The sequence below is a fragment of the Rhipicephalus sanguineus genome, chromosome 2, assembly GCF_013339695.2.
Source record: "Rhipicephalus sanguineus isolate Rsan-2018 chromosome 2, BIME_Rsan_1.4, whole genome shotgun sequence".
NCBI lineage: Eukaryota > Metazoa > Arthropoda > Arachnida > Ixodida > Ixodidae > Rhipicephalus > Rhipicephalus sanguineus.
Genome location: NC_051177.1, coordinates 204,262,532 through 204,406,710, shown reverse-complemented (window position 1 = coordinate 204,406,710; position 144,179 = coordinate 204,262,532). Strand labels below are relative to the sequence as shown.

The window sequence follows — 144,179 nt, the reverse complement described above, 5'->3', positions numbered from 1 at the left end:
AGCGGACGCACTGGCTTATGGACCGTAAACTGTTCTTCAGAGCCCGTGATGTTACCAGACGGTTTGAAATTGGCCTGGGTCCGCAGAGAACACGCGCCCTTATCGGTGGCCGAACTAACAGATGTACCGGAAGAACCTGGAGGTCACAGTTCGGAAACGGCCCTTTTCTCAATGATAAATAAGTCCCTTAGCACAAGCGAACGGCGAACATTAGTGGGTGTGCTTTCGAAGCACGTGTCGGTATTCGACTTTGCGCAGATGGACAACATACCCTCCATCCCTGCGTCTCGAACACGCCATACCATCAACACGGGTTCGGCCAATCCGATTCGACAAAAGCCATATCGTGTTTCACCATCAGAGCGCCAAATTATCAACGATCAAGTGCAGGAGATGGTGAAAAAGGGAGTCATACAAGAGTCAGCCAGTCCGTGGGCAGCTCCAGTGATTCTCGTTAAGAAGAAAGATGGATCTTGGAGATTTTGCGTGGACTATCGCCGGTTGAATGCCGCAACAAAAAAAGACGTGTACCCACTCCCACGTATTGATGATGCAATAGACTGCCTACATTCGGCCTCTTACATTTCCTCAGTAGACTTACGTTCACCGGCTTTCGTTTTCTTTGTCCATATGCGTAACAATATAGTTGACTGGGGATGCTTGACGTAGGACGCGGTAGGGGCCTTCGTACTTAGGCAGTAGCTTTGTAGAAAGGCCAGGAGCAGAGGAGAGAACGCGAAGCCACACCAACGTTCCAGGCGAATATGACGGAGCAGGCAGGTTTACGTCGTGACGGTCCTTCTGGCGCGCTTGATCTTGGGCGGTTAAAGAACGCGCGAGTTGCCTGCATTCCTCGGCATAATTGGCGACTTCAGATAAAGTCGTGGATTCTGAAGTGTCCGGGCGGTACAGAAGAATGGTATCCATAAGCGAGGAAGGTTCACGGCCTTAAAGAAGGAAGAATGGAGAGAATCCTGTCGTAGACTGAGTGGCGCTATTTAGGCGTACGTAACAAAGGGTAGTATGCGGTCCCAGTTGGTGTGGCCAGCGGACACGTACATGGACAGCATGTCACCCAGTGTGCGGTTAAAGCGCTCAGTCATTTCGTTGGTTTGCGGATGGTACGCGCTGGTTGTCCGATGCACAACGTTGCATTCACGAAGGAGGGCTTGCACGGCTTCAGAGAGGAACGTACGTCCGCGGTCACTGAGTAGCTCGCGAGGTGCGCCGTGGCGAAGAACGAGTTTTTGAAGAATGAATAAGCCGACTTCACGTGATGTGGCCTCTGGCAGCGCTGCAGTTTCAGCATAGCGTGTCAGGTGAGTGCAGCGCTGTGTGTGGTTCTCTTCTTTGACTCCGTCATTTTGTGCGCCGCTTTTCTTTAAATATGATCAATAGCGACAATCAACCAGCGGTTCCCGTCAGGTGTGTAGGGAAGGGGGCCATACAGGTCTATGCCGATGCGATCAAAGGGCCGGGAGGGGCAAGGCAACGGCTGTAGTAGTCCAGTAACTGTGTGCGCTGGGTCCTTCCGGCGTTGACACTTGGAGCCCGAGCGCACGTACTGTCGGACAAAGCGGTACATTCCACGCCAGTAGTACAGCAGCCGGAGGCGTGCATACGTTTTTATTACACCGGCGTGGCCGCACTGGGGATCCGCGTGAAAGGAGGCGCAGATATCGGCCCGTAGCTGCCGAGGAATCACCAGCAGCCATTTGCGGCCCTCAGATAGGTAGTTGCGGCGGTACAGGAGACCGTCGCGTACGGTGAAATGTCGAGCTGTGCGTCGCAGCGAACGAGTGGCGGTAGGTGGTGATGGCTGAGACAGGAACTCCATGATAGAGACTATTTAAGGGTCCTGGCGCTGCTCAGATGGCATGTCAGCGTATGTAAGTGACGCAGAATCGTAGCTGGAAACAGACGCAGTTCCGTATTCATGGGGAAGAGGAGAGCGGGAAAGAGCGTCGGCATCTGAATGTCGGCGGCCTGACCTGTAGACGACACGGATGTCGCAGTCTTGGAGACGTAATGCCCAACGAGCTAGACGACCAGATGGGTCTTTGAGTGACGATAACCAGCAGAGGGCGTGGTGATCAGTCACGACATCAAATGGGCGGCCATATACGTAAGGTCGAAATTTTGTGATTGCCCACACGATGGCTAGACATTCCTTTTCTGTGACCGAATAATTCTCTTCAGCTCCGGCGAGAGTGCGGCTGGCGTAAGAAACGACGTACTCGTCGAAGCCAGACTTGCGTTGAGCAAGAATAAGCGCCAAGGCCGACTCCACTAGCATCCGTGTGAATTTCGGTAGGGGCATCTGGGTCAAAGTGACGAAATATCGGTGGTGATGTCAGTAGATGACGTAATTTCGCGAATGCGTCGTCGCAAGCGGAAGACCATGCCGTGACACCTTGGCTGTCACCAAGTAGGCGTGTTAAAGGAGCCATTATGGATGCAAAATTACGGACGAATCGCCGAAAATACGAGCATAGGCCTATGAAGCTCCGGAGTTCTTTCAGTGTTGACGGCTTGGCAAACTCGGCGACGGCGCGGAGCTTCGCAGGGTCGGGTAGAACACCGTCCTTGCTGACAACATGCCCCAAAATGGTGAGCTTCCGGGCGGCAAAATGGCACTTTTTCAAGTTGAGTTGGAGCCCAGCAAGTGTGAGGCATTCCAGGACGCTTGCGAGGCGCAGAATATGGGTATCGAAGTCCTTTGAAAAAACGACGACGTCGTCCAGATAGCAAAGGCACGTCTGCCACTTGAGACCTCGAAGTGTGTTGTCCATAAGACGCTCGAAAGTGGCAGGGGCGTTGCAAAGGCCGAACGGCATCACGTTAAACTCGTACAAGCCGTCGGGAGTCACGAACGCAGTTTTGGGGCGATCAGCTTCATCCATAGGTACCTGCCAGTAACCCGATCGAAGATCCAGCGATGAAAAGAACTCCGCCCCTTGCAAAGAGTCGAGAGCGTCGTCGATTCTGGGGAGCGGATAAACATCTTTGCGCGTGGTCTTGTTAAGGCGCCTATAATAAACACAAAATCGGATGCTACCGTCCTTCTTTTTAACGAGCACCACAGGAGAGGCCCAAGGGCCGTGGGACGGCTGTATGACGCCACGATTAAGCATATCGGTCACCTAGTCGTCAATAACTCGGCGTTCAGCGTGAGAGACCCGGTATGGACGCTGGCGCAGGGGTGCATGGGTGCCGGTGTCAATATGATGAACGACTGCAGATGTTCGGCCCAAAGTGGGTTGCTTGTAGTCGAAAGACGTCCGAAAGCGGTCGAGGAGCTTCAAAAGTTGGGTCCGTTGAGCAACAGGAAGTTCCGAATCAATTGATGGAAGGAAGACGTCCAGGAAGGATGCGTCGGACGTGGTAACGGAATTGACACTGTCGACCTGGAGGCTTGTCGTGCGATCGGGCATTTGACTGGCGCAAACAAAATCAATGTCCTCAAGTCGGCCTATACATTCTCCGCGAAATAACGTGGCTGGGACCGAAAGCAGATTCGTCACATAAATGGTTGCGCAAGAGTCGGCGATCGTGAGAAGAGCAAAGGAAAGAATGAAGTTCTTGCGAGAGGCAAAGTCTGCTGATGGCGTGAACATGGCGCTAGAGAAGGGAGCATAGTCGCGGGAGATCGGCACAAGAACAGAAGACAAAGGTGGGATGTCCGTGTCCGCGGCGACGAGGACACGAGAAAAAGGAGACTTGCAAGAATCGACTTCGGCGATCGCTGATAATTCTAGCTCGGCATGGGCACAATCAGCAACGGCATGATGTGTGGAAAGGAAGTCCCAGCCTAATATGACGTCGTGCGAGCACTGCGAAAAGACAATGAATTCGACCACATAGAAAACGTCCTGAATTAGTAGCCGAGCCGTGCACGTCATAGAAGGCTTTACGTGATCCGCGGTTGCCGTGCGCAGGGAGACGCCAGAAAGCGGAATCGTAATTTTTTTTAACTTGTGGCACATTGCTTCACTCAATACAGATACAGCAGCTCCAGTATCGACTAATGCTTGCACGGCAACACCATCAACGTACACAGACATTTCGCTGGCAGGTAGAGAACGAGGCCTTGTAGAGTTCGACAGCGGCGCAGTTCTTGCCTCCGGAACTGCGATGGTCAGTTTTCCGTTTGGGCGGGTGGTGGTCGACGAACCATGGGTGAAAGCGAACGCCGCCGCGGGGAGGGCGATCGACGTGGGTTGAAGGCGCGGCGGTTCGATGAAGAGGTGTCCGAAGTAGCGTGAGGAGGCATTGACTGTATTGGCTCTGGGCGGACGTAGCTGTAGCTGTCATCGATGGTACCTGGACGAGGGACGCGCCGGCTACAGAACCGCTCAACATGGCCGGGTAGACAACAGTAGTAGCAGATTGGCCGGTTATCCGATGTGCGCCAAGGGTTATTGGAAGGCGTTGCAGGACGGCGACAAAGAGGAACGTGCGGACCTGCCGGCGCCCGCGTTGCATAAAAGGCGTTTGTTTGGGGAGCAGTGTCCGCGATGGGTGGCAGCGCATGTGGCTGCCTTCTCGCGACATCAGCGTAGGCGAGGGGCGCGGATACAAGCGGTGCCTGGTACGTGGGCGGAAGTGCTTCGGAGACTTGCTCTTCGATGGTTTGTCGCAGCCACGAAGTGAGCCCATGAGTATATGCCTGGGAGAAAGGGCGCAAGAGACAATTGGCGAGCCAATTTCTCTCGGATAAACCGCTGAATCTGCTGTGTCAAAACCGCCGGGTCCGAAGATATTGCGCCAACGGTCGCTGCTGACGTGCTGGTCGTGTCCGAACTAGGACATCGCGTGGAAATGCGCTGCTTTCGCAACTCATCGTAGCTCTGGCAGTGCTGAATGACGTCTGCGACTGTTTCAGGGTTTTTCGCCACAAGCATGTGGAACGCATCGTCCTCAATGCCCTCCAAGATGTGCTTGACTTTATCGGCTTCGGACATGACAGGGTTGAAGCGGCGGCAGAGGCCTACGACGTCCTCAATATACGAAGTGAAGCACTCGCCAGCAAGTTGGGCGCGATCACGCAAGCGCTGTACTGCGCGGAGCTTGCGGACGGTTGGTCGGACGGTTGGTCGGCCGAATACGTCCGCGAAGATCGTTTTGAAAGAGGCCCAGTTGGAAATCTCAGCCTCGTGGTTGTTCAACCAGAGTTCCGCTACTCCTCTCAGGTAGAAGTGGACGCGGCCAAGTTTGTCGTTGTCATCCCACCTGTTGTTGACACTCACTCGTTCATAAGAAGAGAGCCAGTCCTCGTCGGCGGTGTAACATCGTTCGCCATTGTTGAAGGGGGCTGCGGAGCTCCAGGATGGAGAACAGAACCAGCACTCTCCACCACTTGATGGTATGCGTTTAACGTTCAGGCAGTAACGCGTTTATTAGAAGATTGTCACAGCTGAAGCGATCAGCGGTCCAAGCCGAGCAAGCGCGAGCACCAACAACAACCGTCTTCGTCTTCTTCTTTCGCTGGCGTTCTTGTCTGCACCCTACCATGTTACAATATATATATATATATATATATATATATATATATATATATATATATATATATATATATATATATATACATGGACGCGCCCGCTGCCAGTACGCGCGCTACGATTGGAGTAGCCGTATTTGCTGAAACGTCATAATCTTTTTCCAATGCGTCTCGTCAACCAGTCGCGTTTGTCCGTTCTATGGTGACGTAAGAGATCACGCAAGCGTCGTGTTTAGTTGCTCTTTGGACTCCCCGTGGGTCGGACGCCTGTCGTACGTTGCAAAGAGGAGCAGTGGCCGTACGAGCAACGTCGGCGCACCCAGACGCGCGAGTGTGCGCGTCGCCGTCGAGCCAATGCCACCGACGACGATCGGGCCAGTGAAGACAAATGCGTGCGCGACGTTTCGCTGTAGAAAAGCTTCCCCAGCTTCGCTGGTCTTCCCTCTTCACAAACAGTTCGAAGGGCTGTAAATTTTTTTATTCAGGTTTAATAACATTCGAGCCAACGCTCAACTTATGGTCGGCCGGGAGCGAATTCCGGTGCGCTCCTTGAAAAATATAATGTCGCTAGCTGCTAGCGCCACAAAACAATAAGCAACCTGGAGCATTTTACAGGCGCACACTTTTCCAAACGCAGGGATGTATACGCTCACCTCTATCCCGAGTTATATACAACAGAATGGAAATTATGCGCAGGATGAGCCGATATTCACCACATCATGTGGGCGTGCCCCCTCAAAAGTAGCAAGAAGCGTACCAGCTCATTACCTAACCTTTCCATCACCACCCCAGCGCAATGGGAGACTGTACTGCTCAGCATAGTTCCGAATGCGGGTCGTCTAGCTGGCCGAAGACGCCGCCAAAGCACTTGGTCTGGCCGCCGTCTGAGGAAACACATTTTATCTGCACACTAATCTGCCCTCATTTATCTGCCATCTAGGACGGACCTTCCCACTCCCCTCCTCTCTAAACTTGATCTCGGACAAAAATAACCTTAACCAATGCCATAGCGCGTTAACGGATAAAAAATTATATTTCCGCGCTTTTATTTTCACATACGGGTTGTACGTGTACACAAGCGCACGAAAGTGTACGGTATCACCCTTGTGCTGCTTGTTGTATCGAAATCTTAGAGGTCACGTGACCTAATAGTTATGAAATGGTTCTCGCTTCAATTAACAAGCACATCACGTGCAGGTTATGCGCGTATCGTGTGGCTCCTTACGATGTCTGTCTTTGTCTCTATTGCACTGTTGCCAAGCTGTGCGCTAGATTCACATGGATGTCAGTCCTCTTAAACCTGATTTTCATCTCTCTTTTAGAGCGCAGCTCCTAATCGCCCGCTCGTGGGTTTCTCGTCGTCATCCTGCGTAACCGAGCGAACGCGGAGCCAGGGGCAGCGCCAGGATTTTTTTACTGGGGGGGCACCCACGACAAGTGGGTTCCTTCAGGGGGGGCAGAGAGGCTGGGAACATATGCATTGTATTTTGACTATGCTTGCTCTTGGGGGGGCAAAGGGGGGGGGGCAGGCGGAAATTTTGGGGGGGCTGGAGCCCCCCCAAACCCCCCACTGGTGCCGCCCCTGCGCGGAGCGCAGAGGAGCTTGTGGGATTTGAATAGATGAGCCGCGCTCTCGGAACACGCGGCCACAGCAGACGCGGTCGTGCAACCAACAAGTGTGTACATTAAATGCGTTTACAAAGGCGAGCTCGCCGGCCGAATCTAATACATAACTAGTAACACGCTAAGTAACCTTACACAATGCCAATACAACACACAGGAAACATAACACATACAATTTACCTCGAATGCGGCGTCGCCGACGTTCGACTCACCACGAGGGGTGCACGGGAAACGAGCCGCGGTGTCGTCCCCACGGACCCACCGTGGGAGACGTCCGTCTGCTCACGCCGCCAAACCCCAAAGAGACTCGCCGCTGTTTTCTGTACGCCGGTCTATCCTCGCCGACAGGGCGGCGCCACCGCGCGATCACAGCGCCACCTCTCACTCGGCGGCTGTTTATGCGAACTGCGGCTAATGCGCGAGACGCGCGTGCGCCATGAGGCGCAAACGACTTTATAGGGGGTGATAGCACCCCCACAAGCTTTAGTAGAACACTTTCTGTGAAGGCTTTCTTGAAAGACCTCGTAGTACCAGAATAAAAGCCATCTCTGTAGGACATCATGTGAAGACAGCTTGAAGAACTGTGCATATCAGCAAAACCCCAACATTGCAAAAGTCAGTTAAACGCGTCTCATCCCTGATGCATTTAGGTGGTCACGGAAGACGGTTTCCGTTGGAGTGTCTACTCACCGACCGAAAGCCTCGCGTCCTACCTAGTGGCGTTCGAGTTTGCCAACAATACCCGTCGAAATGTTTGGTCTGTCAATTATTTGCCTCATTAAATCTTGATTTAGAAACATTTCAACAGCTGCGCTGAAATTTCGAATTAGAGGATATCCTAACGGTGCATGATTCTTGCTTTTTTTTCTGTGCAGTGCACTTGCAGCGGCGGATTTCAGCAGTGAAATTGGATAATTTACAGAAGTCGCGTGCACGGTCGGCGACGGTGCAGACTGCGCAGGACAGTGCGCCTTGTGCAGAGGCATTTGTGCCTGTGACGTGGTGCATGTGGCCGGAAGTAACATCCCTCGGAAGAAGAGGGCGCTGGACTTTGTTTTGTACAAGCTGAAATCGATACATCACTTAAAGGGGCCCTGCAACCCTTTCTAAGTAACCATCGAATGGCTTTAATAAAATAGTTTATTGCATCACGAATCGACCGCCGCAAAAATGTTAGAATCCGTCAAGTACTAGCAGAGTTACAGATTTGTCGCACGCTGTAATTGCTTTCTCTCTTCTCTCGTCCCTGCGAGTGCGCTGGAAGCTAAGCAGGGAGGGATGGCACGGGGGGAAAAAGTTACGTCACGCGCGCGTCATGACCTTCAGCGCTTCTTTTTTTTTCTTCGATTACGCGGCTTACTTTCAGTGTGATCGCGAGCGAGAGAGCGGGCACGTGGCGCCCTCCGGTGGCGGTCGAGGCAACTATGCAGGCCACGATGCTGAAATCAGCCAATGGCCGTGAATTTGGGTATATGGCATCATTTGTCGAGAGAAGAGGGAGTCATTTCTAGCTGACTTCGAGAATTAATTGTGAATTCCAGGCCGCGTGCTGCGCTACAACGTTTGGCTTACGTGTTCTCAGGAGCCTCGACTACCGATCGGCAGCATTTGCTGACCGTGTTGAAAAAGTGTTGCAGGACCCCTCTAAGCTAGGCACAGCTGCGCTTACAAGTTACAACGTGTATACACTGAACTTGCCAACCAGGATGGAGTCAATGTTCCGCGTGCGCAGTCGTGAGTCGTGACACGCGAAATGTGAATGATACAGTCCCTCCCTCCCTGTGACCACTTAGAGTAACTTGAGTGTTCCGTTGCCAAGTTAAAGGACGCGGGTTTGACTCCCTGCAGTAGCGACTACATTTCAGCGGAGGCGAAATGCGAGAACTTTCGTATATGTCGATTTAAATTCACGTTAAAATACCGGACCTGGTCGAAATAACCTGGCGTCCTTTGCGGCCGGCCCCACAAACGACAGCCCAAGTCTGAACTGTGAAGCTCTAATGCGGGACGCATTTTCTCTTGCAGGGACTCATTGGTGACGTTCTTCGGGGCGCCGGTGGCTGCTGTGGGTTGGCCACACGCTGACCACATGCACTGGCTCTCGTCACGCATCTTCGAGACGGGCTTGGTGCAGTGGCACGAGCGGCTCATCGACGCCCGGAACGTCAGCGCCTCTCGGCGCATGCGCAGGATGCGCCACCTGTCTCACGAAGACTCCTCGGTATTGGAAGATCTCAGAGTTGGTCCGTTGAATCTGCTACGCTTTGCCATCGCTTTCAGTGCTCTCCTGTGCGGATGCACCGCGGCTGCAGTCGTGGCCTGGTGCGAAAGGATTCACCGCTGGACCCACCAGTGGCAACGTCGATGCGCATGCGCCTCCGAGATTCGCGGGCAGGCGCACTGCCTGCTTGCTCATCCCGACGATTCTTTAGTTTAATTTCTGGCTATTCCGATCTGACTGCTCTTGCAACATTCTGTTGAATTCAATTTTGAGACAGATACAGTGACAAAAGGATCTGGGCCATAGGCAATTCGCTACCCTTGATTACGTTGCAACCCACAAAAACATGTTGTCACCTATTAGAGGTCGGCAAAGAAAGCGGCGCTCATTCAGACTCACTCAAGAAATATATATTGCTCTTAGGGCTCACTCGGACTCAAACTCAGCAAACATTTTCCTCAGCTGGACTCACTCGGACTGAGGCTTACTAAACTTCTCAACCAGACTCGCTCGGACTCACACTCACCAAACCATCACTGAGACAGACTCACTCAGACTCACGGATCGATCTGAGCCTAAGTTAGTCTGAGTGAGGCGACTCATGAGTACGTAAGTTTACCTGCCACGATCATGGTTTCGATGCTTTTTATTTTTATTTTATTTTCAACGCCAATGCCTCACACACATAATCCGTGCTCTACGTGGCACGTTTTGATCTCACATCTTCAAATAAGAGTTATCAGTGGTTGGAAACCAGTAAGGACATTTTTATGAAAGGCGTGACTCACACGAGATATTTTTATCAAGAACTTCCCGTGAAAGAGTTTGCGGGGGGAGGACGAGGCATCCCCCCTCTACTTCACGCTTCTGGTCAATAAATGTTGAGAGAAAAAAAGTTTATTGGGGCAGAAAAGCTGAGAGGTTGGCCTGAATCAATCTTCTGGCCTGCTACTCAGCGCTAGGGAAGGGGTGGGAAAGAAGGTGTTGATGAGGAGGAAGGTGGCGTTGAAGGAAAACCTTGAATGTCCAGAAACTATTTATAGCCTCTTGTCGAGTTCTGTCTTGGGCAAAAACTTCTTCAGCGCTTTCAGAATATCGCGCTCATGACGAGGTGGTGGTCCCAACAGAACGTTTTCTTAAACTTGTTGTTTCGTAGATTTCAACAAGACGGTGGCCACTAGATTTCTTTACGTGTTGTGTCGTGGGCAGACGCACAAGAGCTACTTTGTAGTCTCAGGTGTGCCACATACCTCGCAATTCAGACTGTCCGCACAGCCGATAAGGTGTAGGTAACGACGAGTGAACGCCACACCTATCGTAATCTGTGTGGTAGGCTTGTACTGAAGCTTTTCATAGTTGGTGGTATTCTAACGTGCATGTTTGGATCGAGTTCGTGAAGACGGCGGTGACGATGACTTGGTAAAGACCAATATGCTGCAGTAGTTTCGCGGAGGAGTGTATAAACAACGGTGTTTGTATCCGGTCGTGAAAAATGGAATGGCCAATAATGTGGCGTTATCGTAAGCCATCTTTGCCTCCGCATCGACTTGGTCGTTTCCATGTAGGTAGCAGTGCCCTGGAATCCACTGATACCTTATAGGGGTATTCAGACGGGGGAGAAATGCTCGGGGGTTAAAGGCGGAGCCTAGTGACGTCAGCCCACGAGGAGAAATCTCCACAAATGTCCCCCACTCACACGGACTAGGCGAACGGAGGGGGAGACCAGTGTTACTAGACTACTCTGGTGGCCTGTACTACCCGTTTGACGAGCTGCAGACGGCGAGCTGCCGACGAACATGCAGCTGCAGAGTGGACACCCACTGCAGCTCTGTGCAGGAGCAAGTGCAACAATGTGGCCAATCAAGAGCCCGAAATTCCGCCATATCCCCCACCGCCGGGGTATCGTTTGTCCTGTCGGGGAAAAGGTCCCCTTCTCCTCTGAGGAGTAGCGGGGGGCCGCGCCCAATCTCTAATCCGTGATGACATGGTCACGTGATCCGCAATCCCCCCGTGTCCCCCGCCAATTTCTCCCTCGTGTGAATACCCCTTATACGACGGCCAGTTTTCAGGGCTACATCGTGTGATTCGGCTACTTCTTGAGCAAGATAATATGGTCCTCGTTTAAGCGCCGAATTTATTACTTGAAGCGCTGGTTTGCAGTCACAAAATGTAGTATTGCGAGGAGGCTGCCTCGATATATAACGAATTACCTCGCGGATGGCCACAATCTCTGCCGCCGTCGATGTTTTTCAGTGGTCTAGACGGAAGCGTTCGCTGGTCTCAAACTTGGTATGACGAACGCCGCTGTTGTTGAAGCAGTGGATGACACAGAACCGTCTGTAAACGCATGTATAGAAGCGGCATATTCTGTCGATATGTACGGTAACGTTAATTGTCTTAGGACACATGTGGGTATACGCAATTTTTTACCCAATCCGGGAATAGATAGGCGCACCTCAGGTCTCAATAAAGTCCATGCTGGTACCTCTGCAACATTTGCCGGAGTGACGCTTGGGTGAATGATGCTCTCGAGGCGTGAGATGGATTCTGCAAAAGTGCTGTCCTGTCGGTGGGTGTGGATCGTCGATAGAGGATGACGATCATGACGGGTCAACAGTCGGAGATATACCCTTAAAGGTTCGCATGAAAGATAACTACCTATGGGAGTTATGCATGCTTACGCAATAACTCCCATCGTTGAAGTACAGCGCGGCAGCCAGAGCGGCAGACATGTTCTGAATGGCTGAGCTTGCAAGCTTTGCAATATACACAGGAAGGACAGGCGAAGGCTGGTCATAATAGGTAAGCTCTATCGCAGGTAGCCTACGAAAAGTGTCTCATACAGTTGGAGCAATGACCTCTCTAATGGGCCACGTTTTATGCCTGCTATATATCTAAGCATGTGTACAAAGCTGCTTAGTTTGGACCTAAGCATCGACATATGCTTCGACCAGGGCAAGTTTTGGTCAATCATCACTCCTAGGAATAGGTGATGCGTTACATATGGTACGGAAGCGCCATCAATTGCAATCTGGTAACGGTACAACGCTTTGCGCGTAAATGCAAGGGCCGCACACTTCGCAGTCGCCAACTGTAGACCTCGCGATCGCAAATATTTTGAGGTGACCGACACTGCACGTTGTAGTCTTGCACGAAGTTATGGCCGTGACACCGGAAGCCCATATACAGATATCGTCTACGTACAAGCTCATCCTGGAGGTCTTTGGATCGGCGAGTCCAATTAGAGTTATGTTGAAAAGCGTCGTGCTGATAATGCCGCCTTGATGAACATCACGAAGGACTTCATGACGACTCGTCTCTCCATCCGTTGTCGCCGAAAATATGGTCCGGCCTGCAAGGTAATTCATTATCCACAAAAGCATTCTTCCTCCAATCCCTAGCTCCTCAAGTGCGTCGAGGATAGCGTCATGTAACACATTATCATATGCGCATTTGAAGTGGCGTATGAACGCTGGTGCGTTGAAATATGTGCAAGTAGTTATGACTATAGACGTGAGCCGACATGAGGTTCATAATAATGCTGAAGATGAATAGATAGGACCACAGGTCGGCAAAACAAAAAGGTGGAGCTCTCTCAGACTCACCAATATTTTCCTCAACCGTACTCACTCAAACTCACTGTCTAAAAATTTTCTCAACTGAACTCACTCGGACTCAAACTCACCAAAATATTACTCAGCCGGATTCACTCAGACTCAGACTCACAGCTCGATGTGAGTCTGAGTGAGTCCGAGTGAGTCGACTCATGAGTGAGTTTGCCGGCCCATGCCACCTACAAATATATTGAGCACATTACTGTATGTACTCTGGGATTGCGAAACAGTTCAGAACAGGATTGCGGTTCCCCCGATGAACTATAGGAGCGTGACGGAGAGCTGCAATGACTAGCTCAGATCTCCAGGACGAACTTTGGACAAGCCAGGGCAGCCACCGAAAGACAGGGTCTCTCGACTGCCCCCGGTGCGGCCTAGTCACAGACCATCAGATTGTAGGATATTTAATAAGGTTGTCTCATTATTGCGATCGCATTCTTGAGAACTGCGCTGTTAAAGGCGGACGAACTCCTACCGTGAGCTCATCCCGTCTGTGGTGACGCGCGACCATCTCGCGTTTTATGTGGTATTTTCCGACATGGCCCTCGCGTCTCCGGTGACCATGGCGTTCCCTGTAAGGAGGCGTTTCCTGATGTGTGTGCCGTGCAGAATTCGGATAAGCTTCGCAGAAGGGTTAGAGATGGCGTCAGTGTCCCTGCCGTGGCAAGGTCACAGGGTGCAAGAATGTGGACGGTCAATTAATTTTTTATCGATTAACAATTACTCGTCACTGGTTTACCCATTAATTAATTAATCGCTATTTATGAGGGTCTGTTCGTCGCTTAATTTATTCATCGACATGTTTCGGCGGGCGCCCTCACAGAGGTAGACAACTGTGTTGCATAATATCGGATTGTTATCGAATACTTCTCGATTGCACCATTGAATGTACCAAGCTATCTTTGTCTTTAATTGTGTGTACTGTCCCTCCTGCTTGGGCAAACTTGGCCTGCAGTATTTCGAAATAAATAAATAAATAAATACAGCTTATACGCATGTCGAACTTTATTTGTTTGGTGGAAAAACAGACAGACAGGCAGACAAAGAACTTCAATGAGGTCCTGAGCAGAACCGCCCTTAGAAAAACGAAGGAACAAAATTGGCCGCGTATTTGCGTGCTTCACTGCAAATGTCGACTAAAGACGATAGTCTTCTGCCGGCCGTACTACATGAGTCCTGGTCTCATCCGCAGCCACCTGTGATGCTCTTCCCAGGGCCAGTGCCAGGTAGCAGCACCATATCGTCGGCAGAGGGCTTTTTCATGCATAGCGTCGCATTTTCTGCGCAGCCTAAGAAACACTAGGGTCTTTAGAATTACGTATCAATGTATTTTCTAGTAAAGGAACACACCGCCGAATGCTTATGTATTCATGTTGCGCCTCAGATATGCGCAATATTTGCTTTTTGATCGACAATGTTCACAAGCATGAACGCAGCTACCAGTTCAAGATGGCTGTGTGTTCAGCAAGTGCTTAAACTTTGGCCGTGTGGCTGAATCGTGTGACAGACAGACAGACAGACAGACAGACAGACAGACAGACAGACAGACAGACAGACAGACAGACAGACCAAAATTTCTGCGTTCAAGTAACCCAAGAAGGACGGTTGTCTTTAAAAATTGGGCGCATTTCACGCATAGGGGGAATTCGAAGTAAAGCGAATCTTTTCATAATAATTAGTCGTGTTGAACGTCCTAAAACCACGATATGATTATGAGGGATACCGTAGTGGAGGGCTCCGGAAAATTTGACTGCCTGGGGTTCTTTAACGAGCACCTAAATCAAAGAGCACGAGTCTCGAGCATTTTACCCTCCATCGAAAATGCGGCGGCCGCGGCCGGTACAAAGGGAATCTTTTAGTGACGTTTACGAAAGAAGAAACAAAACTATGCAACCTGTACAGTAATTACATACATCATTACGCAGATTATTGAAATTATGCAAATTTGATGCACACATTTCAATGCATTACGGCGTCCGTGTCACATTAAGCACAGGTCGATGTATGCACGCCTCTGTTTGTCCTTCTTGGGGCATACCAATCCCGTCACACACAAGACATTTTTTAACGTTACAGATCGTCGTTAATGTTAATGTTCTTAACTGAAGAAACGAATTCAACTAGCACCAATTCAAACTAAAGCACGAGCGTCGTGTCAGAACTGGTTTGAAATGAACGTGCATATATATCACCTATTTGATTTGCTATTGTGCTTGGCGTAGTCGTTGACTTTGCAGAACGATGAGCACTGGTAGGTACGTCGAGAAATGCGAGACGTGACGAGAGAGATTCAGCGTCTGAATCCCGTGGCGAACACGTGGTCAATCGCACCGCAAGTGCTTGACGTGGGCAGTGATCAGTGGGAAGAGTGACAGCTTACAAGACGCACGTGGTAGACATCTTCCAAAAAGGCCGGTAACCACCGACTGGCCGGTTTTCGAATGTCGATGCTAAAATCTCGGGTGAAAACCAACGGTGTCGTCTTGTCCTGGCAGTTGTCGTAGCCAGGAAACAGAGCCTTTGGTGCGCGTATACTGAATGAAGCGCAGGTCTAGGAAGTCTTTAGTTTCTGTTTACGCTGATGCAAAAGGGAATCCCATAATAGTGCCAAAAATTGTAGGTAGTAGGTCGAATCAAATTCAACATAATTAAGACTAAGGAATAAGTTTAGTAAAGAGAGGTAAACTTCAACGTTATGTGTTTACTTGCTTTCCACGAATTTTACAAAATTTTACATCTTGTTTTTGCGCTGCAATAGGTAGCTAATGACCCACTTATCACGGCTGGCAACCTCATTTGCTCGAGCGCGCAACGGCTAATTATTAAATGCGAAGCATTTCTTAGCGAACCTCTAGCACTTTGAACGTTTCTATCTACGTATCTATCTATCTATCTATCTATCTAGCCGCCTACGTCTGGGTGCTCTCATGATCGCCTCTTTAATTTGGTGTAGACCAAAATTGGCGTGGGATGGTAAGAGGATTTGGCGAATATGACTGTCTGGTCATGACATGAATAACGTGAAAATCCTGTCGCGTACGTCGTTAAACCCTTTCCTCCAGACACGTGTGGCACATACCCGTTCACCATGGGTCCCGGTGTACGGGTATGCGCCACAGGTGATTGACAGTTTATATCTAACCAGGAACGGCGAGAACAGACATTGGTAACTTAAATGCGAGAGCGTTAATAAAAACCGACATCGGCAGCGTTGACCCGACAAATGGAAAGGTTGAAAATTGGGATCCCAGCAGGAATCGAACCCAAGCATTCTGCGTGGCAATCAGGTATTCTACCACAGAGCCACGCCATGGCTCTAAACTGCTTTGGAAAAACAGCCTATGCAGGCGTAATTTCGGTGCAACGTCAATTGTGGTTGCGGTGCTTGCTTTCTAATTTTACAAGCAAGCAATAAACACTACATGATGTTCCTACGATCTGTATACTCCTACGATACAGGCGTCATATCAGATTAACGTCCGTGGTTCCAGTGTTGACTCCGCTTTTATAGCATTCTAATAAACATTACATTTGTATTCTTATGATTCAGCGAGCTATTGGCCTCGAGGAGTTACGGAGTCGCCCTCTATCGGACGCGCCTCGATTGCGTGCTAGGCAGGATACCGCCGGCGCGCTCCCCATAGGTTTTGCTGTCGGCGCTCTACAAAAACACCTCGCGGAAGCCCTCCAGGGCATTTCTGTAAGTAGTTTCGAAATGAGCTGTGTTCTTTACTGTCAAGATAATCATTTTCGACGAACTGAAAGCACAAGATAGTCTACAGTCGCTGTCTCTTTGCAGAAAACCGAGCACCCGCTTCACGCTGTCACCGCGTTGGAGACCCCTGAACCGGCTTCTTGCGTGAAAGGTAGTCACTCGCTGAGTGCAAATTAAGTGAAATATCTCGTTAGAGTAGACTGCCTGTATAACCAAACGGAGCATAACAGAAAGAAGCCCCAAGCCAGCGATCGCACGGGTTCGCGACGACTGACGGTGCCTCTGCATGTATGAGCGTCTGCATGTATGTTCGTACTGATGGTTTCGCTTTTGCTACGAGCGCATTTTGGCACCGCGCTGTGAACTTTAGGCCGCAAAATATGAGAATTTGTGAGTAAACAAACAACTACTGTTGCGCGGACGCTATCAGAGCAGTTCAAAAACAATTTCCTTACAAATGCGGCTTCGGTGCGCATGGCAACTTTGTGATCTGCCGTCCCGACGATTCAGTGTTTTTTTTTTCTTTCTTTTTTGGTCTAAGTTCGGGTACGTTTCAATGTCATTTGACAAGTTGTTTCGCACTGCGTATTGATCGGTCTTCTCAGCGAGCAAATGCCGCTGCTTATGTTTCTTTATTCCGCGCATTCGTTTCGTTTGGTGCTCACACAAAACGTGAGCAAATGCGACGCCTTTTTTTAATGCTCCTTAATTATCGTTCCGTTTGCATTCCAGTGAACTTGCCACTCTCTGTCATCAACAAATTCATAGACCAAAGCTTCACCACTTGGAGATTGCTTGTGGAAGAAGAACCAGTCTACGAGACCGAGCATGTAGTAGCATGCGACGCCTAGGAAAAGAAAGAAAATACAGTAACGTTTGCGGACTTGTTCTGCAAACGTCGGCTGTGAACTAGGACCCACATGAACTTGAAATAGCGGTGAATAAAATAGAAGTTATTGCAGCAACCAACAGCCGCAAAACAGGATAGTAATTATTTGGCATGTACCCCAGCAATTTTGGCAGCAGTGTCGTGTCTAACGCCAACAGGGTGGCATCTTTCCCACGTAAATAAATGAGGCTCCAAGAAAATACATGGGGTTGGCCGGTGGGCCGATCACGGAGGCAATGCAAAATTTATGTAGCTTATGAAGCAATGCATGCCTCATCAAATAGGAAGGTTGCCCGTCGGCGTCCCGCGTCGGCGGCGTCAACACGAGTGATGCAAAAAATAATCGTCACGTGATGGTGTCACCATATGACGTCATCATGACGTCACAGATCGCCAAAATATGTAGCGTCATTATGACGTCACATAATGTGACGTCACATGATGACGTATTCACACGTCATGATCGCTTTGCATTGCCTCCGTGATCGGTCACGGAGGCCGTGCAAAACCGCGTTACGCGCAGAACGCTTTTGGAGGGGGGCGCGGGAGAATCAGTACATCGACTGACAAGACGAAGATGGCTTTCGCCTTCTAGTCATCTTTAACGAATGCATAAGGGACCCTGTGCGTTTTTTTAATTTAACGTATCTAAACAATGACTTGCGCATCTGCAGCCGATTTTGTGGAGGCTGAGCACGGGGCCGACGATCAAGAGGTCGCATTGGAGGGTTCTGAGATGGCATCGCACGTGGTAAAAGGTAGCGCTTTTACCATCCTGTGGCAGATAAGCATCATTTGCCGGCGGGAAGCGCGCGCGAGCCATCGTCTCAGTGCGCGCTGTCTGCTACTCACCGAACATCGCAGGCCCGAAGCAGTAACAAAAGTCTTCGTCGCGGAAGTGCTTGTTGCACACAAGACTCGTAGCGGATGGCTACTTGCCGGTTCTTAGCTTTACAACCCATGCTTCACGAATTGTTTCTTGTCCCGCGGTTACCAATGCAGGCTGACACTGGGCTTCTTTGCGTAAGCGCGGCACTGCGGCACCGAGCGGTAGAGCCCCATGTTCGTCGCCTTCGGAGGCAGCCACTCTATTACAATGGTTTCAATTGAGTAGAAAATGAGAGAAAACTCCCGAATTTGAGCAGACAGCAGCGCATGTGGGACTTGAAACTCGTTTTCAAAGCACGCGGCAGTGCGCCACAAGCAGCCGACGCGGCCGCTGAGACCACGTGATCCTGCCAAGCACGTCACGCCGACGGTGGCGCCGGCGTTTCCTGTGGTGGGCCTCGAGGCCAATATCGAAGCATTGCTCGACCCCGGATGGATACATTAATGAAAGTTACGTATGATATTCACATCAGCGCATCGTAACGTGCACTTAGTCCGCCAGAACGACGCAGTGTCTTCATTTCTTGCGAGGCTGGGCGATGGCCTCATGATGACTGAGAATGATGGCAGACTGACTGACCACCGCTTTGTAGACTAGACTAGTAGGCCACATACGCCCAGGTAGTCTACGAATACGACAAGCGCCCTACGTAGCACTATCCAGGCCTACCAGCCTCGATGGCCTATACCTCACCAACGCAAAAGATGGCTTCAGGTTCCGACATGTCGTCAGCTCTATCGACAGAAAATATGATGACGAAATGGCCGAGGCATCCACGAATTCCAACAACTGTACTATACCTCATACTTCATTACACATGGACCCCTCGTCACCGCGATCATGACCGGATCCGATAACAAGTCATGACCAGCTGCTCGTGCGCACTGATACCGGTGTTGATAAAACGTGCGTCTTTTCTTCATCTATGGGACAATTGTATAAGAATTTCATATCAGCTTACCGCTTCTGGTGTTGGAAATACTCACGTTGCCGTTGGCAGCGTTACCGAACTGTAAACAACTGATTACGGCGTCTCTCATAATCATATCTTGGTTTTGGGACGTTAAACCCCAGAAAAAAAAACTGATTATATAACACATATGCGGCTCTTCAACGTATATGTGTGCGCATAAAATTTATATAAATATTTAGCGTCATTTTGTAACGTTTCGCCAGTAAAAACAATTACGCCACGGTCACCTTCCCGCCGCGTGCTTCGCATAACATCGACTCCCACGGTACGTGGGATCTCCCGAATTTTTGGAGACGGTTTTATAGCGCCAAATCGCAGATTCGTTTTCAGATATTGCCGAGAGAGGTGGGACCCGGAATGGTTTTGTACTAAACATAGCTGGCTACGTGAGCGCCTCGTTGCCAGCACTTTTCAACGAAGGCTTCCTGGGCGCTGCTATGATATCCTCTGGGATGCTGTAAATATTCGTGACCCCCCAAAAATGCACTGCCGGGGCAAGAATTTCAGTCTTTGTACTCCTATGCAAGTCCATAAAGGAGATGCCCCCTCGTTCCGTTGAAAAGGTCTGCTAGCTGGAGAGAGCGCCCTCAAGGATTATGGCAGCCAACACAAACTCGTGATGCAGATGGCTGTTGGTTGTTTACATTAAAACAAAGTTGGTGTCGATGTCGTGAGGTGGGGCGTTTCGCGTGCAGTTGCGTGACAGGCACTTTAAAATTGATTTTAAATATGTTCTGGGCTACATTAGCCATTGATATTTTGTAGGTTATGCGTGTGTGTCCACACAATTCTATCCCACGGCCTATCTCGCCTTCGAAATTTCGTTTAGGTACTCCTTTATGCAATCTATAATCCGAAGGAAGTAAGGCGCATCTTGAATAGAGATTGTAAGTGTGGAGGCCACGTTAGATAAACGATTGTAATATCTCAGGAAGGGAGACCGACTCCAGCCGTCTCGACGAATGTAAGAAGAACTCTGTCATGAGTAAAGGGGCACGAGGCACGTGCCGAATGTTGGAAAGTGGCGATGGTGTGCGAGGCATGGAAAATTCCCCGATGGTGTGCACTCCTGCCACGTCCGCACATGCAGTTGGCCGGGGAAGGGCTCGTGGCACGCGAACCGAGCCGAGGTGCGAAACCCCAAGAGAAGAGACGGGCATTGTTCGGTGGAGTGCCGTACGAAGAAAGTGGAAGAAGGCAGCGTGGCACTCGTGGCGAGAGCACCAGGGGCCCGGAGCTGGAGGCAGCGGCATGGAGCAGCCGTCGACCTTGGCGGACACCGAGCGAGGCTCCCCGGACTTGCGGCGGCCTCATCGCAGGAGTTCCCGGTGCACCGGCAGCACTTCTCCTTCTGGGCTAGACGACGGCAACCCACACGACAGTCCCCGGAGCGCCACATCATCGGTTTGGCCAGGCGGCACGTTGAAGCGGAAGACGAAGATAGTTAGGTCTAACCTGCCAAGCTCGATGGCAATCGGGTTGCAGGCGACGAAGTCGAGCGGCTCGTCAGGAGGACGCTGATCACGGCAACCGCAGGGACGAAGCGAGAGCATCGTCGGCGAGAGCGACGCAACACGCACGACGAAGGATCGACTTCGACGCCGCTCCGACCGTACGACAAGTAAGGGGGCTCCATTTTGGACGTTACTGAGAGGCCAGTGTGGCCAGAGTGTTATGATAGCCAGAGATTCAGTTTAGTCTAAGAATTGTTTTGATGAATTTTTGTAATATGTATTTTTTCATTGTGTGAGTTTAGAGTGTGGTTTAGTTTGTTTTTCGCATTGTGTTTGATAAAGTCTGTTTGTCGTGCCACCAGCGTCTTCCGTCTCTCTCTGAATCCCATCCACATTGCAAGCAACCCCGAGATAACGCGACAAACTCCTTTATTGACTATGTACATGATTTATATATCAATGAATAAATGCGGCACCTGGGGATGCAAGAACAGAAGTGAAACCGAGACTGAATGCATCATACTCCCCCCTTATTTTTAGTGGTTACTTGTTAGTACATATTAGTAACAAAACTCCAAGTATGCACACTACTCATTTAGATATTACAGAGCACACACAATTTCAGACCGTTATCTAATAATTGGTCTGATAGTCTTGAAGCCAGGCCGGTGGCCGACGCCTTGGGGTCGGCCGCTCTGAATGTTGCACTGCTGAGGTTGGCTGCTGCGGTACTCCAGAAAATAGCGACTGCGTCCCAGAAAGCGGCTGCAGCACAGGAGGCTGCACTACGCCAGGGGACAGAGGCTGCGACACGGCAGGTTGCAGTATGCCCGAAGACGGCGGCTCCGGCACGGCTGGTTGCATTACGCCAGGAGACCGCGGCTGCAACATGACAGATTGTAGCCCGGCAGGCTGTGGCACCGGAACTGTAAACTGCGGCACAGGTAGCTGCGGCTGGTGACACACACCCCCCTCTAGAAACCTGGAAAGCTTGGAGGTATTCCACGTACGGCCGTCTTCAAGTCTGTAAGAAGCAGGTCCCTTCCTTTCCAACACGTTAATTGGTGAGGAGAAAGAGCACTCTCCCTTAAAGCGAACGAATGGTTTCTTGACACAAACAATGCAGCTATCCCTGGTTCCTTGGCAGCTCTCCTCTTGTCCGCGTACAACTTGCTGCTCTGCTGTTGACGCCGGACCCTACAACGTAGTCGCGCCGATTCCTTAGCTGGTTCTTCAGCAAAGACCGGTGCTGAGAAGCCAACGACATCCAGCCTGGTTCGGAGCATTCTACCATGCAGTGGAATTGCAGGAGGAACCCCAGTGGTTGCCTGTGGAGTAACCCTGTAAGTAGCAAGGTAGTCGGAGGGGCCGGAGGTTGTCGGAGGGGCTTGTCGGGGGGCTGGTCCTTCGGGGAGTGAAACTTGAATAAACTTTTTGAATGTCCGATTGAACCGTTCTATTTGTCCATTCGCCTGGCGGTAGAATACTGACGAATGCAAAAGACGGATGACCCTGTCTTCTCGAAACGTAATGAATTCACGCGAATTGAATTGAGGCCCATTGCCGTAAACGATTTCCTCGGGGTTAGCCTTCGCGGGCAAAAACACTTGTTAAAAGTTTTTCACTGTGCTCGTGGACACCTCACTACAAAAATACACCTCATACCGGAGGTATATACCTTGGATATATAGAACAAGGTGCACAAGAATACCTCCGGTATTCTTGTGCACCTTTTTCAATTTTTTTCATATTATTGTTATTCATTCGTCCTACTCAGTGTCTGCTGCTGTCCTTCCAAAGAGGGGCTGTCACCTGGTCAAGCTACACACTGCAGTGGCTTTTTGTGGCAGCTCCTATTTTTGCTAATTTGAAAGATAAATAAACGTTGAATCGAAAAAATATAGTTATAACAAGGCAGTCGGGCACTCTAGCGCGCGATTCGAAGTGGGCGTCTTCCACATCCTTGTGACGACAGCAAAGAGACAAGCGCCTGGTGGTCCGTTCGAATTTTGAAATGGCGACCCCAAAGGTACGTGTGCCGTCGCTCACATGCCCAAATCAAAGCCAGTGCTTCACGTTCACCGACCGAATACTTTCTTTCCACTGGGGACATGTACGAGATGCGAAAGCATTTTTTTTCACCCTTCGAAAGCTGCCGTCTGCTACGGCTGACCAGATAAATGCTCGTTTTTGTGAAGTAGGGCTCTCGTAGGCTCGACCAGTTGTGCTAAGCGTGGAGCAAATTTAGAATAGTATTCCACAAGGTTGGCACGGGAGTGTTAACTATGGAGTCAACCTTCTCTGGAAGTGGCGAGATACCACGTGCAGTGGCCTTGTGTCCTAGGAATGCGAGCTCTGGAACGTCAAAGACGCATTTGTTGTTAATTTCAGGCCTGCATCCTTGCTCTTCTACAGGGCTGCTTTCAAGTTCAAGAGGTGTTCTTCTGCAGTCTTGCCAAACACGGTCACATCATCTATGTAGAACAAACCACCAGGGCAACGGTCAAGGATTACTGCCATCATCTTCTGAAATGCCGCTGGGGCAGAAGCTCCCAAAGCATACTCTCTGGAAACGGAAACGTCCATCGTGAGTGATAGAGGCTGTACAGGTCCCTGCTGTCAGGGTGCAAGAGAACCTGATGGTAAGCGGAAGCCAAGTTGAGTTTTGAGAAGTGTGTAGCGCCTACCAAAGCATGGAGAAGCTCTTCTGTGTGCGGTAACGGGAAACCATCTGGAACAATAGCCTTGTTCGGCGCTCGAAAATCTACACAGATCCTGATGCTGCCATCTTTCTCGTCAGCAACAACAATGGGGGACACCCATTCAGAAGCACCAATGCGCTCGATGATGTCAAGGCTCAGTAACCTTTGAAGCTCATTTGACACTGGCGCAAGCTTGGAAGTTACAGGCTGCACGCCCTGACGCATCTTGACACGATGCGTGAACCCCTTAGCAAGGCCCAAGTTGGGATTGAAAAGCGAAGCGAACTCGCTTGCCAAGGCTGGCGGAAGGCTGCGTGCTGGACAGTGTGGAAATGGAACGAGGTACCGGGTCATTGGTGTCAGCGGAGCAACAGACGTATGTAAGCATTTGAGAGCAGAACCCTCAATGCGAAGACGTAAGGCTTTAATGCCGTCAAGGCTGATAAGACAAATTCCTCGGCGAACAACATAAAAACATGGTGCCGCGGTGCGCCATTTAAACTCTGCGTCTGCCTTGAAACAACCTAGCACGCAAATGGGACGTTGGGAGTATTCAGAGTGACGTGCGGCGCAGGCAGAAGAGAAATGCTCTGAAAATGTCGACGGAATTCTCGCTCTGACAAAATTGAGACAGACGACCCTGAATCAACAAGAAGTGCAAACCGGATGTTCGCAACCAGCGCTTCTATGCGAATTCCCCTACGAGCGGGACGTTGCACAGTCAAGCACCTCGGGCCATCTCACCCCTGAAGAAGAAGCCGGTCAGGCTTCGAAACGTCGGGTTCTTTAAAATAAACCTTCTGGTTGGAGATTTCTCTTTTTGCCTTAAGACTTGCTCAGCACTGCTACACGACGAAACATCGTCATCACATTCAACTTCAAGGACCCTGCCTTGCACTTGAATTCCTTTGCGGTTGCGTACATTCTGAAAGTGCCCTTACGACCGCAAAACAAAACTTTTCCCATGCGCTGGGCACTGCGAATCTGATGCGAAGTGGTCCCGCGAGCCGTATCGGAAACACAGCGGCGACGCAGAGCGCCTACTGTGTTCTCGATTCCGCTCAGGGGAGCGTTCCGCTGCGGCGCACGTGAGCCGCTCACGCTCTTCGTTAACTTCTGCTGAAAGTGGGCTGCCGGCTGTGAATTGCACTTTTAAGGCGAACGCCTTTAATGCCTCATACCCGCGGAGTCCGTCCATGCCCTGGAACGGTGCCAACTGTGGCCTCTCTCCTCGCACTCTCTCATCAATTACGGGATGGCACAGCGGCGCACAGCAGCAGATGCATGTTGCTTCTTCCAACGCGCGTTGCGCAACTGCTGCGCAACGCGGCGGCGTCGTCCGTCCGTTCGTCAACGCGCAACAGTTGCGCGTTTCGCAAGCGCAACGCAGCGGCGTCGTCTAGGAGCAGCGTCCGTCCGTGTCCCCTCACACTCTCTCAGCAATCATGTGATGGCACGCGCGGCAACGCTCCTTCGTCAGACGTCTCGTTGCAGCAGTCGTGCTAGTCAGATGGCTCCCAAGCGACCCGGTGATGATTCCACGGCAAACGGTTCGGAGAAGCGCCCCAAGAATCTGAATTCCCCCGATACCATGGCATAGTTAGTAGAATGGCCACAGGTTTTCGCCGAGCACAGTTTGGAATTTACAAAGTGCCCTTCAATTTTGCCATGAATGCGAGGGTTGCGTACGATGATGTTGCAATGAAACTGGCTTGACCGAAGGAGAGAATTCCTTTAGCTCTTCAGGTGCTTGCTCAAACTAAAGCGCAACTCGCACCGAACTCTCGAACGAAAGTGAGGGACCCTCAAGCAAAAACCGCTCACGTACGCGGTTGGAAGCTATGCCGGCAACGAAGTGATCTCGCAGAGCATCATCTTGCGAAATGAACGAACAGTGTGACACTAGCTCCCACAGGTCGGCAACAAAGTAATGAACGTACTCGCCTAAGTGTTGACGGCGGCGATAAAAACGATGGCGCTCGACGACAAAACTTTGACGACGTCGAAAACTAGTGCCGTAATGCAACGAGTGCAGTGTCGTATTGGTCAGAAGTGGCCGCGGCAGACTTATCACCTTCTTTATCGGCGAGTGCTGCGGCGCTGTATCCTGCAAGTAAGGTCCGATAAATACGCTCGCCCTCCGCCACCAAACAATGCTAAATGAATGCTAAAGGTTTCCAGAGAGTATGCTTTGGGTTAGCTTCTGCCCCAGCGGCATTTCAGAAGATGATGACAGTAATCCTTGGCAGTTGCCCTAGTGTGTTGTTCTATATTGATGATGTGATCGCCTTTGGCAAGACTGCAGAAGAACACCTCTTGAACTTGAAAACAGCCCTGCAGAAGATCAAGGATGCAGGCCTGAAATAGAACAACAGATGCGTCTTTGACGTTCCAGAGCTCGCATTCCTAGGGCACAAGGTCACTGCACGTGGTATCTCGCCACTTCCAGAGAAGGTTGACTCCATAGTTAACACTCCCGTGCCAACTGATGTTACTGCCCTCCGCTCAGTTTGGGGCTTGTAGAATACTATTCGAAATTTGTTCCACGCTTAGCACAAGTGTTCGAGCCTACGAGAGCCATACTTCGCAAAAACGAGCCATTTATCTGGTCAGCCGAATTAGACGGCAGCTTTGCAAGGGTGAAAAAAATGCTTTCGCATCCAGGGGCTCCGGAAGTATATCTGATGTGTGGGGGCGAAGTCTGTGGGCTGTGTGGGCTGTGATATATTTCACAGCCCACAGATATAATATATATATGAGGCGTTTTTTTTTCGAAATGGGTCAAATTCATCCAAAGAGAATTTGAGAAAACGGCAAAAATTTGCTATGCAAACTAAATACAACGCTGTCAAAGCTATTCTTTGATATGTTTTACATTTCGGCTAGGGGAAGTTTCTGGCCACAATCAATTAAAAAATATGCAGCGGATTTCATCATTATTAGCATGATAACTTTGGATTTGGCTCATTTCGAATTGAGACATGGAATTCAATGCGGTATTCTTGAAAAAACTTTATTGAAATTCGGGCAGTGGCACATTCTTGCTTCGTCGGCGTCGACATTGCTTCTGTTCACGATGTCGTCGACGTCTCGGGACCGATATCTCGCCGATCTCTTCACTTCCACCAGAATCCATGATAATCCAGCTCCGAAAGGGCAAAAAAAAAAAACTTGCACAAACACCCAGAAAACAGGCAGAGTAGTCAGGCTAGGCGGGAAATCACACGGAGGCTTCCACGTTCGCCGAATCACGTGATCGACGAAGCGCTCTACTACCGGCATACTGGATTTGACTCATTTCGATCCATACAGCGCATGGATCTGGCTCAATTTCGTTTTGAAACGGGATCTGTGAGCACACGTAGCTGTTGGTATTTGACTCATTTCGTTGCGATCTCTTTTAGAGGAAAGTTGAGAGAATGTACTTGCCAATGGAGCAATATTTGAGCTAGTTTCGGTTTCTGGATTTAGCCCATTTCGAGAAAAAAACGCCACATATAGATATATATATATATATATATATATATATATATATATATATATATATATATATATATATATATATATATACATATATATATATATATATATATATATATATATATTCTAGAAAAGCCTTGGAACATAGTAATGGGTTGCTCTCTACATACGTACGTACGTACATACACAAATAAGACATATTAAACACCATGCGCAAAATTAAAAACGTGCACTTTTCGATCTACTTCGGGTCACACATAAGAATTTTTCTATCTACTGAATGGTGAGCCATAATGTCGAGCCAAATGTGGCTGTCCGTTGAGTTGTCCTGTCAACAAACTCGTTTATAATATCGTCTAACACCACTTCCGAGGTCCTGCCCTTGTGGACATGGAAAAGTAGAAGATGCGTTAGTCTGCTTTGTGTCATGCGGCTGCGGAGGTGCGTTTTGATTCGACGTAAAGCACTGAATGAGCGCTCCCCTGAGGCTGCGGATGCCGGAATGTACAGTAAAAGCTGGAAGTACCTAATAACTTCTTCAAATACTTCCTGCACCCCCTCCGACGGACATCAATGATGCATTCTACTGTAACTGTGTCCATTTCGGACAGAAGAGGTGACAAGACCATAAACTGTGCTGAAAGTCTAGATAGGCAACATCGTCAGCGTGCCTACCCAATTTTTTTCTCAACTCATCTGCTGTATATTCCTGACCCCTGGCAGCATTAGTCAACGTGAGCTCCAGATTAACCAGCGTGTCCATACCAGGCTGCTTGAACTGACGGTGTGTTTCACTCGTTATCCGATCAGTAGCCGCGAAAAACTCCTTCCTCATTGCTGTTTTGGAGTCAAGTGTAGCAGGCTCAGACGGCTTCTCTGTGAACTCAAACCTTTTTGTAGGCCTTGTCACCTAAGGCTCCTTCAGTCCGATCTGCGTGGCAGTTGACTGAGTTTGTTGCCACAGTTCGGCAAGCTCCTTTTTCTGAGCGTAGGCGGGAGATCACGTCACCTAATGCCTCGACAGCTTCCTTTGCGTCAGCTACGCGAAGAGCTGGGCGTTGGAGCGCCTTTGCAACTTCTTTGCATGGACCAGACATCGCTATTGAAATGTCAATTCCTAATATCGTCTCGAATTTTTTCATGGCTTTTGAACATCCTTGCAAGGCAGCCTTGCAACTTTCCGTCGTAGAGCGCGGTGTCTTCGTTAACTCATTTAGAGTTTCTTGCACTCTGCTACAGTTTTCGCGAAACCTCCTCCATGACTGTACCCTGACCGTCCACCTGGTTTGGCAAAGGGGCAGCAGAATGCTCGGGCTCGAGCCAACATGCTCTGGTATTTCGTGACGCGGAGGGCTGACTACACCGACGAAGACGCTCCGCCTCTTATATGAATTCAATATTAAATGTGAGATGTCTTTCACGATGCTTAGGGCATCGTTAATTACGTCGCAGCTTTTGCTGACTTCCTGCAAGGCTAAGTCTAAGGAATGGTTACTGTAGTGAACGTAAAGTGATCTGTGCGTCGCAAATTCTTTTTTGCACTCCGTTGAAACGGCCGGACATATTTGCAGCTCCATCAAAACAATGTGAGCTCAACTTTTGCAATTCAAGACCGATACGCAATTTCATATCTTTCAGGGTGATGTGTAATGTTTCGCCCCTACTGTCGGGTGCGCTGTAGAGGCCGAGGAACTCTTCTCGAGCAGTCAGCGTCGAGCGGTCTACCCATCGCACACATAATGTGAACTGCTGTTGCCCTGTGATGTCCGTAGTCCCGGCCATCAGCAATTATACGAAAGAACGGGCTTGATCTCACGTCGTTTACGTTGTTGCGCTGTACATTGTGTGCCATAATCTCTTATTTCGGTTTGCACATCAGTGCTCAGCCATTTGTCCCTCTTCGTAAGCCATCTTTTGAGAGCTGGAACGTCGTTCGATCGCTATTCTAAAATATCTATTAAGTTGCCGTCCTCTTTAGTGTGCCCCTGTATCGCTTGACCTGAGCGACAGAAATAACGGATCGAGCTGACTATGACGCGAAGCGCTATCATGGATTCCTTCTGTTGCTTCTCGTTCTGCGCAAAAGCTGCACAATCCGAATTCCTGTTGCTCTGGAGAGGCTGCGGTTTAGAGCATCTACATGAAATTGACTTTTCTCATGGCGTTTCAGCCTCTCGGTACCTTTTTTCCAGTTGTTGAAGTCTGTCTTCATAAATGATAACTCCATAACTCGCGTATTATCTCCAACGTCTTTACTTAAAGGGACACTAAAGAGAAACAATGAATTGGTTTAGATTGATAAAGTGTGCTCAGAGAACTCTTGTGTAGTTTATTTCCCCACCATAGGTTTGCTATTAGAGGAGAAAACCAAGTTCAAAGTTTCATTTTTAAATTTCGCGCCGAACTTTGTAATTCGTGACATAAAAGACTTCATAGAGCATTTAACGTATTTTGGCGCCACTGGCTCGACGAAATTTCCACAAACTCGTTATGTCAAGTCTCTGGCCCCCTCAGAGGACAGTGTACTTCGATTTAACCGATTAGGAACTACGGAGGCCCAAGCAGGCGCCGTCAAAAATATGTGACGTCACGGCAAATGGTGCGGGAATTCCAAGGTGGCGTCGCCACCTGTATTTTCTTTTTGTGCGTTTTCTCGCTTATTAAGCGTCTTGGCGCAGAAAGCGTGGTGTCTTTGGTATCGTGGAAGACTACTTTACTAATGCGACAAAAATCGTTTTGCTCTTTAGTGTCCCTTTAAGGCCTCACGGCACTCGTAGCAGAAAACTATATCACGCTCAAAGTCGTAAGAAAGCCATGAAAACCTCTCGAACCGCTCGTGGTGGCATGATCGTCTCTGTTTTTCGGAAATTTGTAGCTTTTCTTTGGCACAGCTCGCAAACACGGCATATCTTCATCACAATGTCTGCCGCGCACGTGTTTGCAGCAAGCTAGCACTTACGAGAATGCAAATTTGTCTGCGAACTTGTAACGCAAATGTTAATTCGGAGAGCAACAGTGAGTTCACACATGGCACCCCCCCCCTGCAGTAATGACGACCACACTACCATGTCTTTTAAAAAATTCTTCGAGAACGTCATGCCTCATCATCCTCCCCCATCCTACGCACGCTAATCAGGGAACTTGTCTGTGAACGAGTTTCAGTTTTGAAAGAAAAGTAAGCAATAAATCTTGCATTAAAGCTTATACTTAGATTTTTTTTTTTCACATCGTCTATTCATCCCGACGTCGCTCACCGCATGTTTGAAGGGTGACACACCTGATGAGTTGACGAAGAGCATCTCGATTGCAAATCTTCAGCAACAAGACCATGGGCCACGTTTTCTCTTTCCGATTTTTACTGCGGTCATTATGTGTGGAGGAACCAAGGTGGTTTGGGCCAAAGCGGAAGTAAACTGACATTTCAAGCTTTTAAGCGATAAGTTCCGTGGCGAAGCCAGTTGGAGATTTGGGGGTTAAACACCTGCCCCCCCCCCTTTTTTATTTTTAATTATCGCATTTTGTATGTGTGTATATATACGCGCACACACACATACAAACACACGCAAAAACGTAAAGGGAGGTCAGACCCCCCAGGAAAAACGTTTCTGGCTACGCCCATGAATAGGGTGACGGTTCGTGGCGCTTAGGCGCCACGAACCCTGCAAGGATTCTCTATTCTACAGCGCTATTCTATTGGCTCTCTATTTTACAGCCCTGCAAGGGCTGTAGAATAGAGCGCCAGGTTTTGTCTTCGATAACCCCTTCAGCACGGAAGATACGTTGAACCAGACGAAAATAGGCAGTGCGCTTTACGCAGAAAAAGCACCGACAAATAGAGTGTCACAAGTCAGAAGCTTCCAGATGTTTCGTTCGCTGAAGGAAGGGAGTCTCTAGCCTCACGAGTGGTACAAGGGAAGAAGGTGAGAAAAGGAGGGGGGGGTCGGTGCAGCTGTAAGTGTGGGGGCATGCCCCCACTAATTTCGAACCTGTGGGGGCGACGGCCCCCACTGCCCCCCCGGTTCCGGAGCCCCTGTTCGCATCTCGTACACTGTCCCCAGTGGAAAGAAAGTATTCGGTCGGTGAACGTGAAGCACTGGCTTGTATTTGGGCATGTGAGCGACGGCACACGTACCTTTGGGGTCGCCATCTCAAAATTCGAACAGACCACCAGGCGCTTGTCTCTTTGCTGTCGTCACAAGGATGTGGAAGACGCCCACTTCGAATCGCACGCTGGAGTGCCCGACTGCTTTGTTATAACTATATTTTTTCGATTCAACGTTTATTTATCTTTCAAAGTAGGAAAGATAGGAGCTGCCACAAAAAGCTACTTCAGTGTGTAGCTTTACGAGGTGACATCCCCTCTTTGGAAGGACAGCAGCAGGCAGTGAATAGGACAAATGAATAACTATAATATGAAACAGATTGAACAAGGTGCACAAGAATTAATGATACACGTTAGCAGAAAAACTGCAGAACATTGGTATAACACGATATAACAAAGAAAAACTTTGATGTGAAAACAGTTTTAGCTATATAGGTGAAAACAGCAGTAAAAATTGACAACTGCGAAATAAGGCAACATATATACGCCCATTGCGAACATTAAAAGGATTTGTACAAATGAAGTGTCGAATAATATGAGCAATGCTTCTAGCTATTTATATGCACATGTCACGAAGCTATTTTAATGTTAAGTTTGCAATATGAACGCCATTTTGTTTGCCGCAACTGGTTTAACAGTGATGGTAGCTGGTAACGGAGCATTTGCTTCCCATAGTTTGTGCGACATCTTACCACTCCCCACTCCTCTGCGTTACGAGTATTGTATACAACTGAATTTGTTTTAAGATTGGCTAAGTTTTGCAAGGGGTTGTCCTGGTTTTTTGTGCATAGTTTGTAATAACGGGAAGTCCTGTTTTCGTCTAGTGATGGAATTCTTACGATGCGTAATTTGGCAAACAATTCAACTGTATGTGACAGTTGAACTTCACTGTTGAATAGTGCAAGGGGTCCACAAACACTGTAGCAGATGCATTTTCTCGGCTGCCAGCACCTACCTCAGAAGCAGGGCTTCGAAAGGAGGAAGAAAAGTTCAGGCAGCTCGATGATGGTTTTCTAGAAACCGTCGTCATTTGTGCTGAGTTCCTGGCCGCCACACAAGTCCTTACCAGAAGAGATGGAACCGTTCTACCTTCTTAGAGAGGAACTCTCTGTTGTTGATGATCTTCTACCGCGTACAGAGCGCCTCGTTGTTCCGTCCTCCCTCACTGCTCAGTCATCGCCACCGCACACGAGACACATCCTGGTATCACGCGCACTAAGGCGCAACTTCGTGAGCGGTTCTGGTGGCCACGAATGATCAAGGAAGTGGAAACAATTCGATGTTTAGTGAAGACGAAAGAACATAGTTAAGACCTAAAAGTCATGACAATGGCAACTATAACTACATGCTCGCTCATTTAAGTGCTTGCGCGTGAACCTAAATTTCGACACTTTGTTGGCTTCGTAACTCCGATCTCACAAAAATAATGCAATATATGTTTTTTTTTGCGGATTAAGTTAGAGCATACACTGGGCTTTAATTCTGGGGAGTCTAAAGAAAGTCGAAGGTGGCTTTTTTTTAAATTGCATTTCAAAGTATTTCATATCTAGAGACATGCCTTCACTTATGCATTTTTGGTTTGCGTTTGGCACCATTCTCGTCAATCATACTTTACACATTTGTTAAACTAATGTGTGTAAACACTCTGGGATATTCTGAGTATTATCGACGCGAAGCGAAAAACTGTGAAACTAGAGCATTATTGAGCAATCTGTCGTATTTGCGATATCTTTTTCCTAAAATAAGGGCAACAAAACTGCAAGATAACAATATTTGGTAAACACACGTTACTCGTAGTATGCCAAGAAAAATTTTGAGACTCACAGCTACAATACTTATTTTCTAGGACCTCGTTAAAATCTTATTTTCGCGCGCAATTCGCAAAAAGCAGTTCTGCTGAGTCGAGACTTCCGACTTTTTGAAATAAGACTGAAAATGGTTTCGTGGCCCTGGGGACTCGAACAGCAAAATATATTTCTTAACGTTGGTGCATGTCCGCGGACATGCACCAACGTTATTATCTCTGTAACAGCTTACTATACCCCCAGTCCTTGCCTGGTATTTTGCCTACTTCTTGCTCGACTGTTGGGGCTATATTTGTTATTTGTTTGTTTTTTAAATGAGAGCTGCCAAACTTTGATTCTATGCTCGCATTTCCAGTTTTATATGCCATTTGTAAAGCTATATCTATATACGTTTACAGTCACAACCCAAGCTGTTAATCATAGGGCTGGGCATGAACGCATGAACCTTAGATACTTTTTGGGTATCTTGCATTTGTATCGCGATACGTCTCGCAACACGTGTATCAGTATATGTATTCCCGATGCATGAAGTAATGTATCATGTATCTTAAGGTACAAGATACTGCTATCGCAACATCACTGTGCGAAACAACAAACGTTGGATGAACTCCACTTCTCATGCTGGTACTGCTGCCACTAAACTACCTGAATAAAATCAAATGCAGCGACATACTTTTATCTAAGTTGCGCCAGAGTCATCCAGCGAGGGCAGGCTACCAGTCTGCCCGTCCCTATTGGTGGAGCAGAGTCACGTGTTGGCGGTAACGCCATCTCGACAAAAACAAGCGCGAACGTCATCGCCCACGCAGCCGACCTTATCCTTTCGTTTTCTCAATCTTTTTTTTTCTTTTTAGTTGTGTCGGCGCCAGGACACGTGCTCGTAGCCACTGTACTGTGCTGCGTAATCCAATGCATGTGGCGTTCGCGCAAATTTTGATGCCGCCATAGTGTCGTTATCGAAGATTTGTTGCGTGGTGCTTTGTTGCCAAGTCTGAAGAATGCAAGAATGGCGTTGCGTTGCATCTCTTGGCTCATACACGTCAGCGACTTCAGGGATATCGTGGATGTAAGTTTCACTTACATGCCATGAAATTGACTTACATGCAAATAACATTCTAAGAACTATCGCACCACCGGTGCTGATGCTCGATGTAATAGAACAAGCATTTGCCTTACAGACGATATATTGTGACGCAACGGTTAGCGCGACCTTTATTAGGCCCCGAAGGCACGGTGAAGCGACCACCCCTGAGGCGCAGATCACAATCAAGCCGAGTTCCCACTACAGATGAAGACGACGAACAACCATGATGATGAACATGTATGAGGAGGGCAGATGTGTCTAATGAATGCCCACACTAACTTGCCCACACTAACCATCAGGATGGTAGATATGGCTGTAGAGGACGCAGTTTCGAGCTTGAATTGCGTCAGCTGTCGACGAAGACGTGCGTTAGGGGGCCGCGAAGTCCCGTCAAGGCGGTCCATGAGGCGGCCACAGTAAGGATCAGCGCGTTGGTGAGATAACAATGAACCACACTCGTTCAAAGAAGTTGGGCCCATAGTAGCTAAGGATGAAACGTGTGGAGAAGGGACGGCCGAGAACTCGTCGCGTGCGGTAGTGGTGGTGCCGTTATATGGTTCCGAAGGAAGCGGGCAGCGTGAAAGCGCGTCGGCGTCTTGGTGTTTTTTCCCGACTTGTACGTAATACTGAAGTCATACTCTTGCAAACGAAGAATCTAGCGACCAAGGCTGCCAGATAAGTTCTTGAGTGTCGAGAGCCAGCACAAGGCGTGATGGTCTGTAACCACAGCAGAGTGGCGGCCGTGAAGGTAAGGTCGAAACTTCTGTAGAGATCAAACGACGGCTAGGCACTCCTGCTCGGTGATGGTATAATTATTTTCTGCAGGTGTCAGTACACGGCTGGCGAATGAGACGACCCTCTCGCGTGAAGACTTGTCTCGCTGTAGCAGAATACCACCAATGCCATGACCACTAGCGTCCGTATGCAGGAGTGTAGGTGCGGTTTCATCGAAATGACAAAGGACTGGTTCGGACGTGAGGGCACACTTCAGATGGACAAACGCCGATTCACATTCAGGAGACCACACAAAGGGAACGCCGGAGCCGAGCAACTTGTGCAAAGGCGAAGCGATTGAGGCGAAGTCTCGAATGAATCGGCGAAAATAGGAAGCGAGGCCGAGGAAACTGCACAAATCTTTGGCTTTTTTCAGGACGCGGGAAGTGCTGGACAGCGGAAACCTTGTCTTGATCAGGACGAATGCCGTCCTTGCTTACGATGTGACTAAGACTTTAATTGTCTTGCTCGCGCAACGGCACTTATTGGTGTTCAGCTGAAGGCCTGCGTTGGCAAGACACGTAAGAACTTCGTCCAGACGTTGCAAGTGCTGATGGAATGTTGACGAGAAAATAACGATATCGTCCAAATAGCACAAGCAAGTTTTCCACTTCAGGCCTCGCAAAACGGTGTCAATCATGCGTCCGTCTCGATCCGATGCGTGATAATGGACGTTTGTCCCAAAGAGGAGGAATGGGCATCAAACGATGTTGCATGCTTTTGTAGCAAGGCAAGCAACTCATCTGACTGCGATGATGTCAGGTCGGGACTGATAGTCGCAGCGAAAGCAGACATGCATGGGGAACGTTCAACAGAAGGAGGGTCAGAGGACGCCGGCACGAGCGGAACAACAGAGAGAGGCTGGGATTCCGCGACACAAGCCATTGTGGTGCCTTTAGGGATGAGAATTTTCTCGGACGTCTGGTTTGTAGCGTAGAGAAGTCCGCAGCCATCGTGGAACCGCACTAGCCCTGAAGCAAAGGCTATACCTCTTGCGAGACAGCGTGCAGACGGCAAGACAAGCACGTCACCATAATCGATCACGTCAGACACGATGGTAACTATTCGTTGATGACCAGGTGGTATACCTCGGTATCCTCCACAGTGAGCAAGCGAAGTGGCTTGTCATCCACATATAGGGCATAGTCGGTTTCCATCATGTGAACAACACGTTCTCGACAGCAGATGGAAGCTAGCATTTGCCGTAGACAGAAAATCCCACCCTAATATAAGCTGGTGGGCACACGAACTCAGCACGGCAAACTGTACGTAATGGAGAAGTCCATCAATGAAAACACGAGCGTTGCACATGGCGAAAGGTCGAATGGCGTCCCCTTGAGTAGCGAACAATGTAGGTCCATCATGAGGGGTCGTGACTTTCCGGAGACGGGAACACAAAGAGCGATCAATAACCGATAAACAAGCACCAGTGTCTATCAAAGCGTCCACGTATAAACCTTCTACTAAAACAGATACCATATTACATGGACGCACTGGAGGAATTTCTGTCTTGTCGTTCAATGCAGCTTTTCCTCCAAAAGCTGTATAGGTTGGTTTTCTGGGCGATGGTCGGTGAACTGCGAGACAGGTTGCAGTGGTGACGTAGAGCGGCGAAAGGGCGACGGTGAGCGGCGTCTAGTGGGGCGGTAAGTTGGCGCCGTCTCGGATGTTGCACTTGGGGATGGAGAGCGACGTGGCGGCGGAACGTAAGGACGGCGTTGAAGCGTGGCCCCGGCGGCACCATCACCCCGTTCGTCGAATGCACGGAACTCGTCCTGCTGACGTTTACGACAAAACCGTGCAATGTGGCCACGATACCCGCAGTAATAGCCGACCGGACGAGGCGATCGCCATGGTGGCTGGAAGGGCTGGCTAGGCGCACTCGGTGTAACCGAAGCCAGGTGGACCGGCATCGAGTGTGCAGACATCGATTGCATGACGCCTGGTGAATTAGCGACGACTTGTGCGTACGTTGGCTGGAGTCGAGGGGTCAGAGAGTCCACATACGCTGGAGCGGCCATGGACGCCAATTCCTCTTTGATCGCGTCGCGCAAAAGAGTGCTGGAGGCGTGAGGTGAACTCGGGGTCGCTGATAGGCCTAGAGATTGCAGCTCTTCCCGTATAATCGCGCGGATCATAGCACGCAACGAGGCATCGGTGGTGGCGCTGTTGTCAGGGCTGTCCGGCGGCAACCGCTGGGACTCGAGTTCCTCTAGGCGTTGGCATGTGGCAACAACGTCGGCGACTGTGGTCGGGTTCTGTATGGCCAATGCATTGAAGGCGATAGTGCCGATGCCTTTAGGTGGCGAACCCTCTCCGATTCGGTCATGGAGGTGTTGAAACGGCGACAAAGAGCAAGCACATCCTCAATGTATGAGGTGTAGGATTCGCCAAGTTGTTGCTTGCGAGCGTCCAAGGTCTTCTTTGCGTGGGGAGAAGGAACTGCCGGAGTACCGAAAATTTGGCGAAGCTGTTGCTTGAAATGGGTCCAGTCCGTGAAATCAATTTCGTGATTGAAGTACCACGTTTTCGCTACGTACATGAGGTAGAAAGAAACACGGCGAAGCTTGGCCGGATCATCCCAGTTGTTTGTTGAAATCACTCGGTCGTAGTGGTCCAACCAATCCTCCACATTTTCACCTCGAAGTCCGGCGAACATGGGGGGATCACGCTGGTGGCCGCTGATAATCCAGGGTGGATAGGCCGCGGTAGTCGGGGCCGTGGAGGTAGATGCAGGTGCGCCGGTTCGCTCGTCCTGAGGCATGGCATGGTACCGGACACCTGGTACAGACGGCGACCTGAGCGGAGCTCCAGGAGGTAGAGCAGGTTGGGAGAGGCAGGAACATCGGTGAGCAGCCTCCACCACTTGTGACGCAACGGTTAGCGCGACCTTTATTAGGCCCCGAAGGCACGGTGAAGCGACCACCCCCGAGGCACAGATCACAATTAAGCTGAGTTCTCACTGCAGATGAAGACGACGAACACCCATGATGATGAACATGTATGAGGAGGGTAGATGGGTCTAATGAATGCCCACAATATATATATATATATATATATATATTGTGATGAACAAGACGCGCCGCCGGTCAGCAGTATCGCGAACGCTCGCCGCGCGCTGCTGGTCGCTGGCATCTTTCTGGACGGTGCTCTGCCCCGACTCGCTGTGTTTGTTCAAAGCGTCACCACAGGAACGCAACGCCAATAAACCTCGTCTCAATTGGTGGAGGGTGCTGAGGGTCCCCGTCAACTGAACCTGGAGCTGCGAAGCAGAACACTTCCGCCCGTCATGACAACCAACGTCGAGCAACCGGTCCCGTCCGCCCAGTCCGGCAGCGGCAGCGGAGTTCCTCGTCTGAGGGACCCCAAGGTTTTCAGTGGTGCCGATGAGACCGACGTAGAAGACTGGTTCACTAACTACGAACTGGTGAGCGCGCACAACAAGTGGGATGACGCCGACAAGTTGACCCATGTCGTATTTTATCTCACTGACGTTGCCGAAATGTGGTATCACAACCACAAAAGCGACATCCCGACATGGTCAGTATTCAAGACGTCTTTCGCTGAAGTGTTTGGCCGACCCGCTGTCCGCAAATTTCGCGCCGAACAACGCTTGCGCACTCGAGCACAGAAGACGGCCGAAACGTTCACGAGTTACATTGAAGACATCATCGATCTCTGTAACCGTGTCAACGCCGCCATGCCTGAGTCTGACAAGATTCAGCACATCCTCAAAGGGATCGACGATGGCGCATTTCATATGCTCCTGGCCAGGAATCCTCGCACCGTTTCGGAAGTCGTCACCTTATGTCAAAGTTATGACGAGTTGAGGAAGCAGCGCGCCCTGACTCGGCCATTTTCATCGCACGCCGACTCGCTCTCGAGCCTTGGTACTGTTCCCGAGCACTCGCCGACGCTTCAGGAGATCAAGGACTTCGTGCGCGAAGAAGTTGCTCGTCAACTTTCCTTGGTCCCCTTCACACAGGAGCCGCCCTCTCGTCTGCCGCCAACGCTCCGCACTGTTATTGCCGAAGAGGTCGCTCAAGCCGTTCCCGTCGCTCACCATCAGCAGTCCGTGGCCGCGCCTCTTACATATGCGCCGGCTATGCAACCCGTAGCCTCACCTCTTACGTATGCCCAGGTTGTGCGTAGGCCTCCCCAGCAGCCTTACCCACCTATGCAGCAATATTCCCACCAATCTGCACCTCTTCCTACATCTTGGGCCGAGCCGCGAGTGAGCACTTCTTGGAGGACTCCTGACAATCGCCCCATTTGTTACGCCTGCGGTACACCAGGGCACGTTGCGCGATATTGTCGCCGTCGCTTTCAAACATCCAGTGACGCTATCCGGCCGTTCCAATACGGCGCTCATCCCATGCGCCCATCTCCTACCCGACCCTCACCACCGGATGCTTACACTGACCTCCCTGCCTTTCCGTCGCGCCGCTCACCATCTCCTCGACGGCGATCGCTCTCCCCAATGCATCGCCGACCCGGACCCTCGAACCAGGAAAACTAAACGCCGCAGTTCAAGAGGCAAGAACTGCGCCATCTTCGAACTGCCCAAGTCCTCGCACTACTCCTGCTAACGTAGTTGCCGTATCTGTCGATGGTGTTCCTTCGTTTGCCCTTGTAGACACCGGCGCAGCCGTTTCTGTTATAGCCGCCAAGCTCTGCCGTTCACTACGCAAAGTGACCACACCGCTCTCTGGACTGTCGCTACGCACGACCAGCGCACAGCACATCACACCTCTCGCAGCCTGTACTGCCCGCGTATTCATACAAGGCACTATGTACGTCGTGGAGTTTATAGTTTTTTCTGCTTGCTCGCACGACGTCATCCTCGGGTGGGATTTTCTATCACGTCACAATGCCGTCATCGACTGTGCACGCGCTGAAGTTGAATTTTCGCCGCTGTGTGCAGAGCCATTCCACGACGCTCTTGTTCAGCTGCCTAAACTCGTCGTGCGCGAGGACACCGACATTCCGCCTGCCTCACTTGCCGTTGTCCCTGTCTTTTGCGGTGGCCTCAACGATGCTACGGTCTTGTTCACACCTTCCGACACCTTCTTGAGCCGCAGAACCGTCCCACTGCCTTTTGCTGCTCTGGACATCGCTGCCGGCCACAGCAATATTTTTGTCTACAATCCCCTCTCCGCACCGGTTACGTTGCTTGTCGGCGAATGTCTCGGTCGCGTGGAAGAGCTTGACTCTTCGTTCTTTCTGAACATGCCAGACGAATCGTGTCATACTGACTCCAGCGACCTTCTTGCCTTTTCAACACCGGAGGGCTCGTCGAGTGAATTATTCACGAGTTCAATCGCCGATACCCTGACTGCCGAAGAACGCGCCGCGCTTCTTCGACTTCTCCAACACTTCTCGACTTCGTTCGATGTTTCTCAGCCGCAGTTGGGCCGCACGTCGGAAGTCCACCACTACATTGACACCGGTTCGCACCAGCCGTTGCGTCAAAGACCGTACCGCGTCTCTGCTGCAGAGCGTCGCGTCATCAACGACCAGGTCGAAGATATGCTACGCCGTGGCGTTATTCAACCATCCCACAGTCCTTGGGCATCTCATGTCGTGCTAGTTCGCAAGAAGGACGGGTCTATTCGCTTTTGCGTCGACTACCGTCGCTTAAATAAGGTGACGCGAAAGGACGTCTATCCTTTGCCGCGCATCGACGACGCCCTTGACAGCCTTCAAGGAGCAGAATTCTTCTCGTCCTTAGACTTACGTTCTGGCTACTGGCAGGTTCCGATGGCTGAAGCTGATCGCGAGAAAACTGCCTTTATTACACCTGACGGGCTGTACGAATTTAACGTGATGCCCTTTGGCCTTTGTAACGCACCTGCCACGTTTGAACGACTCATGGACAACACATTGCGTGGCCTCAAGTGGTCTATGTGTTTATGCTACCTCGACGATATTGTCGTTTTCTCTCCCGATTTTCCTACCCATCTACATCGGCTCAGACAGGTTTTGACGTGTTTAACCAATGCTGGACTGCAACTCAACCTCAAGAAGTGCCGCTTCGCCGCGAGAGAGCTGACCATCTTAGGCCACATAGTATCTAAGCACGGTGTTCTACCCGACCCTGCGAAACTTCGTGCCGTCGCCGAGTTCCCGAAGCCTGTTACCATTAAAGAGCTTCGAAGTTTTGTCGGACTGTGCTCCTACTTCCGGCGCTTCGTCCGAAATTTCGCGTCCATCATGTCACCGTTGACCCAGCTCCTACGCGGTGACACAGACCTCTCCTCCTGGTCTCCTGAGTGCGACGTCGCGTTTGCTACGCTCCGTCGGCTGCTCACCTCTCCTCCCATCCTTCGCCATTTCGACCCAACAGCTGCAACTGAAGTGCATACAGACGCTAGTGGGGTCGGCCTTGGCGCTGTCCTCGCCCAACGTAAGCCCGGCTACTCCGAATACGTCGTCGCCTATGCGAGTCGCACGCTGACAAAAGCAGAGACCAATTACAGCGTCACTGAAAAGGAGTGCTTAGCTCTAGTATGGGCGCTTACCAAGTTCCGCCCGTATCTGTACGGTCGCCCGTTCGACCTGGTAACGGATCACCATGCCCTTTGTTGGCTCGCCACGTTGAAAGATCCATCTGGCCGACTAGCCCGTTGGGCACTCCGAATTCAGGAGTACGATATTCGCGTCATCTATCGCAGCGGACGCAAGCACTCTGACGCGGACGCCTTGTCCCGCTCGCCTCTACCTCCAGACTCGGCCTGCGCAACGAACTGCACACTCAGTCACATCTCTCGACATTGACTCCGTTGCTACTGAACAACGCCGTGACCCATGGATCGCTTTTCTTTTCGGCTATCTTTCTGGAGCATTGACCACTCCTGCATCCCGATCTCTCCGACGCCAAGCTGCCCATTTCGCCATTCGTGATCGGCTGCTACACCGACGGAACTACGCTCCCGCAGGCCGTAAATGGCTCTTGGTCATTCCCCGCAGCTTAAGATCACAAATATGTGCTGCCTTCCACGACGATCCACAATGTGGCCATGCCGGAGTTTTCAAAACCTATGAACGTATTCGCCATCGCTACTACTGGCGCGGCATGTACAACTTTGTACGAAAATTTGTTCAGTGCTGCCCTGACTGTCAGCGTCGCAAATCACCGCCTTCACGTGCGTCTGGAGCCTTGCAGCCACTTCCGTGCCCTGCCAACCCCTTCGACCGCGTCGGCATAGATCTCTACGGCCCACTTCCGATGACACCGGATGGCAATCGGTGGATCATAGTCGCTGTGGACCATTTGACACGCTACGCCGAAACTGCTGCGCTGCCAAGTGCCACAGCGCGGGACATAGCGTCTTTCGTCCTACGCCGATTCATCCTTCGACATGGCGCACCTCGGGAACTCCTTAGTGACAGAGGTCGAGCCTTCCTCTCGGAAGTCGTCGAAGCTCTGCTTTCCGAATGCCACGTTGTTCATCGACGGACCACGGCATACCATCCGCAGACTAACGGGCTCACCGAACGATTCAACCGCACCCTCGGTGACATGCTCGCGATGTACGTGACATCTGATCATTGTTACTGGGACCGCGTTCTTCCATTCATAACGTTCGCATACAACACCGCGACACAGTCCACCACGGGATTCTCACCTTTCTTCCTCCTGTATGGCCGCGAACCTTCGCACACCATCGACACTCTCCTACCATATCGTCCGGACGCTTCCGAATGCCCACCTGTGTCCGAAGCTGCCCGACAAGCGGAAGAGTGCCGCCAACTCGCGCGCACCTTTACATCCCAAGAACAACAGCGCCAGAAGGAAAACAACGCCGACTCACTTCGAAGTCCCAGCTATTCCTCTGGATCTCTTGTATGGCTGGCTGTTCCCTACCAAACTCCTGGGCTTTCCTCAAAACTCGTCCCAAAGTACGAAGGGCCTTACCGTGTTTCGGAGCAAACATCCCCGGTGAATTTTATCATTGAGCCAGTTTCCCCATCTGACGACATGCGCCGGCGTGGACGTGACCTCGTCCACGTGGCACGTCTCAAGCCATACCACAGCCCTCTGCCTCCAGACTCCTAGGTCGCCAGGATGGCTCTTTTTCGGCGGGGGCGAATTGTGAAGAAGAAGACGCGCCGCCGGTCAGCAGTATCGCGAACGCTCGCCGTGCGCTGCTGGTCGCTGGCATCTTTCTGGACGGTGCTCTGCCCCGACTCGCTGTGTTTGTTCAAAGCGTCACCACAGGAACGCAACGCCAATAAACCTCGTCTCAATATATATATATATATATATATATATATATATATATATATATATATATATATATATATATATATATATATATATATATATACGGTCGTACTGTATCTTTGTTCTTCTTTCTTTGTTTATTCAAATATTCTTTCTTTAATCATAATTTATCGGTTAGCACAAGTGCTATCTAAGCTGTCCTTCTTATGCAGCCAAAGTATTACATGAGTACCTGCATTGGCGGTGCCGTCACGTGGCGGCGGTCATCACGCCGTCAAAATGGGAGGCTGCTATTACCAGCTCTGGGCTCGAAGAATAGCTATGGGCAGTCCAACTAGCCCGCGACGCAGCAGGAGACTTGGTCTTTCTGTTCCGACGTGGGAGCGGCCCGCAACGTGCTAGGGCGCGTTCCGAGGGACCAAAATAAAGTTTATTCATCCGTTCATCCATCTGCATTGTTTGATTCCCCTCTGTTTACGGCAATATGTCTTCTTTGAAGTGCTGCCAAAATTAGTTATTTGCTTTGTTCTGATTTTTAAACGTCCGCGTCATTACTGCTATTTGCATATCTACATTCAACTTGCGTGTAGGCTAATATTATGTCAAGGCGATGTTCAGGACAAATAGAAAACAATATGGGCGTATACAGTAACAAAAATATTGGTTACGGCTTAGTAAAACAGCGATATTGAGTTTGCATTATAATAATGGACAATATTAGGAGCCACCTTAGAGACGTTAGGAAAGGTATTCGAGAAAAACTGTTTCACCAAGTGCTCCGTTTTTCTCGTGAGCGTCACGACGAGCCGTTTTATGCTATTTTCGGTACATGCACTGAATTTTCTGCTGTCGGACATTAACAGACAGGTTGACGATACTTCATGCTTAATTGGCACAACTACTAAGGGGTGCCACCTGTATCATGTCTATATACTATTTCACTGTGATTGTTTGATACAGAACTGCCTGTCTATTTTTACTTAGATATACTTATTTTCCTTGTTTTAGTCTCCCTAATCTTTTTTTTTTTACTCTTGCAAGTCACTAGGTAATTGCAGCTATTCGCAATGCCCACGAACTATAGGTGGCGCGCCGTGCTTTTCAAGATGGCGCCAGGAGGAGGGTCAACCCAGAGCCATATATACCCTTCGGGAGAGTTTGGCGATTGTTTCATCTCGCCGCTCTCCGAGCTCCGCCCCAGCACCGCCCTCTTCTCGTGACGTAAACTCTCTCTCCTCGCCGGCGGCGGCGGGCGGCAGTGGCGACAGCGCGTCGCGGAGTCCGGCGCTGCCGCGACGGAGAGTCGCCGGCGCGCCGCACTGCCGCACTTACACGATCGCTGAGGAGCGCGCGTCGGTTACGAAGCTCTTGTGCGAAGCCGCGCGTATTCATGGTGACTGCTCCTCGCATTCAAACGTGAATTTGTTGCGTGCGATGGGCTGCTGTTGCGCGGTTGGCTCCAAACAGCAGCGCGCAGGGTTTCCGCCTTTTTAGGCTTCCGAAGGAAAAGAAGCGACGACGCCTTTGGATCAGAACCATCAGACGCAGCAAATGGACCCCGACCGACTGCTCCGTGCTATGCGAGATACGTACTTGAGTATTTAGCTTGAACATTGCTGGTATTATAAACAGCGTGCCATTAACACAAACTTTTTATTTGTTGTGCAATGGAGCCCTTTCAGGCGCACAAACTTTAAAAATAATTTTGTCACACGGAAAAAAAGGAGTTTTATGGTTCGCGTTTCGGCAAATTGAAATTTTGCAGCGATCACGCTGTGTCAAGCGTGATGTGTTGCGTTTACGTAATTTATCGCGCGTTCTGAGCACGAGCTTGGGATGTTACCGTGATGTTGGGAGGGGAAGATTTATTTCGATATCGCAGGTTAGTGCCGCCGCGCGTCAGCTGCGGCGGTTACCTGGCATGTGTAGTACGTTATGTGGTCTGCGTGTCTGTGGCTGTCAGCCTATGGTGTCATTTACCGCTTTGTTGCCGCTTGTGTACATGCTACCAGTTTCACGTTTATTTCGCGCATGTAAATTATTCTGCGCCTCTGTGCTAAGCGAATGTGCCTTGCGCTTTTTAGTCATGCACGTATAGTGCACAATGTGTGTGCTCGTGCAGGAAGCTCTTCTGCTATAGCAAGGGGCCCTCATGTGCTCGATGAAATTTCGTGATTAGGAAGTATAGAGCGCGAAGAAGTTGAGCAGAAAAAATGATTTTGTAAAGTAAACCAACAGGATGTCCGCTATCAGAGTAGCCGAACGAGGTATTGTTTTCATTTAACACGCGCCTACTGGGGATCCTGCACCTGCTCTGACGAAAACCTTAGATGACTCAGCAAACGCGAAAATTGACCGCCGGCGTCCGCCGCGTCGGCGTCCTACGTCTGCGGCGTCAACACGAGGGATGTCAAAAATCATCACGTAATGACGTGACCATACGACCAAAGATTGTGACGTCATTATGGCGTCGAATAACGTGACTTCACGCGATGACGTCAGCACATGACCAGATGTGGTGTAGAAAGATTGCAGTGCCTCCGATCTTGGAGGCAGTGCAAAACATTGTTAGGTCACAAAGCTTTCGAGGGGGAAGGGGGAGCGTGAGGAACAATACATCACCTGAAGAAAAGGAAAACGGCTTTCACCATCGAATGGTCTTAGGCGAATGCATAAGGGACCCTGTGAGTTTTTTTTTCTCTCTCTTATAAGAGAGTTTTAGTGCCGGGGACTCCAAGCCGCTTCCTTATTCACCCTCTTACGTTCCCTTGCACTCTCAGCCGCACCCATGGACTATACAAAGGAACGTAAGGGGCTCACGTACGCAAGGCACTTTGGTGCCCCGGCACTAAAATTCTCTAAGAGGGAATTTTAGGGCTCTAGATCACCAAGCCGCTTGTGTACGCCCGCTTTTGCGCTTTTGTGGCCTTAATACAATTACGTGCGCTGGTATCTCTGTTTCTTTTACAAGCAGAGCTGTTTAAGCTTGGAGAATCCCCGTTAGTAGCGAATAAAAATTGTCATCATCATGAACCGGCACGCAATCCGTCCTCTTCTTTATCTTCTGCTTTGCTGCCAGAACATGTGCACAGACTTTTCCGGCGCGGTATGCAATGATTCTCTCGCAACACTTTTTACGTGACATGTTCCAAAAATCACACCTTTTATATGTGCTCGTCACAGAGTAACATCACGCAATACCAATTTTGGTGTATATCAATCTGGCGGAACGACCGCCATCGCACCATGAGCGTAGCACGTAAGTCATGCTGTACATGACACGCGTGTCATGATATTCACATTCACTCCAGTTATTTATGTTCGTCACACAGTGATGTCGCGCACTACCAATTTTGGTGTATATCAAGCTAGCGCAACGGCCGCCAGCGCACCATGAGCGTGACACGTAAGTCATCTTATACATGACACGTGTGTCATGATTTTCGTAATAACTCCCGTTATTTATGTTCGTCACACAGTCATGTCGCGCACTACCAATTTTGGTGTATATCAAGCTGGCGAAACGTCCGCCAGCGCACCATGAGCGTGGCACGTAAGTCGTGCTGTACATGACATGTGTGTCATGATTTTCATAATAACTCCTGGTATTTATGTTCGCCATACACTCTTGTCAAGCCATACCAATTTTGGCATATATCAAATTAACGAAACGGCCGCAAGAGCACCAAGACTGTGGCATGTAAATCGTGCTGGACATGACATAACGTAGTTCAGCGCAAAAACAGGCAACAGACGAGTGATAGGACAAGGATACAGCGCATTCTTCCAACTAAAGTTTATTGGATTGGGACGCATGTATATATACACACAGGGAAAGCAAGAAAAGAAAAAATAAAAAACCAGGAAGTAAAAACCGAAAGGTGAAAAGAAGAAAAATGCCGATAAGTCACACACGTGTGCCAACACCACCCCCCTTCCCATGTCTCGCCAAAAACAAAAGCTCTTTGTCAGAAAGATGCAAGGAAGGCATGCTCACGCATGCGTCCCCAGACCGTTTAATTTCCTCAGCCTCGATGATTTCCCGCACCCTTTGGTCCCGACTGCTTGCAAGGACCGCAGTGTTATCAAAGAGGGGCCTACACTCACAATCCCGCACGTGGATGCCGAGGTGCCCCGATACTGTCGTGGACATGACATACATGTCATCACTGTCATGTTATGACCAGTCATTTACGTTTGTCATACAGTCACATTACGCCATACCAATTTTGGTATACACCCCATGAACGAAACGGCCAGGAGAGCACAAATTCGTAGGCGGCTACATAGGTATATAGACAGATAGATACGCTCAAAGTCGCAGAAGTTCGCTAAGAAATGCTTCGCATTAAAAAAAAAACAAGATAGACGCAAACCCACAGGTCTTCATAGCTCGAAATGTCACCGATGATCACGATACTCCCTCATGCGAATTCTGAGCGCAGCTTTGTGTTGAGGCAGCGCGAACTGTGTTTGAATTTCTGGCTATCCGCATTGCAACATTCGTTACATATTGCCACAGAAACTGCCAGTGCTCGAGTGCTACGCACGCCACTCTATGCATTGCAGGCGTCATCGACATCCCCGTCACGACAAGCGAGACAGTAGCAGCGCACCCACCAGCCCTGCATGCGCACGAGCTCCGACCAAAGGGCGAGCACGCATGACGGAGGAAGAAAGCGATGTTAGAGGCCAGTGGTTCGTGATATCGACAGAATCCACGTTCGCTGTCCTTCGTCCTCGTTCGCTCTATCGGTTATGCCGACTACGCCAACGGCGATGCTGAACAACGCAGGAATACACGCCAAAGAGCTGCGCCCTAAAACCGCAGCGCGTATCGTAGAACGTCGTGGACTCGAATCGGCGTGCACAACTCAGTTTCACGATGATTTGGACACGCCTAATTCACTCCATATTCTTCATTAAATTTGCCTAACAATGTTCTTGCACAATTTCGCTTTCGCAATTTGTTTAGGAGCGCTAGATTTCACGAATGAACAGCGTGTACATAGCCTCAGCCTTGTGCCCGTCGCGCGGAAGGACTATATATGGCGGACGCCGCCGGAGCGGAGGCGTGGCGGTGACGTGACCAGCGTCATCGCCGCGCCGCGACGTCACTGCCCCGCCCATTCGCCAGACTCTCCCCATCGACGGCTCTGGGTCAACCCGATTGTTAGCATAGGAACAGATAGGACGTGCGGACGTACGGACCGTGCCACTTTCACCGGATGAAGTCATGAGCTGCGCTGGAATGGATATGAGACTAAAATACTTTCCCAAACCATGGAAAGTGCAAGTACTCGCCACCTAATTATTCGCTGCGAAGTGAAAGGTTATATTTCAGCTCCGTTACCGTGCATAACGATGCTTTGCGAAATCCTGTGCGTGCTACATAAACCTGTATGAACTAGAATTGACGTATGAGCTGAACGGCACTCCGAGGTAGTACGTACCGAGACTGCCTGACGGATTTGCCGCAGTAGTAGGCCGCCAGCGAGTAGCGCCATCGCTGCTGCGCGTGGTGATGGCTTGCAAACATAAAAGTGTTCTGCGATAATACCCCTTCGTCATTACTTGCGCAGTCGGAAACGCGGAGTTACGTCTTCAACGGAACACAAGCATTTAACATGCCATTCAGTAGCGCTTGTGTCACAGCCATGCTGAGACTCTAGCCGTGTGTACTTCACTCGCATGTTGCAGGTTCGATCAGCACGATCGAAACATGAATATCGAAAAGAATGCACACGTGTGCTTTTCGCAACGTCGAAGAAGTTCGCCGAGAGGCGTGGATTGTGGCCGTGACTGCACGCTCCATCGCTCTAACCATTTCGCTTCGCTGGTCGAGCTCGAGCGTGTTGGCGGCATGCGGCGCTCCATAATATCCACAATAATTGTGATACATGCAATGCACAAGAGGAACTATGCTTTTATTTTGATCTCGCTCAAGGATATTATACATTAAATACAACCAAAGTGACTTACGAGTTACGAGCGTGAAAGAACATTAACGCACGAGGGGACGTGAAGTGCAACTCGCTCGTCGTGAGTTAGCAGCTGGTGGTTCATCGTCGCTATCTCTCGGTGCTTTCACAGTCTTCTACGTCCAGTGAAACATCCTCGTCGTCAAGATGGTTTCTTTCAACATCACTGCTGAAAGCAATCTGAAGAATTTCCTCCGCCGAACGACTTCGACCACTCCGCGTCACCACGTTTACAATTAGACAGACGTCTGGGCGCGGAGAACGTTTTGCGGTTTTGCTCTCAGACCGGTCAACAAGCAAATCGCTTGCAGTGTGCTGCCACCTATCAACAAACGTACAAAAACAAGCGGCGCAGCGGTGGCTATGAAAATGAAACCCAACACCACCAACACACTGGCGAAGGACGGCGAAGGACGGCGTGGATGGAAAGCGTTCGCTCCACGAAAGGCGTCGAGCAGACGCGTCCTCGAATGATTGAAACGTCGCTCGCACGATTCCTAACAGCGCTTTGCTGACAAAGGATAGAGGCCCTATTTTAATGTATCGCCAACTTGAGATCGCTCAGTTATACATGAGCACATCACGAGCCCGCGCGACCTCCCTCCCGCGTACAGTATTATGGGACTCATGCACTACAAGAAACACTGACGAATTATATATACAAGTAAAACAGGATGAGCTTCAACTGAATATGTCAGACGATAACATTTAACTTACCTACGTGGCTACAGTAAGCCTCGCGAAGCTGATAGTATGTGTACACTGTGGGCTAGCATTGAAAGCGCGAGTTGCCACGTATTTTCACGAAAACTTCGCTTCTCGCAAGAACGAATTAGATTTCTCGCGTCACGGAGGGCCCGGTTTGTTCACTGACGCAGGGAACATGCAAAGTCGTAGTATTCCTTTCTTGCCAACGCGTTAACACTGAGCCTAGCACAGCCGAACAAGGGAGCGACTGCATAGTGCCGCCATTTTGTCGTCTACTAACCCTCCTCGAGAGGACGCTCCTCGATTCCGCTCGGTGGCGCGACAGTCTATGGGCATTGCGAATAAGTGTCAATGCTGTGAATAACTGTGCTGTCCTACGACGGTTTGTGCCACTATACGTAGGTCTCTAACGTGTCTGGGCTTCACATGCTCTCTCGTCGAAGGAAAATTGTTAAAAGATTACACGTTTGTGAATATGTAGCTAACGAACTCCTTATAACCAAACATTAGTAGAATATGAAAAGTCATTGCACTTTTATGCCCTTTATCTATATGCGTCGGAAAACATGTCGCTACCAGCGCTGTATAGCGGCTCCACTCGTGTCCGGTGATCCGGTACTTCGCAAACGGTTGTGCGTTTAAAGGCCAACTCCGGCGATTTTTCGAGGTCGATGGATCTCAGTGAAATTCGCTGGGTACGTTCCTTTGCACGTTTCCGTCATTTATGCCAAATTACAGGCTTCAGACATGCGCAGATTGTTTGCAAATGAATTTTAAAGATTGTCCGCAAACGCCCTCCTGGCTTCCCACAATTATTGGCAACATTGCGTCTGTGACGTCAGTATTGGCAAGGCGGCGGAAGTGACGCAGCCGAGGGCACCGCTAACTTCGGCGCTTAGGCCGCTACAGCGAGCGTCTGCTGTGCACAAGGCGACAGACAGCGTTGGTTTGGCCGGCGCTTCGCTGGTCGTCCCGGCTGTCACAGTCTTCATACTCCGCGCCGGCGTGACCGGCATGCCTTGCACGACTTCCGGTTCGTTCGTAACAACGTCTACGTCATACGTAGACAGTACACTCGGTTGGGTTTCGGTTTCAGTGTTGCGCTTTTTTGCTAATTGAAAATTATTCTCCAATTTGATGAGTATTTCTGCTATCGGGCCCGTAACAGGAGCGTCTGAGGAACATAAAAGCACCATTACTTTGACATGGCCAAAAATCGCCGGAGTTGGCCTTTAAGGACAGGGGAAAACTACACATCGGTATTAGCGCCATCGTGCGGAGGCTTCTTATTGAAGTGCTTGTGATTAAATGGTAGCCCGCTAGCTGGTCGGCAAGCAGAGCAGCGATTACCATCAATTATGAACGTGATGAGTAAAAACTGCGTATAATGAGCTCCCAGATTAAAGAAGTTCCATTTTCCGGCTGCTATATTGAACTGGAAATCTTTCCAGCTGGAAATAATTTCGGTTTGATAATTCATCTACACCACTGTAACTCAGCTCGAGATGGGTGAATCTCCCCGGAATATGACCGAATTCCAGCCGGAGACTGACGCAGTTCCTGTGGATATTCAACCACTTTGAGCTCAATAAGGGATGGATGAGTGCTATGAGCGTCTTCTTTACAATGAAGCGGTGACATGTGTGCCACCTGGCTCAACAAAGAAAAAAAAAAACCTTTTCGTCTTTCTTTATCAAAATGTACAGCACTGCTGCTGCTGATTATGATATGTGTGGCCAATTACCCTTTGCACCCGGTGGACTCGCTATTGGTGTCCCAACCTAATAAAAATAAATAATAAATATAGACGTTGTCAGGAGGCACATAACTCCAGCACTGTGAATGAAGAAAATCCGTAAACAGCGGTGGGTGCTCGAGCCGGCGTTTCGACAAGTGCTCTTTCCCCTTATTACCCCTTTCTTTTCTGATTCATCCATTTCGTCACGGCGTCCCCCACTCCCACTTTCGCAGTTGCCCTCTCCTCCTCCTTTGTTTGCATTGGAGGAGAGGGTACGAAGCACATACACACAAGCGCTAAGGAAATCAGTTCCAGCCTTGAAGAAGACGAATCCACTTGTCGAAACTTCGCCTCGAGCACCCAGCCCCTGTTTACGGATTTCTTCTATCGCAAGCTTCCATCTTCCCCTTCCTGCCGTTTTTTTTTTTTGATCAGCATCGTGAATGTCTCTCGTGTCCTTCCACCACGTCTCGTATCCGATGTGTCTGGCATAGTAGCTACCGCCGCGTTTCGATCCACCATTGGCGCAGCCGCTCCTTGGTTATTGACGTAACGCCCGCCGTGTCGATGGTGGCACTACTGGCCGAGTCGGTGAACGTCAGGGCCGTCGAGAGGTCCCTCAAAGCCCTCGACGTGTCGGGGAGAGAGACCTGTGCAGCGCAGGACGAGGTGGTTGGTCCCTCCTTTTCGGCCGAACACATTCTGCACATTGCCATGGCGACATCTGGAGATGTGTCGTAGCGGCGGTACACTAATGTCCGCAGGGCCCCAGCTCCTGCTTCAAAGAGCGAGGGGCTGCCGATACCATTATCGATAGCCGCTCGACAGCAATGACCTTCTTGTGGGTCTGGTGCATGATCAGGGTGGATTTCTGCATCATTGCACTACACTCAAATTTTGATATAACGAACACAGATATAACGAATTATCGGTTATAACAAAGTAAATGAAGAATAGCCTTGGCAATAGAAACAGTGGCTCGAATATACGCTTATAATGATATTTCGAATATAGCGAAGGTATTTTCATGTCAAATGCGACCCTGTTATAATGAGGTTTAAGTGTATTCCACTGCACTGTATCCTCTTCCTGTACCCTAGCTTGTACAACTTCTTTCCACTTGCGCTCAGCGTATTCCTTGACAGGGTTCGCATAGAAGCCAAACTTGCGGTGCATGGTTTGTAGGCGCGTGAACCACTTGGTTCTGATGCCGTTCAAGCTCACATATAGAAAGACGTGCCGGGCCCACCTTGCGTTGCCTAGTAAGCGCAGCCGTCCTTTATAGGCAATTTTGCTCTTCGCCTCCCGTGTTTCAAATGACGAACAGCCGACGCCTCCCTGTATGGCCTCCACGGCCACCCGTCCGTGACACCCGAGAGCCAGCCTGCCCACCTCCCGTTGTCCGCGTTCCAGCCATGCCCTGGTTTCAGCTGTCAGACGGCATTCGCAAAGGTCAGCGCTGGCACGTGCAGCTCTCGGAGCAGCATGTTGCATCCCCACTGGCATCGCCAGCTACGAAGTACATTGGCTGCTCCCCGTGAGGCGTGGCACATGTGGTCCTCACGTGCCTCAAAGCTTTTTCAGGTTGTGGTGAAAATAACGCCCAGATATCTGTATTCGTTCGTCCATGGGATTTGTGTGCCACACGGAAGCAACACCGGCACATTGGGTTCTGATCCTGCGAACTGGAGGACCGCTGATTTTAAATGCAGAGCATTTCTTAGTCGCACCTGCGGCGTCGGCCGTTGCCGGCTCGTCTCGTGCCGGCAGCAAGCCTCTCCTCTCCCTCCCTCGCATGCTCGGCTCGTCTCGTGCCGGCAGCAGGCCTCTCCTCTCTCTCCCTCCCTCCCTCAGCGCGCGTTCGGAATTCAGTCAAGGGCGTCTTTACTTGGCTTTCGCTTGACTTGACGCTTTGCTTGACTCGAGCAGATGCGATGGGAGCAACAGTACCTTCAATCAGCGTCCCACCACTCGTTGAAGGCAACGTTACCCCACCCTCACCGTCGTCGGCGTCAACAACAGCAAGCAACGCAGAAGACAAGGCTGCGAAGAGACGAGCATACGACGCTGAACGCAAGCGTTTGAAGCGAGCTGCGGACCCGGAACGTCGTGCACGAGAAGCTGCTGCGAGACGGCAACAACGGGCTGCGGATCCTTCACTCGGGGAAAGAGAAGCAGCTGCGAAACGGCAACGACGGGCTGTGGATCCTGAACGTCGTGCTCGAGAAGCAGCAACCGTTCGTGAACGTCGAGCAGCGGATCCATAACTCGGGCAGCGCGACGATTCTGCGAAACCCAATTACGCAACATTCACGCGATGCCCCCACCACTCTGCGACGCATTTACTCGAGTTCCCCCCGTGGTAAGATGCGGGCGACATTTTTTTGGCATTGAACCAGAGGCCTAGGCCTGACTAGGCGAGACGCAGCTTTTGTGACTAGATGCTGCAAGTCCTCGTGTCACTCTGCTACGAGGACAACGTCATCCGCAAACACAAGCCCGGGCAGTGTCCACGTGATCAGTATACCTCTAGCTATTCAAAATGTACAACGTCATCTGTCGAAAAGCCCATAAGCTCGATCCGCCATGTTTTCTTGGGCGCCAAAACGAAACCAGTCGCATATCGCAGCCTTTTAGGTGCTAGCTGCTGGTCTTTTCACTCCGTTCTGCGATCACTTCCCCATGATATTCGTGCGCTGTTCAGGCAACGAGGGAGCCCCGACAATGTCGGGAAGAAGGTAACACTAATTTTAATCGAATTTATCAGTTGCCTGAACGAAGAAAAAGAACGTACCGACTCGACCTTGTTTCGTCAGCAAGATCGGCACTGTTCTTTGATTCGGAAATGGCCGGCGTCCGCAAAAGCGCTCTTCAACCTCAGTTCTTATTTCTCTGTGCACTTTAGTTGCTCGCTTGCAACATAAGCTAGACTTCTAGAGCAATATTACGATATATGCATTTTTAAACAGATGGCCGACGTCGCACATGCGTGAGAGAGCATGATTGATCAACGTTAGCTTGTAGGTGTTGCAGATCGACGAAAGCAATGATTTACGTATATAAACGTGTGTAGGCAGTGCCACAGACACTGCCGTGCGCGCGCGGAAAATCACTGCCGCCACACGAGACTCAACTGGCGCAAAGATCCCAACAGGCATCTCTTTGCAAGCTTCGCAGGGCAGTGTGCGCCGAAGTACATAGCGCGCATGCCGCGACTGCCCTTCGCTTTACACCTCTTATCCTTCCGTTTATATTTTTCTTTTGCTTTCTTCGGTCAGCGTGCGCTGCGAACACGGAGTTACGGAGCCGTACAGTAGGTGGAGCTGTTTGTTCGGTAGATCTAGAGTCACTGGAATGACTCTAGGTAGATCATCTCACTCATCTTTCCACTGATCGCGGGCCCTCGTATGCTGTTCACAATAGCGCACGGTAATGCAACGCCGCTGTGGGATGCCAAAACAAAGCGTGTAATAGTTTAAAAAGATATGTCAATGAATGCACACGTATAGCGTTAAAAAAAAAAGCCAGAACGACATTACCAAAGCCGCGCGACAGATTACGACCACAAGGCATTATAAACAACCATTGTGCAGTAAAAGAGCGTTACTCTTAAGCGCCAGTCCCGTCATATCTGTCTGTCCGTGTGTTGCTTTGCGCTACAACTTTTTCCTTCAGAAGCATTACTCGGGCCCCTCTCTTTGTATATAGTTGAAACGCGCTATCAGTATTTTTGTTTGGTTTGCGGCGCACCGCTCATGCACATGCCCATGCCTTGTTACGAAAAAAAAAAAAAACAATGACACACGCTATTGCGAAGGGTGTAGCTGTGGCTAAAGAAATGAGCCGAGGAAATCAGCACAGCGTCGCATAGGTCCCGCAGAAACAACGTGGTGCCGATATTTGACGAGTGCACATGTTCATGACGCATGTATTTAATCACAGTGGGAAATACAGTGGAGATGGATTACAGTGCATGGTTACCTTAGAAGTTAAAGCGACACTAAAGAGAAACAATGAATCGGTTTAGATTGATAAATAGTGCTCTGAGAACTCTAATGTGGTTAATTTCGCCATCATAGGTTTATTAATAGAGGAGAAAATAAAGTTCAAAGTTTCATTTTTAAATTTCGCGCCGAAATCTCCCCGCGTGACGTCACGGATTTCAAAGTGTATTTATCGTGTCTTGGCGCCATGGGCCCAACATAATTATCCCATAATTGGTATGTTACGTCTATGGCCCCCACAGAGGACAATGTACTTCATTTTTACCGATTAGGAACTACGTAGGCTGAAGATTATAGCGCACGAAAAAACGCGGACAAAGGAAGACGTGACACACACAGGCGCTAACTTGCAACAATATTTATTTCGAAAGAAGGGAACCACATATAATAGGCAACATCGCTTTTCTACCATCATTATTACACGCACTTTGCAAATTCAACTATGCAAATTCGTGCGCTATATTCTTCATTATGACATACCAACACGCCCAAAACGCCACGTTACTAAGTCCCTAGTAGGTGCCGTCAAAACATGTGACGTCACGGCGAATGGTGCGGAAACTTCAAGGTGGCGCCGCCACCCACATTTTTGTTTTTGCGCGTTTTCTCGCTTACTAAACGTCTTCTCGCAGGAAGCATAGTGTTTTTGGTATCGTGGACGAGTACTTTAGTAATATGAGAGAAATCGTTTTGCTCTTTAGTGTCCCTTTAAACAGTCACATGTCCTCTGCAACGAACACTTTTCTTGGACGCCTACCTCAGATCGGAAATGCACGACACTATAGGGGAGCAGCAGTTCGGCTTTGCGGAGCCGTGCGCCTCATGCAGCTGCCGTCCGGAACAGTTTTTAGGCGCGCAGAACTCCGATACTGCGTTCTCGACGATTTGTGGCAGTACAGTGAGATACCATTCGGCTCTGGGTGTTGAAGAAAACGGCCGCATTTTCTGGGCCCGAAGGCTCCGCCAACGACTGCTGCTCAAACTCTCCGTGGCCTTTCCTTATGAAGCCGCTAGCGGACGATTTCGCGACGGCGCCCAAGTGTTGCCGGAGCACTAAGCATTATCGTACCGCAAGTCTTTTCAGTTGGAAAATTTCCGGCTCAATAATCCAGCTGCAACTTGACCTTTTTTTCATCTGGGCCTTGTTAACCAGAGTTAGCGCAAGAAAGACAAAGCTCAGAATAACTGTCAGTTGGGCGTGTTGGTATACATTCATGATGGTGAAGCGCTAAAAGAAACGGAGACTTATGAAGAATGAAGAACACAGGACACGGCGCTTGTCCTGTGTTCTTCATAAGTCTCCGTTTCTTTTAGCTCTTCACCATAATGAAGACAAAGCTTTTGAGAGGTTAACAGACATTTCAAACAAATTAAACAAACTTTATTTCATTGAAGCAAACATTTTAAGTGCATAGGCATTTCCTGCTGAATTATATTATATATATATATATATATATATATATATATATATATATATATATATATATATATATATATATATATATATATATATATATATATATATATATATATATATATATATATATATATATATATATATATATATATATATATATATATATATATATATAAATAAGTTTAACGCCCCAAAACCACGATATGATTATGAGATTATGAGAAAGACGAGAGCAAACAGCGCAAAACACGGGACGGAGAAGAACGACAGGTGCACAAGCGCTGAACTAACAACCACTGGTTTATTGCTTGGATATATATATAACCACCGTACCTGCACGAGGCCTTTGGTCCTCTTTGTCGCGTGCTGCCCCTCCCCTTGTCAAGCTCACCAAAAGCCTTTCGGCAACAGACACCAGCAGCGCCTGGGGATAGCCAGCATGGCTGAGACATTGCAGCTGGTGCTCGAAGCTACTAGCCACCTGATGGTGGCACGAGCGGGTCAGAGACGCTTTTAGGCAGGAGGTACAGCCCAACGTTACTAGAATAACGTTGGTATAGCCTAAAGCCCCTCCATAGCGTCTGCTGCCGCTTTTAAAACGCATGGAGGGGCTTTAGTATAGCCCTCTTTACGAGTTTAGAGTGCGCTGACATGATGGGCAGGGTTGCTTTCTTCGAGCCGGGTTTATATTGCCAGCACACATGGTCAGTGTTAAACGACTGCTCAAGGTCTAAAAATCTTATCTTTCTGTCGGAGGGGCGCTCAACTGTAAGAATTAGTGGCTTCATTTCACTCTGAACTATGTCAAAAATATCCGGTGTTGACGACCAACTCGTGTGAAGCACAAGGAAGTCGTCCACGAAACGGAAAACATTGGCCACACTGGTCTGCGTAAGGTGGGCCACGAGGCTTCTGTCAAATCTTGCTAACAAGAGGTTGCTAAGAACGGGGGCACTAGAACCTATGCGCAAGCCATCCCGCTGAATGAAAGTGGAGTCATTAAACCCGATGAAGGTCGAACGAAGGTAAACAGCAAGAAGTTCAAGGAACTTCTCGACATAGATTCCACAGACATTTCGAAATTTCGTGTACCTATACCTATCAATGCATTCGATCGCTCACTTCATTAGAGACGGTAGCGCATTCAGAGCCATCGTCTCAGAACGTGGCACTTAGCAACGGTGCGTGGCTTCTTATCTGCAGTCGTCCCTAGATGTCCTCCCCATCGACGATCCGTGTGTCATCGCCAGCCCGAAGAGTGTGTCTGAATACCTTCGGAGAATCGGACCGAGTGCCTGCAGCAATCAGGTGGATCCTCGGTTGACGTGAAAGACTTCTTTTATTCCTTGCCCCATAACCTTGTCTGTAATGAAGTGAGCGAATGTATTGATAGGTATGGGAACACAAAATTTCAAAATGTCTCTGGAATCCATGTCGACAAGTTCCTTGAACTTCTTATACTTTGTTACCTTCATTCGACCTTCATCGGCTTTAATTACGCCATTTTCATTCAGCGAGATTTTCATCCATTCTCATTCAGCGTTTTGGAGTCGTACAATCAGCAAAGAACACGCGAGATTAGTGAAGCACACCATATACATGCACACGGAAATGTTTGCGTCAGTGTTCCATCAATTTATCTACATAACTGTGAAATCAACTGCTTGTCCAAAACGTGACAGCCTGTTTTGTCGACGCATCTGCTATGATGACTTCCTTCCCCTCTTTGCGCACCGCGCATGCAGTTACTGTGTCTTTTATGTTCTTCTGCGCAATGCTTCCGTATATACTGCATATCCAAGCAATAAACCAGTGGTTGCTAGTTCAGCGCTTGTATCTGTCGTTCTTCTCCGTCCCGCGCGCTGTTTGCTCACGTCTTAATCTTGTACCAACCAGCCCAGTTAAGCGCACTCCTGTAGATGATTATGAGAGACGCCGTAGTGGAGGGCTTCGGAAATTCCGACCACCTGGGGTTCTTTAACGTGCACATAGATCTAAGCAAACGGGCCTCAAGCATTTTCGCCTCCACCGAAAATGCGGCCGCCGCAGCCGAGATTCGATCCCGCGACCTTCAGGTCAGCAGTCGAGCACCATATAACCATGGTGCTCGGCCACCGTGGCGGATGCTGTTTATATGGATCTACAATAACAAATTTACAAATTATCGAAGCATCTAAAGATTCATTTGAAAAGTATCTCATCGATATAATGATTGCGGTTGTATATTGTATCAGTATCTCAAAGACTTCTTGCCCGAGTATCTTGTATCGATCGTATCTTTGCCTAGCCCTGCCCATGTAACACAAAACCTCTAAAAGACGTCTCGAAACGGCTACGGACGGCTATAGACGTCTTGGTTTACGAGAAGATCAAGAATAGACATTTTTGCAAAATAAAGCACTCGCCTCTCAAATATGCCTGCGTACTGTTTATTATCGTTTTCAACAGCTACGACATAGCCAGAGTGTATTCTGCCAAAGAAGTCCACAACGTCTACTTTGAGACGTTTTTAGAGATTGTGGGGGAAAGTGAGCGCGCAAGGACTATTTAAATGATTCTTCAAATGTTTTGTCCACGAGCGCAAAGACGCCAAAACGGCATGTCTAAAGAGCGGTGACTGTCGCTTTAGTGAAAGAAGAGACGCGGAAAACAAAGCCCTCAAAATAATTGGTTTCGCTCCGCAACGCGGGTTTCTATCAGCAGGCGGCTAAGGCCGCGCAACGCTCGCGCAACAGCGAACGACAACAGAAGCAAACGCAGGCAAGCCAGGCAAGCATGCTACTGATGCTGCGCAGTCGGAGGCTCGAAGCGGGTGTTGTCGAAGCGCGCATGCCAGCGCATGCTCCTAGTGGAGATCAGTGGTTTACCCCTGCATTCAAGAACATCTTTTCACTCGGCGCTCCACCTTGACTCAATGTCGATGGCAGATACACCTACTGGCAGGAATGTTCACTAAATATTGAGCAATAAGCGTCTTTTCTGTTGAATGGTGACGCTGTGCTCAGCTCGGTCAAGTGAAGGGTGAGGCTTGTTTCAGAATACTTGTTCCTTCCTCCCCTTTTCCCCTCTTCCTCCACTAGTTCGCGCCAGCCGCCAGGCGCCAGTTCGCAGCGGCTCTATCGGCAGCAGAGCTAGGCGACGGCCGGCGGTCATTTGCGTTTTGTGTAGCGTTGTCAGCTTTTGTTTGTGAACGGATGAATGGATTGGAGCTGTTTGGCATCAAGTAACGGTTATCATACTGTCTGTCGCATATTTTCCATCAGTGTTTGGTGAAACAAGCTTTACTGTGTGTTTGCGACGGTACGTTCGTCGGTACGTTCGTTTCAAGAAGCGATTGTTCTGCTCACCACCTTCGTTGCAGCCAGACAAACAGCTAAGAACGTGTGCACGTTCGGATAGAGTGCTTTTTTCGGTAAGTGCACCTGACTTTTCGTCGTTTTTACTGAAAGGTTTTAGAATTGTGATTAAAATGTGAACAATTCTTTGCTAGGTTGAACCGCGTGGTCGAACGCGAAACTATACGCGCCGGTGCGACTCGCCCTATTTTTAGTAATTATGTTTTGCGCGTTACAGCTCGTGGCTCCACGCACGCACGCTAGTGACAGGCCAACAAAGTTTAAGCAAGCATGTTTACAACTATGCCGGCCTGTCGCTGACAAAGTGCAAAGCTTCTACCGTATAGGCGCCTCGCGTGTAGGTGTGGTTATGATTGATTGTCGTTTCTTCATACATGACAGCATTTTGTCATATCTGTAATTGGAAATGTTTCTTTAGAGTGACTTGATGATCTGTTATTTGTTGTAAATCCTGCGTAGCTTACTTGCTTTCTCTGTATGGAGCTTTTCTTCACTGCTGTTTGTGCAAGATATTGGGCTTGAGACCACGCCAGCTAATGCGGAAGCCAGTGCGGTTTCTTTGGCGAGACTTGGAGTGCATTCATGCAGAATTTTATTTACGTTGCTGCCGTGCCACTCGCTTCACCTTGTGCGGTCACCTTCCGACGTGTTTTGTGCCACATTTGGTTGTGCTTTATTCATTAATAAAGCCGATTTGACAACATGATGGGATAATTTATTGTTGCTGAGAAGCACGATAATTTATTTGCGCGCCATCCGCTAAACGTCATTTATGTAGTACAGTATACGTGTTGATCCCCTGCTTACGTGTTCCAATTTATTATAAACCGATGTCTTTTATATGAAAATTGGATATGTATGGTGTCCTGAAGTAGCCAATAATTCATGCGGCATATATGAGTGACCGCAATAACTTGATTCGGTCCGCAATAAACGCGAGTAAACTCAGCGTCGAAAATTTATATATGCAACAGTGAGGACATGCGTGGGTGAACAGGTATGTACTACGTATGTTAGTGATCTTGCTTGATTGTTTGGTCACTTGCTCGACGACTGACATAGGAAGTGGGAGAAAAAACAGGAAAGTGCTCTTGCGGGAGCTCTTTCGGTCCCTTCAATCTCTATCTTCCTATGGTAGCCGTCAGGCTGCCGACCAAACATGCTGCAAAGACAGTTATAATAGTTTATATAATATTTCGAAAGTCCAAAATTTCGAAAACGCCGAAAAAACAGAAACGTCTAGAAAACGCCTTAACTTGGTCTTGTTAAAACGTCTTTTAAAGACGTCAACTAGCGGGACATTAGCACAGCTATCAGACGTCGAAAAGACGTCTACGGCTACGGGAATGTCTTGACCAAGACGTCTATTAGCCCTTTTTGGTAGCCGTTCAAGACGTCTTTTAGACGGCAAATAGCTTCTTTTGTGTTACGTGGGTGGAACTTAATCCCTTCCTTGTCTATTCTAATTTTTCTCAGTTTGTAGTAAGTTCTTTCTATCATGAGACAATAAGCACCCACGTGGTCTGCCCATCACATTTAGGCCCCGTGTTAACTATCTCAACTTCGAGACTCTCGCAGAGATCTAGCAATGACTTCCATTGATGTCTTCGTATGCGTCAAGGCCATGTATATGTGGGCACTCGTGTCCCCTAAAAGGATGATTTCGGCCCCATTACCAAATTTCTTGATGTCCGTGCTTATGCAATTCACTATCTCAGTGATTCTTTTCTCTGCCGTTATTTCACGCGTCCACAAGTAAGCTACCCCTAGCCAAGTTTTCTTTCCACTTACTGTGGCCGAAACTCAAAGCTAAAATCCGAAACCTGTGATTGCAGCCGCGAGCCGCGGTGGCTGTGGTATACGGCGACCCGAAAGACACCACCACACTTGTGACTGATCATAACCCATCCGTTGGCTTATAACGCGCGAAGATCTACGCGAACACATATGTGATGCCACCTGCATGCCCGCCTCCAGCGTCGTTCTTCGCGTACCAATACAGGATTGAGTACAAGCCCGCAAGAGACAACCAAAATGCAACCAAAATGCGTCACTCGGGCAGCAGCTGCGAACTTTGATCAAAAGGGCACGATCGCGTATGCCATCTCGACAGAGATTAAGTAGACGGCTGCTAGAAGCGACAGAGAGCCGCTCCCTGGAGCGGCCGTATTTGGCCGCATTCCCTAACCACAGCGTTCTTTAGAGTTACATCAGATCGAATCCTGAAGGAATTAGCCGTGGCCTACTAGCCTTACTTCCTATCACATTAGGGATGGAATGGTGTTAAGCGAAGGGTTGTACATACATGATAGAGTAGACATTGAGGAATGTCATAAAAATAAAACGCGGCGAAACTACGACTTCTTTAGTTCTTTCGAATTTGCCGCGCTGTGGAAACAGGAAGTGAACGTAGGCCAATAGAGCGCTAACATTACTTCTTTAACTTTCATTGCTGTTTATTTCGTTCAGAAATGCGACATCGCAGATCATACCCTAGTATTGAGTTTTGGTGGAAGAGGCACAGGAAAAAACCATCTTCAAAAAGTTAATCTCAGAGGCCACTTTGCTGCTAATGTTCGCGCCAGAAGCGAGCGTCGGGATCAAAAACATGCTGTGGACGCCAAATATTGGGTATCATCCGAGAGTGAAAGTGTCATGCAATAAAAATAAAGAACGAAATTCAGATTAACTTTAGTAACAACTGCCTGCTAGACACAGAAACAAGCCAAGACACAACCAAGCCTACTGGCGCCAGACCATGCAAACACAGAGATGGTTCGCAGATTTTCTGAACCAAATATTTCATGTTCCCGGCTTATTAGTGTTCTTCAGCAGAATCTAACACACCGCGCCTGAGTCTCTTGGTGAGTAAACATTTTATCTTCTGTAGCACTTGCACTCTGCTTGGAAGAGATTGCACGTATTTCGTCTTTTTCCCGACTGGAGCTTGTTACAAGTGTATTCATATTACGATCTACAGTGGCGGTAGTGGGGTCTGAATTCTATGCAGGAACCGTTCAGTAGACTGGTTGCTGCATATGTATACTGCAGGAGTGCTCGATTGAATTGCAGAAGTGCTCGATTGAATCAGCTGCTTTCCTTATTGCCGCGTTCATATTCGGTACAGGACACTCTTTCTAGGGCCGTTCAGAATGCTTGTTTAATTTTTTTTTACGAAGTCACCTTACTGGTTGTATGTTGACACCTAGTCGGCGGACATAAGGCATTTGGAAAGCATTGTGGTGTCGTTATCCCTTTCAGGAGCGCTATTGACTGTTGAATACATGCAGCAACAAAACAGATTAAGAATCAGAGGCGTAGCATTAACTTATTACCGAGGCGGGCTACCCGGATGGCGACTACCGGCAAAGGGGAGGAGGAGGGAGTGGGGTGAAAGCTGAAATGGGCGCTTATTGAGGGAGGCACACCAAATAGGTCATTGTGGTGATCAACATTTGAAGTTTACCTACGCAAGCTTCATTCAAGGAAGGCTGTCAAATGGGGATTTTAAGATTTTCAGCCTCAGGGAGAGGGACTTTGCACCACTCAAATGGTGCAAACCACACTGGTAGTCCGAAAAGTACCACAAGCAGGACCGACAAGCGCGCGCCTAGCCGACCCTAAAGCACCAGCATATTTAGCTCAACTGGCCGATATAAGAGAATGGCTGGGTTCGTTGACGCATTTCATCAAAGTGGCACACTGTTCAATGATGGGTATCTTCGCCAGATCCACAGAAGCAATTCACATCTGTTGAGTAGCCCAATTCATGTCGACATCAGATGCGATCCACCAGCTGGCGAGAATCGCCATTGTTTCAGTTTGTGCACAGTGGGTGCCTCAAGCCACACAATATTGTCCATTAGAGGCAGATTCTACCAGTCCATAGCCTCCCTTGTACTTTTTATGCCAGTCCAATGATCCATCTACAACTCTTACCACATTGAATTCCAACAATGTGCAGTGCCACCTACGTAGGGTTACTGAATGGCATGTTGCTGCATCTGTTTACTTATAGTTGTCTTTGTTAGCACTTGTGGCCATCGCGTCAAGTAGAAGACAGCTTCGTTGACCACCCAATGGCGTGCTGCTGTATGACACACTGCTGGTCGGATTGGAAACAGAGGACCCCTGGTGTTCCTCTTCATGAAATTTCTTAGTACGAAACAGCACAACAACAGGGGATAAGGGCTGTGCAAAGAGAAAACCAGGTTCCCAATATAACGTTCAGCTACTCAACTGCAGCAGCTACTTATGGGAGACACCTTGCAGAGGCACCTTGAAGAAAAGTGCAACAAAAGCAGATAATACATTCCGTCGTATGTGACATGGACTTTATTTAAGCACATAGTAAAAGAAGAATGTGCATTAGCGTTTGGGTATGATGGGGGGAAAAAGCTGTGTAAAGGCAGCTTGATCACCCCTAAAAACAAAAAAAACAGAGGCAGCAGGAAACAACTGTACATAAAAATAGAAATGTGATTTTTCATAACAAAGACATATTGAGACATTGCATAACAGAAAAACTAGGTCAACTATAATGATTGAAATAAACAGATCATTTTAAGTAGCATCGTTTTTGACAATTCACATAAATTTTAAGTTGTTAATGTTTGTTCATACTTCTTAGCATGCTTTTGTTTAAGGAAATGTGCAAATGGCTATTTTGCAAATCCCATTGCTAATATGCCTGGGTCATCTTAATTATTAATGTTTTCATTGTTGCTTTATATTTTGTGGTGTAATCTTGGCATGTACACTTTGGGCATGTAATGCTGAAAGGGTGTGTACTCTTCATTTTTAGTGGCGGCAAACGTGCTTGAACAACGTAGCCATAGAAAGCATAAAGCAATATTTAAAGTTCTTGCACATTTAAGCAAAGACGCAGGTTCAAGGTGGAATCTGTATGAGTAGCGCATAATCATCTTGCATAATGCTTCAAATATTTTCACTCTGTCCCCATCACATGAGCAATGAGTCATACAATTAAAGGGACACTAAAGAGAAACAAGGAACCAGTTTAGATCAATAAATTGTGCTCTGAGAACTCTAATTATGCCATGATAGGTTTATTAATAGAGGAGAAAATCAAGTTCAAAGTTTCATTTTTAAATTTCACGCCTAAATCTCCCCGCATGACGTCACGGATTTCAAAGTGTATTTATTGTATTTTAGCGCCATTGGCTCAACAAAATTAACCCCAAACTTGGTATGTTAAGTCTACGGCCCCCTCAGAGGACAACATACTTCATTTTTATCGATTACTAACTACGTAGTCTTAGTAAGCGCCGTTAAAACATGTGACGTCATGGCGAATGGTGCGGAAACTTCAAGGTGGCGCCGCCACCCACAGTTTGTTTTTGCATGTTTTCTTGCTTACTGAGCTTCTTCTCGCCGCAAGCGTGGTGTTTTTGGTATCGTGAAAGAGTACTTTACTAATATGAGAAAAATCGTTTTGCTCTTTAGTGACCCTTTAAAAAGGTACTGACACCTTTTTTCGAAGGTGAGTTTACTCTGCCATACAAATCTCCTGTATGCAGAGACAGCTCTGAGCAAGTGTGAAGTTCAGCAAATGTTGATAAGATATTTTAATTTGATATTAAAGTCAATTTTTCCATGGCGCACCGACTGACATCGACACCAGCTTGACGTCAGGCTACAGTACAAATTCTGGTGACTTCGCGCAGCAGTCTGGCTAGTTGGGATGACGTTAGGTGCCAAAACTTCCAAGATGGCCGCTTGTGTGTCATCAAAATTTCCAAAATGACCGCTTGTGCGTCACCAACGGAGCCACGGTGTGGAGCAGCCGTGGAAACTGCACTATATATTGTACGATCACGTGACGAGAAGTTCATACCGTGTTGTGACGTCAGGGTACAGTAGGAACCGAAACTAGCTTTTAAAAACATGCTGTAATTACTTTTTCAGGGCGCACTCGCACTTAGCACTACCTTTTCTATGCTCTTCAGGGCTTGACCTTTCATTTGACGCAAAAAAACAACTGGAAATATTCGTGTCAGTACCCCTTTAAGAGGAAGTTATGATTCATTCAAAGCAGCATGCCAACTTGGGACTATCAGCCGCAGTGTTCTGCTCTATGACAGAGATACAGGCACATCGGCTCAGGAAGGATGATTAATGCAAATGCGTACATTTGACAACAGCCCTTGTCTTATTGTAGTGTTTCTTTCTTTCTCGTGAGGGGGCATTAGGAAAGCATGAAAAGCACCGACTCATTGTGGAGAAAACGAGCTGCCAAACTAACGAGCAAATATAACACTGATGGCATAGACTGCAGCAAACAGTATGCTAACGTTAGGGTTAGTACCAAGAATTGCACCTTTCATTTTCTGCTGATCTCATAAAGATTTGCAAGTCAAAGATGGAATGATGATATACATTATCACATGAAAATGTTATTGCTGACTGTGACAATCATGTTCGATTGTTTCTGCTACAATGTTTAATGTATAATAGCTCTTGCACTACTGTGACACCCCTACTTATGCTGATCAGGCCCCGGGCGTCGTAAAGTGCTTACACCCATTTTCTTAACCGACGCCTCGAAGAAAAGAAGACCCGTCCTTCCAACCGGATGCGACGAAGACTGTATTCCGCAGCAGGGTTCTTAGAGCTTTCTGTCTCGATGGTCCTCGAGGGGACCACCGTGCAAACACCAGGATCGGGTGCCAGCGTCCTTGGGCAGCGGTCACTGCGACGGCGAGGCGCCGTGTGCGCCCTTCAGTTTTATGGCATGGGCAAAGCGGAGTGTCTATTGTCAATTTCATCCATGCGACTTCACTACAGCCCCTGTGCCTGGCCGGGCCGGGCCATTAGCGTTTTTTAGTCTCTCTGGTATTCCGGTAATGCGAAGGCGTAGCGCCATACCGGATAACGTGTGCCATAGCTGCTGCCAGCGTCAAGTGGCACCATCTATGGAGAATAAAGACAACTAAAAAAAGACGTAATCTATGTCCTTCAAGATTCCAGGATTTCCCCTTGCTAAGCCTACAACATTGATAGTATGGCTCTCAAAAACGGTGCCGAATCGACACGAATGTTTTGCTATCGATGCTTAAAGGGACACTGAAGGCAAATATTAAGTCGACGTTGATTGTTGAAATAGCGGTCCAGAAACCTCGTAGTGCTGCTTTTGTGCCAAAGAAGTGCTTATTTTGAAATAAAATCACGTTTTTAGTGGTCCGCATCGCGTTAGCGCGCTTCAAATCTCCCGCCTGAAAATACGACTTTCATACGTCACTGCTGCCATGCCCAACGTTGCCCGCTTTTACTGCGTGGCCGCCGACACTAGTAGCAGCCGAGCGGAAGTAGCGGGACCCATAGTAGCAACAACGGCGCTGCGGCAAAGAGCAAAGACTTGCTCGGATGGGCACATTCAAAGCCTTCACCAAGTTGCGGTTGGTCTCGTAATCCTCAGTAAGAAAGTGCAGCGAGCACACACGCAGAGGTTTTGACTGTTTAGCACACTGGCGCAATGGCATGACACTAAGCCACTTCGAGCGTAAGGGTTCATTCCGCGGCACCCAGTGAAAAGACACACCGGTTTCCTTGCTGCAGCACTGGCGTTGTGCACCATTCGGGCATCCGGCAATATCACACGCATGTGGCATTTTGTCGAACTTTCTGTCAGAGCGACTTTCACGAGCGCGCAAAACACGCACGGCAGTACGCGATCCCGAAACTACCACTGAGACGGGCGAGGCGCAGTTCGGCGAAAACGGAACCTTTGAACCACGCGCGCCGTTCCCCATGGCACGCCACGGAGGTTTTGTTTTCCATGAATCAAGTGGAAACGAACAAACAGCATTTTATTACGTCTTTTGATGCTCGGAATGTTCCTTTTTTACTGCTGCTAGTTTGATTACTAGTGATTTATTGTAGGCCGACTTCCATACGTCATCGGGATCACTTCTAAAATGTCCCACTCGTGACGCTCATCATGTGATAGATTTAGCTTAATTTCTCGGTAAGTAGGGCACTGCTGTTGATAATATTGCTGTTTTAGAAGTTGTCATACATTGGGCTTTCACTCTGACATAAATTGTTATTTACCTTTAGTGTCCCTTTAAGGACATGAATCTAAAGCATATAAAAGCATCACTTTGGAGCTAATGAGCTACAGAGCGCACGACGGCCACTTGATAGATTCGAGGTGGACGGAAATTTAAAAAAAAATGGGATGGAGACAGTCATGTGAGGGCTGGGGGCCTCGTGTTTGAGGCCCTATATAGTGCGCTATATAGTGCGAGAGCTACATGATACTGCCACAACAACGTTGGAATATGCAGGGATAGTATAGGTCCATTAAACAAGGCGTGGGACAAAGTATATTTCCTTGACCAAATATCTGGCTTGAAAAAAGGACAGTGACGAATTCCATTCCGAGTGATGTCCACTAACCTCGAACCATATGCATCGAATGAGTAAGTGTCGAGAAGCTTTGTCGCGCCTTTATTACCAAACTGGAATGAACCCCGAAAATATATCGAAATCGCTTCGTCCACCTCCTGCCATTCCTACCCTAGTAGTCCGATAAGCCTGACTGGCTGCCCAGGCGGCGCAGCGAAAACGGTGCTAAAAAGCGCCCCCTACGACAAGTTCTTTCGTTTCGAGTAGTCAGACAGGCGGCCGCATGCAGCACTAAGCTCAGATGCGCAATGGAGCCGCCGCTGTCGGTTGTGCTGCGCTTTGGATCTCGGCCAGCATGGCGTGGCTGAGTTCTTCAGGCCAAGCAATCTGCGTAAACGCAAAAAGCTCGTCAACGTCAAGTATGTTTACGACGTGCAGGAGATTGAAGGAACCATTTTGGCGCGCTGCAACTCGCAAGTGCAGTGAATCTCATACGACGTTGAACTCGAGTTAAGTTTTACGAGGCATGCTCGCGCGATTAACGACAGTGCATAAACGAAAAGATTGCTGTTAAGAAAGCCGACATGATTTGCATTACACGACGAAACGGAATCAAGAAAGGTGCAGTGACGAAGGCTAGCCGTCGGCGGCCCGAATGAGCGCATTCGCGTCGTGTGCCGTTTTCTGCCGCATTCAGTCGCAAACACACTTTTTCCCCCATGCACGGTCGTAATTTTCAACATTTGCTTCTAGGGAATTCGTCAAATTCTGTCAACATGCGGTGGCGGTCGAGAAGCGACGGCGCGCAATGTGTACAGCCGGCCGCTGAAGCGGCCGGCTGTAAGCTGCCGGAAAAATCGTAGGCACATACGCAGGGTGATTCATGGCATCGTTTTTCTCGTTTCGCACAAAATGCCGGCTGCATATGCTCGTGATCGCCGTCGGCAGCCACGGCGTGCCGTCTGGACTGCACACAGGGAATATATACATATATAAACGCGTGCACGCGCGTACGAAAAGTAATCAGCATGTTACGTTGCAAACCACGTTTTGCTCGCGTACTCACTTCACGCTTCGGACGGCACGTATCCAGCGGTTCCGTCGCTCCACTTCGTACGGCTTTCAGGGGAACCAGTAAAACCGCACATTAGGATCCTTACCCCCATGTTCGAGGCAATTAACCACGCAACAATAACGGCGGCGACCGCGCTTCGGGACTGCGCGCTGCTCAGAGCCGTCGCCCAGACCACCTGCTTTCGGCACGGTTTGTTGAAGCAGGGATCGCTCGTCAAACATGTCAGACTCTGCAGGCATAGCGGACAAGTTCCTGCGTACGTTTTAAGCACTTTTTGAGCCTGAAAACTAGGCGCAAAATTAAGTAAAACGCTTAAAGCAACTGAGAACTGCGTAACTCGCCGGTCGGCGTCCATTTTTGACTACCCAAGCAACTTCGGCGCACGCCACCAGGCTCCGCCACAGTACTCAAAACTCCAACGCGTCAGCCCTATGGCCACCTTTTACCAGTGCAACATAGATGGGAAGGCATGATATATTATGGAAAAAAAAGAGCACGGTGCAAACCGTGAATAACATATACTGCTGAAAACTGCAAGGAGAAGCCCTCAAAGAGGACTTTCATAGATGATATTGAAGAGTGGCACAACGTTCAGAAGTGAGATAAATGAAGGGATGGGCTGGACAGCTATGCTCGTTCTGCAGAGGTCCACAAAGACATCCTGGATTTGCTCCAGTGGTGGAAGTTAAGAACAATGACTGCCGACGCCTTAGCAGTTCGCAAGGCAGATGTTGTGTGCCCCTGCGGCTAGCGCAAGCAATGCAAGAAGCTTTAGTGCAGCAGGATATGTTACGCAACAGCGCATGGTGTGTTTAAAGCTGGAGTCTCTTGATACTTTGATTTTTCGCACAATAACATGTGCTGAAGTAAACTATAAACTATGCCACAAGAAACTTATAGACTGTGTATACTAACAGTGGTGTGGTATATGAAAAAAATGCTATCACAAATAGTTTTTTTCTTCCTTTCGGCTACTTATACGCATACACGTGGTGCATGCGGTTCCATATTTTTACCTAGATTAGTCTATTCACAACAAAGGTCACAAATTTGGCTTTTTTCCCTCTGTTTATCTTGCTGTGGCAAGGTGCTACAATGCTGAAGACAGGTGCTACATATCCTGAAGGATGCACAATTGACTTTGTGGTTAGAGCATGCTATAAATTTCAATACAGAGTGGAATAAAAACAAAGTGAAGTGAGCATTTTGTTCTCTGCCTCCTCTGTTGTTGTTGCGCTCCCTATTGAAACTGAACTTGTGCTGCAAATCACTTTCCTTGCTACGGTATCTGCTACAAAACGCCCTTCATGATCCCCAGTGTATTTGCAGAAAAAATAGGTACAGTATACCACTGCCAAACGAACGTTCATCGTACCCAGTATGTCCACTCAACTGTTTTCTCCATGAGCCCCTCTGTGTCGACGTGCACACACCACAACACAGACAACACAAACACCCCAGATTCGTGGGAGTTCCTCCTGTGTGCCTCCGAGCCAGAAGACCAACGCCGGTTCATCCAGCGCGCAGTGGAGGCTGCGGTATCCCAAGGGATCCCCGCCGACCTCCTCTAAGCGAGCGCAGCCAGTACTGGTCCCCTCTTTTTTTGGGTGTAATAAGAGGCCACCACCACCACCCCTTTTTACATGCAATTACCGTACATTAAAGTACAATTGTTAGCAATGCATGCGCCAACAAAGCGTAGGTATTTGCCATTTAAAAGTCCTTGTTGTAGATTCCATGTTCGGGCAACACCACCTAGGTTACTGGCTCGGGGCCCTGTTGGGCCCGATCTGCAATCGGGCCGGGCCTGGCCGGGCCGGGTAGGTGAAATTTTTTTCTCGGGTTCGGGCCGGGCCCGGGTCTCGTTTTGAGTCACCGGACCGGGTTCGGGCAGGTAAACTTCGACTTCCAGGCTCGGGCTGTGCCCGGGCCGAGAATTACGGCCCGTGCAGTGTTTTACTTAGAAATTGATATTGCATACAGCTTCTTTAATTTGGTTAGTATCCTTGATGGTGACAACACTTGCAGGAAGGTGATTCCACTCATCACCTGTGTGTGTGGTACAAATGAATGAAGGAAAGAGGAGGATTTACAAGATGGAATGCCGACTTTGTGTTGGTGATCATTGCGAGATGAGGTGTAAAGTGGTGCCAAAAGGAGTTTGCGTCGTAAAATGGGGTGATGATATATCCTATGAAAGAGAGAGAGGTGCGTGTTCTTGCGTCGTGAAGCTAAAGATGGTAATTCTAGATTAGTCTTCATTAAACTGATGCTAGCGGTCCTGTTACAGTTAGATGAAATGAATCGTGTGGAATTGTTTTGAATCTTTTCTACTAAATCAATTAATTTGTGCTGACTGGGTTCCCAAACTGAGGCTGCATATTCTAGTTTAGGCCAAATAGGTGTTTTGTAGAGAATTATTTTGAGGGATTGTGGTGCACGTGAAAAATTTCGTCGGAGATAGCCCAGTGATCTGTTAACATTGCTTGTTAGGTATGCAGTGTGCATGTTCCAGGTATGGTCAGATGAAATGTGGACACCAAGATATTTGTCAGATAAAAACACAATCTAGAGGGGTGTTATCAATATTATAGGCTGGAGGAGTGTTAGTACGCCTGGTAACACGCATTGCTTTGCATTTGGTTATGTTTAGTTCCATCTGCTATGTGTTACACCACACACTGATAACGCTAAGGTCAGATTGAAGAATGGCTGCATCATTGTTATAAGTTTTTTCTCAAAATATTGCGCAGTCAGTGAAAAGATGAATATTAGATGAAACACAGGAAGGGAAGTTATTAATATAAATTAGAAATAAAAGCCGCCCCAGAACAGAGCCTTGTGGAATGCCCGAGCTAACCGGACTGGAGGGTTAGTCAAAATTGTTAGCAGAGACATAGAATGACTGGATGGGAATGATTCAAGCCAAATGAGAAGTTGGGGATCTATGTTAAGCTTGCGTAATTTGTGCATTAGTAGACTATGCGAGACTTTATGAAATGCTTTTGAGAAATCTAGAAATATGCAGTGTGCAAAAGAACGATCAAGAATGGCATGCAAATGGTGTGTAAATGACGTTAGTTGTTTTGCATAAATAAGATTTGTGAAAGCCGTGCTGAGAGTGCGTGAAAAAGGAGTTAGATTCGAAATAGTTAGCAAGATTAGAAAATGAGACATGCCCCAGAAGTTTACATAGAATGCTGGTGAGTGAAATGGGTTGGTAATTGAACGGAGGATGCTTGTTATCTGATTTATAGTGTAATCACCTTCCCTCTCTTCCATTTGGCCGGGATAGAACTCGTGTCAAGCGATTGTTTAAAGATTTTGGTTGGTATGATAGAACTGTAAACACTTGTGCTCTTCAGAAACTTCAGGCTAATTGTGTTGCAGCCAGGTGGAGAAAAAAGCTTTAATTTATTGATTAGGCACTCTACGCCACTTGGATCTATTAGTATCAGTGGATAGGTAAGGGATTGCGACACTGCATGATCGGTGGTAAAACACTGGTCAATGATGAAAAATTGGAAACAAAAACATCGTTAAGGACAGATGCGCACTGTTCAGAGGGTATAAAATTTCCTGCGTCATCTATGAGGCTTATATTGTTATCATCTCTTGGATTGGTGATGCGCCGGAATTTTTTAGTATCAGTTCGAAGCATGGAAGGCGTTTGTTTTTTAAAAGATTTATTTTGCTCTGCGAAGTGTAGCGATATATTCATCTGAAACTGGTTTATGCGTGTTCCAATGATTAGCTAGCACAAGGACAATGTTTGCCTGATCTGTAGAGGCGTTTCTTTTTATTTGACAAGCGTTTTCTGTGATTAGTATACCATGGTGCCAATTTATTTGAGGTTATGGAGGGAATTGGTACATATTTGTAAAGTAAGACTTTAGCCTTGTTTACAAATAAATTCCAGCTGCCTTGAATGCAACGACTGTCAAATTTTACCAGAAATGTGTCAACAAAATCTGACAGTTCGCTGTTTATTACATCAAAATTGGCGTGTTTGAAGTCACGGATGGTTTTAAGTTTATCTTTGTATTTAGGCCGCGACAGTTTGAGTTTGAAAGTTACGATGGAATGGTCACTCAAGCCTTGTAATACAGTTACATTGTAAGCAAGATCGGGATGAGTTGTGAATATTAAATCGAGGGCAGCAGAAAATGTTCTCGTAGGTTCTTTGACAAGTTGTAAAAAAGAGAAAACGCCACAGCAATCTAGGAACTCTTCTGCGAGTATGGATGAAAGATTCATGCTTGGTGAATCGCACTCTTTCGTTACATTAGGAATATTCAAGTCACCAAGCAGGAACAGAGGTAGCGAGCTAGTGCCAAATAAAAAAGCTAAATGCGGCGTCTCCTGTTGAAAGGTTGTCTTGCGAATAAATGAACAGCTACACATAAATGATTGCAGAAAAAAATGTAATTGCCTTACATTGTCGATTACAGAGTCAAAAGAAAGTAGTATGTCTATAACAAAAATACCAAGATAGGTAAGTGACTGCTGGAAGTAAGTTATATGTATTTCATTATGTACAGGGTCGTCCACATCTGAGGTGAACAACTCATTAGTATTCAAGACCTTATAAAGGCTAATGTTTTGTACATAATTCTGAAAATTAATATTGTGTTTAATTGACACCAAGATTGGGCATTATATAATGGGCATTTCCCTCGTAAAGTACAATAAACAGTCTAGTTTGACCGGCTTGAATACTAATGAGGTGTTTACCTTAGATGTGGTCGACCCTGTACAAGTTAGCCGAGAGCACAGAAGTTGAGTTCAAGTTTAATTGCGATAGGTCTGAAATTACCAACATTCTCGCAAATGAGTTCTGCGGAATCTTGCAAGGTGGCGGAAGGGTTATGAAAGGGATAATTGACAACCACCCGTTAGTAGCACAAACGCATTGGTCCCGGGTTCGATTTCTCTTCAACTAGGAGGCTTTCCGTTATGAAAAATCCGTATGGCTTTCCTTGTGGCTTCGTGCTCCAAGCGGATGGTTGTCCCTTTCATACTAACATTCTTGGAACATGTGTTCACTGTAGCTTGCACTTTTATGGGTAACAGAGATGAACTCAGACTGTAAACAACTTCTGAAAAGCATGAAAACAGTATAACCAAGGAAATAATATAGTGTCTACCTATATATATAAAAAATCTTATTCCACTATTGACGTGCATGTTGTAGTCACTTCTAGAAGCCGTCGGAACCACTCTCGTTGGGGCTGCTAGGACAGAAGTCAAGTGTGTAAAATTTGACAAACAGCTCTTTCCTGTCTTCATTGACTTTAGAATCACTTCTTGCACATCACAACTGTTGTTGTGTTTTGCGCATATATGCAGTAACGTACGAGTCCATTTCACATTGTGCCACAATTTTTCACACATCTTGTGACAAGTTCAAGCACTGAAAAAACATTCGCTATAAGGATCACAAGCAGCAGTTTGTTTCATACTCACTATCCCAGTGTTAGCCGTAAGCATTGCTCACGTACATTGATGTTCATTGCGGAGCTGATTTCACAATGCGATGTTCACCGGGGAAAAATTTAAAAGTGTTGTTTTCAAGTGCACATCTTATCTTATGTATAGCTTCTTCCCCATGAAATTTGAACTTTTAGACTTGTATATTATGCAGAGTATAGCTTGGAAAATACAGTAGTTAAACGGGCTCTGAGCAGTGTCGCAAATGTCTTGACATTTTCGCTATCTGAGATGATTTCTTCGCAGTGAGTCAGTAACCACGGTGTTCAAAGGTGTATGCTTGAAAATTCATCCCAAACCGTTAACGAAAGTGCTATCAACATTGTCAGATGTATGCTTTGATGTGTTAAAACTACTTCTTGCAAGTAGGTGTAGTTTGCTAAACATGGTTTTTGGGGGGCAGTTGAGAGAGACATAAGCAAGGATACAAAAATGTAAAAACAAAGCATCACAAAAAGCACCCTCATGTGTATGTGTTTTGTTTCATCATTCTCAACTGTACCCCAACACGACAATTTCTTTGTTTTCTTTGCTGCAACTTCAGCAACTTCAGATTCAGTCTTGTGAGCCCCTAAGCTCTGGTTCTTTGTTCCTCTTATCATGTTCAGATGCAGCATGGAGGCTTCCAGTGAGTGGAACACCATTCCGGCGTATGCAGCCCACCTCTCTCCACTCCACCCGAATCTGCCTGCACGTGATGTCCTCATCAAAGAGCTGCGGTCTCTTAGCTCGCCATTCACTTGCACTCGCATACGGCTGCCCCTGCACTGCAATATTGTAAGAAATAATCTCACTTTAATCTTGGAAAGCTTAGTGAACATGTGGTTAAAGAAGTGTGGAAATGATTGACAGAACAGTCTACATAACTTCAGTCGTTTCGATTGTCTGGGCCGAGGTGCTAACGTCTCTGAAAGTGACACTGTTTGTGATTATCTGGGCTGAGACACAGACATATTTGAAACAATAAAACTAAAGCAACATTGTTTGCAACAGCGTTGTGAATTTGGAGCTGCTTTCTCTTTAGCGCGCAACTCACACGCAGCTTGTGTGCAGTTTCCCAGACTGAAGCTTCTCTGTGATGCTGTGTGGAAAGTGGTATAGCACAACGTTATGTGCCTATATATTTTTCAGTGGACCTACGCATTTATCAGACGAGAGCACTCCCGAAATTATAACTCTTCAGGGTCACATTTTCGGTATAAGTTCAATTATTCAGAGCAATTTCTTTTATTAGAGAATTCTTCTGAGTGTTTGATATTAAAAAGGAGAAGTAAATAATGTTTAGCTAGCAATTTGCAACCAAAAAAAAACGCCAGGCCTGCGCTGAAACCGCAGCACAGTCACAGCGAAAGCTGGAAGAGCGGCGTTTCTAGAGCCCGTTGTAAGCTCTCTTGGGGCTACAATACAAGTACACTAGAAAGGTACCCACTACACCATAAATCACAATTTTTGTGAAGTAGGGAAGCACCTACTGAGACATTATTCGTCATTCTGCGGAGAAGCGAGGCACCAGCTACACGTCTGTAAGGCATTATGTGCACTTTGTTGACATGACGACTGATGACGATGAAGAATTATGGCTTAGCACTTTGTAATGGGTTGGAATCTTTAAACGGCCCAGCAGTTGTGTTTTTTGCATTGGGTGACGCCCGATCGCTATTTCCCTCTCCCGTCGTGCTGTATAACATACGTTGACGTGGGAGAGAGACCGGGGGGGGGGGGGGGCAAAGAACTTTACTGAGACCCCGAGAAAATGGGTCATGCGCTTATGGGCTTCCTTGGCAACCAATACAAGTGCACTTGCGAGGAACCCACTACGCTATAAATCATTGTAGTTTTTGAGAATTAAAGTAGCAGGCACTGTGCCATTTTTCGTCATTCTACGGAGAGCGTTGGTACCTGCTAAACCCATGTGAGGTATTTTGCGCACTTTGTTGATGCTGTGCCTGATGACGATGAAGAATTATGGCAGAGTCCTTTGTGGGGTTGGAAGCATTCAACAACCTACTCGTTGCGCAATTCGCATTGTGTGATGCCTGGTTACAGAATTCGCGTTGTGCGACGCTTGGTGCTTATTTTACTCTTCTACCACGCTATATTGCATATGCTAATGTGGTTCCTTCCCGACATGAAGACTGTATAGGACCTTTTTGCAAAGCAGTTTCAAGCACCGGCATGGCTCAGAGGTTGAATGCTGGGCTCCCACGCAGAGGGCCCAGGTTCGAACCTCGTTCCATCCTGGAATTTTTTTCTTATTTCGTTTTTTTTCTTATTTCGAGCGATACTGGTTACGGACACCGGCGGCGGACAACTACGGCGCCAAACACGGCCGGTGAAATGATCTCATAACAGCTTTCGCTGTAAAATGTGTAGTTTGCCCAGTATAGTGATGCATGTGCAGATGGCCGGGAGATAGCCGGAGACTAGATAGCAAAAATAAGACATAGCGCTACGAGAGCCCAAACAAAACTGACTCTTTATTTTCCCGCGTCCCCATCTTTCAGACCTCAGGCGTGACGCCACAACACACAAAGCAACAGAGCCGCGCGAGGGCACTGCATGTTAGTTATTACATTGTGACACTCCTCCCCTCTTAAGAAGAATAACTACGGGGAGTACCTAAGCACTGGTTTCCTCGACCTGTTGCTGCATCGCAACACTGGTGTGCAAGGCGCAGCCACGGAAGAGTCACTCCCCACACGAACACCACTGTTGCTTGCAGTAATGCCAGTGTTTATGGCACAGGCCCTCTCAGGCGAACTTGTAGACGGCTCGACAGCCTCTTGCTCCGGCATGTCCGGAACAGTTGATTCAAGGAGAGGAGGCTGTTCCCATTGTGGTATGGCCGCAGCACTAGCATGGTGAAGTGCATCCGTTTCAGGTGTACCCGGTGGCCCTGTCTGGGCAAGACGCAAGTGGTCACCGTGTTGGTGCCATATAGACCTATCGTTGAGAATGACGCGGGCCGACGGCGGGGTGACGTCGACAACACTGGCCCTCACCCATGGTGCTCCCTGTCGAAAGTTTCGCGCATACACGCTGTCTCCTGGTTGCAATAAAGGAGCTGGCCGGGATCCTCTGTCGGCATACAACTTCTGCTTAAGTTGCCTTACAAGTACCGACGTCTGCAGGCTTGGCCGCAAGACATCCAACGGTGTCTTGAAGGCTCTCCCTGTCAGGAGTTCGCACGGTGGCCGACCCGTTACTTCGTGAGGTGTAGTCCTGTAGTGGAATAAGAACCGGGACAGTTGTGTTTGGAAGTTGTGCGTCCCAGATTTCTTGAGTTTGTTTTTGACAGTCTGTTTTTGACACTCTGCGGCACCGTTGGACACAGGGTGATACGGCCGTACCAGCATGCGACGTATTCCATTTCGAGTCAAGAAGTCCAGGTACTGTGCACTGGTAAAAGCAGGACCATTGTCCGAAACTATGATGTCAGGGAGGCCTTGCTGGGCGAATGCCATTCTCAAGGCGGAAATGGTAGCGTCTGCTGATGTGGAAGACACAGGGAAGACTTCTATCCATTTCGAGAAGGCGTCCACTATAACCAAGAAGGTATGCCCTAGAAATGGTCCCCCGAAATCAATGTGAAGCCTAGACCAGGGTCGCTGTGGAAAAGGCCAGGGTGTCTGCTGCACTGGCTGGGCAGCTCTATGTTGAGCCTGGCACGTAGCGCAGCTCTTCACACTGTTTGCGATGTCATTGTCAATGCCTGGCCACCAGACATGGCTCCTGGCGATCACCTTGCTCTTCTCAATACCTGGGTGGCTGGCATGGAGCACACCAAGTACCTGGGCCAGCAATTTTTTCGGAATCACGACTCTTGATCCCCATAGTAGACAGCCTTCATGGAGACTGAGTTCCGCACTTCTGGCACTGAAGGGTTTCCACTCTGGTCCCGCTGGGAGGCTTTCTCCTTTCAACACAGATAGGACAACATGGCTCAATACCGGATCGTCTCTTGTGGCTCGTGCTACCACAGCTGGTGAGAGGAGTTGTGGATATGCCTCCTCCAGCATAAAGATCTCAGCAGGGCGAGGAAATGCAGTGCAATCGTTGGGCAGCGGCAGTCTACTAAGCACATCGGCATGCCCGAGCTCTTTGCCAGATTTGTAGACAAGTTTGTAATTGTACGCGGAGAGCTTCAGGGCCCATCTGACCACTCTTGGCGAAGCCTGCACAGGAACAGGCTTGTTTGCACCCAGAAGTCCAAGAAGTGGCTTGTGGTCAGTGTGTGCTTCAAACGGTATGCCCCACAAGTACTGGTGGAACCGATCCACGCCAAACACCAAGGCCAGTGCTTCCTTGTCAAGTTGACTATAGTTTTGCTCTGCTTTTGATAAACTTCTAGAAGCAAAAGCAATTGGACGTTCTCGGCCATCAGCATCTTTGTGCGCCAAAACTGCGCCTATACCATAAGGTGATGCATCACAGCTGAGACATACAGGCCTGTCTGGGCGGAAATGTACAAGAACTGGAGCTGAAGTCACCAGATGCTTGCAGGCAGTGAAAGCATCTTGCTGGTCCTTTCCCCACTGCCACTTCTTTCCATCACCAAGAAGCAAGTGCAATGGACGGAGAATTGCAGAAAGGTTGGGCAAGAAACGCCGATAGAAGTTGACGAGTCCCAAGAAGCTTTGAAGTTCCTTGACATCTTGGGGCACAGGAGCGTGCAGAATGGCAGACACCTTGTCCATGTTCGGAGAGATGCCTTCCTTACTGATAATGTGCCCGAGATACTCAACTTGGGGTATGAAGAAGTGGCACTTCTCGAGTTTCAACTTAAGGCCAGATTCTTGAAGTTTGCCTAGTACCGCACGGAGGTTGCCCTCACATCTTCGTCTTTCTCTGTCACTTTTGATCTGTCCTGTCTCCTCCTCACTTCTTTTGACTTCCATTTTTCTGGGCGGCAAGGGTTAACCTGGTGTAAATAACCAACCTTGGTTAGATATATTAGGTTATAGCAGCGATGCATGGCTGGCGTCTCCAAGCGTTATCCAACCTTGTAGCGTCCCCTTGTTGGGCTCGGTGGTGGGTGGCCACCATCGCTGCCGAAATTTTCACGTCTTATATGGCACATATTGTCCCTTCACCAACTGATCGCTCCCTCAAACGGTGGCGCACCGATGAAACGCTAACCATATCTCAGCAACAGAAACAATCATTTCCCAAATACCATGTTATACACAGTCAACATGAAACTAAGTCAGCACGAGGGATGTCGCTATTCCTCGTTGCGAAATGTCTCAGAGAAACAATTGGAACTGGTTACTAAGTCACAAGAATGGCAGCTGGCGATTTACTCCTAGAAGTACGAGATAAGCAGCAGTACGACAAACTGGCACACCTTGTTGCTTTCGGAAATTTCCCGATCTCTGTGAGCGCACACCGAAGTATGAACAGTGTCAAAGGTGTCGTGTCCGATGAGGACCTGATTGGCCTCAGCGATGAAGAACTACTAGACGGATGGAAAGACTCAAGTGTCACTCATGTCCAACGAATCAAGATAAGGCGCGACAACACCGAAATACTGACCAAGCATTTGATCCTTACTTTTGCCTGCAACACACTACTCGAAAACATTGAAACCGGCTACGTCAAACTCCCTGTAAGGCCTTTCATTCCAAACCCGCGGCGATGCTTTAAATGCCAAAGGTTTGGTCACGCGTCTCAGAGCTGCCGAGGACAGCTTACTTGTGGAAAATGCGGAACGACGGGTCATTCTGTTGATGACTGCGCTGGCGATGAGACTCGCTGCGCGAACTGTGAAGGTGATCACCCTGCGTACTCCAGGGCCTGCCCGGCCTGGAAGAAAGAGAAAGAAGTACTCTCGATAAAAGTGAAAGAAAACATAACGTTCCGCGAAGCACGACAGCGAGTTTCATCGTCATTTCCACCAAGAACATCCTTTGCCGAAATGGTGCGACGGGGGGCAGCACCACAACGGCCTATCGCGGTTGCCCGGACCACACGCAACGTGCCGAGGCAAACGCCACCCGCCCCCATGGTAGGAGCAGTGAAGGCTGCCCCGCCTACTCTGAATCTGACCACACCGGCGGCCACTACAAGCTCCGGCACCGTAGAGGCCAAGGAGAGCACACCGCCCTCCAGCTCGGTGGCGTCCAAGACTTCGTCACACCAGGCGAAGTCTCCACCTGCCAAGCCAGAGATCCCGGCGACTCCAGGGTCGTCGGGTCTCACGACCACGCCTCGCCAGGCGAGGTCGGACAAACAAGCCAGCAGCTCGCATACGCGGGCGTCCAGTGCCTCAAACGAGGCAATGGACACAACTCCGGTGCCCTTGGCACCGAAAGAGCGGCGTAGCTCCCTGGAGCGCGCTAAGAAAACCAAAAAGCCGATAATGGGGCCCGACGACGGCCCTGCAACTTGAGCTTTAACTTTCGACCTAAACAACACTCACTTCCTTTTTGTACACACAGCACTACCTAACATCCAATATGGAAGCACAAATTATACAATGGAACCTCAGAGGACTGCTTAGAAATCTCGACGATGTCCAAGAACTCTTACACAAACATACACCAAAGGTGCTGTGTGTACAAGAAACACACTTAAAATCCAAACATACCAACTTTCTACGCAGTTCTATTATTTTTCGGAAGGACCGAGATGACGCCGTGGCGTCATCCGGTGGTGTAGCTGTTGTAGTTAATCAAGGAGTAGCATGCACACATCTACCACTTCGAACGTCCCTTGAGGCAGTGGCTGTTCGAGCAGTTCTTGCGAACAAACTCGTCACCATTTGGTCTCTCTACATACCTCCCCACTACCACCTCCAAAAACATGAATTCCAGTCATTAATAGATCAACTTCCAGATCCTTATCTGGTACTTGGGGACTTCAATGCACATAGTGGTCTATGGGGTGACTCTCGCTGCGACGCGCGAGGACGTCTCATTGAACAGTTCCTTTTCTCTTCCGGCGCATGTCTCTTGAATAAAAAAGAGCCAACATACTATAGCCTCGCGAACAATACATACTCGTCCATAGACCTCAGCATCACATCTCCATCACTTCTGCCCCTACTAACATGGAAGGTCATTAATAATCCCTATGGAAGTGATCACTTTCCTATAGTTCTGACCACCCCAATAGCTAATGAATGTCCTCCACAGGTTCCCAAATGGCAAATTGACAAAGCCGATTGGGAACAGTTTCGTAAAATGGCTCTCTTAAGTTGGACCAACATGCGTGCTTTAAGCATCGATGAAGCTGTAGACTACTTTACAGCTTTTTTGATTGATGCTGCAATGAAGTGTATCCCACAAACAGCTGGACTGCCCAGCAAACGACGTGTGCCATGGTGGAACACTGAGTGTCGAAACGCGCGCAAAAAACAAAATAAAGCATGGAGGCTGCTTCGGGACTCGCCGACAGCCGAGAATCTGGACAGTTTTAAAAACATCAAGTCACAAGGCAGGAGAACTCGCCGACAGGCAAGAAGACAAAGTTGGCAGAAATTTTTATCGGGAATTAACTCATACACACAGGAGGCTAAAGTCTGGAACATGGTTAGTAGGGTAGCAGGCCGACAAGCACATTCACTTCCCCTAGTAAACACACAAGGTGACAGCTTGGAAGACCAGGCGAACTTCCTAGGTGCACACTTCGAACAGGTGTCGAGCTCGTCACACTACACGGAAGCTTTCCAACGATACAAAACAAGAATCGAAAAAGAGAAACTAGACCGTAAATCCGCAAAACACGAAGCATACAATGAACCTTTCTGCATAGCTGAGCTACAAGCATCGCTTAATTGCTGCAATAATTCCGCCCCAGGCTCCGACCGTGTTGTATATGAAATGCTGAAACACCTGCCATCTGAAACACAGAAAATCCTCCTGTCCCTTTATAATGTTGTTTGGTTTTCCGGTGAGATCCCCTCGCCCTGGAAAGAAGCCATTATTATTCCTATTCTAAAACAGGGCAAGGACCCATCCTCCGTTGCGAGCTACAGGCCCATTGCACTAACAAGCTGTCTGTGTAAAGTGTTTGAAAAGATGATAAACTGCCGACTTATACATTTCCTCGAAGCAAACAAATCACTTGACCCATACCAGTGCGGTTTTCGAGAGGGTAGATCTACCTCTGACCACCTTATCCGTATCGAGGCACAAATTCGCGACGCTTTTGTTCACAAGCAATTCTTCCTTTCGGTGTTCCTCGATATGGAAAAGGCCTACGACACCACATGGCGCTTTGGAATATTAAGAGACCTATCCCACTTAGGTGTCCGAGGAAAGATGTTGACCATAATCGAAAGCTATTTGTCCAATCGCACCTTCCGTGTTCGAGTGGGTAATGTCTTGTCCCGAATATTTGTCCAGGAAACTGGCGTGCCGCAAGGTGGTGTCCTGAGTTGCACACTTTTTATTATAAAAATGAATTCCCTACGTCTATGTATTCCACGGAATATGTTTTATTGCACATATGTCGACGACGTGCAGATCGGTTATAAATCTTGCAACCTTTCAATGTGCGAGCGGCAGGTGCAACTTGGTTTAAACAAGGTAATCAAATGGGCAGACAAGACGGGTTCAGCCTTAACCCGCAAAAAAGTACTTGTGTATTATTCTCAAGAAAGAGAGGCCTCCATCCCGATCCGGACATTGATCTGCATGGTCAGCGGCTGCCTGTGGAAACGGAGCATAAATTCCTCGGCGTAATTCTAGACACGAAACTAAGCTTCATATCACACATAAAGTATATAAAGAACAAGTGCTTAAAAACCATGAATATTCTAAAGGTGTTGTCACGCACTACGTGGGGTAGTGACACGAAGTGTCTGATGAATCTTTATAAAAGCCTCATACGCACGCGCCTGGATTATGGGGCGATAATATATCAGTCTGCGACACCAAGCGCGTTGAAGATGCTTGACCCTGTCCACCACTCGGGCATTCGTCTTTCTACGGGTGCTTTTCGCACCAGCCTCGTGGAAAGCCTCAACGTCGAATCGAACGAGTGGTCGCTCCACCTGCAGCGATCCTACATGTCGTTTCTATACTATCTCAAAGTGAACGCAGACAAAGAACACCCCTCACACAGCACAATAAATGATTTATCTAGTTCGGCCCTTTTCGACCACCGTCCTTCGGTGCGACAGCCCTACTCACTCCGTGTGAGGGGCTTGGCTGAGGAAACGGGTGTGCCACTTTTCGAACACTGTCTATTGGCTCCCGCTGCACAACTACCGCCGTGGCGGTGGCAGCTTATAGACTGCGACCTTTCTTTCATGGAAGTAACGAAACACGCGCCTATTGCACATATCCGTACATACTTCCTTGAACTACAACACAAATACACTTGTGCAGAATTCTTTACGGACGCCTCAAAGTCCAATACTTCTGTGTCTTACGCAGCCGTTGGGCCATCCTTTACAGATTCCGGTATTCTACACCCTGAATCAAGTATCTTCACGGCAGAAGCTTACGCGATACTTGCAGCCGTTAAACACATTCAACAATTAAAACTACAAAAGGCAGTGATTTACACAGATTCTCTAAGCGTGGTAAAAGCTTTAAAAAGTCTGAAAAGACACAAAAACCCCGTCTTTGTCTCGCTGTATTCTCTTTTAAGCACGATCTACGCACTCAAACAACATGTCGGAGTCTGCTGGGTGCCAGGGCACCGCGAGATTCAAGGCAACGTGTTGGCGGACCAGCTAGCAGCATCCGCCCACGAAAACAGTCACAATACATCCTTAGCTATTCCCCCACTAGACCTAAAACACGTCCTGAAAAGAAAGCTCAGAGTCTTTTGGCAAACCACATGGGATATGCATACACGAAATAAGCTACACGTTGTCAAACCGCATCTGGGTAATTGGCCGCCAGTATCAAAATCACGCCACACAGAAGTTACACTCTGCAGACTTAGGATTGGTCACACATACAGTACACACACACACCTTCTGTCCGGTGGCGCGCCACCTTTGTGTGATAGATGTGGTCAGCCACTCACGGTCCTTCACGTCCTCATCCAGTGCAAGGAACTCGATGCTATCAGAAAAAAGCACTTTTCATTACCCTACCGACAGCAATTTCCACTTCACCCTTCAATGTTCATCGGTAGGGACCCGCTTTTTACATATCAGTCACTGTCTGCTTTTTTAAACGATATACCCAGTTTTCATGTCATATATCAAGGTGATCCATAGCACGGCCTCTAAACAGAGGTCGCTGCTGCGGTGAATACTTTAAAGACAGCACTTGCCTCGCGGCCCTTGGTCTCAAGGGCACTGACTAGGCAATGGTGCTGATGTCATATCTTCATAGTTTTATTCTTGCGACCACTTGTCATTCATTCCACTACACATATTTCACGTCACTCTCATGATTTTAATGTATATATATATATATATATGTTTTACCCGCCTTTAGCGCGAGGAATTTTAAGGCCCCTATACAGCTACTTACCGCAACCATTGTTCATATCCTTTGTCTCATGAACTGGCGCTCTTTGGCCATCAATTGGCCCTTGCGCCATTAAACACCACACATCATCATCATCGCACGGAGGTTGCGACAGTGCTCGGCATCATTTGCACCAGTTATGAGAATGTCGTCAAAATAGACCACTACATGTGGCAGACCCCTGAGCAAGTTCTCCATCTCGCATTGAAAAATGGCTGGAGCAGATGAGACCCCAAAAGGTAAGCGGGTGTATTGAAACAACCCCATGTGCGTCGAAATCGTGACGTACTCTCTAGAGGCCTCATCCAGGACGACTTGCTGGTATGCGTCACGCAAGTCCAACTTTGTAAATTTCTCACCTCCAGCCAGCACAGTCCACAAGTCCTCAATCCTTGGAATAGGGTAGCGTTCCACCTTCGCGACTGGGTTAATGGTGACACCAAAGTCCCCACAGATTCTGATGCGCCCATCCCTTTTTGTCACGGGAACAATTGGGGCAGCCCACCTAGCTGTCTTCACCGGAACAATGATGGAATCTCTTATTAATCGCTGAATTTCTTGTGTGACTCCATCTGTCAAAGCATACGGCAGTGGGCGTGGCTTGAAGAACCGTGGTGGAGCATCTGAAGGTACATGTAGTGAAGCTGTCGCACCCTTGAACGTACCCAAACCTTCTTCAAACACTTCAGTGTGATCTTGCACTACGTGTTTCACATCAGCAAGTGCATGAATGTTCACTTCAACGTCGGAGACGCCGATGCCCAATTCTTGCATCCAGTTGCGTCCGAGCAGAGTGGGTGATTCGTTTCCGGCCAGAAAAATCGGTAGGTGAGCCTCCTTGCCATGAAACTTTACATGGACATCAGCTTTGCCTTGTACCTTCTTTAAATCCTCGGAATAGCTTCGCAGAAATACTTGAGACGGCTGCACCGGAATTGAAGGTAGAAGCTGTAGCAAACGCGACTTGGCAATGACTGAGACGCTCGCCCCCGTGTCCACTTCCATGCGGAGTGGCTTGCCGCAAACTTCAACACTGACGGTGAAAGGTGGAGGCGCCTTGGTGTAGTCAACTAACCACATGTCGAAAACTTAGGCGGGCGAAGCTGTAGTGGAGGCTTCATCCTGGACAGTATTTACGCGATGACGGTTGCTCGCCGACAGTGAACTTCGGCCTGCGAACGAACGCGGCCTGGGAGACCCGTCACTCTGTGATTGCTCGTCTTTTCGTTTCGTATTGCAAACTTTCGCCAAGTGGCCGCGTTTGTGGCAGTAACTGCAGACGGTCTTCACATGCCGGCAAGCGGACGCCAGGTGTGCATCCCCGCAGCGATAACAGGACACGCCCACTGGCGCTGCCGAGACGCGGAGGGTGGAAAAGAAGGTGCTAGCGTGAGCTTGTGCTATCTCCCCTGCATCCTTCTTTGCTGCTTCCATTGCTTGGGCGGTCTGCACTGCGTCTTCGAAAGTCAGGTCCGCTTTTTCCAGCAATCTTGTTTGGACGTCTGCGTTGTTCATGCCACACACGACGCGGTCGCGGAGCATGTTTTTAAGCTCTTTACCGAAGTTGCAGTGCTCAGAAAGGCTCGTCAGCGCTGCAATGAAGTTGCTGACGGACTCTCCTTCAGCGCGAACGCACGAGTTGAAACGGAACCGCTGCACAACAGCAGAAGGCTTCGGGCAGTAGTGGTTTCCTAGCACCAACAGAATCTCGTCCAACGTCTTGTCACTTGGCTGGTCAGGCTTGACCAAATTGCGAAGCAATGCATACGTTTTCTGCCCGCAGCAGCTGATGAAGACGGCTGTTCGCTTGTCTTCAGCGATGTCATTCGCCGTGAAGAATGCCTTCAGCCGGTCCACGTAGCAGGGCCAGCCATCGCCTCCTCCCTTGAAAGGCTCAAGATTGCCGAAATTTGGCATTTGGAAGGATGGTGCAGCGGCAGGAACTCACGAGAACATTCTTTTTTATTTTCGTCGCCAGTTGATGCATGTGCAGATGGCCGGGAGATAGCCGGAGACTAGATAGCAAAAATAAGACATAGCGCTACGAGAGCCCAAACAAAACTGACTCTTTATTTTCCCGCGTCGCCATCTTTCAGACCTCAGGCATGACGCCACAACACACAAAGCAACAGAGCCGCGCGAGGGCACTGCATGTTAGCCATTACATTGTGACATATAGCTAGTGCTGTATTACTATGAGGGTTGCAACGTGGGCTTGTTGGTTACTCATATGAAAGGCTTTTGGTCTAGCACGATAGGAAACACGGACACGAGAAGGCACTAGGAACACCACACAAGCGCTGCACACAAGCGCTGTGTGGTGCTCCTTGTGCCTTCTTGTGTCCGTCTTTCCTATCGCGCTACACCAAAAGCCTTTCATAGGTGTTTTACTTAATGAGTGGGTAAACCAGCATACTTGTTCGTGTACACACGCATATACATACATAGGTATATGACATTATAAATGCAGCACATGTGTACAGACAAAATGAAATATTTTGATGCCTTGTCTGGGTCTCCAGCCAGAATGTTGAATGTTTCTTTCTGCTTCTGTGTGTATGCCTCGACTTCTTATTACTTATTAATTACTAGACTCCAGGAAACTTCACTCATTTACATAGGCGCCCCTCTCCCTATTAAGTCAATGTATGGGGTAGACTTAGACCCCCCCCCTCTTTAGATGACTAGGTTGGTGGCCGCTCTGCACACACACACACACACACACACACACACACACACACACACACACACACACACACACACACACACACACACACACACACACACACACACACGCGCGCACGCACGCACCCACACGCACACGCACGCATGCACGCACGCACACACGCACACACACAAACACACACACACACACACACACAGAGAGACAGACAGAGAGAGAGAGAGTTGAGAGAGTGGGTGGATGTCTTCAGTTGCCGCAAGAGCATACGTGTCAGAGGTGGCAATTCAAGCAGATTTCATTTGTTACGTCAGATGTCTCAGTCAGAGCCTGACCTTTTCCAAGACTAGAATAATTAAGACAAGAACAAAGTTTTTCTCAGTGGTCGTTCAAACAAGTAAGGAGGAAAGTGGAGTGGAGGAAAGCGGGTGCCGGGGGGCCATTGTTGATGTGGTGAAAGGAGAGCTGATGAGTTTGATGACAAGTGCTTAAGTCCATGCTTGGTGTTGAGAAGAGTTTTTTACGAAGCGTGGGAGGGGACCCAGAGAACAAAACTGTGGCCGCCAGGCCATTGTTGTGCTCCAATGCAGGGACTTATACTTCGGCAGCCAATCCTATGCGCTTGTGCATTGATCCCCTCTGTCCTCCAAACAGAGGACGAATGCACTGAACGGCACAGAAACTTTTAGCCAAAGGGGGAGATAGAAAAGAAAGCTAAAACAGAAAGAAAGCTCTCAGAGTCTGTGAGAAATCTCTGTAACTCTGCTTATATGTTAGATATGAAAAATCTTTTGCCAGGAGATTCATGAGGCAATAGGCTGCTATAGTGAGGTCATTCATTGCTTACATGAAAAGCTATTGCTGTGCACCTCATGCTCACAGCGTCACACACGCCCTGCTGTGATAAGTGTGTCTCTATGCAGTTGTTATTCTTTTGCTTGCAGTCTTGTTTCTTCTGGCGACCACTTGTTTAGGACAGGGGTGAGACAGCTGCGCATATTGCGCATTTTTTATACGATTCCGTTTTCCTGTGCCAAGCTGCTCTTTAAGCTTAAAAATCAGAAAAATTGCGCTGAGCTGCTCCAAAAAAGCCTCAAAAGCAAGAATTTGGTGCTTGACTGCTGACCCGAAGGACGCGGGATCGAATCCCGGCCGCGGCGGCCGCATTTTTGATGGAGGTGAAAATGCTTGAGGCTCCCCCTCTTCTCCTTCCCTCTTGCTTTCGGTTGTCTTCATGCTCAAGAAAAAGGGGTTTCGCGGCACTCTGGAAAAGCCATTGGGGTTCCCTAAGGCCAGAAAGCTTGAGAACCCCTGCTCTAGCGGTTTGGCATGAGAAGGCGGCAGCAGACTGCTATGTGAAGCTCGTTTGTGTCGTCTTCCAATAAAAGCGTGCAGTACGCTTACAATGGCACTACTCTTGCAGTAACATACGCGCATTTGAGGAGTTCGTGCGGTGTGGTTTTTTGCCACCCGCGCCGCACCCTTAAAGGTGATGCAGCGCACTTTGGTTGTCGTCCTTTAAAGGCGTGCAGGACACTTGACGCTACGCCAACCGTGTGGCCGAGCAGATAGCTGAAGGAGCTTATAGTGATGTGCTCCTGACAAAGATTAACACCATGGTCCCTCAATATGGTAACACTGACCTACAGGAAGCTCCTGGGAAGCTTGAAAAGCTAAATAAGCAGACAAGGCAGACACACGAAAATCCAAAGCAATAATCTGCTAAATAATATCACCGATGTTAAGCAAAGACCTACTGCTATGTAAGTACAATTCGTGTGCAATCACAATTTTTTTATATTTTTGATAAGTGTGATGCTTTCTTGTTTTTTTTTTCTTCAAATGTTTGAGGTGAATCTATATTTTCCAGGACTTTTTTACAATTATTTCATATGTCGTTTGTTACACGAGCTAGATATAGGTCGCGTGGTATGTAAAAAGGTAGCGTAGTTCATACCTGGCGATAATCTGTTAAAAAAACTTTCTTCAAAGGCTGTTTCAGTTTATATGTGTTCTAAGCCAATTAAAATATGTAGTTGTCCCTCCAAGTTGCTACAAATTTGTTTTTAAAAACGAAAGTGTTTTATGCCGAGGTCCACCAAGTACTTCCGTTACCGGATATGATGTTCATAAAATGGACGACAACGGGTCAGAAAGAAAAAAACCAAGAAAAAGATCCGCCGCTGGGAATCGAACCCATGACGTTGCGGGCGCGACGGTGAGAGCCCGATGCTAAACCAGCTACGCTACCTTGCAGATGCTGGACACCGCACGAACGCGCCTTTATCTGTCACACATTCTCTCTCGCACGGCGCTCTCCGCTGGCGGTGTAGGTAGGTGGGGAGGAGCGGGGCGGTGCCGCCGTCTGTGAGAGCTGAAAAGAAGTAATGCTTCACGATCGACACTTACTAGCGCTTACTCCAAGATTGCGTGCGATATCGGAGATCGTGGTTAAAGCGTCTCGATACCAACGAGGGACACTGCATGGCCGCGCTGGCGTCGCCGAGGCAGCCTAGACGCTGTTACGCTCTTTGCCTTTCGCTTCGTGTGGGCGTGCGTCGGCTCATTGGAGTAGTGCAGATCCCACATGCACCAACGGGATTTCTCCGCCGCCGACTACTTCGACTGCGAAAGCACCGACTAACAAAACTGCTGCAATACGCGTTGCAGAAAGGACACGATTTCGACACGGGACACGGTGGAGCGAGACAGAGGCCAGCGGGACGCACGCGTTTGCGGCTCAAGCTAAAACCTCTACAAACTAGGCGTCAGCATGGGTGCATCCACGCCAGTCGGTGCTATAGCTGCTAAACACGAATAGACATTTTACAAGCTATCACATATGACTACACGATAAGCACTACTTCTGTGTAGACACGTTTCACTTTCATGTTATACCGATTCCTATGACGGAGGGATCAGCCATGTTTTTTCAAGCTCCTAGGATGACATATTAAATGTCGCTAACTGCTCCAAATCAAGGTTCCTCTGCTCCATAACAGAAATTCTGCAGCTCCAAGAACTGCTCCCAGTTTAGTCACCGCCGTCTCACCCCTGTTAGGAGAGTGACCCTTGCAGTGCTGCTGTGTCGCCGTACCTTCTAAGTGGCATCAAGAAAGTCCAAGACTTTCTTCATTCTGGAAAAGCTAGGCATTCACGAGGCAGTTTACAAGCAGCACATGCAGAAAAAAACTTGACATTGCAAAGGATTCAAAGTGCCACCCTTGACACTGAACACCATAGTTTCAAAGATGGTCAGAGTTGAAGTTAAAGGATCCCTCACAGCGAAATTTTTGTTTGTGACTTTTTTTACTGTAATTTGTAGCCTCGTGTCTGCTAATACCGAAACTGAATCGTAAATGCTCGAATGTATTGTATAATTAATGCTAGCATCATTAATTCTTACCGATTTTAGTGTCACTTCAAAACGCCCTTCTAAAATTGTAAGAAACTAGTGCCCCCACAGCGGGGGAGTGCCTGAGACCTCGTGCGCTCAAGCTTCGATGATGCTGAACATGCAGTTTTCAAATCGGCGGACCCGCACGCAATGAAGAATGAAAAGATGTGGGTGCTTTCAGTGTGTCCCCCTCAGGAAAAAGAAAAGCGTTCCTGGCGTAAGCAGCCAAAACCACCTTGAGAGCAGCCCGAAAACAGAGCGAGAGGGACGAGCAACAATGCCCTCGTTGGGTGCCAGTCGTGGCTTCGTGTGCGCCCCGTGAATGTTCTGTGACGTCGACAATACTCACTTTTTTTGTGGAACGTCATAAGGGGCCTCTGTCTACGTCATACGAGTGGTGATGTCGCGAGGTGCTGTAAACTCAGATGAGCACTCACACTTACTTTAAAGCCAAATTAAAATATCTTAAAGGCAACATTTATTAGTTATATTCATTCCGAAGTGCCAACGCATGCAGGACTATCAAAGAACACAAGCATCTTGAGTTTCCAAATTTGGTGTCAGGGGTCCTTTAAGGATGAGCTTTCCAGTGGAAAAGCTGAGCAGGTGAATGATGCCAAGTACATAGACCTTGGTGAGGCTAGGCTTACACGGTGCAAGCGAGCATGTGCTGCTGGTTTAGACTTCTGTGGAAGAATTTGGGGAGACAAGAGGGCTGCTATTTCATAGCTGTGCCCTCTTCTTAATGGATTCTGCGCTTTTCTTATCACCCACTGCTTAATGGCAACTGATTACATTGGCAGTGCAGCACTGCAGGTGGACCGTCCTGCAGATCAGTGATGCCTCGTGAGATTACTAGTACTATGTGTAGTGTGTGTAGGAAGGACACGGTCTGCCCTTATTGCAGCACACAGCCAGGAGAGCTGGTTGATAGTCTCCTTTCAAGCTATTCCCATTATGACATTTGCAGTCGTAAATTTGTTGTCCTAAATAAAGGCCCAACCCCTCTGATGCATTCCCCTCCTCAACCCCATAATCAAGTGACACTGAAGTAGTGCAATGCCTTATATAGTTTACAAATAACACTTGCTTTTATGGACCAGCTTCTGTTTTGGCATGCACAGGCACAGATGCATATATGACGTCACAAAGCATCGATTCACTCTGTCCCTTGATCATTGTAGCTGCCACATGTGAGCACAGCCAGAGAAATCTATGGAGCATTCCTGCATATTTTCTAATGAGCAACATCATTTTAGATAACTGTGCAATGTCAGAAAATGTCTTCTCTGTCATGGCATCAGAATATCTCGGGGACACTGACCACAGCACTTTGGAACCATGTTTAACATCAAATTACATGACTATATGTTTCCAAATCCTCAAACTTGCTGAAGGTGGTCAGTTTTCGTGCAAGAAGCATGTAGCCAAGAATGCTGCGTTGTCCAGCTCCATATGTGTCTGTCTCCCCCCCCCCCCCCCCCAAAAAAAAAAGAAAAAGAGAAGAAGACGTCACAGCTTAAGCATGAAGCAATGAATGCGATAGCAACAAATTTGAATGTTACATACAACGCTTGGGTCGAAACCTCATAGTGACAGCAACAGCGGAAATCAGCCTGGATTGTTTATATAATTGCTGCTGCAATAAAAACAACAAGAATTACGTTATGTGATGGTAGCCTAGTCCATATTGTTCCCACTACAGTGGAGCGTCTACCAGTAATACATTGGTTAATCATAACTAGTTCATAGTAGTTACTTTATATTTACTGTCGTAGTTATCGAGGGGTAAAAGATGCAGTTATAGGCATATTTAAGGGATCTCTAACTGCAATGTGTTCAGCACCGTACTAATTGCATGCTAATTTTAACTGACTGATAAAGAAAGCCCTCAAAATTAAAAAAAAATACCAAGTTAGTAGTTTTTCTTTCTTTCCTTGCATAATTTTTAGTTCTGCTACCTTGCAACAAGCCTGTTTGAGGGCACTACTCTGTGGTCGGCATCATACTCTATAGTATAATTTTTCGTTTTGCAGGCTTTATCAACCAGTAAAGGCTTCTGTTAGTATGCTGCTCTAAGTCCCACAGTTACATGTCTCTTAAAAATGCCCACAAATGTCTCATTGACCCTTTGTGATAAGGACAGTACTTGTAAAGTTGGATAATTATAATGAACTAATTACAGGTCATTGACCAAAATATTACTGGCAGGTGCTATATATTGTACTGAGAACAATATGCACAAGGTTGTGATTGCAAATAGATACCAGGCTTTCTTTTCTGAATTTAATGCCCCTACCTGTGTCTGTACATGATAGATGAGAGACCTGGCACGTGTAGATGCTCTCATAATCGACTGCTGTTGTCTTTTGCAGTGCAGAGATGTGCCGGCTTCAACCTGCCGTGTTGTGTCGGAGATGTTGCCGATGATTAACGAATGGCTCTGGTCTCTGGCCGTCGAGATCCACGAAGTTGAGCCGGGCCGCCTTGCGATCACTGCCCTTGAGAATGACAACATGCCCCGTGGCGCCACCTGGACAGCCAACCACGCTGCTGTCTTGCTCCACTGTCTCCTCACCAGGCACCGCTGTGTTCAGGTATGGTGAGGGAGTGGACATATTATAACATATTATACAGTAGGCTCTCGATAATTCAAACTTCCAGTTAATTCAGACAAATCTTAAACTTTTGGTTGGTCCGCTACATTTTCAATGTATTTTAAAGCTGCTTGATTCAAACTCCCTCATTGCAAACATTCGGTTGATTCAATCTTATTGCTCGTTCATGCCTGGAAATATCTGCTGAATTTGTTGCTTCTAGCTGAACATCCGCGTCTTCATGTTACTAACAGTCACAAATAAAGCAGATTGCCTGCCTACAAAACGGCCAAACTAGCCGAACCACACGCACCAACATGCTGACTGAGGAAGAAAAAAAAATGAAATGGTTTGACCTTGGTCTATCGCATGCCGAACCCTTCTTAAGGTCAGTTTTCAGTACTACACTGATGTGATGCGAGAAAGCATCCTAAGAATTGAAGGGGCTAGCAACTGTCACGGGACGCAACACATTTTGTCCCTTAATTACACACCGGTGCACACATTGTATAATAACGAGTATCAGTATTATCGCTGACATCTAACTACTGTACTGGCAATCATGCAGAGCTGTCTATGATGTTGCTGCAGCACTGAAAAACAATGAACATCACAACGCCAGTTGGTATGTTGCCCCGAGTCATATTTGTGGGAACTTCTGATAATTCAAGCAAAATCCTGAGGTCCCCTGAAGTTTGATTTATCGAGAGTCTACTGTATTTGAAAATTTGAGTGCTAAGGGACAAGGAGGAAGACCAGACAGGACATATACATGAACATTTCAGTGCGGAGGGACAAAAACCTGAGCACTATAATCTTCAGTTTTGCGACCATACCCAACTTTTCCATCCTTTTGAGTGGACTCATCCTTATGTAGTATTTTTTTTTTATTAAGGCCCCTCACTAGGTTCGAGCATTGCAAACAAACAACCATGGCATGTTGGTCAAGCAGTGGGCAATTGTGCTCTGGAAAGTATAGAGCATTCAACAACTCAGTCAAATGGAAATGGGCCAAAATTTGAAATGGAAAAGTGTGTGCCCTTTGCGAGACAGCTGTGCTTCCAGAGTCGAAGTCGTGCTGTAATGCACCATTTGCAATGTCACCAACTGTGGGATGCGACTTGCTCTGTAAGCCATTATGAAGCACGAGTTCCTCCACTGGAAATATGCAGCAAGGCTAAATAGAGAAAAAAGAAAAAAAAGTTTGGGTATAGCAGAACATGCTCCTAGCACACGGGCAAATTTACGAAACTTTCACTGTTTGCCAGCTGTAACTATGGCAAAGAAGGGGATGGTCTCACCTGACAGTGGCTCTCTGTCCTGGTGGCATGGCAATAGGCTGGTTCAACTTCCTGTAATTCCTCCAATAGTGAACTAACTTGAGAAAAATCTTGCGATAAAACCTTCCCTAGACAGCACCTCAGTGTGCTAGGCAGCACCTTGCAAATTCCAGTGTGTAACTGATTTGTCACAAGATCTGGTGAGAGGCCCTTTGTTCCCTAAATTTCCTGCATTGTACTCCTCCAACAGGTTGTACTACTCATTCTCCGTCCTGCGCTACAATGCAGGCACAGTTATCATACTTAAGCCAAGCACGCCTTCAGCTCCCGTTTTCTTCTCTGGCAGAGAGTGGGGGCCATCATCCTATTCAGTACATGTGTGAGACTATGTGTTGGACATTTACTTCTTAATGCCTGCGTAAATTTAGGTATGTTTTTAGGCATAGTATGCGTAAACAGAACTTGAATGGCAAGAAAACTGTGTAGTTTATGTAAAGGGCACTCTTTGAGACTTGCAGTATGATTGTATTCTTTTCCTTTCAAAGACCTTCTGAGATGTTATTGCACTGCATGTTGTCATACTATAAATAGAAGTTCAGGGGAAGATAGAACCTTGAAGCGATGAAAAATCCTTGGAACACGGGGTGTCGCTGGGGCAAATGTTTTGACTTGTCTTCTTCAAGGCTCTGACGACACCCCTTGTTCCGAGGATTTTTCATGTTATCATACTGGTATGATGTGCTGTGGCAGACTACAGTACTACGGTATAACCTTGTTACAATTTCTCTGCTTCCAGCTAACATTCAGATACTACTTACCAATTTGTGGCGTTATGCTGGTTTTCCTATCTCTTCCACTGGTAGAGCTTTGTATATTACGGATCCTGGTACAACATACATTCGGATATACGGTGGACTCCCATTAAACGAAACTACGTAGGCACATTTGGTTGGTCTCCTATATACAGTCAAACCTCATTATATGTACCCATTTTAAACGTGCTAACGGTTAAAACGTAGTAGGCTCCTCTTAAACGGAACTCGAAGGGGATCAAGAAACTGTTCCATGTATCAGAAGTTTTATTTAAGCCATCGTCAGCCTGTCTACGCCCACTGCAGGGCAAAGGCCTCTCCCATGTTCCGCCAATCAACCCGGTCCTGTGCTTTCTGCTGCCACGTTATACCTACAAACTTCTTAATCTCATCTACCCACCTAGTTTTCTGTCTCCCCCTCACGCGTTTGCCATCTCTTGGAATCCAGTCAGTTACCCTTAATGACCACCGGTTATCCTGCCGACGTGCTACGTGCCCGGCCCATATCCATTTCTTCTTCTTGATTTCAGCTATGATGTCCTTAACCCCCGTTTGTTCCCTGACCCACTCTGCTCTCTTCCTGTCTCTTAAAGTTACACCTATCATTTTCCTTTCCATCGCTCGCTGCGTCGTCCTCAATTTAAGTTGAACCCTCTTTGTAAGTCTCTAGGTTTCTGCTCCGTAGGTAAGTACCGGTAAGATGCAGCTGTTATATACCTTCCTCTTGAGGGATAGTGGTAGATTACCATTCACGATTTGATAATGCTTGCCGAATGAGCCCCAACCCATCCTTATTCTTCTAGTTATTTCACTCTCATGGTTCGGCTCTGCGGTTACTATTTGTCCTAAGTAGACGTATTCCTTTACAACTTCCACTGTGTCGCCCCCTATCGCAAAGCGCTGTTCTCTGCCAAGATTGTTCCACATTACATAGCATTGGAAAGATCGTGTCTCCCTGCTGTACGCCCTTCTTTATTGGGATTCTGTCGCTTTCTTTATGGAGGACTATAGTGGCTGTGGATCCGCTGTAGATTTCTTCTATTATGTTTATATAGGCTTCGTCGATGCCTTGATTCCGCAGTGCCTGCATGACTGCTGATGTCTCCACCGAATCAAATGCCTTCTCGTAATCTATGAAGGCTATGTATAGGGGTTGGTTGTATTCCGCGCATTTCTCTATCACCTGATTGATAGTATGAATATGGTCTATTGTTGAGAAGCCTGTACGAAATCCTGCCTGGTCCTTTGGTTGTTTGAACTCTAATGTCGTATTAATTCAGTTAGCAATTACTTTTGTAAATAGCTCGTATACAACGGACAGTAAGCTGATAGGCCTGTAATTTTTCAGGTCCTTGACGTCCCCTTTCTTATGGATCAAGATGATGTTGGCATTCTTCAAAGATTCTGGTATCCTCCCCGTCGAGAGACACTTCGTATACAGGGTGGCCAGTTTTTCTAACATAATCTCTCCACAGTTTTTCAACAGGTCTGATGTTACCTGATCCCCACCAGCGGCTTTGCCTCTTTGCATTCCCTTTAGTGCTTTCTTTACTTCTCCTGTCAATACTGGTGGGATGTCAGATTTCTCTGGGCTATTACTGCTTCTTACGTTATCATCCTGACTGTCTCGGCTGCTGTACAGATCTCTGTAGAACTCTTCCGCTACCTCAACTATTCTATCCATATTGGTTGTGACCTTGCCTTCCTTGTCCCTTAATGCATACATCTGATTTTTGCCTATGCACAGTTTTGTCTTCATAGCTTTGAGGCTTCTTCCGTTCTTTAGAGCATGCTCAATTCTCTCCATATTATACTTTCTTATGTCGGCTACTTTACGCCTATTGATTAATTTCGTAAGCTCCGCCAGCTCTATTTTGTCTGTTGCATTTGAGGCTTTGATGGCTTGACGTTTCTTAATGAGGTTTTTCGTCTCTTGGGATAGCTTACCAGTGTCCTGACTTCCACTGCACACTCCTTAATGATACTAGTCAGATTATCATTCATTGCGTCAACGCTAAGGTCGGTTTCCTCGGATAAAGCCGTGTACCTATTCTGAAGTGAAACTCTGAATTCCTGTGCTTTCCCTCTCAGAGCTAGGTCATTAATCGGCTTCTTGTGTATCAGGTTCTGCCGTTCCTTCCTCAAGTCTAGTTAAATTCTAGATCTTACCATTCTATGGTCACTGCATCGGATCTTGTTAATACTTCCACATCCTGTACAATGCCCGCGTGAACGCACATTATGAAGTCTATTTCATTTTTAGTTTCGCCATTAGGACTCCTCTACGTCCACTTACGAGTAGCGCATTTTCTGTAGAAGGTATTCAGGATCCGTAAATTATTGTGTTCTGCGAACTCTACTAGTAGCTCCCCTCTGGCATTTCTAGAGCCAATGCCATATTACCCAACTGCATGATTTCCAGCCTACTTCTTGCCTACTTCTGCATTAAAGTCGCCCATCAGTACAGTATACTGTGTCTTTACCTTACTCATTGCTGATTCTACGTCTTCGTAGAAGCGTTCAACCAGTTGATCATCATGGCTGGATGTAGGCGCGTAGGCCTGTACCACCTTCATCCTGTACCTCTTATTAAACTTAATCACGATACATATCACCCTCTCATTAATGCTATAGTATTCCTCTATATTGCCAGCTATATTTTTATGAATAAGGAACCCCACTCCTAGTTCTCTTCTGTCAGCTAAGCCACGATAGCATAGGACGTGTCCGTTCTTCAGCACTGCATAAGCCTCCTGTGGCCTCCTAACCTCACTGAGCCCTATTACATCCCATTTAACACCCTCTAATTCCTCGAATAGTACAGCTAGACTTGCCTCACTAGATAAAGTTTTAGCGTTATACGTAGCCAAGTTCAGATTCCAATGGCGGCCTGTCCGGACCCAGAGATTCTTAGCACCCTCTGCTGCGTCGCAGGTCTGACCGCCGCCTTGGTCAGTTGCTTCGCAGCCACTGGGGACTGAGGGCCGAGGGTTAATTGGTGTATTCATGTGGGAGGTAGTGGCGAAGTACTACACCAGGGTGGCCAGTCCTGCTCTTGTGAGGGAGTGCATTGCTGGCTGTGGTCGCCAGTGAGGCTGCACCCCAGGCCTTTTTACACAATTCCATCATCACGTGGATTTTTTTTTTTAATCCGGTTGGGAATTGTCTGGCAATTGTTCGAACTACGGACCTTTTGCATGCGAGGCTGATGCTCTACCACTACGCCATCGCTGCTATATTCATTTAAGCAAGGTACACATATTTCATGAACCAAAAAGTTTATTTCATTTGCACCAACCCTAGCTTACTGATCGGGATGAGTAAGGAAAAAAAAAAAGGAGTGAAGTATGGTTTGCTTGGCATGAGCTGCTTCTTTACAAGGTAAGCACCCATGCCTGACAAGCTAGACAGAAATTCTCAACAACCCTCATGCTCAAAATAGCGCTGCGAAAGTTCAAAAGCCTCCTTAGCTGCACTGTCCGGTTACGCCACTGCACTGGAAACGATGTCGTCACATTCATCACTGGAGGAAGGTTGATCTTCACCTTGCACTTCGGCAATCAGTTCCTCAAAGGGCCAGAGGGCACGGCCTGATTAAATACTACATCAGCGTCAGCATCAGCAGGGCTTTCCGCTTCATAAGGTACTGGTTCTCATGCTTGAAGGCCCGCATGGTGGAACCACCTCTGTATTGTTGTTGCCTGTACTTGCTCCCAGGCGTGGGCCAAGATGTGAATGGTTGCCAACAAATCTACGTTGTAGCACTTGTCAGTGTCTGCACAAAGCAGCATCCGATGGAGCAGCTGTCTGCGGTAATGAACTTTTAGGTTCTGAATTACCCCTTCATCCATTGGCTGGATCACTGCAGTTGCATTGGCTGGCAAGAACTCAAGACTGATGGACTTGAGTCCTTCAGTCTGGCCTTGGGCAGGGTGGCAATTATCGACGATGAGGACAACCTTCCTGCCTTGCCTCGTAAATCTTGCATCTTCCTCCCATAGCCAGTTTTCGAAAATTGCCATGGTCATCCAGGCTCTTCCGTTAGCATTGTATGTAACGGGAAGGTGTCGAACGCCCTGAAACAATGTGTGTGCTTTGACTTTCCTATTACTAACAGCTTCAGTTTATCACCTGCCATGTTTGCACCCACCAGCGCAGTAATGCGATCCTTACTGTGTTTTCCACCGCAACAGGCTTCGCCTTTGAAAGCGAGTCTTTAACGGAAGCACTTTATAAAAAAGGCCCATCTCATCGATGTTGAAGACGTCTCGCGGCTCATAGTTGATCAAAATTTCCTTAAGCCGCCCCTATTGCCAGTCGGTGCAAATGTCTCTATTTACTGCAGCACTCTCACCTGAAATTGCCTTGCAAACAAGGCTGTGGCATTTCTTGAAGCAGCCGAGCCATCCATCACTTAAGGCAAAGTTCTCAACACCCATTTGCAGGGCAATCTCTCGCATCTTCTGCTCCAGAATGGGTCCGCCTATTGGAAAATTTGAGCTCAACGAAAAGAACTTTTTCTAGTTCTTCGTAAGGCATCGTCTACATCCGTATCTGCTTAGAGGGGAAGGTCCCATTCTTGACGGCTTTTTTGATTGTGTGTTTGTTTTTCAAGATCCGCGACAGCAGGTAGTTTTAGAATAGCGTACGCAAAGCCTTGCGTTGGCTTTTCGCGCAACTGCGCATGCGTCGTACGCTAACCGCTTGCAGGCTCCCGTTAAGTGATGGAAATAGCGGGCTGCAAACGCTAACGCTAACTTAGCATATGCTATTCTAAAACTGCCTAGCATCGACTTCGGGATGTTGAACATTTTTGCCACACGTCTTGGTCAGGTGCTTCAGTCAAGCTCTTTAAGAATTTCGAGCTTCTTTTCAAGCGAGAGTGCCTGATGCGGCCGCTTCTTCGTGCTCTCTATCATGCCGAAATATCCACATCTAGTCACGCAGGTAGGTCTGACACAGCTAACAGCCCCTGATGCAGCACAATCAGTATGGCTACTGGATTGTCTTGTCTGGCGATGGCGTTGGCTATACATTCCATGGTTGTGAGACTCCTTTTGGTATGGGCAAGTCTGTGTTGTGTTTGGCGTTTGTGCCATTTAACCGTAGGTGACCAGTAAGTAGTGTTTCGATTAACCGAAGAATTTTACTGTGCCAAAAATGTAAACCCAGCAAAATGATCCTGTTCAATTCCGTTAATAAGGCATTTTTGTTTAACCTAGTTTCGTTTATTAGGAGTGCACTGTAATTGCGACGAATCCCTGACCGAGTCTCATAGAGCCTAACGTATTCTCTGACCGCATAAGCCGTGGTCGTTCATCCTGTGCCTACCGATTAGTGCATACCCCGTGATAACATTTTGTGCCATAAAAGTTTATGCGCTGCTGAGCTTGCTGATGCCACAGTGTGCCACAAAAGGTTTTCTGTCTTTTCAAGGAGTGCTCATAAGTACTTGCGTTCATACTCACGCTCATAAGTACTCACATTCATACTCAAGTTTACTCCCACTTATGGGCACTCGCTCACGTTCATACTCATACCTGCTCATAGCCATCAGTACCCGCTCGCCTTCAGTTCATACTCACGCCCACTCACACTGATGAGTACTAACTCATGCTTACTCACACCCAATGGTGCTCACGTTCACTCACGTCTACCCACTCCCATGGGTATTCACTCACATTCATACTCTAACCTACTGCACTCACTCGTAAGTTACGTTCATACTCATTTCTGCTCACATCCTTCATCACTCACTCACACTCACGCCTTTGAAATGAGTGTACTCATGAATGAATATGCCAAGATTTCCGCTCTACTCACACTCACAGGCGGCCCCTGACATTCACGTTGAAGTACACTCCCGTTCACAGATACACTCAAACCTCATTATAACAAAGTCACATCTGACATGAAAATAAGTTCGTTATATCCAAAAGTTCGTTATAAACATATATTTGCAACACTATCTATGACAAGACTATTCTTCATTTAATTTGTTATAACCGATAATTCGTTATATCCGTGTTCGTTGTATCGAGGTTTGAGTGTACTCGCGTTTACGCATCTACTAGCTTCCATCCTTAATCATTACCACTCACACCCACTCAACCTCCCTGGGTCCCATTCACATCTGTCTGTCACACTGGACGTTTTGTATGATTTGAATGGAATGGCATTCGCATCTAAGATGATCTCTCAGATATTGTCGTTATATCCGAACATGCAGATTTGTAATGGATAGTCTTAGGGACAAACCGCGGATAATAACACCCGTTCAAGAGAAATGTCCTGTGTATATGTTTTATATGGGATGTCTGACGGATTTTCGCCATAGGATATCCCGGAACAGACACCAGCCTCGGCTAGAGTGGAATCCTGTGGAGCATTACATTGACTTACAGTAAAAGCTGCTGAATTCAGATTTCACGGGACCGGAAAAGATGTTCGAATTAAACGAATGCCAAATAATCTAAAGTATCAAGAAAACAATAAACAAGTGTCTATTACATCAATGCATTTGCATTTTCTTGATGAATACGCAAATTCATGCTACATATTTGGCATCAGAGCAATGCAAGTGCCACAAATTTCTTCATTTGCGACTTTGTTCATAATGTGACACCGCGGCTCAAGACAGTCATGTCTTAACACTAAACGTGCTCGGCCCCCGTCCCTTATTACGTACTGCCATCACCAGCATGCGCACGTGACGATAACATTTTCACCGGAAAAATGATCGGCAAATCATTGTTCGTTCATCATAATGTCACAGCCGAATTTTATTCCAGCATGCGGACTGCGGCTGAAGCTCTTCACCTTAAACAGCTTCCACTATGTTCGAGTTTCGTGACATTTCGCGCGCATTGCCCGAAGTCAAAACGAAGCTACTGAGTGCCGCATTCACTGTGGACGAAAGTGTAGTCTCTAAATTAAAACACGATTATAGTCGACGTCCGATTTCCCGGACCCTCAAGGGACTGCGAAAACGTCCGGAAAATCGGGCAGTCCGGAAAAACGAATGCACATGAAAACGCACCTTTTTGATAGGTATTTTTCGCTGACGGAGAGGGTCACAGCCGGAATACAAGATTCCCATAGTAATTCAGCCAATGCATCGTTTAGGTGGCTCTGAAAAGAGCCGTTTATAAAAAAAATACGATGTGGCCGGCACTACCTCATAGGTCAGCACTTGGGCGCAAAGAAGTCGCTTATTTTCTTTTGCATGGTCCGCTTGCCCGCGATTATGTCTGCCTCAATTTCAGTCAACGTCATGTTGCCGCTGTACACCAATGACAGTGTCATCAGTGCTCGTGTCAACTCCGAGCTCGTTGGCTGTGTAGGAGCTGGCTCTTCGTTCTCGGTGTCGGAGTCATCGGAATCCTCCGTAACTTGATGAATGATTTCGTCATCGGTCAACTCCGCACATAGCTCGAGGTCTTTGTCAGCGTCGGCGAAGCCCTCAAGGGTTATCTCGGCTGGAATCAATGCGCCGCCAGCGCGCAGATCGTCGAAGGCAACGTCCGCAGATGGCAGTTCGTCATCGTGAGCCTACGACATGGCTTTGTGCGCTTCGAAGGCGCGGATGAAGACGAAGGAGCAGTCGGTGCCATTGCTGTAAACGGCCAATCCGCTCGACGAAAAGCGCAGCACGAAACAGCTAGGAACTCGGTGGATGCTGAAGGTCGGGAAACGTGATGACTGAAGGTAGCGCGCAGCAGCAAACGATCAACCGCAGACACGACTGCAGAGCTGGCACAGCTGACAAAACAACACGTGAACGAACACAGTGAGGTTTGGCTTGGCTAAGCTACGGCTGGCAACGGATTGACACGTGCGGTTTCGAGGTTACGGCAGCCGCGGCGCGGTGCGGCGGTGCCGCTGGCCACACCTGCGATGCGAGTATGGTGGGTTCAAGGATATGAAAATGAAAACAACCAAAATGGCGGCGTCGGTGGTGACTTTGGGTCGGCGGTTAACAGTAAAAAGTCCGGGAAATCGGATGGCGAAGGCTATAAGCGTCCGGAATTTCGGACTTTTTAATACATTGACTCTACGGGGAACTTGATGGTGCCACAGATGAGTCCGGGAAATCAGGCATGTCCGGAATTTCGGGCGTCCGGGAAATCGGACGTCGACTGTATAGCGTCCACGCAGTTCTGGAGCGACAAAACTACTGCTTGTCGCAGCTTTGACCCGCAGTCGCTATCGATGCGATAATAGCTATATCGCCCACGCACTTCACGTGCGCCGAGTGAAATCGAATACGAATCAAGTGGGCTACAGCCGTTGAAGTCTTGGTCGCCAACAATGTGATTATGGCTAGATCGTGGATGGCGACCATGCCTTTGTGAAGGCCCATGACCTTTTGAGTCATTTGCGAATGCTGCTTTTCCTCCTTTGAGTCGAACATTTGTGGCGCTTTGTGCTTGGCATGCTCTGAGGATCGTCTGAATTAACCGGGTTGCGGCCAAATATGACCGAATTACCGAGACTTTGATATCATTAAACAATGCATATGCTTGCCGGTACCAGAGAACATGTCCTAATTATCTGATTTCCTGAATTAACGTGGGGGTGGGGGGTGGAATTAACGACCTTTTACCGTATAACGTTTCATTTTCGTCGACTGACCAAAGAGCAAATTTATGGCGCGCTTATTTGCTAACTCCACCTTCACTTTTTATGCCAGGGGTCTGAAATTCACCTCAGCTAAGGGGCCGCAGTCACGAAAATTTACTCCCACAAGGGCCAGGACACAGTGACGAAGGTAAGAGCGCGGGGCCGGGTAGGAATAGTTTGTACAAAATGTCAGCTAGCTTTGCCATGTGAAAGACCTTTCTCATATTGCACAAATGGGTCATTTCTGAAGGGGATTTGTTGCCAGGATTCCAACGACATATCTACCTCCAAAATAACTAAAATATGGACGACGGTTCTGAAAGTTTCTTTCACGGTTATGTATCAATACATGTTGACCGCAGGGGTTCCCTCACGAAAAACAAAATGCTTTAGACAAGTCGTGCTTGTGTAGCTCATGAACATACTTACTAAGAAAAAAAAAATGCGACAAAGGCAGTTACGTGTGGGCCTCAGGCCACTTGTTTGAGACACCTGGCTTATGCGATACACATTGGTCAGCACTTGCCAGAATAATGCGAGGTAGATCATTAGCAGAACAGACTGTTGGGTTAGTTTGTTATCCATGAACACTGAAAGAAAAAGCGCTAAAATTGACCGAGCACAAGAAGAACAGACACCAGTCCTTTGTCTGTTCTCCTTTTTGTGCTCGTCAATTTTAGCGTTTATTCTTTCAGTGTTCCAGGTAGATCATGTTTCGATGGCTGACGATCAGTTTTGTAAATGCTGCATTTAAGGGCAGGAATAGTGCTTTCGCCTACTTGGTTTTTCTTTTGTGTTAAGGCGATGTAGCGCGAAACAAGACACGTGTTGCTTGCCTTGCTTGGCACTGCACCACATTTACAAAATGCCACATCACATAATGAGCATGGCTTTTGTGCTGCACGTTATCTTTGTGACACAAAGCGCAGCGCGCGCAGAAGTTCGGCGCGCTGAGTCGCTGTACAGGCTTCTGCTTTTGCATTAGGCACACCCAATGCATAAACATGCGCCACCTGTATGTAAGGGACAGTTTTCTACCCCCCTCTCCCCACTGAAAGTGTATTGCGCTTGCACGCTGTTTGACCATTCTAGCATTGATTGGGTCTGTTCGGCCAACATTGTGAAAATCCAGCGCACAATCATGACATAGACGAGGAAGAAGCACACCAACACAGTGCTGATCGGCGTTGTGCCACATTGTAGTTTCTGTGCGCTACACCAGCAGCCCCACCCTGTTAATCCTTGGATTACGACGTTTTTGAGACATGGCGAGTTGACGCCGCAATATGGACGTCTGCATTACACCAAAAATGTTTATATACTACATTCAATCGTCGTACTTCATATAAAATTATTAGTGTTAAGGCGAACATCTTATATGCCTCATCAAACGGAAAAAGTGACCTGTAATGCCATATGACACTTCCTCCTAGTCCTCTTCCTTTGTCCATGTTGAAGCTCAATCACTAAAAAAAGAAACTCAGATGAGATCATGGGAAATACACCATCTCCAAAATATGCGCAAGGGTCCAAACGTCGTCACAAACTCATAATTTATTAAGGCGAAGGCCTTGTGTGTTTCACGCGTAGGTGGCCTTGAACGAAAAGCTCACTAAAAAAATCTAGTGACCTCCCAAGCACGAAGCTGTGCGCTAACTTTGCTTTTGCAGCCTTCGTGAGAAAAAAGAAAGGAGCAGAACGGCGTTTGTGCGATATAAATTGCACGGTAAAAAGTTATGATTTGTGGCGTAGTGGGTAAGTTGCTAGTTTACTTGTATTAGTAGCCACAAGAGAGTTTATAACGGGCTCTAGAAATGCCACTCTTCTAGCTTTCGCTGTGACTGTGCTGCGCTTTCTGCGCAGGCCTGGCGTTTTTTTCTGGTTTCTATGATAGTCACGGTCCCTCGGTTCCTTCAAAGCCGTCTTCTGAGGTAGCTAAAGGTCGTAACGTACAGGTCGAGAGAACAGCAGCAGGTCGCTCTTAGCATCCCGCGCCAGCGAGCTCTTCTTCGTTGCTCTTTCTACATTCTGTACACGGCATAGGTGCATTTGTCTTGTCGTCTTTCTTGCATCAGGCACGTTGCAATATATTCAATTATTGTGTACTTGAAAAAAATTTTTTCAAGTACACGATACAAGACCGGGAAGGAGAGCGTCCCTTTAATACAAGACCGGGAAGGAGAGCGTCCCGAGGACCAAAGCAAGGAAAGTTTCCTGCCGTTGAAGAATACCTTTTCAAATATGTGCGAGAGCTTAGGCCCACCGGTATCACCGTGTCATGGAACCTCATTTCTCCCAGCATTGTTGAGAAGAGCTTCAAGAAGATGGGGCTGTCGAACACGCTCGACAGAACCGAGGACGATGCACTTTGGGACTGTTGTGACAGCGCGGTGATGATTCCCAGTCAGACTTATCGACCAGTGATTCTGACTAGGCCGTGCGTGGCCGATCTGGCTGGTTAAAGTACGCGCTAATTCTGTTAAATAAACAGGTACCCTTCGTTAGTACTATAACTTTTTTTTTTTTATATGTATACCGTGCGCGTTAGGACTATATATTACACATTGTTTCGGATGTGTTCGCGAAATCTTCACGTAATTTGCACATCCCCTCTTCAGAGCACCAACTTCGCTTAAAAAAAGTGCGCAAATTGTGTGAGTAAATATGGTAGTTGCCAAAAATGATGCGCGCACGCCGTAGCTACAAGCCTGATGAGGCAAGTAGACAGATTAAGAAAAAGCGATTACCTGGATGCCCTGATAGCATCTTTGTTTGAGAAGTTGTTAAAGGGCTTCAATAGGACTAGTGATAAGATTGATGAACCACAAGAAAAATCAAAAGAACGGCCTATTGTGTTGCCATACATTCACGTTTCTCATGGACTAAAGAAAATTGTGAACAGGTTCGGGGGGCATACCCATGGTTATCACGGCCCCTAACAAATTAATCTCACTTTTTCATTAAGTCAACAACAACCAGCAGCGGTCAAGCAATTTGTGCAGTGTCAACTATTCGGACAAGTTTATTGCATCGAAAAGAAGTTATTTATTGTGTCTCTCTTTCCTGCGGGAGGGAGTAGTACATTGGACAAACCGGGAGGTGCATCAACACACGACTGCGCGATCATAGCTATAACTGCAAGCAGATCACTCACCCCGGAAACATGACTACTCATTGCAGCAGCTGTTAGTGTCATCCGAAATTCGATTGCACCACGATTTTGTCACGATGTGAAAACTCAAAAGAGAGGGAACTCATTGAAGCCTTCACAATGCACCATGCCAGCGTTGATATCTGTGTTAGCGCTCCTTCACTATCATTAACAGAAGCGGAGGTGTCGTTCATTCAAAGCAGGGAAACTAATAGACTTCGAGACGCGTGGGCGGATAGTATCTCTATAGATTGCGGATAGCATCTCTCTTGATGTATTTCTAGCGCATGTTTAAGTTTTCTTTGTTCTGTTTTTTCTGTGAGCACAACGCATGAGACTGACTTAATGGCCACATTGCGATGAAACCTCGTCCTCCCTGTGTGGAGGGAGCCTAATCGATTCTGCAGGCATCTTCAATAAAGTTGTTCTCTCTCTCTCTTTGTGCGTATATATTTCGACATGATTCTGCAAAAATAAACAGTTGTTAGTTTGCGCTTGTGTTGTCCCGCATCGCTTTCATTTCCCTGTAGTGCGCTAGTTTACAAACCAACTGGCCCCTACCTTGGCTCTCAGACATAGCGGAAACGGTTCAAGATGAAGAGTTAACTGCAATACGCCTGCTGGCATAAAACTTGCTTGCTACATCGCAATGTACGAACGACTAGTTGCTGTCCATTTTGGTGGTAAAAAAATTATCGTCACATGCGTGTGGTTGTGTTCGTAGTCGCAGTTGATGGTGCATGTGGTGGTGTTGGTGGTGCAGCTTTCTGTGTACTAGTACTGTACCATTTCCTGTGTTTATTTCACTTTATGTAGTCTTGAAAATCGCTTGTAATATCTTCACAAACATACTTCCACAGAATGTAGTGGAATGACAAGGTTTTACCTATGCACTACGTAATTTGAGCCACTAAAAAACCGAAACGTCAGTGCAATCGAGGTTGCCAGTAGAATGAAAGATTCTTCTACAAGACTTCTTTTTCCTTACACAAGCTTTTTACTTAGGCAGCAGATTTTTTAAATAAAAAATTCTGTGACTATCAGGCACTTGTCGTCTTCACACATGATGTCTAAGTTGAGGTGGGAATACCTTGCCACTGGGTCATTCCACGCCAAACGTCCCTGCCATTTCGGAGACCATCTCAAATGTTTTCGGGAGAAATTGTGCTGATTTCTTGCATTGAAAATAACTAATTGCTAAAATATGTCAGATAAAAAAATTTTTGGTCGCATGGGAGCCTTCCGAATTTCGTAGAATGTTGTCTGAGTGTGATTTGTCAGAAAAATTATTCTCAGAGTATCATTGCTTGCTTCAATACCAAAGTTGGTTTACATACTAAGCAAAGGCGTTTGTGTAAGGTGTTCAAAGCTCAATAATATTACTGCAATTTTCGTGCCAGATAGACCTCCAGAAAATTTGCCAAAATGTCCTTTGTTTGCATTCCTTCCCTTCTAATATTGCGCTATGTATGAATATTTAGTAATGAATACTTACTCTACAAAAAGTATATTTTGTGTTTAAACTATTTTCAGACCACTGCTGTTTTTAAATTTTACGAGAAAGCATCGCAAATTTCAGAAAAGCATCATTTTGGTCCACATTGAGACACAATTTACACCATGTGGTGCTCCAATTAAAAGTCAACTTTATACCTCAATCGAAGGCAAATAAATAGTTCTTATATGGCAAGTTTTATTGTTACAATTTTTGTTTTAACCCCTTAAGTGCTTAATTTTTTTGAAAATTTCCCAACCAAAAGTGCCTATTTTTTTTATTGCCGATTTCGAATCTGATTGTACTAAAAAGCAGCTTGTCGATGTTGAAAAAATATTTGTACCACATACTTAGTCAAATCAAAACACGGCATAACGCAAGGGGGCCTGTTGCAGCTCCTCCACCAAAATCGAGTTTCCTTTCTCAATTTTTTCCCGTTTTCTCCTCGCTTCCGAGAGCAAACGAAGCAGATTCGAAGAAACTGCTGAATATATTCCATAAGGTCATCTGGCAATGACAAGTTGAAAGTCTTGCCTGGAATGACCAAGAATGGAAAGCGAGGAGGCTTCACAGGAGGATTGTCCGCATCAAGCAGGGTCCACTGGCGAGCACTCGCGATGTTCGCTTCCAAGCTGTTTTCCATCATCACCGGAGGAGATGCTCAATTCACCGCCTTCGCTGTCTCCACTTCCGGACACAAGATAAACATCTGTATCCGTATGATCATCACTCGAAGAAGATGACGAAAATGAAAAGCCTCTTTTTCGTGTTGATGAGCCAGTTATGCATGGGTGACCGCCACCGCAAGCCATCTTTTCTTACAAAAACCGCGCTCTTTTCGCAGGAGAAACAAAAAATTGCCAAGTAAATGCTGCCATCTGGTGGATTAGACGCAATCTAAGCTGTAGAACAGCGTCTATTGTCCTGAACGCTAGAGGGGAGTACCTATTCCGCTCGGACGAGCTCTGCTGCTCGTCCAAAGCAGTTTGGGGACAGTTTGGGCAGGACGAGCTCTGCTCGTCGAAAGCAGTTAAGGGGTTAAGAAAATAATTTTTGATGTTGCCCATTGATGGCTATCTTCCCAGTTGGTCGTACGGCTTTTCCTCGTTGAAGTTCCCCATAGAGGCGTCAATGGAGAAATTCAAAAATTTTCTACCCCAAATCAAATGTTTGCCTTACCCCTTCGCTTTCTATATATTACTCTGCCACTATGGGCCCTTTAAGGTATAATGAAATAAAATACATAACAAGACAATGAAAATATGCTTCTAATGAACATCCGATCCAACTTTTTATAGCGAGATTTTGCTATAAGGAAGAATGTATGTGAAGATATTCTGCTGCCGTTTATCATTGCAAATGTCGCCACAGCAGTGGTGCCTCTGCCAACCCTGTTGTAACACTTATGGAGTAATTATAGTGAAGGTTATCTATTGCTATCGTATGGTAATTTAGAGTAATCAGTCTTGTACACTTTCGAGTTCATTGTGATATTGTTTAACTAAATAGGCATTACAGTGACGAGAAATGAGATGGCAAATAAAGTGTAAGAGTGTTCAGAAAATTGTGGAAAGCTTTCATTCATTGCACTCTGCCATGCAGGGCTGTCCAGGAATGCATGGAGTAGAAGTTCTACAGTGCTTCTGCTTCTTCGAACAGCAAGGCTGGTAATAATTCCCGAGTAACCATTCACAGATGAGCTCAAAGCAAACTTCAAAAATTGAAGCACTATAGAACTGCAGTCATTAGTTATTCATGCAGTCCACTGGTGGTGGTATCTCTTGGCATGTTGTAACCAAGAAAATGAAATTCAGCGAGAGAAGGCATACACACGTGTCTGTTGACCTTCGTTATTTCTGCCCTATCAAATCCTGAATGGCGAGTTCTTTTCTTTCACTGGAAATATATGGGAAAATGTTTATTCCAGACAGCATTTGTTGGTACTTGTGCATATGCATCACAGTGATGGTTGTGATTTATACTTATCCAAACTGGGTATATTTACAAGACAGCAAATAAACAGCTTTGGGTGGGGGGGGGGAGAATTAGAACACAAGTGAAGCAAATGTTTTGTGGAAGAGTTACAATAAAAAAAAACAGAGAAGTGCATTAGTTTGCACATATTGACAAATGTGTGGCATTGAAGAGCTTTCAGTGTTTGGTGTTTGGATCAGCAGAGTTACCAGGAGCCTAAGATCTGCAAAGTTATTTCCTGCAAGATTCAGTGACTATTGTGTGTCTCTTGTCTTCTGCAGGTTGTTGAGGGGCTGCAATCCATTTTACCTGCTACCGTAAGCTGTTCTGCGATGCCTTGAGGAACAGCACATCGCCAACCTGTGCTACGGCTAAGCAAGTGTGAGCTGACTGGTCCTGTGGTGCGGAGCATCATTTCTGCCATAAGTGGTGCCGAGCAACTGAAGGAGCTCTCATTGGACTGGTGCAAGTTTACCTCTGGCCATGTTCGTGCGGCCGAGGATGCGCTTTCCAACTACATCGCCAAGACTCGGTCACTCTGCACCCTCAACGTGGCACATGTGCCCCTGTTTCGCGATTCGTCCTCTCTCATCGATTCCTTGGAGAAAAATACGAGCATCGTCAAGCTCATTGTTGGCTCCTCAGTCCTGAATCAGGGTCGAAGTTCCAAATTTCGCCAATTTCTCACTGTGAACAGGACAGTGAAAAATTTGGTCATCTGCAGTGATTACTCCAGGTGTGTCCCAGAGGTGGGGGAAGTATTCGAGGCACTAGTGAAGAACTCCACTCTGGAGGTGCTCACTCTTGAGTACTTTGAGCTGGACCCGTTTCTTGCACTGCAATTTGCCAGGGTGTTCTTCTATAACACCACCCTTCGCGAAGCTGGCTTTCCCTGCTGCACATGGGACTATCAGTTCTTGCGAGAGACAGACACCCGTAGACAGCGTATGATGTATGCCATTGCAGGTGAGCTGGGCAGGGACTGGCGGGTTTTTCCTCTAGTCAGGGCACTGGAGAAGACTTCATCATTGCAGAAGCTCGTTCTCGCTGGGTGCTTCAGCAACGACGAGACTCGACGGCTGCTGGAAGCAGCTGCTAAATGCTCCTCCCTGCAGCAGTTGACGTTCGACTCCATCATGATGCCGTCTGTGGAGAAATTTTACCAAATGGTGCAGGAGACGGGTGCTGACAGTAAGGTCCAACTGGGATCGTGTCATTCAGAGCCTGCGGCATTTGTGTCTGGCCTGCAATCTGGCAGCGACCTGCTGAGCATGGGCCATCACAAGTTCTTCCACCTGAACACGTCAACTTTTCGTGACATTGGAGCTGCCCTCCTGCTGCATGACCGTGTCACTGCACTCGAGCTACGGCTCGACACCTGGGACGATGACTTTGTTGAGGAAGATGCGTCCACGATTGCAAGCTATCTGTCCAAGACCACGGCTCTGAAGGACATCTACATGAAGTTCAGCAACTTCAACCAGGATGCCCACCTCATCATTGAGGGGCTCTCCAAGAACAAGACAATAGAAAAGCTTGGGATTGAGGACTGGCTTGTGCGCAGCAAGGACATAAAAAAATTGTGCACTTGGTTGGTATACAGCAATACAGTGTACCACCTTGTTTACCTCTGTGCTCAGTACGAAGCATGCAAAGTACTCCTTGAAGAACTGGCTGATCTGCTCGAAGACAGCTACACCCTCACGTATATCCGTGTAGTGGAGTATCCCTCCAACTTTCAGAACTGGCAGGCTGTGAAGCAGTTCAGGCGGCGGAACTTGTCGCTCGTTGAGTGTGCTGCCCGCTTTGTGTTGGGCTCGAAATTAAAGCGGGCAGCAGCTGCTTATGAAGCTGTGTGGTGGCACCCTCAGGTGCCGTCCAAAGTCCAACAACTGGTGCCGCAGAGCCGTAGAGAGGTGGGCAAGACAATGCTACAGTGCAATCACCGTGTACGGATGCAGTTCTGGCAGCTTGCAGGCATTGTCAAAGACGAGCTTGTCTGTCATGAAAGGATCGACGGTCGGAAGCAAATTGACAATCTGGGACTCGATGCCTGGCTGCACGTTCGAGAGTTCTTGTGCATCAGTGATGTCTTGGACGAGACTGGGCAGAAGAGAAGGCTTTCACGAAAGCGTAAAAGGAGATAATGCTGCCACATTATCTGGGAGAACATCTTGTGATGTGTGATGTGTTGTTTCAACTGACTGATGGTGTTCCATTCTGCATAAAGCTAACTTAGACAATGTTGTGGTTAAATGTATAAGCCTTCACAGGGTGGTTCTCGCCCACATGTGTCTGATCACAAAAGGCCACAGCTGGCAGTTTTGTACAGTACTGCCTCTTGCATTGGTTTTGCGGTTGTTGATCAAGATCAAGATGCAGTGATAATAAGTTTGTTACCTGCTGATGATGGCACTAATAGTGGTATCGCTAGCGGGAGGCACCGCTCTTGTACAGTCGCAGCTTTGATTTACTGTCTCCTTACCGTTCACAATATTTTTGAGAAATTCTGTTTTACCAGTTCTGTACAGTTTTTTTTTGTTTGTTTGTTATTGATAGGCAGGCAAGATATAGTGAAAATACTGTAAAAACTAGCAGTTGTTCCGTGTACGAATACAACGGATGAGCGAAGCTCCTTAGAAATGGGACACTACGACTATGCCCCTGATCTCGCTGCTGGCTTTCATGAAGGTGGTAGGATGGGGAGCGGGTGGGGAGAGCGTCTGCTGCGCTCGGTGGCGGGAATGACTGAGTAAGTGTGTGGCGTGCGCAGCGCAGGGAGAGGGAGACAGGTGATGTAGCGAAGACCTTCGGCGGCGGTGACGGAACGCTGTGCGCACCGTTCAGCACGCACAGCGTTTGGTTGTCTTTTTTCACCGGCGCCGGGTGGGGAGAGCGTCTGCTGCTACCTTCGACAAAGCGCCTGCAGCGCGCTAGAATGATGGTTGTCATTTAACAATCCACGATAAAGGGGGTGAAAGACGACCATTATAACCAGTTGTGCACAGAGCTTATTTCTTTAACGAATTTCTGGTGCGCTAGAACCAAACTGCTCAAGGCCTCAACATTTCCTCTTAAATCACCGGACACTGCAACCCAAAGCGATGCTTAAGAGAAGGGAGCCTCAACGGCGACGGTGGGGTGCGGGTCTAAGGAGCTTCGCTACTAAAGAGTGAAGATATCTCCAGACCCGCCATGGCAGCTTAGCAGGCTAGATGTTGGGCAGCTAAGATCCAAGTTGCAGGCTCAATTCCCAGCTACGGAAGCTGCATTTCGAGTGGGGTGAAGTGAAGAAGCACTTGTGTACTTAGGTGTAGGTGCATGTTAAAGAACCCCCAGGTTGTCAAAATTAATCCGTGGGATCCCACTGTCGCGTGTGCTTCGTAATCATATCATCAGGGGTGGAAGTGCTGCGCCAATTGCGCCATTCTCTGCCAATCTGGCCTACTGCGCCAAGCTGCACACAAACGGCAATTTACGCGAAAATTGACCATTGGAAGTGCAAAGCGCCAAATCATAAGATGGACGAAGTCCAAATTGATAAGATCCCCCCGCGCGTCATATGTTCTACCGCGGGTAAAAGTGCGTGAGCGGGGGCGACAAACGCTGCCGAAGCAGAGATCAAACGAGCCGGCCCATTTTCGTCGCACGGAGAGTGCATACGATAACATCACCCCCCCCCCCCCCCGGCGGCCTGCCGTCGAAGCAGACAGGAAACGCCTGGCCCGTCTATAACGACTATGGAAAGACGCCAAGGGGAAGGGGGGGGTGTCGCGCGGGCAGCAACTTTGAATCTAAGGTGCGCTATCTCGACAGCCATCCCAGTGGGCGGCTCGTATACCATTCTACGTGCTGCGCTCTCAACGCGAAGTGACTATTCGGAGAGCATCTTTGCCTGGAGCGGCCGTCTTCTCTTACACCAGCGTTTTGTAGTTCATGAAGATCGGATACAACACAGTTAGCTGCCAGCCTCACTTCATATAACACTACAATTTGTTGCTATTGCATTAATTGCTTTGCCCTTGCTGTAAAACTGTGACTTTTTTTTTAAATTCATTTTATAGAGTGTCAGTAGGTTTAGAATGAAGGTAACTTTTATTATCTTATCTCTAGTCTTGTTCATCTCAGCTACGTTGTTTTATTGACATGAACATTCTTCATTTGTCTGAGGTCTAGTCAACTGTAGTGATCCGGAGCATCGCTTATATCTCCAAGTTATTGCTCTGTCAGCTGTGACGTTTTAGTGATGGGATAATATGTACATGTATATTATTAATTTGTGGTAAGTCTGGTCGGCTCATCAGCATTGGATGTTTAGTAAAAACCACTGGAATTGTTTGTGTTAAGCAGAAATAAAAAATTTCAATTAATGATCAAGTTTGACCTGAGAAGTCTGGCTCCAAAACTAACTTGCATCGCTCCGAAACACTTTTTGATGCTCCGAAGCTCCGAAGCTGCTCCAAACCTGCTCCAAAACTCCCATTTTACCGCTCCAAAGCTGCTGCAAAACATCATTATTCCTGCTCACTGAGCTGCTCCAAAAAGCTGAAGCCCACTTCCACCCCTGTATCATGGTCTTTGCACATAAAATCTTAGAATTTACTGTTATTAGATAATTCCTGTGTTTGAGACTGTACCCTAGGACTTTCATATGCTGCTCTCTGCTATGCTGTTAGCATCAGTGGATTAATAGGGACAACGTGCGTTATATAAAAAAAGAAGCGCACAAATGCCACGTTTCTCTGCAACAGGTGCTAAGTGATGAAGAGAGTGCCATATGGCTATTTGCTAGTTCATTGCACATTTTAATATGGTGATCAGAACTGATGCCTATCCATGATTTGGTACGAGTGGTCCTGTTTGCTGTGCTGAGAGAGCTTCGGGGACAGTGAACCAGTGACGTTGCAGATGCGCACATGTGCTTGCAGTGTTTTAGCCCCATTTGTGCAGAAACTGAGCGTGTAGGCTGTAAACTATGCTGGATAATTGGGGTTGAGGGGTGATGCCTGGCATTGGCAAGATGCAAGCAGTGGAAGGAAAGAGGTGATACCAAACATCTTACAGGCACTGTGGACAGTTGGATGAGTCATGTTGATATGGTGCACTGAAAGGTCATCCTAAATGGTTCGCTGAACATTCGATTTGCTTTTTCAGTGACGGTTGTCACTATCGCATGAGCACCTGAAAACCTATTGAAGTGTCCATTGTGTGTGCTTGCTGCCATACTTTAGAGAGGAACGGCGCTTTCCAGGAACGCTTTCCAGGAATGGCGCCGAAATTCGGCATTAGCAGTGAAAACTGAGGGGGCGCTTGCTCAGAGTTTTAGGTGGTTTGATGTGCACGGATGACAGGCTGATACATCCATTCACAGTTTTCTTTGCAAGTCGTAAAATGTGCACTCATTGTGCTTAATCCATATGTCAGCTTTTAGATATTAAGGAATAAAGTATGTACATTTAATCCACTGCTGCTAGCCGTACTGATGAGACTATTAAGTGAGGTGAGTATAATATGACTCTAAACCTTCAATCTCTTCTTTGTTGTGGATGAGCTGGCTTTGCCTCTATGCTTTGCTGTGCTCTGGTAGATAGGTTGCAGTGCCACATGGTTGGCCAAACTATCTTTCCCATAATTGCATCTCGTATAAAAGACACTGGATGCATAAGACAATCAGTTGTAATGGACATGCTATTGTTCAATATTGGTCATCATTCTCGCTTTTAGCGTGTTAATTTTTGCGCAGCCATTGACTGCTAACAGCAGTTTCGTCCACTGTGGAAACAAAGTGAAAGAGGCATGCCTTCTCTGTTTACTATAATTTAAGCGGGTACTGACATGAAATGTTTTGTTTTGTGGCAAATAAGAGGTCTTGTCTCAAGACCCTAATTAGTGTATTGGTAAGCTTTACTGCACTCTGAAAAATCAATTGCATGTTTTTTAAGTAATAGTTTCGGTTCCCATACTGCATCCTGGCGTCACTACGCAGTGTAGTCACATGAGCTGGTGACATGCTTGCGCAAGATACCGACGTTCCCACCGCCGCTCAGTCCTTTTCGCGCACCCACGTGTGGCAAGCAGGTGCGCAGTCAACAATGGACGAAATTTTGTCTTGGCTTGGTCGGTGGCCAATTGCTGTCTCGGCCGCGCCGCACGATGTCGACCCACGCTAGCACCGGGTCGTGCTGAAATTTGTGGAACATTTATTATTGCGTCGAGTTCTGCTACTGCAAGATTTCACGGGGTGGAAGTGGGAGGGGGGGGGGGATGTCGGTGCCATGACTTATACATTTTATTTATTTTAAATGCGAAGCATTTCTTAGCGAACCTCTGGCACTTTGAGCGTTTCTATCTACGTATCGATCTATCTATCTATCTATCTATCTAGCCGCCTACGTCTGGGTGCTCTCATGATCCCCTCCTTAACTTGGCGTAGACCAAAATTGGCATAGGAGGGTAAAATCCTGTCACGTACGTCGTCAAACCCTTTCCACTAGGCACGTGTGGCACATACCCGGTTACCATGGGCCGCGGTGTACGGGTATGCGCCACAGGTGATTGACAGTTTATATCTACCCAGAAACGGCGAGAACAGACATTGGTAACTCGAATGCTAGAGCGTTAAGGAAAACCAACATCGGCAGCGTTGACTCAACCCAAGCAACATTTTATCCTTGGCAAAATGTCGGCCTGATGTCGCTGGCCAACTGCACTGTCGTTGGCCCAACCTTGGCAACCAATGTAGGGCCGGTCTTGGGGATTGACATTGGCCTCATGTGGGCCTGCGTCGGCACCCGATGTAGGCCCGTCCACCGTGGCCGACGATGCCGAGTGCATGCCGCTCGCGGGTTGACCAAGGCCCGACATCACATAAGCGTCGATTTACCGACGGCCGTGGTTCGGTTGCGGACGTTCCTCGCTAGTATTGCTCTGCTTTTTTTTTCTTATTTTTTGTGCGTGTTCTAACAAAACGCATCAATTGTTTTTCTGGTGTGTTGATGCGTGTCGTATTTAATGTGAACGGGCAGTTTATAGAGGCGTTTAACTCTATCTGAATTAATTACGGGCAGAGTGCACATGTAAGACGGAATTAAACGCCTCTAACGGTCTGCACTAACGTGTTAATACGTAACACACAATAACAGAAAGACGTGAATATAAGTTTTCTCTCTTTATATGTTTATTTTGCAATTGTATAGATGCACTAATTTTACATGCAACATTGTTCGCACGGAGCGTTTGCATCAGCCCTTGTGCAACGCAACCGTACAGTCCATGTGATCGCTGCATGATAGCGCTGACATATATATAAAACGGACGGCATTCTTGTTGGATCGGCTCCCTTCTTTCGGCCAGTTCTCGTGCTCTTGGCCCTGAACACGTACGCAGATGCGACGTTTTACCGTCGAGATGTGAGAGGGTAAATCGCCACCCTCATCAAGATGTGAGACTTGCATTGTTCTTCTGTCGGAAAAGACTGAAAGAAAGAACAATGAATAATACTCTGAGAAAGGTAGACTATTTACTTGACCAGTTGCACAGTCATGTCGCGTCTAGAAACTCTATTCACACAACTAAACAAAATTATTTTGTCACTGCACAAATAAGAAAAACACTGCACTTACAATAAATGCGAGTGTGCTGAAATTCTGAGAAGTGCTTCAAGCTCCACAGTGCACAAACTTGATAATATGTGGAGACAGGATGGATTGAGGTTTTCCTTGTTGGCTCGTAATGTCACTGCAAAACAAATGGTACAATAAATAGATTAATGAGAACACAATCTTACCTTCAAAGCGGCCGCGGGCCAGTCACATATTGTGTAGTCGGCATTTACAGCACACTTGCGACCAAATTCAACGTGAAAAGCGATTGCGTGAAACTTTTGTAACCAAGCATGCGTCTTACCAGAATTCTTTTCAGTTGGCGAGACCAGCGCAGCACGCTATCCACACCAGTCCTTGTTGCAGTGTTCCTTAGAGAAAACGGCAAAATAGGTTACGGTCTTACAATAAGATGCCACAAATAAAAAACAAGAAAATCTTACATATTTGCCCGTCAACGATGTCTTGGGTCCACGGACAAATATAACCACCGTTCGCCTGAACATTTCTGATCTGCCCGCTAGAAGAGACGACCAGATTGACGCATCAATTGCGCAAATAAAATTTGATTTTGTCGCTAGACAAAAGTCACCATACGATACACCGAGGAAATAGAATGTCACTTACGAGTTCGCGTCAAATCCTCGGCAGCGGGAGACGGCCGCGCGCCTCCAGGATCAAGGCAAACGAAATGCTTCTGAGTGCTTGCCCAATGCCCGCCTCTGCGTAGTGTTTCAGCACGTCCTCGCTCGAAAGAGCTACGATTTCGCGGGAAGGGAACTCCCGCACGCCACGGAGCTCGCTTCCCTCCCCAGCGCGGTGACAAAGAAAAAAAAAACCGCGAGAAGTCCGAGGTTCGGCGCTCCGCTTGCACGCCCCGCCGCCCTCGGCACATTCCGTTCCTCCTTTCAGGACTTGTCATTCTTTCTAGGAGAGGGATGTGATGCATGCTGCGTGCGCTCTCTCTCCAAAGCAAGACCGCAAGACCCCATCTTACCACTTTTTTTTTTTTTTTGCGGGGGAACGCACGTGTGTCTGGTGAAAAAAAAAAAAGGCGCGCGAACTAGGGCAGCCCTAATGCGTCCAAGAAGCGAATCGAATTTGAATTGAACCGTTTTCGTTGTTAACACAAAATATCGTTGGCACCCTAATATTAAAACAAATTAACATGAAAACCATAAACTGAGCATCAAGTACAAATATTAAAACTCTTCAGAGTGTGCGGACTATCGAATTCTGGCTCTGCAAGCGACTTTTACGCTAATTTTGTGTTTATTTGGACATAGATGATATTTTGAAATATTCGTATTAACGCATATGGGCTATTCCCGAAGACCGAATCAAGTATGACGATATTCGATTCTATATTCCAAATGTTTTCACTATATCTGATGTCCTCCCTCTGTCATGCGGCTCGATCAGATCAATCATGTATTCATATTCACGACCGTGCTAAAGCGGTGGACAGTTCGGTGCTCAGTTCAAAATCATCGATATTTTAATAGAGCCTAGCGCGCTATAGTATCAGGATCACAATTAAATTTCTGCTCGGTACTCGCAATTATTCCCATTTATTGATGTTGCTCAACCAAATGCTTTGCGTCTAATGCATGCAAAGGCGGACATTTTCTTGAGCTTCGAGCAGAAACCGTAAACGCTCGGTACACTTGAAAAGCACTCATGTCGTACCACTGTACATTGAGCATATAAGTGCTTCATCATAACAGGTCATCATAAGGCTTGAAAGGTGCTCATGACAATGCGGCGGAGGATTCTCGGCGGCCCGATCGCTAAAGGTTCTGAAGTTTCTTGCGAAACAAGTGAAAAATTTCGACATTTAAATTCCGCATTCTAACCAACTCCGCAATTGTACCTTTTCTTATTCACATACTTAATGTGCACATCAGAAATATTCGGCTGGATTCGGGAAAACTGAGGCACAGCAAACATATAACTTTAGTGCTGGGGTTATTGATTGGAGCAGAACTGCAAATGCGACGTCATTCTTAGACAAATGGACGTGTAATAAGCTACAAGAACGCCAGATTTTAAGATCACTTCGCAATTCAGCTTTTCATGTAATCAGTTAGAGCTTTCGCGCCCCTGAAACACGTATCTGAAATTTTCCATTAAAGTTGTACAGTCCGCGAGAACTCTATTTCGCACAATTCGTGTGACGAAATTAATATTTTTTTGGTCTCGCTATAAAGCAGCCAAAACCTTTCCGATGGGAGAAAGAATGATTTAATTCATTTTCAATAAAGTTTATTATTAATAGATGGTGTAATGTATATGGTCGGTTACAATCAACGTGCCATTTGCGAACTATTTCAGTCAATTCTATACCGCGGCACAATGGACCATTGTAAAGCCACATTAAACATAAATTCGCGTGATTGCACTTTCTTATCCGTTATGTACTTCCTGGTGGCAAATACATTGATCTCCAGAGTGTTCAAATCTTGCGATTTCTCAAGGTTATAAAAATATTTTAACGATATTCTCCGATCGAATAATTCTTCACAACGCCGAAGAACTCCAACTTCCATATTGATGTCAATGCATGCGCTCATCATTATGGCCATCGCATGTCTAGTCAGCATCCGATTAATAGCTTAACTTCAGTCAGTTCAGAGCAAAACTCGATGTTATCCCTTAGCCGGAAGTTTCCCTTACGTCTGTGGTTGACGGTCATTGCTGTTTTCCTTGTTTGACCAAAGGCCGTCATCGCGTTTGTAGCTACACTACATGACTTATTCCTCAACATACTGCCCAAACGCGCTCGCGCTTGTTAGCTCGAAACCTAAATGTTGAACTTCAAAGTAAAATTGACCAGTGTTCAACTTGTCACTCGATCAGAGACGAATACTTTTCACCACGTCGCGTTATTTTGCTCTGCTTTCGATAACAACGGCGTTAGATTGATGAGCTCTGCTGACAAATCCTCATCACTCTATGCAGCCGATGTAAGGCTGGACAAATATATAAATCAATCTAACGGTGTCGAGCAGTGCACCTGGTCCCATGTGGTGCGTCAGCAAGGGACTTGATAATTAAGTTCTCATATGTGTAGAAACGTACGGTACGCTTACGTTGCGCAGCCTCTACAGTCAGCCACACATATCGTCAACGGCACGTGAAGCGTCTACTATTAGCAATGTAATTTTATTACTTTTTTTTTCGTTTTGCATGCGAGGCACCGACGACGGCAGATTACCGCGAGGCACTAGCTATGCATTTGTCTAACGCGTCTCGAAATATAAAGCTACAGCGTCCATAAAATCATAGAAATATAAAGCTACAGCGTCCAGTTTTAAGCACGTGTTGCTCCCATTGATAATTATCATTATGTGATTATAACGGAACTAGTAAACATTTTATTAACATTCCAACAGAACAGCAGTGCGCGTTGCGCGTTGCGCGTTACCCGCCGCAAATGCTCCATTATGCGATTCTTTTATACGTATGAGTCAGAAGATCAGACAAATCCGCGGAATGTTTCTCATGCATTTCCATGCATCATATTCGCTTGCTTATTTTTTTGTTTAGTATTTTCAAGACGTATAAAATGATCCTCATGCGATTTCTGACTGGCATTATTGCGTATCTTGAGGCAGTGCATCGTTGGGATTATTTTAACTTCTTTATAATGTAGGTTACGGTGTACCTGCTTTGTCTTTTATCAAAAACAGGAGTTCATTTTTATTTGAAATGCTGTGCTAAAATGATGAATGTCACGAACATATGCAAGGCGACCTCTGACAAAGTGATGGGATAACAGAAACTTTTCAAATAGGCATATCGAGGAATATGAGCTTATTATCTATAAGAGATAAAGGTGTAACTACATTGCACATTAAAGAAAAAGACAAATTCGCGTTAACTTAATTCAAGCTTGTTACTACCTAGACGTACACGCGTAAATTTTGACAAACGCAAGTCTTTAGTGGTGCTGTTTCGGACATGTGTCCCATTTTCTTGGCGGCTTTAGGCGTGCCTGCAGATGTGCGGCTTCTTCGAAAGAGGAGGCGGCTCCACCATTCTGCCCTTGCGGCGCTAGAAAACGCTGAGAAAGAAAACCGGAGAACAGCGGAAAAAAAGAAGTTTCCCTCTCCCCACCGGGAGCTTCCGGGGCGCGGGCCGCAGTAGCGCATGTTATTTTGCTTCTTTTTTTAAGTGTTTTTCACCCCACGCTCCCAGCTACACTGTAGAGCAGTGCGCGGTTCCTCTTGGCTCTTTCCCGCACTTTTCCACCTTCTGCGTTTTATTTTCCACAGCACGAGTCTTCAGTGGATTGCCACTGCTGTGTGTTCGTTCTAACAATCTTGAAAGAATATTTCTTGTTTATATATTATTCGTGTATTGGTACTAAAATCTTACATTGCGGCCACGCCTTTTGATGAGTTTTTTTCACACAGCATATATGGTATTTCCGTTTGCCTGACTTATCCGTCAGCGAAAGATGAGAACGTTTACTCATACCATTGCGCAAATTACATAATAAAGGACTAGCTGTTAGAACAAAACATTGCGTCTCTCTATCCACAAACTGTTTGGGTGCAGCGCTGCTCGGGCAGCACGCATTTTCATGCTTCATGTGCTTCTTTTAAGTTATACAGAATGGTTTTTAATGGCCGTTTTAGTTCAGAAATGACATAAATGTATTATGTGAGCTCGGTTTAATGCAAGCGGGTGACATTACTTGCATGAAAAAGCAAAATAAATAATCGCCTATCTAAATAAAGTTCATTTATGACCTTCAAATTACACTGCCTTACCTACTGCAGCTGACTAACTGTAGCCACTGAGTTTGCAATAATTGTAATGAAATCTTACGATTTAATATTTATGCCGTCAAATTTGAGGTAGAAATTCACTGTTTGCTTCGGTCACGTTTTTTTTTTTTTTTTGTAAGAATCCGTTTTAAGCATCGAACAACGACAAAAGCCTAGTTTAACGCCCATGTATATAAATACTGTCGCACACTTGGCGAATGATGGTCTCGAAAAAATCTAGATACGCACGCTTGGAGAAACCATGCACGAATGTAATGGCTCGCTATTATTTTTGTTATTTAGTCAATAATGTATTTGGATTGTGCGCACAAATAATCTCTATCACTTGGTGTAATCAGCTCAAGGACCACAAGTATGTTGTGTGTCACAGGTGATTTTTGTAATGTTTAAAAAATCACACTGTAGGAGTTGTTTACACTTGCTGCAGTGTATTTTATGCTGCCCTAAAATAACACACGCTGTTCGAATTCTCTGCCGGCAACCAAGGCCGGCACGACGTGTTGCCGACTTGTCGCCCCGACAAGCGTTTGGCGCGCTCGGCGTTCACTCGGCCACCAACGGTGGTGCGAATCGTGCAGCCGACCTAGTGCCGACAAGCGTTTGGCGCGCTCGGCGTTCACTTGGCCACCGACGGTGGCGCGAATCGTGCAGCAGATCTAGTGCCGACGTAGCTGGCAGCGCACCTCCGGCCGACCCTTTTCGGATGCCTGGTGGCCAGTGAAGTCGGCTGCCGGCTATTTGCCAGTGATCAGCCAAACGTCGGCAGTCGGCCAGCGTTGCTTGGGAACGAATGGAAAGAATGAAAATTAGGATCCCAGCAGGAATCGAACCCAAGCATTCTGCGTGGCAGTCAGGTATTCTACCACTGCGCCACGCCAGGTCTATAAATTGGTTTGGAAAAACAGCCTACGCAGCAGGGGCGTAGCCAAGGGGGGGGGTTGGGGGGTTCAACCCCCCCCTCCCGAAATTTTTCAATTTTGCTTTGGCATATATACGTGCACACACAGAAACGCACGTACGAACATGCATAAAGTATGGTTGAACACCCCCCCCCCCCCCCCCCGAAAAAAATTTCTGGCTACGCCCCTGCTACGCAGGCGTAATAGCGGTGCAACGTCAATTGTGGTTGTGGTGCTGGCTAACTAATTTTACAAGAAAGCATTAAAGGGCCCCTCACCAGGTTTGACAATTTTGAGCTAACGAGCGCAATGCATACACAGGGCGTTCACAATCACGTCTGCCAAAATTTGCAACGCTACGCGCCGCGAAAATGGGTCAAATTTCAAGGTGAACGCTGCTTGCCCTTCCTCTCGCGGGCGCGCGCTTTAGAGAATGAGGGGATGACGTACATGAGAAAATGGACCTACGTAGATGGTAGTGCTGTGACGTCGCTCCTCCACGTAGACGACTGTGCTCTGACGTCGCCAACAGTACCACGTGACACTGCGATAATTATTTGACACGACATGTGTAGTTTGTATAATTTGTTACTTGAATAGATTAATAAAACTTGAGAGAAATAATGAGACACACAATAGGAATGTGTGCGTCTTTTTCATTTCTTTTCGTGAATTGCAGCGAGATGCGGGGCTAATGTGCCTCCCTTTCCCGTGCGTTCGTGTCCCCGCGGTTAGCGCATCGAGCAGACGCCAGCCCTGGAAAGTAATGTTCTGGCGCGTTCGATTTATTCTAGCGCGTCCAAGTAAACGTTAATGCGGCACTGGCTCATGATACCGCCACTCTCGTGCCCGTACAAATGTCGCAGCTTTCATGCCCGTCCCGCAGAAACAGGCAGTACACCACAGCGAACGCCGGCACAACGCCCATATGGTGGCTAACGCCCACGACCGCTACATAAAAAAAAAAAAAAGGTAGCGGCCTTGCAACGCCGCTCGCGTGCTCGGACTGGCTCGGGCACGTCATGCGCACGTGGCCATGCATGCGCTTGACGTGTTCATACGTATGTGTCAAGTGAAGAGGGCGGGGAAGGGATTTGGCTTGCTAAGGCTACACGGGGCGAGTGGCAAGGGTTTGAAACTCGCCTCTTCGCATCATGGTTTCGCGCCGCTACAAATTATTGTTTTTCTCAGCTCGTAATGAACCGATTTGAAAAATTCTTGCGGCATACTGCTCTTCATTCGGCACACAACAACTTCCAGCGTCTAACTAAAATTTGCTATGTGGCCTGGTGAGGGGCTCTTTAACTACGATGTGTACTCCTACGATACAGGCGTCATATCAGATTAACGTCTGTAGTTCCAGTGTTGGCTCCGCTTTTATAGCAGTCTAATATACATTACCTTTGTATTCCTATGATTCAGCAAGATATATTGAAGCATTGTTCGACCCCGGAGGAATACATTAACGAAAGTTACATATGATATCCACATCACCGCACCGTAAAGTGCACTTCGTCCACTAGAACGACGCAGTGTCATCTTCATTTGTTACGAGGCTGAGCAATGGCCTCATGCTAACCGAGGATGATGCCAGATTGATTGACAGCCGCTTTGTAGACTAGGCTACGTAGACCACATACGCCCAGGTAGTCTACGAATACGACAAGCGCCATCCACTGATGTTGGTCTACGTTGCACTATCCAGGCCTACCATCCTCGGCGCCCTAGACTTCACCAACGCGAAGGGTGGCTTCAGGTTCCGACATGTCACCGGCTCTGTCGACAGGCAATTTGTCGACGAAATGACCGAGGCATCCACGAATTCCAACAGCTCTACTATACCACATACTTCACTACACATGGACCCCTCGTCACCACGATCACGACCGGATCCTATAACAAGTCATGACCAGCTGCTGGTGCTCACTGATCACGGTGATGATGCCCTTGTTCAAGAACTGTGAAGAACTTTTGCACACATGCACACGGGTTCGTGAAACGTGCGCGCGTTCTCGGGACACGTATAAGCACTACATAACAGCTTACCGCTTCTGGTGTTGAATACCCACGTTGCCATTGGCAGCGTCACCCAACCGTAAACAACTGGTTTTATAACACATATACGGCTCTTCAACATATATAAGTGTGCGTATAAAATTTATACAAATCTTTAGCGTCATCTTGTAACGTGTCGCTCAGTAAAAAAAAAAAGACACGCCACAGTCACCTACCCGCCGCATGCTTCGCATAACATCGACTCCCACGGTTGGGATCTGCCGAATTTTTTTATTTACAGTACTGCTATTCTCTACTAAATGATAGCAGGTGGGCACTATGTACAGATACTATGAATGCTCATCATATTAACCAATCAGCAATACAGAAAAAAAAGGTCGCGGGATAAAATCCCGACCGCGGCGGCTGCATTTTCGATGGAGGCGAACATGTTTGAGGCCCGTGTACTTAGATTTAGGTGCACGTTAAAGAACCCCAGGTGGTCGAAATTTCCAGAGCCCTCCACTACGGCGTCTCTCATAATCATATCGTTGTTTTGGGACGTTAAACCTCATGACATGACAAGAACTTTATTGGAGACCTGAGGAACTCGAATCTGGGGAGCCGGAGGCCCCCAGATCAAGTTGGTGGCTCCGCCCACGATGGGACTGGAAGTCCAAGTCCCGTCGCGATGTCGTGGGCCCTCTGGACGGCCTCCAGATATTATTATTATTAATAAAGAAAAAAAAAAAGAGTAACATACATTTTGCACTTTACACATGCGCAATTTACACTACATAATATATATATACAAACGAAATACGAATACATATAAATTGCAGATAAACATCTAGCTGTATACACGACTACATACACAAGGTACAAGTACATGCTGGTTGCATGAATGGTGTTACTGGCAAACTGAACATGCTGAGATTTTAGGGGCGAAGCTCCTTAAGGCGGCACCCGTTCGTCCCTCGTAATCGTCGTCATCGTAGTAGTCCGTAACAAGTCTTACGCTTTGACCTCCAAGGTGGTGCCGGTGGGAGATTTCTCCTGTGCGTTGTTGAACAATAAAAAATTCGCAGCGTGCGCGTTAACTAAAAGCCGAATTCTTCTGTCTCTCATTCCCCATTAGCAGCCATTGGCATGTTCCAGTAGGAAACGTTAGTAGAAGTAGAAGTGTAAGTGTTAGCTAAAAGCCGACTTCTTCTGTCTCTCATTCCCATTAGCAGCCATTGTTTACCTCCAAGGTAGTGCCTGGTGAGATTTCTCCTGTGCGTGATTAAACAATAAAAATTTTGTTCAAAACGCCGTTGATTGATGAAATAAACCAACGAAAGACGCCAGATGTTTTGTAAAAGCAGAACGAAAGAACGCCAGATGTTTTTCTTAAAGTGTAGTAGTAGTAGTTGTATGTAGCCACCTCGCCCGATCGTCAACGGGCGAGGTGGACCGGCAACGGCGCGAGGACCCTGCCGTACGAGAGTTAAATCACACTAAAAGACATACTTTGCGGGCGATACACTCTAGTGAGCTTTCAACTTTTCGTCTTAATGTACCTGATAAAGAAATTATTTCTACGAAAAACGCAAGGCACACCTTGAGCAATATATTTGGTTTTGGGACGCTAAATGGAACCATGAGGCGATGCGAAGCCGGAGCACTTGCACGATCGCGTTCCGTTGGCTTTCGTTGGGCATGCTACCGACCTCGCGTCGTGGAACGCGCGTCCTGTCTTCCCTCTAGCCTTGCCTTTAATTCGCACAGGGCGCTCTTTCGCTCGGGAGCGGACTTCTTCCTTGCATTTCACCGATCACAAGTGATAATGAAGGGACCACGTAAACCAACAGTACAATAAAAGTTTGATGTTTAATATATACACGATGTTTCACACTCTTTATATCATGTACTGGGCGCATTTCACGGAAGAGTTTCACGGTTTACAGATGATTCCCTCCGTAGCTTCGCCCCACTCATCATCATTCACCCCGTGGATATGCTGTGATTTTTTTTCTCCAGTTCCTGACGCGAACTGAGACAATGACTGCGGTGCTGGAGATGAAACGCGCTAACATATTCCATTTACGGATGACAACCGAAAAAAAAAAAGGAATATTTAAACACATCACTGTTGCATTTGTACTCTACTAATGTGTTTGTATGTTTGTGCCTGGTAGCTCGTGTTTGGGAGCAAGAAATATAATTTGAAATGTCTATTTTAAAATAATTATGCAGGACGTGCCTATTTCGCTCGTGCTTCTAGTGTAAGAAGTCCATCGAGATAAAACAATCCCTTGCCTTCTAATCACTTACCATTGTGTATTGAGACGATGACAGAGCGCAAGTTGCACTTTGTTCGCTCGCTTCTCGGGTCCACTGAGCTACGGTGACTACACAGTGAGAACCAACCACAGTGAGAACCAACGAGAACCAAAGCTCCGTATCTCCGCCAGCGGAGGAGGGTGGTCCGAACGGCGGTCGCGAGAACTAGCGGCGCTTCAGTTCCGTCTTGCGCCACTATCGGCGCGTCGTCTGCTGCCACGGCATAACGCTGCGGTCCGCCGCGCAGTTGCTCGCGGCAACTGCGCGGCAACTTTATTATTGTACTAGTTAGGTGGTTACTTAGGTGGATATGCATTAGTTCATCTGTATGCATTGGCCCGCGTGCGTTGTTCATTGATTGGCTAAGAATCGATGTTCGGTCTATATCGCCACGCCCACTTGTTTTATTTTGCTGTATTCGGGTTTGACCAGCAAGGACGCTTATCAACGCTCGAGGCTGTCCGCGAAGCAGTGTTCGAGAAGCTTCGCGATTGTAGTAGATCGTTTTGGTAAGATTGCGCGCTGCACGCGAATGTTCCAGCTTTGTCGAGAGATAACGCCGCCACCAGCGATATCGCTGGAAAGTTCGATAGCGCCTGTATAAAAGCCGACGCGCTTGAGCGCTTGTCAGTTGATCGACGGTCGACGCTCTGTTCGCCGCTATCAGTGTATTGCTGTAGTTTGACTTTCAGTTTCCCGGCCACAAGTTCGGCCAAATAAAGAGTTTCATCTCGGACCTACTGACTGCTGCCTTCGTCGACGTCACGACCCTGTGACAATATTTGAGCTGTCTACATTGCGCGTAACTTCCAAGCATAGGAGTTTTTAAGCGAATGAGGGTCTTCAGCGTAATTTGTATAACTACCACCACAATTTTAGCCGCTGCCGTCTTATCTAGACCAAGAACAACCCAACACGTTCGTAAAAGCCTGTACAAAGAAGCGTACTTACTCGAGATACAAAAAAGTTCTAGAAAAACAGTACTCATGTTTCTACAATTTATTGAAAAAAAAGACTTCCTCGAAAAACATCACCAATGCTTTGCAATGTTTACAAGACACGTTTTCGCGACGGTTAAAGGGATACTGACCCAAAATCGGAAAATTTTACGAGAACTCAGTAAATGAAATCTCAGTGTGCGATTACATCGAATAGATGTCGTCTCTGAGCAATTTTTTCAGCTGACAGTTGTATTTTTGGTGTCTCATCTTTCTACGTCGCATCCTGCTACGGTGCCTTAAACAATTCGAGCAGATCGGCCGTGATGTGAGCACCGAGCAGTTATTCGCGCCTACTCTGTCGCTAGAAGAGTCGTCAGTATTCAACTTCAGTTTTTCAACTTCACCAAGCAGATGTTCCATGCCCGCAGCACTTCTTACACTGTACGACAGCCGTTTGCGTTTCGTGCTGTAGCCGTTCACTACGCAGTTAAACTGCTCGTCAACTACAATTATTTTTTGCACAAGTAAGTCTCCGTTCCCGAAGCAAAGTGTGGGATTGGGCTAGTTGGTATTCCATTATTAAACTGCTCATAGCAAAACATTTGACACGGTACACATAGAAAAGACGAGGACCAGCGCTGGTCCTCGTCTTTTCTATGTGTACCGTGTCAAATTTTTGCGCTGAGCAGCCCGTTCCCGAGCCGGCGAGTGTAAAATGTTCCGCACATCTTGTTCAATACCTCGTCGTAAAATCTCTCGAAAATCCACTGCTTTGAAGGCATAGCGACAGCTGACAACTGATCGAATGTCAGTGTGATGCAACTCTCAGTCTCGGTAGCGTATATAAGTAATCGCATGCCTTTCGTTTTGCTGTTCTATTTCTGGCGGCTCCTCCAAATTGGGCACTGGGCTTTCGCGGGACGCCGTGCGTTTTGGGGGGGCGGGGGATTTGCGCCTAAACCCCGAACATTTTGGCTTTGAAATGTGGGGTGGAAGAACTGGGAACAAGCGCGGCACGGCACCTGGCGCGAGTTCCCACTTTCCACACGGGATAAAAACTCCTTGTCCCGCAACGTCACGACGATAGTGCTTTACAATGTCGTCACTCTCAAAATGAACGTCACAGATCTTGCATTTCGCAGTAAGCTTTCTATCTTTGCGATGCAAAGCTTGAATGGCGTAGGGTCTTTTGGAGGTCCGAAGAAGTGTCGTGAAGCGGAGTCGTCGTTGCGGTAGCCGCTCTTGCAGCCCGGCGCAAAGCAAGTCGGCATACCGCACTGTGAATCTGTTCGCCCTCTACACGCTTCGTACATCAGGCACGTGTCTTCGTACAAGATGCTAAGCCTGGACAAGAACAGTCGCAAAAATGACGAGCTAACAAAGTGCAGACGACGCTGTAACCCACGTGCGCTCGTACATCGCGATCGGCGGCGCCGATCACAACAAGCGCCAGCCGCTGGGCGGGAGCTAGACGTGACTGCAGCGCCACTAGTTCTCACGACCGCCACGCGGACCGCCTCTCCGGCGGAGCTTTTAAACTGAGTTTGTTCTAGTAACGTTGGTGAGAACAGACGATCGTTAAAACGACGCGCTAGCGGCCATATTGTGTTTTAAATGCGAAGCATTTCTTAGCGAACCTCTGGCACTTTGAGCGTTTCTATCTATCTATCTATCTATCTATCTATCTATCTATCTATCTATCTATCTATCTATCTATCTATCTATCTATCTATCTATCTATCTATCTATCTATCTATCTATCTATCTATCTATCTATCTATCTATCTATCTATCTATCTATCTATCTATCTATCTATCTATCTATCTATCTATCTATCTATCTATCTATCTATCTAGCCGCCTACGTCTGGGTGCTCTCATGATCCCCTCCTTGGTGTAGACCAAAATTGGCATGGGAGGGTAAGAGAATTTGACGAATATGACTGCCGGGTCATGACATGAATAACGTTAAAATCCTGTCACGTACGTCGTCAAACCCTTTCCACTAGACACGTGTGGCACATCGCTACCATGGGCCGCGGTGTACGGGTATGCGCCACAGGTGATTGACAGTTTATATCTACCCAGGAACGGCGAGAAGAGACATTGGTAACTCAAATGCTAGAGCGTTAAGGAAAACCAATATCGGCAGCGTTGACTCAACGAATGGAAAGAATGAAAATTAGGATCCCAGCAGGAATCTAACCCAAGCATTCTGCATGGCAATCAGGTATTCTACCACTGAGCCACTTCAGGTCTATAAATTGGTTTGGAAAAACAGCCTACGCAGGCGTAATATCGGTGCAACGTCAATTGTGGTTGTGGTGCTGGCTAACTAATTTTTGTACATGACGTCATCAGTGCAGTATAGTGCACTACAAGAAGGATTAGGAGAGCTCTTTTAGATGCGAAGCAGCTTAAGGCGGGGGCTTTGTCAATCCCTCCCGCGGCGTCCATACCCCCACCGCGCATGCGCGTCCCATCCCCCTCTCTCTCCTCTCCTACGTTCCCCCCTTCTCGCGCGCCTCATTCTCCCCTGCGACGAGAAAGTCTCTGGAACGGGAAAAGTACCGCGACCGTCCTGCCCGTCGGCATATTTGGTCCAGCGCGGCCGAAGCTGCGGCGGCGCGGTGTTGATTTCACGCGGAGCAAAGCATGTTTTACGCATTGCATGTGCTTTTGAAACCCCGTATGAAGCATACCGCTGTTCTCTAACTCATTAGGAAAGAAATAGCGGCAGTTTTCACTTCCCTACACGCGTACTAACGCGATAAAGAAATGCGAACTGCGCGGCATCTACGGGCACGGCTGTCGGCATTTATTAAATGCGAAGCATTTCTTAGCGAACTTCTGCAACTTTGAACGTATCTATCTATCTATCTATCTATCTATCTATCTATCTATCTATCTATCTATCTATCTATCTATCTATCTATCTATCTATCTATCTATCTATCTATCTATCTATCTATCTATCTATCTATCTATCTATCTATCTATCTATCTATCTATCTATCTATCTATCTATCTATCTATCTATCTATCTAGTCGCCCACGACTTTGTGCTCTCCTGGCCGTTTCGCTATTGGGATGTACACCAAATTTGGTATGGCATAAAATGATTGTATGGCGAATGTAAATTACAGGTGATAACATGAAAATAATGACATGCATGCCATGTGCGGCGTGATTTACATGCCACGCTCATGGTGCGCTTGCGGCCGCTTCGCTAGCTTGATACCCACCAAAATTGGTATGGCGTGACAAGAGTATATGACGTGCATAAGTTACTGGTTATAACATTCAAATCATGAGAGGCATGCCATGTAAAACATGATTTACATGTCTCGGGGCGCTTGCGGTGGTTTAATGAAATGCATATATACTAAAATTGATATGACGAGATATTTCTGCATGACGAACGTTAGTGGCAGGTGGTAACATATAAATCGTGCCTTACATGACATGCATGTCATTATTTTCATGTCACCACTTGTTATTTATGTTCGTCATACAGTCACGTCACGCAATACCGATTTTGGTGCATATCAAGCCAGCGAACTGGCCGCGAGTGCACCATGAGCATGGCATGTAAATCATGCCTTACAAGACATGCCTGCAATTATTTTCATGTTACCAACTGTTTATGTTCGTCATACAGTCACGTCACGCAGTACCAATCTGTAGCAGTCATTTTTCATGGCGCGCTGGTCGTTATCTGTGAGCCCAAAGGCGTCAATTTTACTCCAAACACAATTGAGAGCTGCCCGGCAATGTTACTGTGCATGAACCTTCTGCGTCAACCACGCGAAACAAGCTGCACTATAGTGTAGGGGAGACGCAAACATTCCCCAAAACAACATTCGCGAATTCTCAATGAAACGCTTTCCTCATAAAGGCGGCTATCAGTCGTGGGAACAAATTTGTCCCGCCATATTCAGTGCAGCCCGTCGCTTGGCACCCTTTTTCCCGCTGGGAATAGCACAGAGGGCTTTGCCCGTTTCCCGCCGGTTGCTGCACCGAAAAGCGCAGCACCCAGGCATTTTTCGATGCCTCGACAGGCTTGTGATGAAGTGTCAAAACGATACGGGATGTCGTAATGTGCCTGCGCGATTTTCTGGGGCTATAAAAATTAGGCAGATCCCACGTACCGTGGGAGTCGACGTTATGCGAAACATGTGGCGGGTAGGTGTCTGTGGCGTAACTTTTTTTACTTAGCGACACGTTACAAAATGTCGCTAGAGATTTGTATAAATTTTACACGCACAGATATATATGTTGAAGAGACGCATATGTGTTATATAACCAGTTGTTTACGGTTGAGTAACGCTGCCAATGGCACGCACGCACGTTTCACGAACCCGTGTGCTTGTCTGCAAGAAGTTCTTGATAGTTCTTGAACAAGGGCATCATCATCATGATCAGTGAGCACCAACAGCTGGTCATGACATGTTATAGGATCCGGTCGTGATCGTGGTGACGAGGGGTTCATGTGTAGTGAAGTGTGTGGTATAGTAGAGCTGTTGGAATTCGTGGATGCCTCGGTCATTCCTCCGACAAATTGTCTGTCGACAGAGCCGGCGAAATGTTGGAACCTGAAGCCACCCTTCGCGTTGGTGAGGTGTAGGCCGTCGAGGCTGGTAGGCCTGGATAGTGCTACGTAGACCAACATCAGTGGATGGTGTTTGTCGTATTCATAGACTACTTGGGCGTATGTGGCCTACGTAGCCTAGTCTACAAAGCGGCTGTCAATCAATCTGGCATCATCCTCGGTCAGCATGAGGCCATCTCGCAGCCTCGTAAGAAATGAAGAAGACACTGCGTCGTTCTGGTGGACGAAGTGCACTTTACGGTGCGTTGATGTGGATATCATATGTAACTTTCGTTAATGTATTCCGTTAATGTAATACAAACGTACTGTTTATTAGACTGCTCTAAAAGCAGAGCCAACACTGCAACTACAGATGTTAATCTAATATGACGCCTGTATCGTAGGAGTACACATCGTAGGAGTATCATGTAGTGTTTATTGCTTTCTTGTAAAATTAGATAGCCAGCACCACAACCACAAGTGACGTTGCGCAGATATTACGCCTGCGTAGGCTGTTTTTCCGAACCAGTTTATAGACCTGGCGTGGCTCAGTGGTAGAATACCTGATTGCCGCGCAGAATGCTTGGGTTCGATTCCTGCTGGGATCCTAATTTTCATTTTTTCCATTCGTTGAGTCAATGCTGCCGATGTTGGTTTTCCTTAACACTCTAGCATTTAAGTTACCAATGTCTGTTCTCGCCGTTCCTGGGTAGATATTAACTGTCAATCACCTGTGGCGCATACCCGTACGCCGCGGCCCGTGATAAACGGGTATGTGCCCCACGTGTCTAGTGGAAAGGGTTTGACGACGTACGCGACAGGATTTTAAGGTTATTTATGTCATGACCCGGCAGTCATATTCGTCAAATCCTCTTACCCTCCCATGCAAATTTCGGTCTACACCAAGTTAAGGAGGCGATCATGAGAGCAGCCAGACGTAGGCGGCTAGATAGATAGATAGATACGTAGATAGAAACGCTCAAAGTGCCAGAGGTTCGCTAAGAAATGCTTCGCATTTAAAAACAATCGGCCTCCAAAGCGCCGTGCGTCGGCGGCCGGGAGACATTAGCGAGGAGAGCGAGCTGGACAATTTGTGTGGTGAAGCCGCCGAAAGGGCCTCAAAGAGAAAGCGAATGCGGTACTTTTCCCGTGACTTTAGCGACGAGTAGGTAGCAGCGACGCCTCCGGCGTCTTGACGTGGCACGAGCGGCCGATGGCCGCCTGTGCTTCTGTGGCTCTAGACGCGGGGCGCTTGTGCTCTCCTTTCCTCGCTGAAGAATCGCACGACGACACCAATGGCATGGACTGCAGAGAGGCAGACGCACATGATCTTGCGACTTTGCGGGAGTCGAATACCTCGGACGCCGGCAGTTCCATGCAGCGGGAGCTGGATGGAGACTGGAAGACAGTGCTGATTTTACGCCAGAGGAAGGCACAGGCTCGAGAACGCAAGAAAAAAAAAATTACATCATCTCCCGCTCAAGCGAACCATTTCCCTTCTGCTTTGCATCCACACATGGGTTCCCTTTAGCGGGTGATGGTGTAATTTTTAGATGCGAAGCAGCTTTTGCTCGGGGCTGTGTCTGTCCTTCAATTGGCGACCGTCCGCTCGGGAACCATGTGTGCTGGCACGCGCTAGCGCGTTCGGGCATGTGTAAGGGGCTGGGTAAGACGCTGTGGCCTCTCCCTCTTACACTCTCTCAGAAATCATGTAATGGCGTAGGGGAACGAGATTCTGCAGACGCGCGATGAACCAACGCGTTGTATCCTAGTCAGAACGCGATGGCACGCGCTAGAGCGTTCGGGTCTGTGTAAGGGGCTGGGTTAAGACGCTGTGGCCTCTCCTACAGTCGATCAGTGGCATTATCCTCTTGTGTATGAAATGGAACATATGTTTTGTTCTTTGCGTAGATGGCAAGGTCTCCTGCTCTCTTTTTTATTCTTACAATTTCAGTTCGGTGCTATGTGATAGCAGGGCCGGGTGAAGATAATAGCGTTGTCATTCTGTCGATCGTTCATTGCGGTCAGTGAAATTTTATTTTAATAGGATAACGTTTACATGCCCAAGTTTGTGACTGCATACTTGATAATACTAAGTGCAAAAGGTTAGGTGAATGACTGCATTTCCTACCAGAACACGCCACACTAGGTTCGCACCCCACCAGAACACACCACACCAGACTTGTGTCCTACCAGAACACACCACCCGAGTGTGGTGTTCCGACCAGAACACAGCACACCAGGATGGTGTGTCCACCAGAACACACCAGTTTGTTCTGGGGTTAATACAAAAACACACCAGAACACGCCAAACACACTCTGGTGGGTTTTTCAACTGGGCGAAGTCCTTTCACAGCGCTTCGCGTGTCTTATCGCTATAAGCACCAGCAGAGAACACCGCAAAACGTTATCGTTTGTCGCCGAACTGCATAATGGATAGACTGTTCTGCGGACGACTGTACGCCTGGATCGTAAGTTACCTTAGTGACCGTACCATTTACATGACGACAAGCGACGGAGACACCGATCGACATACTATTCACCGTGGTGTTCCCCAAGGGGGAGTTCTCAGCCAAATTCTGTTCAACGTTACTATGATTGGACTGGCAGCAGAACTTCTCAGCACGGTAAAAGTCAGCGCATATGCGGATGACATATGTATATGGGCGTCCGGAGCTACTCGTCCGCAATTGCGTGCTCGACTTCAACATTCAGTGACGTTAACAGCTAAATATCTACGGCGCCAGGGTCTCACTCTTTCCATTGACAAATGCGCAGTGCTTGCATTCACGCTCAAACATATGTCAAGATACCCTATAACTATTAATGGAACGGCGATACCTACTGTAACGCTCCACAAGTTCCTTGGGGTAATCATAGACAGGGATCTATCGTGGTCGAGACACGTCGCAGCACTGAAATCAAAATTGAAAAGTTTTGTTCTCGCTCTTCGGACCGTGGCAGGAGCAAGATGGGGCCCATCAGAATCGTCACTTCTTCAACTCTGCAATGCGCTGTTTGTAGGATATATACGGTATAGCATGCCTGTGCTCTCAAACATGAGACCGAGCTGTGTGAACACGTTAGAGAGTATTCGAGCTCAAGGATTGCGAACATGCTTGGGTCTACCACGCTGCACGTCAACGAATGGAACCATCGCGGAAGCTCGGGCTTGTCCCATCAGTGTATACATGCGCTGCGAGCCACTTCGAGTGCATCTTCGCCTGTTGACCCGACACAGGCAGCACCCGCTATCAGCACTCCGCGCCACCCACCCAAACTGCAGTTTTTCAAGAGCAATATCACGGCATGAAAACGTTCTACCATCAAGGTTTTCTTCCCCGAGATTATCTGGAACACCGCCGTGGGTCCTGCCTAAACCGCCTGTTAGCCTTGTGATTCCTGGGATTACGAAGAAGTCCCTAGTTTCACCACTTGGCCTCAAACAACTGACCCTACATCACATTTATACAGCATACGGCGGCACCGTGCACGTGTACACCGATGGATCTACCACGCTATGTACCCCTGCTGCAGCCTTTGTCATCCCAAAAATGGTTATAGCTCGACGGTACAAAATAGACCACAAGACCACATCAACTGCCGCAGAGCTTGTTGCTATCCGGGAGGCAATAAGATTCATTTCTGGAGAGCAACCTCGTACATGGACGATATTCTGCGATGCAAAACCCGCTTTACAAACCATTAATTGCGTCATGAGACAAGGTCCATACTATATTTTAGCCATAGAAATTATGGAGCTTCTTAACGTTGCTTCAACAAATGGCCACCTCGTCACCTTCCAATGGATTCGTGCCCACTGCGGCATAATGGGAAAGGAAGACGCAGACGCCGAAGCTAAAGGAGCCTTGACCAGTGGCCCTGAAGTGCGCACTGCTTTTTCACGGCCAGACACGAACGCCCTGCTTCGGTACGTAATGCGTGACCTCACACTTGAGCACTGGACCAAACTGGAGCGACGACACCGGCGATTACACAAATGGGACCCCGAAATGAGGTTCTGTATGCCTCGTAAATTAAGACGACACTACACAAGTATGATTCACCGAATTCGTCTTGGTGTGGCCTTCACAAGACGTTATGCACATATCGTCGGCTGCAGTGACACCGGTCCCAACTGTGATCACTGTCAAGTGCCAGAAACACTTGAGCACATATTTTGTACCTGCCCAGCATACGCACGCGAACGACAGAAACTGATTTCCTCTTCTGAAAAAGTGCATAATAGGCCATTAACTGATGAGGTTGTGTTGGGCCCATGGCCTGACGCCAACAGCACAACTATGGTCATAAGAGCGCTCGCAGCTTTCCTACAAGCCATTGGACTGGATGCGCGGCTATAGCACTGCACCACCTAGATGGGACTGTACATACTCACCTCCCTTACTTACCATCGTCATCCATCATTCTTTTTTCTCCCCTTTCCCCACCCCCGGTGTAGAGTAGCAGGCTAGAGCATACTATCGCTCAGGCCGACCTCCCTGCCTTTCTATAAATAAACCTCTCTCTCTCTCTCTGTTCTTTCGAAAGGAAGATAGGACGGACCTTGTATGTAGGGTCTTGTGGGCTTAAACGCTTCATGTAGGTATTTACTGATACTGTGCGCACTCCTTCCAGTAGACACCTGTTGTGGTCTTCAGTAGAGTCCTTTGTTGGCAATTAGCCGGTATCGTGGAGCGGGTAATGCATCCCTTCAAGCCACTGTTGGACTGGACTTCAATGTTGCCCCAACGTGACGGACCTGCATATAGGTTATCCATGCCACTCTTTCTGCCCTGTCCCCCTTCGTCAGTGCAGAGTGGCGGGCCAGCGCAAGTTATAGGCCGACCTCTCTGCCTTTCTATAAGTAAATCTCTACATCCCTCTCCCAATAGTTTTGTCATCATGTACAACAAATACTGATGGTGCATCTGTGCAGCTTCATAAGTCCGCAGGTCCTTTGTTAATAGTCGCAATAACTGCAAAATACATTATCAGTTTAAGACCCATCAAAAGGCGGATTGCTAACTCTCTTAACGTAGCCCGCCATCTCTGTGCGACCGATGAGCCGCTAATATTATACACATTTAGATTTACCATTAATGGAAAATTCAGAAATTAGCTCATGTGTGCGGAAAAAGCATATGAAGAAAGATGTCATCATTTGAATGCTTTGTCGTCAGTTTACCGCAACTGATAGAAAACATGAAAAAAGTATATTGAATACATCAGACACTTAACATGGATTCTGTTGGGCGACACAGTATTCAATAAGTCCATTTCATCTTATGGTATGACATTTTGAAGAAAATCATCTTTAATAGTATTTTTTCTAAGCAGAGTGACTGCCCTAATACTGCCTACAAATTGTTTCACAGCACAAATATCATTCGGGACGTTATTCAACACCCCGAACGATATTTCTTGTTCAGTCGGTCATGCTCCGTAAAGCTGTTTACCAATTCCCGAATCGTCCATTGTTTGCATGCGGTCTATGGCTGCTTGTACGTTTTACGTCGAACACAACACAAACAAATTTTATGTTTACGTACAGATGTATGGCCTACCTGGTGTTCTTACAGGCTTGAAAAAAATCAGCAGCGAGTACATTTTAACTATAAGTTTTAAATATCTAAATTAGGCAATGTAACTTCTGAGTCGCTAAGTCAAGGTTGTGAAAGAGAAATTGAACTGAAGAGAAGTAATGTCCACATTGTACAAACCTTAAGGCATGGGCTACTAGAGATATTAGCTCCTCGAACCTGAAAAAATGTGACTCGAGATTCCTGTTGAACGTGTCTAGAACTGCTAGACGCGCGCATTGTGAACATTCTTAAATGGAACGCCAATATTGTCCGTTACACCTTTATTATCGTACGTCTGTAATTGTTGCTAGAAGAGAAACTTGGGCCAGTTGGTGATTCATCATTGTGAAGGAAAAAACAGTGCTAAAAATGACGAGGACTGTGTCGTGTTTTCTTCCTCAGTCCTCGTCATTTTTAGCGCTGTTTTTTCCTTCACTATTGTTGCTAGGTTAAGAAAATCTCCTAGGTAGACGTGAGATCACCGCAACTCGGCTTCTGTTAGGTAATTATAAGTGCCAGAAAATAAATGAAACTTTGCTTAGGATACTTTCATAGGACGTCCATTGCCCATATAGCGGCTGTATTCTCCTCTTTGGTGCCTGCGACGTTCGGTGTTGCAGCGTTGGTGATGTGGAGCTATGTGGAGGACGCTATGAGATCAAGAAATATACTACGGGTTAATCTTTACAATATCGCGCTCTTTAGCGTGCACCTGAATTTACGTGCACTAGCGATTTTAATTTGGTCTTCCTGAAAATGCCGGTGCCATGACACACAAGACCTCCGATTCGCGAAAACCAATGTCGCAGTTATAATTGCACGCTCGTTTAGAACAAAGTTTCGATGACCTTTATTCTCGTTGGAACATTGAAGCACCTTTCCGAAGAGTCAACTATTTCTTAGTTGGAACATCGCTGTATATGGTTTAACTATGACTCTGTGCAGCGTGTTTGTGCTTTATCAAGCTTAGAGGTACAACAAACTTCTCTCTGTGTGTTTATTCAGCGCTCGCCTCGCGGCTTCTCCGCCGTATCTGTGTGCGACTGACATGATCGGATATGGCGAATGCGGTCAAGGTCGGCCAGCGTGAATGTCGCCCGCATAAACGGCGGCCAACACCACGCTACTTTGCATCATCCATTCATAATGCCACCGTGGGCTTTGGCTTCCTCTTATCTTGTAAGGGATCCGTCGTCACACCGTCACGGGGGTAACAACCTTTGCAGATGAACATTTGGCATGTGTGTAAGCAAAGCTCCATTAATATGTCTCCTATTGGGCCCTGAGGTCTTGGCAGCATGTTGCCTCGCTCTCGTATCTTCGTGCCTTCGCTTTTTGAACTGAATCGACAAACATGGTATATTTATATATCCGTGGCGATCTGCGCGTCGACGTACAAGTGCGTCCTTCGCTCACAGATTTAGCAGGTCGATAAGTCCACGAATGAGAGTTACGCATAACACTGCCACGTGTCCTTTGTGCGCCACCTTATACACACAAGAAACGCTCGATAAAAATTTAATATTGATGCAAGGCCTTGGCTGTGGCTTCAGGGGTGCGCAGCTGATTCGAGTTTCTTTCACCGCGGGTTAAGATTTACGCAGTTAGGGAACGCCATGATTACGCATATTGAACGTGCGACTTACGTGATAGTGAAAACAAGCTCCGAGGCCCCACGTTGTAATGACTCGATCAAGAATAGTTTGCTGCATTCAGGTGAGGTCGCGCATCTCCAGAGGTATTTAAATAAAAGCTTCATGGAATACGTGCGCGATCGGTGTCGGGACGTGATATTTAGTTACCCCGAGGAGAGATGCGTTTAATGGTGCTTCTCACAGCTCCCGGATTCTAAACGTTTTCAAGGTTTGTGTCGACTTGCCTTCCTGTGAAAGTGCGTGAGAACTTTATGATCACTTCTGGCGTCTACTGAGAAGACGAACAGTCATTCACGGCAAGCCGTGACATCATCAGACTCGTCCTTCTCGGACCACTGGCAAGTAGGCCTAAGTCGGCGTCTGCATCCAGAACTGCCCATCGCTACCACGCTACCCGCAACGGTGACGGCGTCTGATGCCACGTTATCAACGGTCACCATGGATACAGACGCTTCGGCCCAAGCTGCTGCACTGAAAGCCCCTGGTAAGCGTCTACCTTCGCAAACTGCCATGGACTTGCACAGTAAGCACGATTCGGTCCCGAATGCCAAGCGTGCGTGTACGACCCCTTCCCTCCGATCGGAAAAAAAAAATCACAGCATATCCACGGGGTGAATGATGATGAGTGGGGCGAAGCTACGGAGGGAATCATCTGTAAACCGTGAAACTCTTCCGTGAAATGCGCCCAGTACATAATATAAAGAGTGTGAAACATCGTGTATATATTAAACATCAAACTTTTATTGTACTGTTGGTTTACGTGGTCCCTTCATTATCACTTGTGATCGGTGAAATGCAAGGAAGAAGTCCGCTCCCGAGCGAAAGAGCGCCAGGAGCGACCGCATTCCCCGCTCGCCCTGTGCGAATTAAAGGCAAGGCTAGAGGGAAGACAGGACGCGCGTTCCACGACGCGAGGTCGGTAGCATGCCCAACGAAAGCCAACGGAACGCGATCGTGCAAGTGCTCCGGCTTCGCATCGCCTCATGGTTCCATTTAGCGTCCCAAAACCAAAGATATTGCTCAAGGTGTGCCTTGCGTTTTTCGTAGAAATAATTTCTTTATCATGTACATTAAGACGAAAAGTTGAAAGCTCACTAGAGTGTATCGCCCGCAAAGTATGTCTTTTAGTGTGATTTAACTCTCGTACGGCAGGGTCCTCGCGCCGTTGCCGGTCCACCTCGCCCGTTGACGATCGGGCGAGGTGGCTACATATTACTACTACTACACTTTAAGAAAAACATCTGGCGTTCTTTCGTTCTGCTTTTACAAAACATCTGGCGTCTTTCGTTGGTTTATTTCATCAATCAACGGCGTTTTGAACAAAATTTTTATTGTTTAATCACGCACAGGAGAAATCTCACCAGACACTACCTTGGAGGTAAACAATGGCTGCTAATGGCAATGAGAGACAGAAGAAGTCGGCTTTTAGCTAACACTTACACTTCTACTTCTACTAACGTTTCCTACTGGAACATGCCAATGGCTGCTAATGGGGAATGAGAGACAGAAGAATTCGGCTTTTAGTTAACGCGCACGCTGCGAATTTTTTATTGTTCAACAACGCACAGGAGAAATCTCCCACCGGCACCACCTTGGAGGTCAAAGCGTAAGACTTGTTACTCACTACTACGACCACGACGACTACGAGGGACGAACGGGTGCCGCCTTAAGGAGCTTCGCCCCTAAAACAGACGCCGACTCCATACAAGGCTGTCATCAAAGCGCGCGCTTGCGTCGACCTGTCGACTCTACCATCGAAGTGCGTTCAAGCTGCTCCAGACGCATGTCTCCAAACAATGGGATTTCGAGGATTCAGCATCCATCGACAGACAAACACAGTGTCAGTGTGGTTACCGTCACTAGACGCCGTTCGTCGCCTCCAGCAGCTTAAGCAGATTGTTCCCTCAGTCGGCCAACCTGTTCCTGTCCAGGCCTATCTAGCGTCGGGCGTTGACCTTCGGCGGTATGTGGTGGCTGGCGTCGACCCTAGAGAAGACCAAGATACCCTGCGCAGAGAGCTCTTCTGCCCTCAACATACCATTGTTGCCGCACGCCACATGGGAAAGAGCGGTACTTGTCTCGTCACTGTTCAAGGTCCCTTGGCCGCTCCGGAGAAGATGTACTACTACGGCTGCGTACTCCGCCCCCGACCTTTC

General features: G+C 47.6%; 1 protein-coding gene, 1 long non-coding RNA gene and 1 pseudogene across 4 annotated transcripts; 1 reads left to right on the top strand and 2 right to left on the bottom strand.

The window, feature by feature from the left end:
• Positions 1–62,987: 62,987 nt before the first annotated feature.
• On the top strand, positions 62,988–114,226 carry LOC119384009 (uncharacterized). 3 transcript variants are annotated; one of them, XM_037652292.2, is made up of 6 exons: positions 62,988–63,120; positions 75,800–75,968; positions 94,080–94,301; positions 105,086–105,163; positions 111,264–111,328; positions 111,917–114,226. In XM_037652292.2, the coding sequence occupies exon 6, from the start codon at positions 112,583–112,585 to the stop codon at positions 113,780–113,782; it is 1,200 nt and encodes a 399-aa protein (XP_037508220.1). In that variant the 5' UTR covers positions 62,988–63,120; positions 75,800–75,968; positions 94,080–94,301; positions 105,086–105,163; positions 111,264–111,328; positions 111,917–112,582; the 3' UTR covers positions 113,783–114,226. The 3 variants fall into 3 exon arrangements, with proteins under 3 accessions (XP_037508220.1, XP_037508219.1, XP_037508218.1); XM_037652291.2 differs by lacking the exon at positions 111,264–111,328; XM_037652290.2 differs by lacking the exons at positions 105,086–105,163; positions 111,264–111,328.
• LOC119382187 (tigger transposable element-derived protein 6-like) lies at positions 94,098–100,463 on the bottom strand (annotated as a pseudogene).
• Positions 114,227–118,825: 4,599 nt separating the features above from the next.
• On the bottom strand, positions 118,826–120,037 carry LOC125757294 (uncharacterized). Its single transcript, XR_007415222.1, has 3 exons — positions 119,541–120,037; positions 119,258–119,372; positions 118,826–119,109 (listed from the first exon to the last, which is right to left on the bottom strand). It is a non-coding gene; the product is annotated as an uncharacterized LOC125757294 (long non-coding RNA).
• Between the last annotated feature and the right edge of the window lie 24,142 nt (positions 120,038–144,179).

What these genes read in the sequence shown, in the direction of transcription:
- LOC119384009 (XM_037652290.2), top strand. Translation starts at nt 112,583, where the DNA reads ATGATGTATGCCATTGCAGGTGAGCTGGGCAGGGACTGGCGGGTTTTT.